The sequence below is a fragment of the Pinus tabuliformis genome, chromosome J, assembly GCF_031772625.1.
Source record: "Pinus tabuliformis cultivar Carrire ecotype Pingquan chromosome J, CPIR1, whole genome shotgun sequence".
NCBI classification, from domain to species: domain Eukaryota; kingdom Viridiplantae; phylum Streptophyta; class Pinopsida; order Pinales; family Pinaceae; genus Pinus; species Pinus tabuliformis.
Genome location: NC_142295.1, coordinates 1,504,864,912 through 1,505,009,090, shown reverse-complemented (window position 1 = coordinate 1,505,009,090; position 144,179 = coordinate 1,504,864,912). Strand labels below are relative to the sequence as shown.

The 144,179-nt window shown below is 39.7% G+C and overlaps 1 protein-coding gene across 1 annotated transcript; it reads left to right on the top strand.

The window, feature by feature from the left end:
* The first annotated feature begins 31,028 nt into the window (after positions 1-31,028).
* On the top strand, positions 31,029-137,437 carry HSA32 (Aldolase-type TIM barrel family protein). Its single transcript, XM_089379704.1, has 5 exons — positions 31,029-31,326; positions 31,537-31,728; positions 45,907-46,117; positions 48,408-48,631; positions 137,009-137,437. Exons 1-5 carry the CDS (start codon positions 31,183-31,185, stop codon positions 137,126-137,128), a joined length of 891 nt encoding a protein of 296 aa, XP_089235830.1. The 5' UTR covers positions 31,029-31,182; the 3' UTR covers positions 137,129-137,437.
* Positions 137,438-144,179: the final 6,742 nt, after the last annotated feature.

Sequence of the window (144,179 nt, the reverse complement as noted above, 5' to 3'; positions counted from 1 at the left end):
CTAGTAGAGGGTGTAGCATCGACATGATCTCCAGAGGTCGAAGGGGATGGTCGATCCAGATTTTGAGACCATACCTCTAAGACTTTAGGAATGCCAGGACAGTCTCAAAGAAGATCGTCGCCCTTACACAGCTTGCAAGGGAATTTTACCTTTCGTGGAGGATCAAAAGGTTTTTCTACGGGAGGTGCATTTGGAGTAACAACTGCATGGTTGGCCTCTTGCTTGTCTGTCTTCTTCTTCTTCATCTTCATCTTCTTCTTCTTATCCTCTTGGTTACTGGATTTCAAACTTTCACCAGGCGAAGTAGAAGAGGAGGATGAAGAAATACGGGAAGAAGGTGAGAGGTCAACCTTAGAATCAACGTGATGTGGTTCAAATGAAGGAGATGCCTGGGTAGGGGTCGGGACACTCAGGACTAGCGAGGTTGAAAATAACCAGATAGGTAAACCAATGGTTAACCCAGGGAGGGATAACATTGCCATATAAGGAGCACCAGCATTTCCAAAAGAAGGAAAAGGACCAAGATTCCCATCCGATGGGAATCCTTGACTGGTAGACTATGGAAATGTTGCCATTAGAATCGACCCTAAAGAATCACTAAGGAAGATAACTTTAACCAGGAATATTTCGTGGGCAGTTAATTTTAAGACACTGAAACAAAACTTTGCCTTTTCATATTTTAAGAGTCAAGAAAAGAGCGAAAGGTGACTCTAGTTGCTTTCGGAGTTAACGAGCTCGAAAGGACAAGTGCCCAATGATCTTTTAAATTTGAAGAGTCAAAAAGACCAAAATGACTGCTCTTGATGATCTAGGCAAAAGGATTACCAGGTAACCGTGAACTGCAAAATACCTCCCGGCAAACCGAGAAGTACATGCAGGAAATCTCCCTGAATGTTGTGTTCGGTGTATCACGTTTACAAGGCGGCAAACTCGGCTTCCAATGGATAAAGGATTGCAGACCTAGTGGGGTCTCCCTTTATATACTCGACAGTATGGGGAGCATAAGTCCGTACTAGCGTTGTCTAGTGCCGAAGCGAATGACAGCTGCTAGGTTTAAAGACGCTGGAACATGTCTCTAGCCTAGACCTCTAAATATAAGCGTTAAGTTTCAATGCTTCCTTAGGTTAATTCAATATATTTTAATGGTTGATCTTGAATTAGGTTTCAGTTACAAGGCCCTACCACTGTCAACTGAAAAAACTCCTACATGCAACTATATGAGAAAGGAAATCTTTGTCTTCGATGAAAGTTAACACTAATTGAGAGATAGAGAACACACAATCAATGCAACAATCAAAGAATAAAATATTTCAATAATAAATCTCCAAAATGCATTGAATCTTCCTATCGAATGCACTTCAACTAGTCCTTTTAACAGCAAAGAGAATTCACTTCTTTTCGAATACAAATGATGATGCGACCCTAGTCTTCAATGATGCTAGCTAATGTAACATATTGATTCAACAAACTAGAATTATGTATTTTTCAATGGAATGATAACATGAATCTTTCACAAACACTTCAATGAATTGTTTTCAAAACGATCAACATCAATCAAATGGAAAGCATGAAAAGAGAATTCCTTCCAAACTAATGATGCAATGATTCAATCAAGAACAAGACGACCAATGTAATATATGCCTGAAAAGAGACGCTTAATCAAGAGAAGAACAAATGAAACTTTTCAAACTTGTTTAATTGAAATCAAAGTGATAAAAGGACTAAAAAACGAAAATGCATGGAGCAGCTAACCAACAACTTGACTTGCTAAGAACACAAACAACTGAATGGATGACGACCTAGATTCCCTAGGGCCACAAACCATCCAAAGACTCAAAAAATCAAGTAAAGAGAAGGAAAACAAAACAAGCACACAAACCAAGCTAATGAAGCTTTCCAGTCAGGGAGAACACAGGCAAAACGAGCTAAGAGGCAGAAATTAAGAGGGCAATACACACTGGTTATGATCCAGGAGAAACCCTTACCTTCACCTATAGGAATCGGAGTGACTGCCTAACTGACAACAAGTGTCGATCGGCACGACCGGCGCGACTGGCCAAACTACAAATAGCGTTGATAGGCCTGATCGGTGCAACTATTTGGCCAAAAAGAGCATTGATCGAGGGATTCAAGAAAAAAAAATCCATACTGTACATTTCATACTCATAGCAATAAACTACGCAAAGTTGAGAACATTAAAGGGAAATGGTGATACTAGAAAAGTTCACATAAAAACATAAAATGACAATCAATCAAACAGAAGGATTGGCTCCTCAACAGAGTCGCCAATTTGTGGTGCAGGTAAATTCTCAGTGCAGACATAAACAATTCCTCTAGCCCGAGAGAGCAGGTCTAGCCACAAACAAACAATCTATGGAAAATCTCCTTAAGCTAGAATCAATTAAGAGGGCCTACCTCTTAGAACGATATTCTGCTTGGTGGTGATCCTTCTTCCTTACTCCAGCTATCTTTTGTTTCCTTCCTTCGAATACCTGCAACAAGCAAACAAACAACAACAACAAACGTGATCGCATACAATATTATATTCGGCCTACTTAACAGGTCAAGGAACATTAAGCCATAAAGATGTAAGATAACACTTCATGTAGGAAATCAATCAATAGTTGTATTCATATAAATCAGAAAGAGATTACAACCAATGCCTTGATGTTGCTGGTCTCCTCCGACATATTCGGATTCCCACACTTCTGCTAGAATCTCATGGATAGCCTCAATAATGGAAGCTTTAAGGCCTCTTCCCTTTAGTCTCAAACCAAACCAAAACACACTACTCTTCCTCAAACATAGACTAGAAAGCTACAAGCTATAGATGTCTTGCTGATCATTCAAACTCGCTCCAAAAACTAGTTTAGCTTGGGAAAAGAGAGGTTTATATAGCTTGGATGGATGGGAAATGGTTCCTCTAATGATGGGAGAAGGTCTTATATCTTGAGTTTGTTCCATCCTTATAGGGGAAAGGAGCCCAAACTGACTTCTTTGGCTCCATCCAACCCAACCATCTACTAGACATCTATTACGAAGCTTCTAGAGCTAGAAGCTTTGACTCCATGTTTTAAAAACTTGCCAAAAGAGGATCGACGTGACTAGAAAAGGGCTCAGTCACTCTGTACAATGCTAGTGCTAGTTTCAATTTATGCAAATCGACGCGAGGAGGAAACTGGTCAATAGCGTCGGTCTTGTAAACTAGGGTAAAAGGAAGATTCTTGGGAAATGATGCAAAGGGGAATTATTATGCTCATGAAGAGGGACATACTGGGAGTTTCTTCATGATGGAAAAGCATGTAGGGTTCACTGTATAGGTCCTCCAAGATCGTGGATGGGGAGTACAGGGACAGTGACAAAATGTTGTGTAACACTCAGGGAGGATACCTTATCTGCAAGATCAACAAATCAATGTGATACATGTATAACATAATCATGACAACGTATAGAAACATAAAACATAAGCATGCGACCATGCAACCGTCATTCTATCTAGGGTCCAGTCATCAATGCATGACCTCAACAAAAACAGACCACAACCTCATGCATGACTACCACCATCATTATGTAATTATACACTTGACCACATGCAAACATGAACATGCATAAGCGATGCATAACCATCCACACATATGCATAAACACATATGACCAAGCATGAATAAACAATACTTGAAATCAAACCTGCAAGAATGATGCATGCAACCAGGCATACAAGAATGTAACCAAACATGCAAGAATGTAATCAAGCATATTACAACGATACATGTAAGTGACATATATTGACATGTAACCAATCATACACTTGCAACGATGCATTCCACAATAACAACCTCAAATTTCACATGATGACATCACTACAACCATGAACCACATCATGCAAATGCAACAAGCACATGGAATGCAAGGGTGAGAGACACACATGCAACTGACATGCATGCATGACAAACACATAGCCCATCCAGTCCGAGGGGTGAACCATGTTCTCATACCACTTTGTAACACCCTCCTCCCACATCTACCCAAGCAACTGGCCAACCAGGGTAAACATGCGACGACATGCCACTATGATAGGATTTGACCTCCTAAGTCATGTTGAAGTGGAACTGACATAAACATACCATACAAATATTAATTATCAGCAACAGGACCCTCAGGAGATATGTCAGCCACTCAGACAACTTGTCCCTTAGTCCCACTGATGTTCTGGATCTCTTAGGCCATAGTCGCTCTCATGCTATGGGCAAGGGAGCGACTAGAAACCCAAAGTCGCTCTCACGGGCTTGCCTGCCAGCAACCAGAGACCAAAGTTGCCAGTGCTATGCCAACAACTCCAGGATTTGAGCCACTTTTTCAAGCCCAGAGCCCAGGTCCCTGCCTAGAATTGAAACATCTCTTCAAATCAGTAAAATAACATGGAAATAAAAATATTAAAGAAAATACTTGTTTAAGACCTTGACTGGACCCCTACTAGCCATGACAGTTATTTCGTCAAACATATTGCAAATGTGTAATCTACAGGTGTAATGAACTGTTCTAAGCATAGGGGTCTCATACTTAGCTGAGAATCGCTAAGAACCATTGATGCCTCAACACATCAACTTCCATTCCATCCATTAGGTCATAGATACATTGATAATTCAATTACAAGTAAAAACATGATGAGAGCCACACATGGTTGTTGACATAAAACACATATATGACCAGCATAATAGAAACATAAATACTCGTGAAATTACAACCATATAGACCACATATAATCCATCAAAATGCTCATAGAAATACAAGGAGAAATAACCTTCCATTAATGATGCAAATTCCAAACCCGGGATGGCACTTCCACGTTCCACCTGACTGTAGAATGTTTGAGCCAAATCTCTCTTCAGCCATTCACTCCCATGCCATATTCCAAGCATGAATGTGAGATCTCATAGAACACATCAATCAAAACTCATCCAAGGCTTCTAGAGGCCATCCACCTCAACCCATCAAACAGTGATTCCACCTCATGGTCAAACGTCACAAAACCATCATCAGATTGGTCTCCATCCATGAACTAAATTGGGGCAGATTAGTAATGCTATGCTAATTCCCTTCATCAGAATATAAAAATGTTCTTGAGGTTATACTCTAAAATAGAAAGTAAAAGCATGAATTTTATGTGTTTTTTTTTAAGATAGTTTCGTGAAGAAAACTTAAAACATGAAACCAAAACACTCAATGGAAGAATGCATAAAACAATAATACACCAGCCATTGATAAAGGAGTTCATCCCTCCTAGGCTACATCTCGTTGTATCATATCTAAAGGCTAGACTCCTTCTCATTATGCTCACAATTCTTCAGATAAAGAGTACATAAATGTGTTGACAAAAAGGGTGGCTTGTTTCCCCTTCAAGGAAACATTCTTCTACAAATAATTCTCACTCTAAACATATGGCAACCTACAATTAGTCATAAAACAATCAACAAGCTAAGGGCTCTCAAATCAATACCCCATACTCTAACTTCCAAGAGCATAAACAAGTACAACAATCCACTTGAAGCACTTAAACAAGTCTCTTTCTCCATACACATATAGAGCAAAGAAGAAATACAGCTACAACACTATTGTAATGGCTGCTACAGAAAACATATGGAGGCTGGAATACCCCTACAAGGTTATCTCCATCTTGGAACTCCTCCATAAACTGAATCAACACTTTGGTTGACCAGGGCACCCATAGGCTTCACTTTGCAAAAAACCTATCTAGAAGTGCTCCTTTGACTTTGAAACCTATTCCAATGAGTTCAAAATGCCCAAAAATTGCTATCTAGCCTCTTTTTGCATCCCATTTGGTCGAAAATTGCCTTAGTTGTGAATTATGCCAGTCTCCCCACAATTTCCTCCTCCAAATCTGGCTTATTGCCAATTAATTTCATTATCCATAGTCTAAACTAGCAGTTCCACCGAAATCGGCGGTTCCACCATCAAATCCACCTATCTCGTAGTTAAGGCTGAGTGATCACATGCGGAGTGGAGGGTCGGGCACTTAAGGCTACAGTTCTATTGTCTGTCGGCCATCGCAATCAGTCTTTTCCAGGAGTAATCCTTAACACAGGACTTAACGCATGAAAACATGCGAACTAGCGATATAACGGACCCGCTGGGATTATTAACTGCAGTTCTGGACAAATATTGCATCCAGAGCATCCTGCTCATCGTAATCGGCGTTATCGCATCGAGACTTAATCTACGCCTGGACCGAGGCTGATAACCTGTGGCCCATGCGATTGCGATATGCGATCACATTGCATCACAAATCTTACCTTGTCGATACTTGTTTTGTTCCATTTCGCCAATATACGATTGCGATTATACCGCACCGCAACTTCAGTTGATATCGCAACCCAATCCTTGCTGGGGTCGGGGCCGATTCTTGTCGTCGATGCAATTGTGATATGTGATCGCATCACATCACAACTCCATGCTTGAACCGGGGGTTGATTACCATTAATATGCGATGTGCGATTATGATTGCATCGCATTGCAACCTACACTGTGCCGGGGACTGACTCCTTAACTCGACCTGTCTACCTCTGCGATTTGTGAGGGCCAATGGTGAGCTACCACTTGGTGCCTCCCGATTGTCTAATACCTTTGCCACATCATCCCAATCTTGCCATGTCTGATCTGAATTTGAAACTACTTGAAATTTGTTTGCAAGGTATTCAATTCAGAATTAAACATGTTTAAAAGATTTCCATGTCTTGCAGAAAGAAAACACATGAAATTTTCAGCTGTTCATGACCCATTTAAGCATAGCAGAGTTATTTCCTTTCACTGTTTAACACATTAAAATGAATTTGATCTGCAAAATAAATCAACCACAAATGCAAAAGAAGTTGATAAAGCAGTTCACCCCCTCCAGGGCTACGTATGCTGGGTCCAAAGCTCCCAACCGGGCTTGTCCTTGTTTTTATTAAATGCTCAAATTGAAAATACAGCTGAATAGAAGCATCTACAGGAGAAATATATGGTAAAAATGGATTCATAACACTTGAATCCTTCAGGATTGACTATTGGATCACCTCCAATGGATACCTGCAACCCTATACAGTCTTTACAAAACTGGGCCCTAGTGGCTCCTAGAACTTTCACGGCACCAAAACCTCTGCAAAATTACCTCAGATGGCTGTAAGACCTACACCAATGGCTTCAGAAGGTCGAAAATACCCAAAATAATAATAAAAAAAAAATTCGTCCAAAACCGACTTTCCTAGCCAAAGTTATGGCCATTTAAAGTTTCTCCAGTTTGCCCCTAGAAAAACTCCAGCTAACTTTAGTTAACTCCAGATAGCTCCGCCAATTATGGCGGGTCCGCCAAATTTGGCACTCCTGCCAAAATTCCGCCAACTTAACTGCAGTTACATTTAATGTTTGGGTGGTTGCCTTGGATTTCGTGTAGGCGGAATATTCCTTTTTAATTTTTTTTTGAAAAATTAAAATTTCTAATGTTATGGACAAATTCTTCTTTTTGCCATAACTTCCTCATACGGCGACCGTTTTTCGAACCCTTTGTGGCGCCGGAATCGGGAAGACGAGCACTTTCCAGTCATTCAACTTTAAACCAGTTCTAAGCACTTTAAATTTTGAGCATTTTACGACACTTAGGACATGAGCACCTAATCACGCCTCCCCATTGGGAAGCTTTTGGACCCCAAAAGCCTTCAACTACCAGTTAAAGAGGTGAGGGTACAGCTCCCTCACTCTGTCCACCTCCATCCACTTTGCCTTGTTCAGTTTGCTGCCTTTGAAACCAACCCGAACATAATCTACACTGCCTCTCCTTGAAGTGCGTGTCCTTCTGCCAAGGATTGTATCTTCTTTCAGCTCATCTAAGAATTCTGGCGAGAAATATTCTATAGATGGCAGCTGAACAGCATTTTCATGATCAGAAATCAAAGGAGGTTCATACAAACGTAAGTTCTCCACATTGACAACAGAATACATTTGCATGTAGGAAGGAAAATCTAATTGAAAAGCATTATTTCCAACCTTCTTGAGGATTTTGAATGGACCATAACGAATAGGCTTCAGCTTTTTACCTTCTCCTTGCATCCTTTCCTTACTAATATACAGCCATACCTCATCTCCTTCTTGAAACTTGTGATCGACTCTATGCTTGTCGTGTCTTTCCTTGTACTTGCCTTGACTCTTCTCAAGCTGTTCTTGAATTTGCTGATGTATTTGCTGAATTCTTTCAATAAATGAACGAGCTTTGTCAATGTCACTATGTCCCTCAATGGCAACATCTTTCTCAAGAATGAAATCAAGAGGTGATTTTGGCAAGTAACCAAAACAAGCTTCAAACGGTGAGGTGTTTGTGGAAGAGTGCTTGGCACGATTGTAAGCATGTTGTATGTAGTGCAAATGTTCATCCCAAAGCTTGGGATGCTTGCTGCAATAACCTCTCAAGAGGTGCACAATGGTTCTGTTCACAACTTCGGTTTGTCCATCTGTTTGCGGATGGAAAGCAGTACTTTTCTTCAACTTTGTGTCCATCATCTCCCATAGGTTGGACCAAAAATTCCCCACAAATCTGGAATCCCTGTCACTAATAATGGAAGTAGGCAAACCAAAGTGAATCTATACATGATAAAAAAATAATTCAGCATTTTGTTCAGCAGTTATAGTTTTCTTACAAGGCATAAGTATACACATTTTGCTGAAACGATCAACTACTACATATAAATAATCATGCTGCTTTCGAGATTTTGGCAAACCTCCTACAAAATCCATAGAGATGCTCTCCCATGGTCTAGAAGGTACCGGCAAAGGAGTATACAAACCAAGCTTCCTGTTGTTAGGCTTGCTTGTAGCACATAATGAACAACCTCTTATGAACCTTGAAACAGAATCTACCATGCGAGGCCAATAGCAATACCTCTGTAGATGTGCAACTATTTTGCTCACACCAAAATGGCCAGCAATAAGAGAAGAATGAGCTTCTCTTATGACATTTATCCTCTCCCCCTGTGGTATACACAACTTGCCCAAATGAAACAGCAAATTGTTATGCATGTGATAGTCATTTTACTCTACATGATTTCCTTTACTCAAGTTAGCATACACATCTTTAAAGTCATCATCAGATGCATATTGTTCTATGTAACTATCATGTACAATGGAATCATTCTTAAGTAAAGTAACAGCACCAATAATAGGCCTTGAAAGCATATCAGCAACCTTATTCAAAGTACCTTTCTTATACCTTATTACTAAATGGAACTGTTGCAAGAAGCCCATCCATCTGAAGTGTCGTGACTGTTGTAACTTGCTTTGTGATTGCAAGTACTGTAAGGGCTGATGGTCGGTATGTATAACAGTTTCTTTGCCCATCAAGTAGTGTTTCCAATTTTTGACACTTTGTACCAACGCATACAACTCCTTATCATATGTAGGATAATTTACAACATCACCATTAAAAGTTTCAGAATGAAAAGCAATAGGCTTACCACGCTGTAGAAGAACTGCACCCATAGCATAATCACTAGCATCAGTTTGTATCTCAAATCCGGTAATGCAAGGACTGGAGCTGAACTAATCTTCTCTTTCAAAGATTCGAAAGCTTTTTGCTGCTTGCCTCCCCATTGGAAAGCATGCTTCACACTTGTCATTGCATGCATAGGAGCTGCTATAGAAGAGAAGTTAGAGATAAACTTCCTCCAATACTGAGCTGCACCCAAAAAACTTCTTACCCCTGTTATGGATTTGGGAGTAGGCCACTTCACAATACCCTCAATCTTAGTAGGATCAATTCTCAAAGCACCTCCTCCTACTATGTGTCCCAAATAAACCAAAGAAGTCTTTCTAAATTCACACTTTGACATTTTAAGAAATAACTGATTCTTCTTCAAAACATCAAGTACTTTTCTAACATGCATGACATGATCTTCTCTAGACTTGCTGAAAATTAAGATGTCATCTAAGTAGACAATAACGAAATCATCAAGAAAAGGACGCAAGACATCATCCATTACCCGCATGAAAGTTGCAGGTGCATTGCACAAACCAAACGACATCACAAGCCACTCAAAGAGTCCTTGTTTGGTTTTAAAGGCTGTCTTCCAAATGTCACTTTCTTCAATTCTTACTTGATGATATCCACTGCGCAAGTATAGCTTAGTGAAATATCGAGCATCTTTCCGCTGGTCTAGCAAATCATCTATCCTTGGGAGTGGGTAACGATTCTTTACCGTTATCTTGTTCAAGGCCCTGAAATCAACACACATACGCCAAGTGCCAGCTTTCTTTGGAATCAATACAATCGGTGACCCACATGGCGAAGTACTTGGCCTTATGAAACCCTTGTCCAACAAGTCCTTGATTTGCTTCTTTATTTCAGCATTCTCCATAATAGACATGCGGTACATGCCTATGTTTGGAAGAGGACAATCTGGATGCAAATGGATTTCATGCTGAATCTCCCTCTTAGGAGGCAAACCTGTTGGCTCCTGAAACATCTCATGATATGCATCAACTACATCATACAGATCTGATTTAAGTTTTGGATCACAATTGTCAAATGACTCATGATTCACATCAACCTTGGGCTTAATCATAAGAAGAACAAAACTCTTACTTGAATTGACCAGCCTTTTTACCTGTCCTGCATTTACCATCGCTATATTTGTCTTCTTGCGATGAGCTCTAACAATGAACTCCTTGCCATCTTTGAACAGATGATATTTGTTTTCATGGCGATGAAAGATAGCTTTCCTGTCAAACAAGTAAGGACTTCCCAAAACAATTCCTGCTATATCAAAAGGTACCACATCAAGTTCAACTGTGTCAATAAAATCTGCAGTAATTGCAAAGCGCAATGTGCACTTTCTTGAAACTTGTAAATTTTCATCCTTGCAAATCCATCCAAGTGGATATGGCTTCGGATGTGGAACGGTCTCAAGTTTAAGCTGCTTGACCAAGTCCTCTGAAGGTTTGCTTGTGACCCACTATCAAAAAGTGTGTCAATTTTAGTATGTTTTGAAATCACCCTCACATGAAACAGTTCAATTCTTTCTTCCTCATTAGGAGCTTGTACATGGCAGTTTGAGGTACTAGTGCTGGCTTGAGTTTCAATTTCTTTTCCCTTCAAGTTTTTCAAACCCATGGCTATAATTTTGGTTTCATCACCTGAATCTTCCCCTAAATCTTGTGGTGTAGATATAGTAGCAGCAGTTTTCTGTTTCCCTTTGGATTTGTTAAATTGAGGTCTTTTTTTAGGATATAATTTCCAACAGTTTTTCTCCTCATGGCCTGGTTTAGAACAGTGTTTACAGATCACTTTCTCGCTCTCCTGTTTGACATATGCATTCTTTTTGCTCTTTCCCTTGGAGGTTTTCTCTTTGTTTTTCCCCTTGGGGGGCTTGTTTCTACCCTCTTCAAATGTGTTTTTTCCCCTTGCCTCTAAATGGGTAGCTTGGACACAAACCTCGTCCAGGCTAGTAGGGTTAAACATCAAGATGGTGTGTCTAAGGTAGCTATGCAAGCCACCAATGTATTTCAGCAAGGTTTCTTGGGTCTGTAAATCTACCCCTAACAAGAGAGCTCTTCTCCTGAATTCTTGGGTGTAGTCTTGGACACTCTGACCCTTAAGTTGTCTGAAATTTTGCCAATTCATAATGGCCTTCTGCATGTGAGCAAGAGGATAAAACTGTTTTTTAATGGCTAACAGAAATTCAGGCCATGTTAAGGTAACCTTACCAAATTTCTTGATCTCCTCTTTAGTCTTGGCCTCCCACCAGACCAATGCTGCTCCATCCATTCTCAAAGAAGCCAACTGAATCTTTGTGGCATCATCATGCATATTTTGGATCCTCAAGTAAACTTCAAACTGCCTAATCTAGTTGTCAAGCTTTTCTGCATTCACTTCACCATTAAACATAGGTAATTCGAATTTTACATCAAGCTTCAAAAAAGGACTTTTTCTAGAGGATCTATGCTTATGAACAGAAGAAGACGAAGATGAAGAGGAAGAAGGTGAAGATGGGGGTGGCGGATCACCATTTCCTCCATGTCCTTTCTTGGAATGATCATCATCCTTCTTACCTCCTGAAGAGCCCTCTCCTTCATGTGGATGTTTGGACCCTTCTCCAGCCAATTTCTCATTTCTTTCTTGGTACAATATCCTCACCATTTCAGTGAGGTCCAAGAAAGCCTTTCTGAAGACTCTTTCTTCTTCTCTTGGATCTATCTCTGTAGGAATTTCTCCTTCATGTTCAGACATCCTTGAAGCTTCTACTGAGACTCTTGAGGGTGAAATTGAAAGTGGAGGTGATGGCTCTCTGGCCTTCCTTGACTGAGGATTCTCTCGTTCTCTAGTCAACTGTCCTTCCCCTCTTTTAAGTTTCAACCTGGTAAGCATCAATACTTTGCAAAACAGTTAGAAGATCTTTGCACAAAAACCCTGAGCTATGATACCAACTTGATCTGAATTTGAAACTACTTGAAATTTGTTTCCAAGGTATTCAATTCAGAATTAAACATGTTTAAAAGATTTCCATGTCTTGCAAAAATAAAACACATGAAATTTTCAGTTGTTCATGACCCATTTAAGCATAGCAGAGTTATTTCCTTTTACTGTTTAACACATTAAAATGAATTTGATCTGCAAAATAAATCAACCACAAATGCAAAAGAAGTTGATAAAGCAGTTCACCCCCTCCAGGGCTACGTCTGCTGGGTCCAAAGCTCCCAATCGGGCTTGTCCTTGTTTTTATTAAATGCTCAAATTGAAAATACAGCTGAATAGAAGCATCTACAGGAGAAATTGATGGTAAAAATGGATTCATAACACTTGAATCCTTCAGGATTGACTATTGGATCACCTCCAATGGATACCTGCAACCCTATACAGTCTTCACAAAATTGGGCCCTGGTGGCTCCTAGAACTTTCACGGCTCCAAAACCTCTACCAAATGACCTCAGATGGCTGTAAGACCTGCACCAATGGCTTCAAAAGGTTGAAAATACCCAAAATAAAAAAAAAAATCGTCCAAAACCGACTTTCCTAGCCAAAGTTATGGCCATTTAAAGTTTCTCCAGTTTGCCCTTAGAAAAACTCCAGCTAACTTTAGTTAACTCCAGATAGCTCCGCCAATTATGGCGGGTCCGCCAAATTTGGCGCTCCTGCCAAAATTCCGCCAACTTAACTGCAGTTACATTTAATGTTTTGGGTGGTTGCCTCGGATTTCGTGCAGACAGAATATTCCTTTTTTAATTTTTTTTTTGAAAAATTAAAATTTCTAATGTTATGGACAAATTCTTCTTTTTGTCATAACTTCCTCATACGGCGACCGTTTTTCGAACCGTTTGCGGCGCTGGAATCGGGAAGACAAGCACTTTCCATTAATTCAACTTTGAACCAGTTCTAAGCACTTTAAATTTTGAGCATTTTACGACACTTAGGACATGAGCACCTGATCAATGTCATCAAGTAAACCCTTAACTTTGATCGGCTCTAACTTCTGCATATGAACTTAGATTTGAGTGTCATTCACACCATTGGATTCATAGTGACAAGCTCTTCAGTCTGAAGCTAAGTTTATCAAAATTATGACACTTTGAAATTTTGACAAATTTTGAACTCCTGATCACTCTTCCCCACTAAAAATATTTTGGTCTCCAAAAGCATTAAATAATCTGCAACTGCTCTGTACTTGTCTGCACCGCAAGTATCCTTCATGTCATCCTTCCTTCTCCTTCACCTTTGTTCTTCAAAGCCATAAGCAATGAGCTAACACATGCATCCCCTGCAAACCTGTAGTACAATATCTTGCAAATTACATGTTTCGCTATGCGACAAAAGATTCAAGTCTTATGTTCTTCTCGACCTATCCATGTCACTATGGCCATCCACAACAACATCCTTCCCAAGAAGAATTCCAAGAATATTATCTGTAAAATCCTTATCAAGAATAAGATCCTAAAAGACTTTGTCAAATGAACCCAAAACAAGCTTCACATAGTGAATACTCATATAACTCGAGTGCTACACACATTTGGAACATACTAAATGTGTTGCAACTACTCATACAACAGCCTTAAAATGATTTTTACAAAATGGAATGAAATTGACTCCCAAATTTCTCCATTCAAATTGACTATCAGCAGCCAAACTAGCATTGTAATGCTTAAAGAAAAACACTATTGCATATAAGTGATTTATTTATGAACATCACTTTTACAAATTACCCAACAATGGGGATATGCAACTACTACAAAACATAAACTTACAGACTTCAGTTGGACAAATAGTCCACCCATTTCTTACCCAACCAAGTGAATGAACCCTCTATTTGAACTTTTCCTTCTTCTAAAGCTACTTCAGGGATGGTCGCATCTTGCCTCCTCGTGTCCTTCCTTACGGCAATAGGAACATGTGACCCATGAACCATCGCTAGAAGACCATTCTTCTTTGGCGACATAGCCTAAGCCTTCGTATTTAGGCCTCTCTTTGGCTACAATTGGATTTTTAATGCCCTGTTGGTTTATGCCAAGGCCTCCTCCCTTGTAACCCATCTTGGTCAAGAGTTTGGATCCAATGCCTTTACTGTGTTTTTCAAAGACCGCAAATGAATTTACATCAATACTTTTGCATAAGGAAGAAGCATGTAAATTCTTACCATTTGTTGCATCCTTTGATTGGCATACGAAGATGCTTTCGAATTCCCTTTTAATTCGAGATGTGTCCTCTTGGACTCTTCGGCTCTCTTCTTTCAGCTCCTCGAACTTGGGTGTTGATTGAACCTCATTTTCCACATCATGTGGACAAAAGGTACAAACTTGTCCATCTGCCTTCTCTAAAGGACTTTCTACACTAGCATCTTGCATAATAGTTGTAGAAAAGCATGAATATTGTGGAGAAGATGGTGGTTTATCACCATTCTTGTTACCTTCTTCCCTTAGAGAACATTCTCCTCTTGGAGGTCTAAATCCTTCACCTTGCAAATTGGTATTCCTCTCTTCATAGAGGACTTTCACCATTTCTGCCATGTCTAAGAAAGCCTTTGCAAAAGCTTTCACATCCTCCGACATTCTTGCAGGGTTTCCTCCTTGGGACATGCTTTGTTTGAAGCTTCTACTGCAATTTGAGGTAGAACTTGGTGGTAGAGATTGAAACAATCTTGCTCTCCTTTCCAAAACCTTCTCCTCAATGAACTTCAAAACACATTTACTTGCAAACAACAGTCAATTCCTCCTTGCACAAAGAAAAAACCACAGCTCTGATACCAACCTGATCTGAATTGGAGCAAATTAGTGATGCTATGCTAATTCCCCTCATCAGAATATAAAAATGTTCTTGGGGTTATACTCTAAAATAACAAGTAAAAGCATGAATTTTATGTGTTTTTGTTTAAGATAGTTTCATGAAGAAAACTTAAAACATGAAACCAAAACACTCAATGGAAGCATGCATCAAACAATAATACACCAACCATTGATAAAGGAGTTCACCCCTCCTAGGCTACATCTCCTTGGATCAGCTCTAAAGGCTTGACCCCTTCTCATTATGCTCACAATTCTTCAGATAAAGAGTACATAAATGTGTTGACAAAAAGAGTGGTTTTTTTCCCCTTCAAGGAAACATTCTTCTGCAAATAATTCTCACTCTAAACATATGACAACCTACAGTTAGTCATGAAACAATCAACAAGCTAAGGGATCTCAAATCAAGACTCCATACTCTAACTTCCAAGATCATAAACAAGTACAACAATCCACTTGAAGCACTTAAACAAGTCTCTTTCTCCATACACATATAGAGCAAAGAAGAAATACAGCTACAACACTATTGTAATGGCTACTGCAGAAAACATATGGAGGTTGGAATACCCCTACAAGGTTATCTCCATCTTGGAACTCCTCCATAAACTGAATCAACACTCTGGTTGACCAGGGCACCCATAGGCTTCACTTTGCAAAAAGCCTATCCAGAAGTGCTCCTTTGACTCTGAAACCTGTTCCAATGAGTCCAGAATGCCCAAAAATGGCTATCTAGCCTCTTTTTGCATCCCATTTGGTCGAAAATTGCCTTAGTTATGACTTTTGCCAGTCTCCCCACAATTTCCTCCTCCAAATCTAGCTTACTGCCAGTTAATTTCATTATTTGCAGTCTAAACTAGTTGTTCTGCCGAAATCAGTGGTTCCACCATCAAATCTGCCTATCTTGCAGTTAAGGCTAAGTGATCACATGCGGAGTGGAGGGTCTGGTGGTTAAGGCTACGGTTCCGTTGTCTGTCGGTCATCGCAATTGGTCTTTGCCAGGAGTAATCCTTAACACAGGACTTAACGCATGAAAACATGTGAACTAGCGATATAATGGACCCACTGGGATTATTAACTGCATTTCTGTATAGATATCACGTCCGGAGCATCTCGCTCATCACAATCGGCATTATTGTATCGTGACTTAATCCGCGACTGGACCGGGGCCGATAACATATGGTCGATGCGATTGCGATATGTGATCGCATCGCATCACAAACCTTGCCTTGCCGATACTTGTTCTGTTCCATTTCGCCGATATGCGATTGCAATTAGACCGCATCGCAACCCAATCTGTCATGCCCACGAGTTGGCATTTGTGATGTGCGACGAGCTGGGTGACATGACTTTCGGTTAAAGGCGACGAGTCGACATGTGCGACAAGTTGGGCGGTCGGTTAAACGCGCCCGAGTCACATGCGATGAAATGCGACGAAGGGACGAGTTGTGACGAACCAACGTGAGAGTTGAAAAACCGAGAAGGAGAAATTTGACTAAGTGTGGGGAAGTGCGACGAGCCAACACAATAGTCGAAAACCCAAGAAGGTGAAATTTGGCTAAGTGTGGGACGAGTTGCAATGAGCCAACACGAGGGTCGAAAAACTGAGAAACGGTAATTTGACTAGGTATGGAACGAGTTTCGACGAGTTTATATGAAGGACGAAAAACCAAGCGGTTGGGTGGATCCAACCCATAGTTGGGCAAGCCGACTTGTGGATGGGCGAACCAACATGTTTGGTGGCCGAGTTATATGGTCGCCTGGGTAGCGACCCATCAACATCCATGGAGGAACCATATAAAAGGGTGGACGCATGGAGGAGGACAAGACATTAATGAAAAATTCATTCCAAGCATACCAAGTGAACTTGGCGAGCAATGAGGGACGAACATAGACGTAGGCCGAGGTGCAGGCGGATGCAGAGGGTCGAAGCACTAGGAAAAGTTAATCGAACCGAGTTGCAGGTGGGTGAAGAGCTGAGGTGGGAAAACTGAGTTGTGCGGGGCTGCCTGGGTGAGTCGGGCGGACTGCCACAGGGCGAGCTACCGCGTGCGCGCCTATCTGGAATTCTGAACAGGAGTTATCAGTCGAGCGGATGGTTTCGATGGACAGGAAGAGTTGGGCATGGGAAATATCAAGCGAGCCAGACCCGAGGTGTGGGTGGGCTGCACGAAGGCATGAGTGCCCTTACCCATGAGCTAGGTGGTGTAACACGAAGGCACTGGGTGAGGTGACACGATGAGTCATGCAGGGTTACACGATAATCTTGGGCGAGGTTGAACGATAGCTTGGGAAAGGTTGAACAATAGCATGGGCGAGGCTGAACGATAGCCGAGTTGGAAAGTGAAGTTTGGTAGTTTTGTGAAGGTAATTTTGTGGTTGCCTTGTAAAGGATGATATTGCATAAACACTTGTAAAAATTATATATTTGTATATTGTTGGGCAAGCTCTAATCAGGGAGTTGCCCCTCCCTTTGAAGAAGTATTGTATTGTTATACTTTTATGATGATGATGAATGTTTCTATTGTGTAAAAGAATGATGAATGCTTAGTGAAGTTGAAAAATATTCTAAGTATTGAATGTTAGGCATAGTCCGTACTTGAGAGTATTGTTAAAAAGAAATTGGGTAGCGGTGCCACACTTGCCTATTTGCAGTTGAAAGACTACCACCACGATAGGGGCGTGATAGATGGTATCAGAGTTATTTGGAAGAAGTGATACAACTGCACTTCGTGAAAGTTGGTATCAGAGGTATTTGGAATAAGTGATACAACAACACTTTGTGGTAGTTGGTATCAGAGCTTGATTCAGTTGAACCAGATTTACAAGAAGTATATGGTCGCTACTAGATCACAAAGGAAGCTGATGGCAAGTCAAGCGGAGGAACCTCAAGTTATGACGGGGGAATCTAGCAGGGATGCTGAGACAGTTTTCATGGATAAGGTATTGGATTGAATGGAGGAATTAGCTTCTGAAGTAGCTTCGATGAAGGCCGAAAATGTTGAATTTCGGGATAGCTATACGAAGTTGAAGGAAGATTTTGAAGACCTCAAAATCCGATACGAGTATACGGAATGGATGTATACACAAACAGATAAAGAATTCAAAGAGATTGGAGTTGCAAGGGACCAAGGTTTGGCATAAATATTGAAGTTGCAGAAAGATCTTGGAGATGCTCGAAATGAGATAGTGGTTCTGAAGAAGGCAATTGGGCAAAGTTCTGGTGGAGGAGTTGCTCATGTGAAAGTCAAGGAACCTGATTCTTATGACGGGACAAGAAGTGCAAAAACTCTTGGTAACTTTCTATGGGATATGGAGCAATACTTGGAGCATTTGGGTATTGGTGATGAGGCTAAAGTGAAGGTAGTTGCTCAATTCTTGACAAAGCACACTAAGATGTGGTGGTGAAGGAAGATGGACCAGATTGCTAGTGGCGATGCTACAGAAATCACTTCGTGGAATGACATGAAGAACGCTTTGCAAGCTCATTTTAGTCCACAAGATGAAACATGGGATGCGAGGATGAAGATAAAAGACATAAAGCAAACAAGGAGTCTACATGCATATCAACGAGAACTTTCGAGTGCAGTTTTGGAGTTACCTGATATGGCAGAAAGAGATAAGTGTTCAATTTCATTATAGGATTGAAACCTTGGGCACACAATGAGGTGAAGAGGCAAAATATTAAGACACTTGAAGAAGCTTTTGCAGCAGTTGATCGCTTGGTAGAACATTATGATGAAGGAACCAAAGAGAGAAAGAAGAACACTGATAAGCCAAAAGAGAAGTCTACAAAAGAAGAGCCTTCAAGATCGTATGATAAGACGAAGACGAAGAAGCCCTTGAAGTGTTGGATATGTGAAGAACCACATACGGTGAAGAATTTTCCTTCAAGACTGAAAGTGGCAGCAATGGCACAATCTAATGCGAAGAAGAAGAAAGAAGAAACTTTCGTTGGAGTTATGCAGATTTTGGGAGCTGCAGTGGCTACGAAAGCGATCTCACGAAGAGATCCCAAAAGGAACCAGTTGGAATATGTGGAGATGAAGATTGGGAAAGGCACTATTCTCACTATGGTGGATAGTGGTGCAACTCATAACTTCATGAGTGAAGATACTGCGAGGAATATTGGGCTGAAATTTATACCAGTTCAAGCATAATTGAAAGCGATGAATTCTATCATTGGTGTAGTTGAGAAAGTTGATGTGACACTAGGTGAATGGACAGGGAAGGTCGATTTCACAGTTGTGCAGATAGATGACTATGAAGCTGTACTGGGCATGGAATTTATGAAGCAATTTGAAGCTATGATAGTTCCACACATGAAGAAGTTGTATATTTATGACGGGTGTGAGGAAGTACCCATTGGTATACCAACCATAGGGGCTACGATAGCTGAATGTAAGTTAACATCGATGAATGTGGAGGGGATCAAGCGAGATGAGGAATTATGTCTTCTACAGAGGCAAAACTTATGGAGCAGTCACAAGTGATTAGAGTGTTGTCTGATAGTATCTTGGATCTATCAAGTAGACTAGAGGAAATGGAGAAGGATGAGGATGCTAGACCGGATGATCATATAGAGAGTTGGGAAGCATACTTGCAGATATTAGAAGTGGAAGATCTTGACAGATGGATTGAGATGATATGTGAGGAAGAGGGAGAGCCTTCAGGCTCCACTTCCTCCCCATATTCTTAGATTAACATGGAGATGAGGCTCATTGTTAGCTGCTCATGGCAGTGAGTCTCCAACATTTTGAGCAGACATATGGGGTGAGATGGACACGATTGGCAGCAGTGTGCAGTGATGAGTCATGATGATGTAGGGGCATGCGTTCTTATGGAGGTGATGTATGGTTGGATTAGCTACCCAACTAGTCACCGACATGAGGGGTACCAGCACATGATTTTCTTGCAAAGTTTTGGCATATCGATGGCACGAGGCAGGTCAAAGGTGGGCACATCTGGATACCCATACACATATTTGTGTGGATTTACAGTCTTGGCGATGGAGGTTGTTGGGATGATGTTGTCGAGGATGACAACCGTTTAGAGTGGGGGAGTATGTCATGCCCACGAGTTGGCATTTGTGATGTGCGATGAGCCGGGTGACATGACTTCGGGTTAAAGGCGACGAGTCAACATGTGCGACAAGTTGGATGGTCGGTTAAACACGCCCAAGTTACATGCGACAAAATGAGATGAAGGGAAAAGTTGTGATGAACCAACATGAGAGTCGAAAAACCGAGAAGGCAAAATTTGGCTAAGCGTGGGGAAGTGCGACGAGCCAACACAAGAGTCGAAAAACCGAGAAGGTGAAATTTGGCTAAGTGTGGGACAAGTTGCGACGAGCCAACACGAGGGTCGAAAAACCGAGAAACGGTAATTTGGCTAAGTATGGGACGAGTTGCGATGAGTTTATATGAAGGGCGAAAAACTGAGCGGTTGGGTGGAGCCGACCCATAGTTGGGAAAGCCGACTTGTGGATGGGCGAACCAACGTGTTTGGTGGTCGAGTTATGTGGTCGAGCTGGGCAAGCTGACCCATTAACATCCATGGAGGAACCGTATAAAAGGGTGGACAAATGGAGGAGGACGAGACATCAATGAACAAGTCATTCCAAGCATACCAAGTGAACTTGGCGAGAAAGGAGGGACGGACATAGACGCAAACCGAGGTGCAGGCGGATGTGGAGGGTCGAAGCATTAGGTGAAGTTAAATGAACCGAGATGCAGGCCAATGAAGAGCTGAGGTGGGAAAATCGGGATGGGCGAGGCTGCCTGGGCGAGTCGGGCGTGCTTGCTCAGAGTTTTGAACGGGGGAGATTTCGGTGGAGAGAAAAGAGTTGGGCGCGGGTAAGATCGGGCGAGCTGGACTCAAGGTGCAGGTGCGCTGCACGAAGGCGCGGGCACCCTTGCCCACGAGCTAGGCGATGTAACATGAAGGCGTTGGGTGAGGTGACATGACGAGTTGGGCAAGGCGACATGACAAGCCGGGCAGGGTTACACGATAATCTTGGGTGAGGTTGAACGATAGCTTGGGCGAGGCTGAATGATAACCGAGTTGGAAAGTGAAGTTTGGTAGTTTTGTGAAGGTAATTTTGGGGTTGCCTTGTAAAGGCTGATATTGTATAAACACTTGTAAAAATTATATATTTATATATTGTTGGGCAAGCTCTAATCAGGGAGTTTCTCCTCCCTTTAAAGAAGTATTGTACTATTATACTTTTATGATGATGATGAATGTTTATGTTGTGTAAAATAATGATGAATGCTTAGTGAAGTTTAAAAATATTCTAAGTATTGAATGTTAGGCGTAGTTTGTACTCGAGAGTATTGTTAAAAAGAAATTGAGTAGTGGTGCCGCACTTGCCTATGTGCGGTTGAAAGACTATCGCCAGGATAGGGGCGTGACACAATCCTTGTTGGGGACGAGGATGATTCTTGTCATCGATTCGATTGTGATATGCGATTGCATCGCATCACAACTCCATGCTTGAACCAGGGGACGATTACCATTAATCTGCGATGTGCGATTGCGATTGCATCGCATCACAACCTGCATTGTGTTGGGGGCCGATTCTTTAACCCGACCTGTCTATCGCTGCGATTTTTGATTTACGAGGGCCAATGGTGGGCTGCCACTTAGAGCCTCCTGATTGGCTAAGACATTTGCCACATCATCCAAATCCTGCTGTGTCATCAAGTCAACCGTGAACTTTGACCGACTCTAACTTTTGCATACGATCTTGGATTTGAGCGTCATTCACACCATTGGATTCAGAATGAAGAGATCTTCAGTGTGAAGCTAAGTTTATCAAAATTCTAAAAATTTGAAATTTTGACAAATTTTGAGGTCCTGATCAATCCAAGCCTTCCAGGGCTTCCAAAGTGTTTGTCCAACCAAGGCTTCCAGGACTAGTAACTCAACCCACAACTAATTCATGGCTTCCAGAGTGTTTGTCCAACCAGGGATTTCCGGACTAGTAACTCAACCCACCAAGGGCTTCTAAAGCATTTGTCCAACTAATGCTTTCAAGACTAGTAACTCAACCCAAGATGTTACAAGGCTTTTAGAGCATTTGTCCAACCAGGGCTTCCAGGACTAATAACTCAACCCAAGCTAAGGAAACATGAGAACCAACCAAAACAAAATAATGAAAGTAAACCCACAATCACCATGATTATCCAGGAAATGGCAAGGCTAGGCAATCCACTATCAAACCTGACCATCCTCCATGCCAATGCTAGATCACAACAAAAAATCCACATGCATATGCCATGCATGCCAAAACTAGTGAAGGAAACATACATGCAACTCGCTACCTGCAAGAAAATCTGGTGTAGTTGTTGATCTCGATGCCCTCTTATGCTTTCGTGCTCTTCCTTTGCCTTCTTGCTTCAAAAATCCAAGTATGTCACACCCTTCAAGAGTGCTCCAAGAAAAATCTAAGTCTCCAAGAGTATGAGAGAGAGAGAGAATAATGAAAGCACTCCAAAATTGAACTGACAAAATGTTACCAACTAATCCTCAGAAGCCTTTTTATCAATGGGGCCTCTATTTTCTTCATTTTCCATTATTTTCCTTCATTTTCCTCCCCACATGCAACTTGTGACATTTCACCTTTCTTTTCTCCTAATTTCCATTATTTTCATAAATAAATGTATCAAAAATGCCATTTTTCCTTTCCAAAGCCTTAGTCATTGCATTTTCCAGTTTCCTTAGCCATAAACAATCACAAGTGATTCCCATCACTAGGCTTTTGCCCAACATTCAGCTTGGAATAAGTGTCCCATCATTCGTGGTTATTATTTGCCTTTATTTACTTTTATTACATGGAATTTTCATCAAGACTGTTACAATATAGTTACAATATTTAATAAAATTACAATTTAACATAAATTGAAGTATATATTCAAAATGAGTGTTCTCATTCTCAACAATCCAACACACTAAAACAACTAAAAATGTTAACATAAAAGAGAGGATTTTTTTTTGTTTTTTGTTTTAGTCATTAGAGGAATTGGTATTTAGGTCGGGTTCGTACTTGCATGCCATGAGGTTAAATTTGACTACTACCACTATAATCACCAGGTGCCCATGACTGGCCCTATTGTAAACATAGGCAAATCGGTTTGAACTGGTGGCATTTACATAAAGAATGCCTTAACAATACACCCTGTCACCAACCAGTCTACACCCTAGGGACTCTTTGAAAAGAAGGACATGGGGTGGACTTTAATCTACTTATGTGTACATAGGTCACGTAACCATATAATCTCTCTATATGCAACGCAAGTTCGACCACTAACTCAAAGTGCCCCTATAACTCTAGATCAAATCTTCGTTGCATCAAGAAGCACTCTACAACCCAATATGAGGGAGATGTTGTCATGTAATGTTACAATTAAAAATAATAAAATAATACTTAGATTAACAAATTAAAAAACAATAATTTAAAAAAATAAATCAATGTCGGCTAGAAATTAAATCTTTAATTTTACATCAACTTTATATATAAAGATAAAGTAATTAAAAGTGAAACAAAAAAAAATTAGTTTTTATTATGAAGGAGTTATATAGTAATTCCTTCACTATCTAATATGGAGTTGATAGATGCCATGTAGAAATAATATTATTGATATTATATAATGTATAATTCAATTTGTGTTTAATTGAAATGTAATATTTAAAAATATATATATTAATAACAAAAAAAAATTTAGTGTCAACTATTAATAAAATATTTCAATGTAAATATTAAATAGTATAATTTTATGTATAGAGATAAACAAAGTAATTTAAATTAAAAGTTTTCTTTTATTTTCACTTTCCATTCAAAGGGAGATTTGTAATTTATTCCATTCTTAATATGAAATTGATATATGACATTTAAAAAATATTAATAACAATATTCTTTAATGTGAGTTATATATCAAATATGTTAGCTAATTGGGGTTATCTTGGGTGGTTGGGTGGAATGGTTGTTATCTTACCCACTTAGGTCCAAATCCCCAATAGTTAAATTTTACTGGAAAATATGCTCACAAAAACTTCCAAAACTTAGAGCAATTAGGATATATATATATATATATATATATATAGTTGGCTTCGTAGTAGGTACCAACAACCTCACTTTAGCCCACGGAGGTTGATTTCTTTCCTTGGGAAAATAAATATCAAATATTTCAATGTTGAGCGAAAGAGTGAAAGATTTTAACGAGACAGAAAACTTCCAAAACTTAGAAGTGAAAATAAAAAATTTCCTATAGTTAAACTATTTTATTAGTATGTTTCTTAAAACCAGTATAGATCCATCTTAATTCCATATTTACTAAGAGTCCAAAGGAATAAAATCTGAGGTGCAAACATTTTCTCAAATTTTACACTCAAAAAGAGATTTGGAAATTCCATTAGTAGATGAAAACTTCCAAAACTTAGAAGTGAAAATAAAAAATTTCCTATAGTTAAACCATTTTATTAGTATGTTTCTTAAAACCAACATAGAACCATCTTAATTCCATATTTACTAAGAGCCCAAAAGATTAAAATCTCTAGAAGTAAAAATATTTTCTCAAATTTTACACTCGAAAAAAGATTTAAAAATTTGATCCTTGGTGGATCCAATCTCAATACTTTATAGATTTGAAATTAAGATAAATCTATACTAATTAAAATTAAACCTTATCCAACTATTAAAAAAATTAACATTATTACATTACATTAAAATTACTTAATAATTACGTTAAACTTAATTAAAAAATGATTGTAAATAAGAATTATATATCAACCCTAGAACCTAGAAGATCAAAAGTAAAGAAGAAAATTAATATAGCCAAGATTAGAACTAACTCTCATGAGCTCCATAGTGAAACAGGTAGTTGGGCACTTTCTAAAACACCATGGATGGAAAGAATATGCCATTTGTGTGAGAATATGAACATCGAGGATGAAAATCACTTCCTCTTAGAGTGTCCCGCGTACAACCACATTAGATCTCAGTGGCATAATCTTTGTTGCAACACTGACCTTCCTAGCCTTTTGCGATGTCAAAATTATAGTGAGCTCGGAGGCTTCTCTGCAAGCTTTTTGAGCATAAGAATAAAATCTTAAATTCAACTAAATAATTCATTTTTTTAAGTTCAATAAACCAAAATTTAATCTCAATAGACATTAACGATATCATCATCATTCCACATCAAACTTAAAAATATAATTCCAATCCATTTACATAAACTCTTTTATCATAAAACTACAAATCAGAAAACCCCCAAAGCTTTTTGAACAAGACCAGGATGACAAACATTGAGAATTCTTCATACCGGGCGTTTCTGGAAGCCACCAGACGCTCTTCCTTTTTGTCTTCAACAATTAACATCACCTCTGTAATGGCTGCCTGATAAATTTGATAACATTTCAAGTTTGATGTTTTCTCTCATATTATTTTGAGCATTTGTACATATAAATTGTGATCGGAACTTCTGCTAATTTTTTTTTGATGTGAAATCAGTAGTTGAATTCAATTTCGCGTCGCAATTTGTATCGCAATTCTGTAATATATTAGACATAATAAAATATAAGTTTAAATACAAGAATAAAAAATAGCAATGCTTGTTTCAAGGAATTATTTCTTCGAGAACGAAGATGAACGAAGGCCAGAGAACCCCCGCCATTATGGATTCTCAGAATTCAGAGCTGCCGGTTATTCTTTTACAGTCCGTAAATTACCGGCTTCGAGGTTTGCATTGTTTATTTCGCCTTCCTTCGTGTATTCCAGTGTCTCGAACCCCAGACCTTTGCATAGTTATAACTTGAGATTTCAGGAACTGGATTTTCTCATTGGAAACAGAAGAATGGGATAAATTTCCCATGGCAGCAGTTTAAGCTGCTTTTATTAACAGAGCTTTTCTTTAATTTGATTTTGTATTTTGTGATGATTTTGAACGAAAACGAAGATGCGATGATTTTGAACGAAAATTGAACTGTCGGATTCCGCTAAAACCAAATCGGAAAAACCCCAAAGCTTTTTGAACAAGACCAGGATGACAAACTTTGAGCATTCTTCATACCGGGCGTTTCTGGAAGCCACCAGACGCTCCTCCTTTTTGTCTTCGATAATTAACATCACGTCTGTAATGGCTGCTTGATAAATGAGATTACATTTCAAGTTCTATGTTTTCTCTCATATTATCCGGAGCATTTGTACATTCCAGTTTGGATACAAGAATCAAGGATGGCAATGCTTGTTGCAAGGAATCATTTCTTCGAGAACGAAGATGAACAGAGGCCAGGGGTTCGGCCATTATGAACTCTCAGAATTCAGAGCTGCCGATTATTCTTTTACAGCCCGTAAATTACCGGCCTCGAGGTTTGCATTGTTTATTTCGCCTTCCTCCCTCTATTCCAGTGTCTCGAACCCCAGACCTTTCCATAGTTATAACTTATGAGGTTTCAGGAACTGGATTTTCTCCTTGGAAACAGAAGATTCAAGGAAGATTGGGGTAAATTTCCCATGGCAGCAGCTTTTATTAAGTTCTACTTCTTCCATTGCTTGAGTGGCTATGGTCTTGGTTAGACAATAAACTTCAATTTTCCTAAAGTATTTAGTGTTGTGGACATTGAAAACCCAACATCTGGTATCCACCACTATAGCTCATAATCAATTTGGTTTGATGGTGTGTGAGCCCTTTTCTCTCTCACATACGGCTCTAATCTCTTCATTTTCTTTGAGATGAGAATATGTTTCTTTGTGATATAGATGGGTTTTCTCTCAGTGTTTGAATTCACCCTGGGTGGCCTTAGCTGCCCAGATTGGGCATGTTATCCACTCTATGGGTTTGTGTCACCCTTGTCACTTCATCTCAGCCTATTTGTCTTCCTTCATAGGATCCTTCCCTTTCTTAGCTCTCCTGCTCAATGTTTTGGATGAAGCTATCATGCTAGATGGACTACCATTGCGACCAACATGCCTAAAAAGCTTGTTGATTGAGCAAGGTGGCTCATCTCCTCTAAAAACTTTCGTTGTAAAAAAACATAGGGACATCCCCAATATTGCTGAAAGTGATGCTAGAATTGAGAGGAACATCTACCAATAGTCAAGTAAAATTTTTAGTGGAATGAGAAGATTACTGACAATCAATTAGGAAGGATAGTTAGAAGGGTTATGGCATGGGAGGATCCACATCTAGTGTCCCCAGAATAAGCAAATTAGGTTTGGCTCGAGAAAATTTTGTTTTCCTCATAAACTTATGAAATTCCATTTTAAAACCTTCTCTCCCATCCTCATAATGGTGATCACATGGCATAAGTTTATATGAGTGCTTGTAGGGTTGAAGGTAACAAACCACAAAATGTCCCTCTTCCTCTTTCTCATGCTCCCATGAATAGATGTTAGAGCAATTGAATGGTAGTTGTACTATGGGGAAATAGTTGGATCACTGTCCCTTGTCTCTTATCCCTTATACACTTGATGTGATTATTGATTCAAAATATGATTAAAATGATTGCAAATAGAAGAAAAGTATTAATGTTTAACGTATTCATAATATTAAAAAAGGAAGGGGATCTCTATAATAATATGAGTTATTCAATGCAATATAAGAAGGGTATTAGAGTATTATTATTTCCACTGTTTTTTTAAAAGAATAAATATTGTGCTTTATACCAGGGATTTAAGCAATAAATGTATGGTCATGAATGCCAAAATGCTAGTCATGAATGCCAAAATGCTAGTATGTATGAGCACTATAGATAGCATCACTGGAATCAATGTGTCATGTCAAAATGATAGCTCGATTTGTATACAAGACAATGCACCTACATGGATACGACTTATTGATTACATAAAAACTTGTAGCTTGGAGGATGTTAACAATGAGATTTATCCTAAGGTTTATCCCTATTTTATATATACATCCATGGGAAGCGGAATGCAAAGCGAGCTACTATCTTTGTTGATGTCCACTATAATAAGATAATTGATAACTTCACATAAATAACAACTCTAAACTTAAGGCACACATAAAAGTATGTCACCAAAACAATGTGTTATAATGGTCATTAAATTTTTATAACTTGTGCTCCAATTCAACAAGCTAACAAAGGCAAAGTTCCAATTAAATTAAGGAATTTTGGATTTTCCGAGGTTTTTGGTCATCTCGGAGGAAGCTAAAACTCTAAGGGATGAGTTTAGAAAATGGATAAGAGATATTTATATTGCTTTTTTTATTATATGCGTTTTTGGCCAGTTATATTGTTTTTTATTTTGATAATTTTGAAAAATTTAAACTGATTTTATGAAGTTTATTAAAGTTTTGAAAAAAAAAATATTAAACTAAATATTTTGAAAATTAAATTTTTTATTTATTATTTTTTTTAAATTGTTTTTTTCTAATTACTTAAATTGAATTATATTAAAAAATAAAAAATCTAAAAAAAAAATTATTCAGCAAGTGTTGACACCTTGATATAATACCATGACTTATCAATGCCACATGCCCAAAAACCATAACTTATTTCAAAATCAAAATATTTTATATATATTTTATTTTTTATAACGTTTTTTAAATTAAAACTTAATACTTATAATATAACAAGATATATTTACTTTTATTTTACCATAGATATTATTAACTTGTAAATGATTTTGTTACAATACTATGACCCAATTCTATGATTTATCAATATCATTTGCCCAAAACTATATCTCATTTCAAAATCAAAATATTTTATTTTAATTTGATGAATATATTAAATTTTTAGATCATATTAATTTAAAATTATATTAAAACATGTTGTGTGTGTGTATATATATATATATATATATATATATATATATATTATTTAAACTTCTTAATTATTTTTTCCTTAAAAAATCAATATATTACAACAATGTTGTATATTACACTTGCTTGATAGAAAAATGCTATTCCATCTCTTAAGAACTATTTCAAAAATTAAGTTAATGTTCCACTCAATCATTAAATTGGAAGAGTGGCTAAATCTGCAAGGTGGGGATGGTGTTTAGTTGGGGGAGTTTGTGTTATATGCGGATGACCTTGTATTGATTGCTAAATCAACCCAGGGGTTGCAGATGCACTTGTATGCCCTTTAGCATTTTTGTAAAGCAACGGGGATGCAAGTCAATACCAACAAGAGCAAAGTAATGGTTTTCTCAAATAAAAAGAAGCGGAGACATCATACGTTCTTCTTTGAAGGCAACATTCTTGAAAAAGTAAATGAATACAAGTACCTCGGGATTGATTTCAACAACAAGCTTAATTGGGAGCATTGCAGGAAGAAGAGAATCTTAGGAGGGTGGAAAGCATTATATGCTCTTCAAAACACATATAGAGACGCAGAGTTATGGGATTGGAAAACAATTAAAGTGCCTTTTGGGCTCCTAGTTTGTCCACTGATATTATATGGGTGTGAATTGTGGGCTAGCAGCATCCTTGTCTCAAAATGGAAGCAAATTGAGAAAATCCAAAAATGCTTGATCATGAGCAAGTTTAAAATAAAAAGTTTGGTTTCTTATGAGATAATGTTGAGTGATACAGGAGCAATTTCCATCGAAGCAATTGCTATGGTGCGTTTCATAAGGTATCTTCAAAGAATTAAGCAAATGGAAGAAGGTAGAAAGCCTAAAGTTATCTTCAATGAAGGAATGAGTGAAAGAAAGAAATCTTGGATGAGACAAAACAACGAATGGATGCAAAAATGGAATATTTATATCAATGTATGTCCCACAAATAGCAAGGATTTGAACAATTATGTTATGGAGAAGTTCCGTAAGCATATATGGGGAAAAGCGCTGGGTAGAAAGAAGAAGTATTATGTTCAAGAATTAAACCCTATGTGTGATCTCCAACAAAAAGAGTACACTGGAGCTAGCATTCCATGGAGAGCAAAGATTCTTATTGCTCAATTAAGAACTAACTCGCATCGATTATAGTGCGAAACAGATCGGTGGAAAAGACCTAAAGAAGCTTTGGAAGAGCGGGTGTGTACTTTTTGCACTTATGAGGCAGTGGAATTGGAAAAACATTTCATTTTGGAATGTGATGCTTTCAAAGACATTAGATACAATTACAATAGTATGTTAACATCGGTTCCTTGGTATTGTCTTTTCAGTGAGGGGATTGTTAGTAGGTTGGGTCACCTCATCGTTAATTTGAATAATAAGAAAATTGAATTGCAAAAGACAAAAATCATAGAAGCTAATGGTCCCATAAACTATAGCTAATCTGGTGGACATTAAAATTTCTTTTATTCATTCATTAAAAACTTTGCTAAAAAGTTTTGGTATGAAAGATTTTGGTCCATCTTAATATGATCAAATCTATGATTTTCCAAAATGCAAAAAAAAAAAACATATATATATATATATATATATATTTTTTTTTTTTAAATCAACAACAAATTATAATGTAGTTTTATCATAAAACTTTAAATGCATCGAAAAAGATATTTTAACGTCCACAAGGCTAAAAATAAAGTATAAAATTAATTGCTTCTCCATCTACTCTATTCGGACTTTAAAAATTTGGAAAAAAATTAAGACCATTAAAATTTCTACAAAATTACCCGTACAACCGAGGATCCAATGATTTTGAGCGAAAATTGAACCATCGGATTCAAAATAAAACCCAATTGGAAAAAGCCCAAAGCTTTTTGATAAAGATGAAGATGACACGTGGTCAAGGATGACAAAGATCAGAACGTCTTCATGGGCGTTTCTGGAAGCCACCAGACTCTCTCTTCCATCTCAAATAATTGACATCACCTCTATAACGACCGCCCTGTGAATGTGAATAGATTTCAAGTTTTCGATTTCATCTCAGAATAACTGGAGCATTTGTACATTCCAGTTTGAATGCGCGAATCGAGGATGGCATGGTTGGCAAGAAATCATTTCTTCGAAGGCGAAGATGAAGAGAGGCCAGAGAAGCCTCGCTATTATGGACTCACAGAAATCAGAGCCCCTAGTTATTCTTTCACGGACCCTACCCGCCTCGAGGTTTGCATTGTTTACTTCGCCCTTCTCCCTGTGTATTACAGTCTCTCAAATCCGAGACCTTTGCATATATATAACTTGGGGTTTCAAGAACTGGATTTTTTAATTAGAAACAGTCGATCGGGTTAAGTTTTCCATGGCAGCAGTTTAAGCTGCTTTTTTTAATGGAGAGTTTTACAAAGTTCTTTATGTATTGTGTGCTCTGAACTGTAGGACATTCTCGAAGCAATGGGGCAATTTGTTGATGGCTTGAAGTTTGCAGGAGGGACTTGCAGTTTGATGCCTAAAACATTTATTAAAGAGATCACAGAAATGGCACACAAGCACAAAGTGAATGTGGGTACAGGCGATTGGGCGGAGCTTTTACTGCAGAAGGGCCCTAGCGGTTTTAAACAGTATGTTCAGGTAGGATACGTTGTATCTACAACCTTCTATTTATTTACCGTCTGGCTGCTATACCCTTTTGCATAATAACTTATGTTATTACACAGAAATGTATGTATTCAGTACTTTGCTTATTGAGATGGTAAAGTAAGCCCTTGGGAGTGATTGGAGGTCTGATGATGAAACTTCGGGTCGTATCTTTCTTGAAGAAAAAAATTAAAGTTTATTTGTTTTCTCAGGCCAGGTTGAGTAACTCCCAAACTGTGAATGAATTTTTATTGACGAAGCACAATCTCCCCGACCATTTGGTCGCCCGATCAACTCCATGACCTAGGGGAGGAATCCTGATCTTGATGTCAATAGAGTCAATCTCCCCAACCATAACCAATGGTCTCCCGTTCAAACCCATGACCTAAGGGAGTATTCCAGGCCTCAATACTCATAAAGCCAATTTCCCGGCCAAACCCCATGGCTTCCAGGTCAAACCCCATGACCAAGGGAGCAATCCAGGCTCATAGATGCTGCAACATCAACACTTCCTTTCACCAAGGAAGGCATTCTCAATTTTTCCAAGCTTGTCCCAGAAACACCAACTTCATCTAGGGATAGAGTCTTTAACCATCTCAACCATAGAAATACATTGGAGCCTTACTGCTCCTTTTGTACCACATGTCTGTCGTCCCACACTTGATCAAACAATCCTAAAGCTACCCTGCTTCACATTTTTTGCAAAACAAACTGCAATACATTTTGACCATTCTGAATTTCTATATTTTGGCAGCAGTATTTTATCATAAGAAACATATCTGGTATCTCAATACATGTTGTGCCACATGCCTTGGCTCAACTAGCTTGCATTCATCACTACAATTGCTTTCCAATCATTCTAATGTTGAAACAAATCTTGTTTGAGACAATCCAGGCTGCTCCCTCTACCACTTAGCTTCATTAGATTGAACACCATGGGAATGGCCATGAACTTGCAGTTTACCATCCTAAACATATCATCCTTTTGACCAAGGAAGATCTCATTCATATTTTGCCACACTTCTAGTCCCAAGAAGTAATATGTCCAACCATGATCCTTCATCTTGATCTTAAAGATTGATGACTGCTCCATCTATCAGGGAAGCAAATTTTTTTGCCATTGCAGCTCCCTCTGTCATGTGAATCCTTCAAATCTACTAGCTTGCTTGAACAAGGAGCCCTTTTGGCATGATTCCAGACATTAGTGCTATTTGTCCTTCTTAAACACGAATCATTCTAGGGAGAATTCTCTTGTCATATATACTTTGTTTCATTCTTCCAGTACTTCCATCTGTTGCTAGAACCTTGCCAACCCTCACAATGTACTTGTAATCCTTACTAGGAGGCCATGGAAGAACGATTACAACCCAACAATAGAAATAAAGACAAGAGGCTAACTAATAGTAAAACGCCAATAATAGTAATCTAGGAAGAGAGATATAAGATACTTATCTCTTGAGAATAGAGGGGAATTCGTTAGCTCCCTCTTGATCCTTGCCATCTTGTATAAATCATCCATTTGCAAAACTCTTCATCCTTTTCATCATCAATATGTTGCTTTCCTTTCTTTACAAGGGTTTCTTCATGTAGCGAAGACATCAATCTAGGTCTAGTTGAGGGTTTTATCCATAAACCCTAGGGCTGCTCATCAAACCATTCTAACCAATCATCTCATATCAGAAATAGTATAATAATGTTTATGACAATAACAACAATATAGCAAGAACAATTAGCAACAGTCTTGGGAGATTGGTGTTCAAGTGTCATTTAAAATAGTGCTCAACATGATATCAAACAATGTATTTCGACCCTTAACTCAACAGAAGCTCCAAACAATCTTGCTATGCTAAGGACATTTTAAACCCTAAGCATCAATGTTAATCATTTGCTTGCATGATCCTTGAGCCTTCTTGTTATCAGTGTTGTCATTCATAAATTCTTTGTCAAACCTTGAGCAAGCTCAACAATGACATTAAGAGCATATTCTACCATTGCTCTCATATCAACACCATTTAAACCCATTCAAATATAAACGCAAGACTGAAATATAAATTCTTTCATAGTATGCTTGACAAAACTCTTCTCTGATGTGGATCATACTTGATCAATATTTCATAGGTAATAAACATTCCTAGCCATAAAGCTCATAGAGTCATTAATCAAAAGAAGTTAGATTTGGCTCTATATAGCATCTTTAGCCCATTCACAAATTCCTGTTCCTAGTATTGTCATACTTTCTTTTAACTTGAACATATAGTTAGACATCAAACACTCTTACGTTTTTGGCATCGACCACATATATGCACTTGCATGTCAAATTACTGCACCATCCTCGGATTCATGTTGTAAGATATAAAAAACAAGTCTTAGTGGAATTAGGTATCTTCTTCCTTGTATAGAGCATCGAGTAGCCCTTATTTGCCTTCTCATATGAGATTATATATGTCTTGATCAACATAGGAATTATGTTCATGAATGTAGTAGATCCATTGAATATGGTCTTATTTATGAGATTTTTGAGTTTATATGAATCATGTCAATCACTGTAGTAAAGGCAGTAGGTCCTCTAATTCATTGTCCTTGCTTTCTGGATTTCATTACTTTTCGAAGTCCTAACATGATCCTTGGATGGAATCTAAGTCATAATTCATTCTTCAACTAGACTTTGACCCTTGTTTTCTTGAGAGAATATATGACTAATATCTTTTGCATATGGAGCTTCAATACGTTCCTCAATAGGTATATGCGCCAATCTACCATGTGAAGTAGTCTACATGAAAAGCATTCTCGAAGAGTAATGCCAACTATTATGCCAAAATGCAATATGTATATGTATGAACCTCAAATTACTGAGGCACTTGTCTACAATGGCCATATCTCATCATGTCAGTGTTACTTGGGAGCGGGAGTGGGAGCGACATTTTAAGAAGCTCTTGGTTTGGGAGCGAATCCAGGAGCGTTTTTTATATAATATATATATATATATATATATTTTATATTTTGATACATATATGTCAACAAAAACATGTAGAATAATGAATTAGATATAAAAAACATAAAAAAACATAGATTGAACCATATAACAACAATCATTTAGAAGTTATAATCTTCATCAACCACGTCCACAAGTTAGTAACATAGTAACATACAACATATTGAGTCTCATGATTCATCAATCTTAAAGTTTCAAGCTTTCAACATTCAATATATAACATTTATCATCATTGATCACCAAAGTTGTACTTGTAAGCTAAGTGTAACCATTACAAAAAATAATATCTAACATGAAATGAAATGTTATAAAATGAAATGAAATGAAACAACTTTCAACTTTCATGAAGCATCATATTCATAATTCATTACTAATGAGTTATAATTGCCAATTTCAAACTTAAATTGTCATATATTGTTCAAAAAAATATCATAATAAATATGAAAGAGTCAATAGTTATAAAAGCTACTAGAAACTAGAAAAGAGAAGTAAATCTATTATCTATTTCTTATGCTTGGGCCTCTTGCCTGTAGGAATTTACAGGGTAAGTTCCTCAGACAGAACACCAAAGGACACCGCTCACAAACAGATCACAGATCAATACACCTGTATTTTGACGTGGTTAAAACCCCCAAAGAGGGAAACAGTCTACGGCCTGAGCCAACGCGGCCACTTCAGGCAATTTATTAATAAAAGAATGAAAATTTACATATGCTTATCTCATAGACGGATTACCCTACAAATGACCCTCCATGCTCTTTAAATAGAGATCATGGACCAATCGGGTGTTAAGCCACGGATCAAGTGTCGGTAATACCGAGGAGAGAATGAACCGTCGGATCACTACATATCGTGACCGTCGGATTGTAAGTTACAAAATGTACATGGTAAAGAAACACACTTTACCTAACTCTATACTAGACCAAGTTGTACTTAACTATTTCCTATGCGTCGGAATATCCTAACATCCTCCCTTAAGAACAACTTGGGATAGGATTGAAGGATTTACAAATACGACACAATAGGAGAAGGAAGGAGGCATTGGAGCCTGTCCCCCCTTAGTGACAACTTCTTGAACTCCAACCATAAATCGAAGTTTAGTGAACTTCGCCTCTGTGAGAGCCTTTGTAAAGATGTCTGCAACTTGATCATCTGTTGAACAATATTGCACTTCAAGAACATGGTCGTGAATGAGCTTTTTGATGAAGTGCATGTGCAGTTCAATGTGTTTGCTGCGCTGATGTTGGATTGGATCTTTGCATAGCTGAATGACACTTTGATTATCACACCAAAGTGTAGTCGGATGCTGCTGCTGAAAGCCAAACTCTGACAGGATCTGACGAAGCCACAAGGCTTCCTTACTAGCTTCTATGGCACCACGATACTCTGCTTCTGCTGAAGAAAGAGAAATGGCACCTTGTTTCTTGCAAGCCCATGTAATAGGTCCTGAACCAAGAGTGAACACATAACCTGCAGTAGACTTCCGATCATCAGGGTCACCAGCCCAATCGGAATCAGTGAAACCAACCAATAGAGGAGATGCTTCGGCACTGTAATGAATCCCAAACTAAACTGTACCTCGAACATAACGAAGTATTCTTTTAGCTGCTTTCCAATGACTTTCACGTGGGTTTTGCATAAACTGAGCAACAAGGCCAACAACAAAGGAAAGGTCAGGACGAGTATGGGTTAGATACAAAAGTTTTCCTACAAGTTGACGGTATAAGGTAGCATCAACTTCACAAGAAGTACAAGTGACTGAAAGTTTGACTCCAGACTGAAATGGATAAGGGGCTGGCTTATAGTCTTCCATGTGAAAATGGCGTAGAATATCACAGGCATACTTGGATTGGGAAAGGGAAATACCTTCCTTGGATTGCAAGACTTGAAGACCAAGAAAATAATGTAAGTGTCCTAATTCTGTCATTTCAAACTTCCTTTTAAGGCTAGACTTCACATGGTTTATAAGGTTGGGATCACTACCAGTCAGGATAAGATCATCAACATAAAGAACAAGAGTGATAAGCGACTTGCCCACTTTCTTGGTGTAGACAGTATTGTCAGAATGACACCTAGAGAAGCCAGATTCTAAAAGAAAGTTATCCATTTTGGCATACCAAGCTCGAGGAGCTTGCTTGAGACCATAAAGGGATTTCTTAAGCCAACATACAAGGCTGGAGTCTGTTTGTATAAAGCCAATAGGTTGTTCCATATAGATTTCTTCATGCAAGTCCCCATGCAAGAAGGCGGATTTAACATCCATCTGATGGACTTCCCATTTGAAAGAAGCAGCAAGGGAAAGAACAAGGCAGATAGAGTTCATTTTGGCAACAGGGGAGAAGGTTTCAATGTAGTCAATGCCTTCAACTTGTGAAAAACCCTTAGCAACAAGATGAGCTTTATGTTTATCAACTTTCCCATCTGGTCCATACTTGGTTCTATAAACCCATTTGCATCTAACAAGTTTTCGTCCCTTTGGTAGAGGAACAAGATCCCATGTATCATTTTCCAATAATGAATGATATTCTTCATTCATAGCTGCTTCCCAATCTGGATGGCCTGAAGCTTCTGCAAAGGTGTCAGGATCATAATTCATTGAAGCTTGAGCCAGTAAAGAAGAGGCTGTCTCGAACTGAGAACGTGTACGTCGCTGATCTGTAGGATCACCGGCAAGATCACCTGCTGCGTCCCGAGTAGCACGGACCCATTTTGGAAGTTGAGGAGCTGAAGGAGGATCCTGAGAAGGTGGGGGAGGATTTTCATCCTCGCTTTCATCATCTGAAGAAGAAATATTTTCAAAAGTAGAAGAGATAGGGAGAGGTGGCACATCCGCCTAACTAGGCTCGCAAGCCGATATATTTTCAGCAAACTTTACATCTCTTCTAATGATAACATTTTTGGACTTAAGTGGAATAAGTCTATATCCTTTGACATCTTCAGAATATCCAACAAAAATACATTTTTCACTGTTAGGTTCTAAAGCTTTATGTTTCTCATCTAGAATATGGGCCCATGCTTCACTCCCAAAAACACGAAAGTGACTTACATCTGGTTTGATTGAGCTCCATGCTTCTTTTGGAGTGATATTCTTTAAAACCTTAGTAGGAGTGCGATTTGTTATGTAATTTGCACAGTTAATTGCTTCTGCCCAATAATTAAGACTGAGTCCTTTAGATTGAAGCATACAATTAGCCATTTCCTTTAAGGTGCGATTCTTCCTTTCAGCTACACCATTTTGTTGTGGAGTATATGGAACAGTATGTTGCATTTGAATTCCATTCTCAGTGCAAAAGTTGATGAATGTGTTTTTAACATATTCTCCGCCATTATCAGATCTTAGCTTAAGAATTTGATGTCCAGATTGTTTTTCAACAAAGGCCTTAAAGGCCAAGAACATGTTAAATACTTCACTCTTGAGTTTTAAGAAGTATACCCAAGTGCGTCTGGAGAAATCATCAATGAAAGTTAAGAAATACTTGTAGCCAGAGAATGAAGCAACTGGAAGTGGACCACATAAATCACTATGCACGAGCTGTAAAGGGGCTGAGGCGTGCCAAGAGGCATGTTTTTCAAAACTGTCTCGATGATGTTTTCCGAGTACACATCCGGAACAAACACCATCTCTGCAAGATACCATTGGAAGACCTGTCCCCATATTTTCTTTACATAGATTCTGAAGAGAGCGATAGTTTAAGTGACCAAATCGCTCATGCCAAAGTTTGCTCACTTCATCATTATGAGCAACAAATACTGAGGGAAGATTTGATGACCCAAAGTTGTGAAACTTGTACAACCTTGTAGAATCATCAGCAATGCCAGTAGCTAAAATCTGTCTAGGATCTCTTAGGTCCTTAATTACAACATCGTGAGGTGAAAATTCAACGATTTTACCTTCACCTGAATGGGTTATCTGATATACAGATAGAAGGTTGCAGGATAAGGTTGAAACACATAATACATCATTAAACTGACCATTGTCTATATGAACAGTTCCAGTCCCTACAACACTAAGAGATCTATCATCACCAACATATATATTTTTGGTGTTACAATCATTTAAAGAAGAAAACATGGCTTTGTTTTTGGCCATGTGATAAGAAGCTCCAGAATCAATGAGCCACTCATGAGAATGAGAAGAAGAAGATACATTTAGTGCATAGCTAGACCGAGATGCTTGACAACCACATGCAGAAAGTGCCATTCCTGAAGATGAAGTTGAAGTTGAAGAGTGCTCCAAATGGATGTTATGCTTCTTCGTTGCTGCTTCCAAGGCTTCCATCTTCTTAAAGCATTTGGATTCTAAGTGGCCATCTCGATTACAAAAGTTGCAATGTCTATCAGTGTTCTTCGCTTTGTTTTTATTTGTCTTATCATTTTGTTGAAATGATTTTTCATTTTGAGGCTGAAATTGCTTAGGACCCTTGTTTGGTTTAGGATCATTCTTTTTAGGATACGACTTCTTAGGATTCTTTGAATTTGGTTGCTGCTGGGCGGCTAACGCTTTCTTAGAAGAGTTTCCAAGATGAAGAAGTCCAAGGTGTAAGAGTTTTTCTTGTTCTCTTATTAAAGAATTACAAAAGGAATCAAAGGAAGGGGACTTGTAGGTTTGTCCTTGAGAAATGAAGGCTTCTCTTGTAGAATGGAAGGTGGAAACAAACACAGAATAGGCTGGTCCCAACTTAGTAAGAATGGAGTAGATAAGGCTACTATCTTCTTTCTTAACCTTAACACCTTCCAAGAGAAGTCTAAGGGTCTTGAACTTGGACAAAAAGTCTTCAATGCAAGAAAAATTATTGGGGTCCAATGTAAGCAATTCATTTTCAAGTTGATGGGCTTTAAGTTCATTTTTAATTCCAAAGACTTTAGTAATCTGTTTCATTGCTTCATCAGGAGTATCAAGTTCTGCAATATGGAATCTAAGATCTGGAGAAATAGACATCCCTATCAACCCACGTGCTTGGTCTTGCCTATTTTCCCATTTAGCTGCCTTGTCTTCATCTTTCGGTTTGGTCTCTTGGCCTGTGGCTATTCTGTAAAGACTTTTACTTCTAAGTAAATCCACAATGTAGGACCACCATTGGAAGTAGTTGGTGCTGTCAAGAATAACTTGGCATGGACTTTCCATTTAAAAAAAAATTGAAGCTATAGATGCTGAAACTAAGTGTTTCAATGGAAAGATCTCTAAAAATTACGCTGTTTAAAAAAAAACGGTTCTGAAAACGACTTCCAGATGAAGAAGTTATGGCTTTTTGAAGAAAATTTGATGAAGTCGCCGACGAAGTGCGGGAATGTGCGGAAATGAAAAATCCGCCCCCACAAAATGGAGACTTGAACCCAAGACCTCTACTCTCATAAATTAGCTTTGCACCAAGTGAACTATACAAAAAGTTTGAGAGCAAAAAACACAAAACCCAACACGGACATACAAAAAAAAAACGAACCTTGCGGCTCGAAGTTAGCTTTAGCCGGAAACTAAATATTTTCAAAAACGAACCTTGCGGCTCGAAGTTAGCTTTAGCTGGAAACTAAATATTTTCCTCAATGTTTCTGATTTTCCGAGATCACACTAAGGCGCAGCAGAAAAGAGCATACGCATGAGAAAAATCCTTCCTTTCTGTTTCTGATTTGCCCAGATCGCACAGAGTCGCAGGGCAAAGAGCATACGCAGAAATGAAAGGTATAGATCCGGTAATAAAAAAGGCTAAATAAACCGAAAACCGAAATAAACAGAGAAAAAATAACTGTAAACTGCAAATAAACACTGTATACCTCCAGATCTTAAAAATGACGCAGCTAGGGCTACCAGAAACCTTTTCGCGTGAAACGAAAGGGGTTCCTCACTGGAACAGATGTTCCCAACACAACAGAGCAGCCCTCTCGGCCCGAAAGCAGTCAGAAACAGTAGATTTAGGAAACGGTAGTCGGATTCAGTTCTACCGGCTTCAGATTTGGATCACCAACGGACGCGGCCCTCAAATAGCTCTGATACAATGTAGGAATTTACAGGGTAAGTTCCTCAGACAGAACACCAAAGGACACCGCTCACAGATCAATACACCAGTATTTTGACGTGGTTAAAACCCTCAAAGAGGGAAACAGTCCACGACCTGAGCCAACGCGGCCACTTCAGGCAATTTATTAATAAAAGAATGAAAATTTACATATGGTTATCTCATAGACGGATTACCCTACAAATGACCCTCCATGCTCTTTAAATAGAGATCATGGACCAATCGGGTGTTAAGCCACGGATCAAGTGTCGGTAATACCGAGGAGAGAATGAATCGTCGGATCATTACATATCGTGACCGTCAGATTGTAAGTTACAAAATGTACATGGTAAAGAAACACACTTTACCTAACTCTATACCTAACTCTATACTAGACCAAGTTGTACTTAACTATTTCCTATGTGTTGGAATATCCTAACATTGCCACCATGAGAAATGTCTAATTTTTTAGTCTTGTTGGAAAATCAGGATCTTTGTCATTAATATCACCCTCTAAGCATTAATATCCAGAGGTATTTTTGTCATTACCTCTGTATCTGTATAGGGATCTTTGTCATTAATATCACCCTCTAAGCATTAACATAAGATAGAAAAAGCATAGCATGTCAAGTCAAGATTTTGTTTGAGTGATGCGTACATTTTTAGGAGGGTCATGATGGAGGAGTTCGACAACCAATGTCACTAACATCAAGGTACATAGAGGGATTGGTGCTCTTGATTAAATATGGGTTCCATACTCTAATACATGACAAAATTCAATGGAAACATTGCAATCCCCCAATCCTGAAATCCTGAAAAACTGATAATCTTGAATGAAATCTAAAATTCTACTTTCTCCATATGAAATCCAATGAGGCCAGAACCATTCTTAAACATCCTGAGTCATTTCATGGTAATGTTAAAAATGAAGATTAAGGAGAATGTCACTTTTAATTTAAGAATTTAAGCCTAGACTTGATCATTAAGCTGCCCCACTCGCGCTCCCGCCCTGAGCTCGGATTGGGAGCGGGATCGGGGGGGGGGGGGGTGCTCCCCCACAACACTGGTCTTGATAGAGCTTTTCGAAGGCATCCCACATTTCCTTCGTTGTATCTGTACTTGCAACATGAGGGACTACATGATCCCGAAGTCCATCTAGGATCATCCTCTTGGTCTAGGCCATCTGCCTTTGGAAAAGACTTAACTCGTCTGGATCTGAAGGTTCTGCAACACCTTTCCCTGCAAAATCCTTCAGCCCAAATTCGTCCAACAAGAACATTATCCAAACTTTCCAAAATTTGAGTTGCCATCAAGTTTATCTTGCTCTCTCAATCCTACTCCTGCGTGTGTCGTCTTTCAAACATGAAAGCTATGTGCTGGTCGATTCTTGTTCATCGCTTTGATACCATGTAGAAAATCCATGAAATTCTCGTATGCTAATATGAACAATCTGAAAAACACTTTCTTTTCATATAAACACATAATTTCTCTACTCAATCTTTGCAGCAGAATAGGAACATAAATAAATCACAGTCACACAGTAGCAAAACACATTTTTTCTAGGGAACCCAACTGGGAAAACCCTCGCTTGCTTGAGAATTTTATTGAAGGAATTTGAGCAATAGTTCTCTTGTTGGAAATACTGAGAGGGGGGGTGAATCAATATTTCTTTTCAATTGTTACTTTTACGAGTTAGATCACTTATATTTAGAACACAAAATGAACAATAAGAATAAATGCTTTAATTAATTTCTTCTTTACAATAAATCAAGTACAATGTATGCAGGGCTCCAACCCTAGATGAAGACATCGATCTTCAATCTCCCAGGCTCCAACCTGTATTTGCCAAGCACTCACTTTGACTTCCAAGGCTCCAACCTTGTCAATTTTGAGGCACCAACCTCAAGGGCTGCAATCCTATCTTCCAAGGCACCAACCTTGTCTCTATGAGGCTCCAACCCTCAGCTTCAATTCGTCAAGATAAGTTTGATGATTTTTCACAGCTCCCAATATCTTTTTCAACGAGCCCTGTTAATCTCTTCAGTAGTGCCTGCTCCAAATCACTTCATCAATGACAACCTTGTCTTCTTAGAAGGTGTCAACACTGCTTTTCATGTTACCAAAACTAAACTCTCCAAGGTTACCTCATGATGGCATCATCACGGTCTTCAAGAATGTCTCCAATAGGCTTCAATAGGTCTGCATACAATGTCTTACTGTCATTGTCTTTACAAGAGTGTCAGGTGTTGTTAGCAATCACTAGTACAGAAAAAAATATCAGTCACACTAACACTCAGCAAATAACTGAATAAGTATTCTGCTATAGGTGAAGGGTCTTGACTCTTATCACAACTCTGAGAAGAATCAAGGCCTCACTGTTGATAAACTTCAGGTCTGAGCTCTTAGTTCAAATGTCACAGATATGCATAAGTCTTTGCCACAAGTTGAGGTCTTGATCTCTACAGGTCTGCAACAAATATGAGATTTGTATCCTTCAAATATAATAGAAAGACTCCTCCACAGGTCCACAAGAGTTTCCAACTGATCAGATCCGAGAGATTTCAATTACAGGTCCAAAATACTGAATCTCTTCACAGGTCCGAAGGATATTTTACAGGTTTGTAAATAATATGAGTCTGAAATATGTATTATATAAATATAATACTAAGACTTCAGGTCCGAGCTCTTAGTTCAAATGTCACAGATATGCATAAGTCTTTGCCACAAGTTGAGGTCTTGATCTCTACAGGTCTGCAACAAATATGAGATTTGTATCCTTCAAATATAATAGAAAGACTCCTCCACAGGTCCACAAGAGTTTCCAACTGATCAGATCCAAGAGATTTCAATTACAGGTCCAAAATACTGAATCTCTTCACAGGTCCGAAGGATATATTACAGGATTGTAAATAATATGAGTCTGAAATATGTATTCTTTAAATATAATACGAAGACTTTTCCACAGCCAGGTACGCAATAAGCATCTCCTCAGATTCGCAAAACATCCTCTCCACAGGTCTGCAAAAATATCCTGAATTCCTTCACGATTTAATTTTTCTGCGAGATGTAAGGTCTTCTTTTAAATGTTTTCTCGCTCTCCTATGACACTACTACTAGCTACACAGTTCTTCTTCAACGAGGTCAAATGACTTTTATTTATATACTCTGTCACTCTTCAAGAGACATGTCCATTGGTTTTTAAAGGTGAGCCGACAAGGAGTATTTGGAAGGAGGAAGCTGACATGTGAAGAGAAAGATATTTAAATACGTAAACTTGGTGTCCCTCTTTTTTATGACCTGTAGTCTCATAGTATCCTTTATTAGCAGCACGACAACTTGAAGAGGACATGTCAAATATTGGTCTGCCATGTGATGTATCACACATGCATCACATTTGTCTGCCATGTGAAAGATGGATGATATAAGAACCATGCAAAAGACTTGTCTGCCATGTAAAAGGACTTGTCTGCCATTGTATCATGTACATGCTGCAATTATACATTGTCTGCCATGTATGGCAATAGGAAACATGTATGCCATGTTTGCCTGACATTAAACAAAGTAGTTTTATGTACATGGTAATGGTATAGCCGTATAGGTGTATGATGTTTGCGTAGGTGTTTAGGAGTTAAGATTTTAGAACTAGTCTTTAGGATTTATAAAAACAAGTAGACATTAATATTTAGGGTCATAATGTCATCATGATATGCTTCATCCATGTCATCTTGATATGTATATTTTATGTGAAGTTAGCTTCCTTGTATCTGCTGTTTTTTTTTATTGCTGACAGAATGTAGTGTTTTAACCCTTGAACTTACCTTCACACAGTTTTAGTTTATGTTAATCTAAAGATTCGATAAGTCCACACTAAACTTCCAGTTTTAGGGCCAAGCTTTCTTCAACTTATCACCAAGAGCATATTAGGGCATGCTTTATCTACTAGGTTTTGTTTCAACAAAACCTAGAGCATCTTATCAACAATTCTAAGGTTAAGGCATCATGTAGTATAGGGTTTACATCAACAATTCTATGACTTCATCAACAATGCTTAGAGTTTTATCATCTTCAACACTGCAAGGATTTAATTAATGCACTTGGCAACAACATAGTTAGTTCCAGGACTTCATTAGTGGCTTGACATATTAATGGCATCATTAATAGCTTGACATCTTCATTAATGGCATCCTTGTCAAACAAGAGGGAGTTGTTATCATGAGCAAGGACATCATCATATTATGCATCACAATAATATTTGCCATCCCAATAATGCCATATTGACATCAATGACAACCTTGATTAACATCTCTTACAAATACACTTGCTTCAATAGAGAATACAATGATCTCTCAGAATTATACTAGGCTTGAAATATTATGCAAGAATGCTGATCCTCTCCTCCTAAGTTTGTGCGCACTAGAAGCCCGAATTCCTCATGCAAATTCACCTCCTATTAAATAGGGAACCTCCTATTTATATGCATACTTCCTTGGGAAATTGCCTTTCTCTCCAATAATTCACACAAGTTATCTTGGCACATTTCTCTCACAAGCTCGCACAAATTATGAAACAAAATGTGCTTTCGTTCCCTCTTTTATAACAATTCGAATGGGTAAGTTTAGTGAGTTTTCTAATTAAGGAATGATTTTGTGATTGATTAACTAAGTGAAAACTCACATGCAACTCATCTTGTCTCAAATCTAGGATTTGAAACTCAACCACTCCTCCTTTTCCTCAATCAACTCGCACTAGAAGACAAGTAACTCCTTCCACCACTTGAGCACATTAGTTAACTGCCTCATAGCTCGTCCTAATTTTTAGGAAATCGAGTATGCACAAGAAGGAACTCGAATTTGACTCCTTGAATTAAGGCACAAATCAAGGAATCAATTTCTCGCTGCTATTTTCAACACAACATAGATTTCTCATATTGAATTTTTAATTGGTTAGGGTTCAGGCTTAATCATGCCAAGTTCTCAAAGGTGATGGATTCCAATCATAATAAATATTAAATATAACCTTTTTTTTGGCATTTGAATTTGCACTTTTATTCATGAGGAACTTGAACTCAGATAGTTTTATTATGGCCATGTTTTGTAGTTTGACTAATTCCCATTGGATGTGCTACAATTTTTGGTCTCTCTTGAACAAAGATCATCTGAATTCTTTTGTGTTCCCAAAAAACCTTTGCAGGAATGTAAAGATCTGGGTTTTGATATTATAGATTTAAATGCTGATTCACTCAAAGTTCCTGAAGAAACTCTCTTGCGACTTATTCGGATAATAAAGAACGAGAGGCTAAAAGCAAAACCTCTATTTGGTATAAATTTTGAGAAATCTGCTATACCATCGAAGGACGACAGAGCATTTGGGGCTTATATTGCTCCCACTCCAAAGGGATCAGGTAATATCACGATTTGGATTTTTGTATTTCTTGTTATTGGGTGGATTATCTGTCATGGTGGGGGTGCAGTTTCATTTTTTAACTGTAGATTACTTGGGCTGGGATTCTCTAGTGATATATAATGGTATAGTTTCATTTATTGCCCTACTTCTGAAGCTATTGAGGCATGAAGGGTCTCCTTTGGTTTACAATTTAATTGTCTGGTTTATATTTGAAAAGGTGCCTTGAAGATTGAGGAATGATAAAGTTCACTTGTTTATGCAATTTAAGATGATGATCATGAAGATAACAAAGGTGGTCTGAAGGGTTGCCTGTTTACAGTATAATTTTCTGATTTACCTTTGAAAACCTGTTTAGAAGCTTGTGGAATGGTAAAATTTACTACTGTATGTACTTTAAGATGACAATTCAGGAAAACTTGCTTGATTTTTGTGATAGTATGTAATGAGTATCATTTAATCATATGAGCCTCTGTTGTTTTGGAATAATTTCTTCATTGATTTATGGGGGTGGAGTTAAAGAAAGATTCTGTGGTAAAGGAATCACACTGATTTAGCTGACTATGACTATATACATTCCTCCATTCCCCTGGATATAATACCGGTCTATTTCTCTTTCAAAAACGATTGTGTGTAGTGTTTGAAGAGATTGCCTTATGTCAAGGCTTTTGAATTTCTCCTTTAATGCAAAAATAACTACAATATCGGGCACAAACATTGTTTGGAAAAGATCATTCCAAGTTGGAGAATGTGCAGAAATCAGAAGAGTAAGACACCATTTATGCAATTTAAGATGATGATCATGAAGATAACAAAGGTGATCAGAAGGGTTGCCTGTTTACAGTATAATTTTCTGATTTACCTTTGAAAACCTGTTTAGAAGCTTGTGGAATGGTAAAATTTACTACTGTATGTACTTTAACATGACAATTCAGGAAAACTTGCTTGCTTTATGATAGTATGTAATAAGTATCATTTAATCATATTAGCTTCTGTTGTTTTGGAATAATTTCTTCATTTATGGGGGTGGAGCTAAAGAAATATTCTGTGGTAAAGGAATCACACTGATTCTGTGGTATGACTATATAAATTCCTCCATTCCCTTGGATATAATACCCGTCTATTTCTCTTTCAAAAACGATTCTGTTTGTAGTGTTTGAAGAGATTGCCTTATGTCGAGGCTTTTGAATTTCTCCTTTAATGCCAAAATAACTACAATATCGGGCACAAACATTGTCTGGAAAAGATCATTCCAAGTTGGAGAATGTACAGAAATCAGAAGAGTAAGACACCATTTTAAAAAACTACAAATAAGTCAGTCATGAAAATTCTGGCATGGAGGAAATGAATTCTCCCAACTAACACATGCAATGGTAGGACCACTGAAATGTTTTTTCGTCTCGCTTAGTCTTTCAGCTTCAAGCGTTACCCATATATTTCTCTTTCAAATATGATTCTTTATTAAGGTGTCAGTTTTTGGCTTCTGATGAGGTTGCTGTATGTGAAGGCTTTTGAATTTCGCTCTTAATGCTTTAGTATGCGGAATTTGCCAAAATAGCTACAATATCAAGCATAAACATCCTTAGGAAAAGCTTTACCATATTGGAGAATGTGCTACAATGAGAAGATTGAGGAAGCATATTTAAAAAAACTATGAACTTGTGAATGATGAAAATCTGGCATAAAGGTGATGAATTCTCCCTCTTGACACATACAATAGTATGGCCGATTGAATAATTTTTTCGTATTGTTTAGTCTTTCTAGTCCAGGAGGCAATGTGCCAGTAGATACTGAAGAGATTGGCTTGTAAAACTAAGCCATAATGCATTATTAAATTGAATTTGATAAATGACCTCCACAATATAACATGAACCTCACCTGGAAAAGATTTTTCCAGATTTAAGAATGTGAAAAAAAGCAACAGATTGGAAGTGATGAAAACATTAGGAGTAAAAGATGATTTCAAAAGAGCACATGATGAAATCCAATACAATGAGTTTTACCTGGTCAACTGGGGTATTTAGTATTGTTTTATGGATTCCTTCCAAAAATGCAAGGAGATCCAATCTAAAGGATAAAGATTATTATTGAATTCCCTCAAGCAGTAGAGATTTTCCAGTGGGAAAATTTGTTCCCAGTTTCTTCAAGAATGTTGATGAACATTTTCTTTTTACATGTGTTTTTAGAGTCTAGTGAACCTTTTAAGGGACTGTCTTAGATATCAAGTTCCTTCACAAAATATTTCAATTTTAGTTAAATGCTCATGTATTCTCTTACTTTATGCATTTCAGAAATGATTGAAGATGTGGAGTTATTAATTAGAAAGGCGGAGAGATGTTTGGAGGCTGGAGCAGATATGATCATGATTGATGCAGATGGTATAAGTGGCCGTGCTGACATGTTGCGCACTGATGCTATAGCAAAAATAATTGGGCGGTTGGGACTAGAGAAGACTATGTTTGAAGCGGCTAGTCCAGACACATTTGAGTGGTTTGTCAGAAGATATGGATCAAGGGTGAGTTTTCTTTGGAATTTATTTCTTTATGACACATTATAATACAAGATTTCCTACTTTTTAGCATGTGATACATTGCAACATAGGTCTATAATATTGAAGGTGTCATAGGACTTTGACAAAATATCATTAAAGCACCAAAGATAATTGATGTGCCTTAAAATGCTGCATTTGGGATTCGACATTGACATTATCCATCAGAAAACAATTTCAAAATATTCAATTTAGAAAAAGAGTTAGTCTGTGTTGCCAACTTATTGTCTGAAGGATATCAGAGCATCTCATGTATTTGTTTGTCCGAAGATATGGACTGAGGGTGAGCATTTTCTTTTCCATTTATTCCTAATGAAACATTACTGATGTTAAAACATTACATGATTTCATTCTTGAGATTAACGAGATTGTTACTATTGACTTATTCTAGCCCTGATTCAGCGTTCAATAAAAACAACATCAATTTTCGTTGATACTGAAGACAAAATAGGACCAATAAAATGTCATTGAACACTCTAGGTAGTTTATACCACATAGTGCTACATTTAAGATTTGACATTGACATTATCTATAGGAAACTGTTTCAAAATCTCCAACAAGAAAATTAATTAGTCTGTGTGATCTGATATCACCCCTAGGTGACCTCGGGAAATTAATGAAGGTATTACAGACTCATGTGCTGGTGTGTGTGTCTATGTTATCTTGTGCAACAGATCGATAAGATTGCGAAATACACAGACACTTGAAATAGTAAGAGATCACAGTAAGCAAACATAAACACAACAAAATTTAATAAGGAGTTCACCCAATCCTCCTGGGCTACGTCTCCTGGTCCAACCTTCAGTGGTGGCCTTTTTATTATGTTTTTAAAGCAGAGTCTTACAATAAGGAGCTCAATCTGAGTCTCACTTGACAGAGGATGATCAGTAGGATGGCACTTGGAATTCCCAAGTCCTTAGAGTTCACAGACTCCCCTTACCAAATTTCAACCTCAATTGGTCTCTGTTTGCTCGATGCTGCCCTTACTCTGATGGTCAGCTCGGCTTCTCTGCCCTCTACAACTTTGCCTCTTTTTCTGTGTCTCTAGGCCTTCGGCTTCTTCATGGCTTCTATGCCTCACTGTCTTTTTGCTTCCTGTCATTTTGTGGCTTTAAAGCCAGTTTGTTCCTCCGACTGTTCGTTTTGGCTCCTCGACTTTCTGGATCGCCTGCCTCTGCTCGCTGGTACTCCTTTGCCCTGCGCCATCATCGCTGTGTAACGCTTCGCAGAGAGGTGGCCACCTGTCTCTTTGGAAATTGAGTGCTAGTTCTTCCTGAACGGTTGTTTTTTTCTGTTATTTCCCAGATGCCTGTGAAATGGATCCTTCTGTCGATTCATCGGTCAAATCGGACTTCAAATCTTATGCGCCGTAGTTTATCTCGCCATTGATCTGGAGTCCCCAGATCCTACGGTCTTCACTTATATCGCGCGGTTGAGTTGCTCGACCATTGGTCCGCGATGTAAGCGGTTTTTCTCTCTCCTCCCCGGACACGCGTCACTCAGTGTATGGAATCGTTGGGTCCTCGGCCAAATCCGCTTACCGCTCGAAATGCCTCCTGTATTCCACCGGTTTTGAGCGCGGGACCCGCCTTGTCAGTTTTAGTGTTTTCCCATGGTTTTTTGGTTTCCCTTGTGACTGAGTGCTGAGGGTCTTTCCTTCTCAAGGGGTTTTGCCTAGCGATATGCGATTTGCGCTAATCGCGTATCAGAAACAGCGTCCATTTCCGGATTTGAACTTCCCAATTGCCATTTTTGCACGATGCACGGTCTCCATGGGCCAACGGTCAGCGCACTTTGATCGAAGGTCCTCGTTGCTCCGTGCCAGCTGCAAATTGCCATTATTCAGAGGTTATTTCTGATAGCTATAAGATTTATTGAAGTCTGCCATTCATTCTTAACAATCATGGAATTGTTTGAGGATCCAATTCGGATCACGGCCTTCCTACTGAAAAAGCTTTTGGACGACCAAAAGTTGGTTTTCAAGCATCGACTAAGTGAGGATACAACTTTGTCACCTGTCCAATCTCTATCCATTTCGCACTACTTGGCTTTGAACCCTGAACCCAATTCTGAGGTACTCGACATCTCCCCTGCGCATCGTTTTCACCTTTCTGTCCAGAATTGTGTCTTCCTGCAATTCATTAAGATATTCAGGTAACAGGTCATCAATAGAAGGCAATTGACTCTGCTCTTCAGGATCTTCAATTAACAAAGGTTCAAATAGTCTCAAGTTGTCTGCATTGACCACTGAGGAGATGTGCATATAAGCTGGCAAATAAAGGTGAAAAGCATTCTCACCAATTTTCTCAAGGATCCTGAAAGGTCCATACCTTATTGGTTTTAGCATTTTACCTTCACCTTGCATCCTGTCCTTGCTGATATACAGCCAGACTTGATCACCTACTTGGAAACTGCTCCATCCGATACTTGTCATGCCTTGCCTTGTATTTGGCTTGGCTCTTTTCCAGTTGTTCATGTACTGCTTGATGGATCTCTTGGATTTGTGCAATGAACCTAGTTTCCTTGTCCACATTGCTGTGTCCCTCAACTGTTGTGTCCTTACCAAAGACAAAATCCAAGGGAGACCTTGGTGTGAAACCAAAACAGGTCTCAAAAGGAGATATCTGTGTGGAAGAATGTTTTCCTTGGTTGTAAGCATGCTGCACATAACACAAATGTTCATTTCAAAACTTGGGATGTTTGTTGCAATATCCCCTGAGCAACTGGATCACCGTCCTGTTGACTACTTCTGTTTGACCATCGGTTTGTGGATGAAAGCTGTGCTTTTCTTCAGTTTGGTGTCCATCAGTTCCCACAGACTTGACCAAAACTTCCCCACAAATCTGGTGTCTCAATCAGATATAATGGAAGTGGGTAATCCAAAATGAACCCATACATGTTGAAGGAATAGTTTTGCAGTTTGTTCAGCTGTAATTTGTTTATTACAAGGTATCAAAATACACATTTTGCTGAACCTATCTACAACAACATATAGATAATCATGACCCTTCATAGATTTAGGCAGTCCTCCAACAAAGTCCATGGAAACACTTTTCCAAGGATGAGAAGGAACTGGCAATGGAGTGTACAAGCCTAGTTTCCTATTGCTGGGCTTGCTTCTAGCACACATAGTATACCCTCTTACATATCTAGAAACTGTCTCGTTCATTTTTGGCTAATAACAAAATCTTTGCAGCTGTGCAACTGTTTTGCCTACCCCAAAGTGACCTGATATTAGAGAAGTGTGTGCTTCTCGAATTATCTTTACTCTTTCAGTTTGTGGAATGCATAGCTTCGCACAATGATACAAGAGTTGGTCGTTAATATGATAATCCAATTCTTCTACTTGTTTGTTTTGACTTAAAGTTGCATATACATCTTTAAAGTCTATACCTTGAGCATATTGTTCAATGTAACTTTCATGTAATACAAAATTATGCTTAAGTATAGTAGATGTATTTATAATGGGTTTAGATAACATATCTGCAACTTTATTATGTATGCCTTTTTTATATCTGATGACTAAATGAAATCGCTGTAGGAACCCCATCCCTCTGTAGTGTCTTGATTGCTGCAACTTAGTTTGGGAGTGTAGATATTGAAGTGGTTGATGATCAGTATGGATAACTGTTTCATTGCCCATTAAGTAATGTTTCCACTTTTTCACACTCTGTAATAATGCATACAATTCCTTATCATATGTGGGATAGTTAACTACTGCAGAGTTAAACGTCTCAGAATGATAATATATGGGTTTACCATGCTGTATCAACACTGCTTCCATGGCATAGTCACTGGCATCTGTTTGGATCTCAAACGGTCTTTGAAGATCTGGCAGTGCTTGTACTGGTGCTATACTAATCTTTTCTTTCAAGGTGTCGAAGGCTTTTTGCTGTTTGCCTCCCCACTGAAACATCGTGTTCAATCCTGTTAAAGCATGTAAGGGAGTTGCAATTAAGGAAAAGCTAGAAATGAAATTTCTCGAATATTGTGCTACTCCTTAGAAACTTCTAACTTCTGTAACAGATTTGGGTTTAGGCTAGTTTACAATGACTGCCACTTTAGAGGGATCTATCTTCAATTCACCACCCCCTACTATATGTCCCAAATAATTCAAAGATGTTTTGCCAAATTCACATTTTGAGAGTTTAACATAAAGTTTTTTTCTTTTCAAAGCATCAAGTGTCTGCTTAACATGCTTTAAATGTTCTTCCCATGTTTTGCTAAATATAAGAATGTCATCCAGATATATAATAACAAAATCATCAAGAAAAGGTCTGAGCACATCATTCATTATTCTCATGAAAGTAGCATGAGCATTAGTTAAGCCAAAAGGCATAACCAACCACTCATACAATCCCTGCTTTGTTTTGAAAGCAGTTTTCCATGCATCTTGTTCTGCAACTCTGACCTGATGATATCCATTATGCAAGTCTAACTTGGAAAAATAAACAGCTTCCTTTAACTGTTCTAATAGATATCTATGCAAGGAAGGGGATAACGATTTTTGATTGTTATTTTATTCAGTGCTCGGTAATCAATGCACATTTTCCACGAGCCATCTTTCTTTCTCACCATAACGATTGTGACCCACATGGTGATGTGCTAGGTCTGATGAACCCCTTCTCGAGTAACTCCTGCACCTGCTTTTTGATTTCTGCATTCTCTAAAGCAGACAACCTTTTATACCTGTGGCTACAATGGTTGTTTCATCTCCCGAGTTTGACCCCAAATGTTTCTGAATAGCTACATCAGTCTTCTTCTTCTTGCCCTCGAACTTCTTAGGTCTCAGCTCCGGATGCAGAATCCAACAGTGCTCATTATCATGCCCATCTTTCTTACAGTGAGTGCATGAAGACTTGCTTTTCTGTGCAGTGTTGGCCTTCCTCTCTTTCCATTTCTGTTTTCTTTTCTCCTTATTCTTGCTTGCAATGGGCTTGGATGATCCTCCATCCTCTGGGTTCCCATTCTTTCCTCTAACTTCTAGATGCGTAGCTTGAACATATACCTCATCTATACTAGTGGGATTAAACATGAGGATAGTGTGCCTCATGTAGCTGTGTAGACCACTGATGTACTTCAACAGAGTCTCAGGTGAGTCTAATGAGATTCCTAGAATCAAAGCTCTCTTCCTAAATTCTTGGGTGTAACCTTGTACACTTTGCCCTTTCAATTGGTGAAGAGTTTTCCAGCTCATCATGGCTTGTTGCATGTAGGCCAATGGATAGAACTGCTTTTTGATTGCAGAAACAAATTCACTCCAGACAGAAAGAGTCTTACCATGTCTCTTCATGTCAGCTTGGGTCCTGCCTTCCCACCAAACCAAGGCAGTGCCCCCAAGGCATAGGTTGGCCAGCTGAATCTTGCTCTTGTCTGAGTTGATACTTTGCACTCTGTAATAAACATCAATTTGTCTGATCCAATTGTCCAGCTTTTCTGCATTCAACTCTCCATCATATATTGGTAAATCAAATTTAACATCTAGTTTAATCAAAGATGTCTTCTTTTTATGTTCAGGGCTATTAGGAGGTGTGAGAAAGTTTTCTTCTTTCCCTTTGCCTTTTGAGTGGTCATGGAGGAGAGACTCTTCTTCTCCTTTATCTTGTTTGGAGCCTGATGATTCCTCATCTTTATGTTTTCTAAAGTCCTTATACATTTCCTCTACCATGGATCCCATGGCCAGGAAACTATCTATAAATTGAGGGTTTGGGCCCATGGAACCTTCCTCCGACATTGTCTTTTGTTGATAGACTCTTCCAATTTCAGGATTAGTTTCGACCCACTCTCCTTCTCCTAATTTGAGCTTCGATCTAGTTAGCATTCAACAACTAAATCCAACACAAGTTTGTCTAACCTTAACAACCTTTAGCTCTGATACCACTTGATTTAATATCACCCTTAGGTGACCTCAGGAAATTAATGAAGGTATTACATACTCATGCGCTGGTGTGTGTGTCTATGTTATCTCGTGCAACCGATCGATAAGATTTGCGAAATACACAAACACTTGAAACAGTAAGAGATCACAGTAAGCAAACATAAACTTAACAAAATTTAATAAGGAGTTCATTCAATCCTCTTGGGCTACGTTTCTTGGTCCAACCTTTAGTGGTGGCCTTTTTATTATGTTTTTAAAGCAGAGTCTTACAATAAGGAGCTCAATCTGAGTCTCACTTGACAGAGGATGATTAGTAGGATGGCGCTTGGAATTCCCAAGTCTTTAGAGTTCACAGACTCCCCTTACCGAATTTCGACCTCAATTGGTCTCTGTCTGCTTGATGCTGCCCTTACTCTGATGGTCAGCTCGACTTCTCTGCCCTTTGCAACTTTGTCTCTCTTTTTGTGTCTCTCGGCCTTTGGCTTCTTCACGGCTTCTCTGCCTCACTGTCTCTTTGCTTCTTGTCAGCTTGTGGCTTTAAAGCCAGTTCGTTCCTTCGACTATTCGTTTCGGCTTCTCGGCTTTCTGGATCGTCTGCCTCTACCCGCTGGGAGTCGTCTGCCCTGCATCATCATTGCTGTGTAACACTTCACAAAGAGGTGGCCACCATCTCTTTGCAAAATGAGTGTCAGTTCTTCTTGAACGGTCATTTTTTTCGTTATTTCCCAGATGCTTGTGAAACGGATCCTTTTGTCGATTCATCGGTCAAATCGGACTTCAAATCTTATGCGTCGTAGTTTATTTCTCCCTCGGGTCCGGTCATCCATCGGGTTGAACCTCTGCCATCTAAGTCACATGACACGAGGACACGAGACACGGAGGACACGTAAATACGTGGTATTCAATACGAAACGCAGCGACCTGGAAACAGGACACGGGGGACACGTTTTATATATATTTAATAAAAATATATATATATATATATATACCGAAATATAGTTTTTTATCCATATTAAATTGCAGGTTTAGCTTATCTTAGTAGTTGTTATGGTTTTGTCCTTACTGACCTATTTGGGATGAAGCAAAAGGCATACCTGCAGTGGGTAAGGTGCACCTCATAACCCTGGGTACTTATCCACCATTCATTGTTATTTAAAGTATTAATTATATTGCATTAGAATTCTGTCTCTGAAACCTGTAGTTTTATGTACCAGGAACTTCATCCAGTTGGTTTTTTCAGCAGATACTTCAGGCAGAATATTAAAGTACAACCCACAAACTGTAAGCCTGTAAGTTTTCAGTGTAGATACTTGAGGGGTTGTGTGGTCATTCCAATTCGTTTTCCCGACAACAGAAGAGATAAAGACTACCCACCAAAGAGTCCCACCATTCGGTCTCTTGGTCAACGAGTTCCACATCTCTTGCCCTCTTCCAACCTTTATTACAGGTGGTGCCAAGATTCATTTCCACTATATTTTGCAAGGGATACAAATTACAATTATTTCGGCCAGTTCATTACGAACTCTCAGTTCACCATTGCTGCTACCTAAGGATCATTTCCAGTGTATTTTGCAAGGGATGCATCATGCAATTGTTTCAGTCAGTTCATTACGAACTCTCAGTTCACCATTGCTGCTACGGGTAACTTTTTGCCTATGGAATAGGAGCGACGTTGAATCTAAAGTTACCCTCATTGTTTAGCTATAGCCTATACTTGTTTGTAAAATACAAAAATCAGTCTTCGTATGGTAAGAGGAAAGTTGGAAACCCTTTATCGGAGCCTTGAGCAGACACTAGAAATCAAAACTCCAGAAGTACTGCGTGCAGCGTTAATGCTTGTTACTGTTACTGGTTACAGAATAATGTAAGTATAAAAACCCTGCCGGTGGGCTCAAAATATACAGCGAGCAAATGTAACGTGAATGCTGAATTAACGTGAATGCTTACTGGTTTAAAACTTTAACGCTGGTCCTGGTTACGCTGGTCTTGAACGAACAGCAGCTCCACACGACACACACAGCTCCCGCAACTACACACGACACACGAACAGCTCCAAACAACCAAAAAAAACCCTGACGCTGACGTTATAAAACGAATTTTTTTGAAATACGTATTCAAAAATCGAAATATGTTATGGCAACGTATTCTCTGTACCGAATACGCGTATTCTAAATTCATGACACGAAGGGAAAACGTAGAATACGTATTCTATTTTTAGGACACGTCAAAAATCGTATTGGACACGTATTAGGGCCGTTTTCGTGTCCAATACGTGAAATACGAGACACGGGACCCTAGGGGACGTGTCCTGTGACTTAGTCTGCCATTGATCTGGAGTCCCCAGATCCTACGATCTTCGCTTATATCACGTGGTTGAGTTGCTCGACCATTAGTCCACGATGTAAACGATTTTTCTCTCTCCTAGTTGGGCACGCGTCACTCAGTGTATGGAATCGCTGGGTCCTCGACCAAATCCGCTTACTGCCCGAAATGCCTTCGATATTCCACCGGTTTTGAGCGCGGGACCCGCCTTGTCAGTTTTAGCGTTTTCCCACGGTTTTCTGGTTTCCCTTGTGACCGAGCGCTCGGGGTCTTTCCTTCTCAAGGGGTTTTGCCTAGCGATATGCGATTAGTGCTAATCGCATATCAGAAACAACCTCCATTTCCGGATTTGAGCTTCCCAATTGCCATTTTTGCGCCATGTGCAGTCTGCATGGGCCAACAGTCAGCGCGCTTTGACCGAAGGTCCTTGTTGCTCCGTGCTGGCTGCAAATTGCCATTATTCAGAGGTTATTTCTGATAGCTATAAGATTTCTTGAAGTCTGTCTTTCATTCTTAACAATCATGGAATTGTTTGAGGATCCAATTCGGATCACTGTGTTACAGACTGTTGGACAAAATCAGAGTGCTTAATCACGGTACTGTCTCAAATATTTGCTTTCAATTATTCGTATACATTCCAGCAAGAGATTTTAGGTGAGGAATAGTAAGTGAAATGAGGTTGAATCGAGCCTATGATAGCTGGCTGGCCATTTGATTAACAGTTAAATTTTTTCAGTAGTGCTATCATCTGCGAGACGGAGTTTCTGCTTTTTTAAGTTATCATATTTTGGGATACCTTGATTGTAATTTCTCCATACTCGTTTTTCCATTGCATCGGAATTTGGCCTTGCAAATATTGAAAATGGTGTGTCATTTAATACAGTGACAGGAGACAGGCTACTAATCAGTGGCCTTCTAATAAAAATTAATAAAATGAGAGTCCACAGGCTACTAGATCAGCGGTTCCTAGGGTTCTATCAAATGAAGGAAAAAGGGCTTGATAAGAGGGAGAAAAAACTTGCTAGGAGGAAGAATGGGAATGACTTTTTAACAAAAAGTTGATGTGAGGGAAAACGAAAGTTGATATTTACAAAGACAACCAACAGCACAACATATGGAAAGTATAAACCAATAATAGAAAACACATGGAAGGTATAAACCCATAATATTACATTACTACAGTTATAAAATATTTTAAATATTAATTTAATCTCAAATAACAATCATTAAATAATATTTTTGTTCTTTTTTCCAAGGGAAATCATCCTCTCTCACAGCTTGAGGGCGAGCGTGAGGGTGAACAACATTTATAGGCATATAGCCATTACAACAATATTTCTCATCATCATGTCACTTGCAAGGAATTGAACCTGGGATAATCATTCTGCCCAACCACCACCTAAGATAACCCCAGTTGACAACAATCATTAAATAAATTAAATATTAATTTACAAAATTCAAAACTAGATAAATTAATAGATAAAAACTGTTAAACTAAATGTAACTACTCTCATAAGCAGGAAAATAAAATTATAGATACACATGCTAGCAAGGGTACTATTAAACAATGATGGCAAGGATTTCATCCTCTTGGACCCTGATAGATCTGAACGATTGTACTAATAGTAAGGGTGGAGTAAGGGTATAAGGAGGAACATAAATTGTTGATATGGATCCATCAACGCATATGGCATGGTTTTCATCCACCTTGGGCATGAATAGATACAACCCAAGGAAAATAAACGTGATGTCAATATAAATCCATTTTAAAGCACAATTTGAACTTACCATGGATTTACAGTATCGCCAAAGAACTAAAATCCTTACCCAATTCAAACATCAGCGTTAGCATATTCCGACACATAGGAAATAGTTAAGTATAACTTGGTCTAGTATAGAGTTAGGTAAAGTGTGTTTCTTTACTATGTACATTTTGTAACTTACAATCCGACGGTCACGATATGTAGTGATCCGACGGTTCATTCTCACCTCGGTATTACCGACACTTGATCCGTGGCTTAACACCCAATTGGTCCATGATCTCTATTTAAAGAGCATGGAGGGTCATTTGTAGGTTAACTGTTCATGAGAGAAGCTTATGTAAAATTTCGTTCTTTTATTAATAAATTGCCTGAAGTGGCCGCGTTGGCTCAGGTCGTGGACTGTTTCCCTCTTTGAGGGTTTTAACCACGTCAAAATACTGGTGTATTGATCTGTGATCTGTGTGTGAGCAGTGTCCTTTGGTGTTCTGTCTGAGGAACTTACCCTGTAAATTCCTACATGGTATCAGAGCTATTTGAGGGCCGCGTCCGTTGGTGATCCAAATCTGAAGCCGATAGAACTGCATCCGACTGTCGTTTCCTAGATCTACTGTTTCTGACTACTTTCGGGCCGAGAGGACTGCTCTATTGTGTCGGGAGCATCTGTTCCGGTGAGGAACCCCTTTCGTTTCATGCGAAAAGGTTTCCGGTAGCCCTAGCTACGTCATTTTTAAGATCTGGAGGTATATAGTGTTTATTTGCAGTTTACAGTTATTTTCTCTCTGTTTATTTAGCCTTTTTTATTACCGGATCTATACCTTTCATTTCTGCGTATGCTCTTTGCCCCGCGACTCTGTGCGATCTGGGCAAATCAGAAACAGAAAGGAAGGATTTTTCTCATGCGTATGCTCCTTTCCCCTGCGCCTTAGTGTGATCTCGGAAAATTAGAAACATTGAGGAAAATATTTAGTTTCCGGCTAAAGCTAATTTCGAGCCGCAAGGTTCATTTTTTTTGTATGTCCGTGTTGGGTTTTGTGTTTTTTGTTTTGTAGGGGAAAAAGAGTTTTCTCAAAGCAAGCACGCAACCCAAAGCTTCAACCCCCCCCCCCCCCTCTCTCTCTCTCACAAACTTTTAGTTTAGCTCACTTGGTCCAAAGCTAATTTATGAGAGTAGAGGTTTTGAGTTCAAGTCTCCTTTTTTGTGGGGGCGGATTTTTCATTTCCGCACATTCCCGCACTTCGTCGGTATCTTCATCAAATTTTCTTCAAAAGGCCATAACTTCTTCATCCGGAAGCCGTTTTCAGAACTGTTTTTTTTGAAACAGCCTAATTTTTCTAGATCTTTCCATTGGAACACTTAGTTTCAACATCTATAGCTTCAGTTTCTGTCCATGCCAAGTTATTATTGACAGCATCAACTACTTCCTGACAGCACCAACTACTTCCAATGGTGGTCCTACATTGTGGATTTAATTAGAAGTAAAGGTCTCTACAGAATAGCCTCAGGCCAAGAAACCAAATCGAAAGATGAAGATAAGGCAGCTAAATGGGAAAATAGGCAAGATCAAGCACGTGGGTTGATAGGGATGTCTATTTCTCCAGATCTTAGATTCCATATTGCAGAACTTGATACTCCTGATGAAGCATTGAAACAGATTACTAAAGTTTTTGGAATCAAAAATCAACTTAGAGCCCATCAACTTGAAAATGAGTTGCTTACATTGGACCCCAATAATTTTTCTTGCATTGAAGATTTTTTGTCCAAGTTCAAGACCCTTAGACTTCTCTTGGAAGGTGTTAAGGTTAAGAAAGAAGATAGTAACCTTATCTATTCCATTCTTATTAAGTTGGGACCAGCTTACTCTGTGTTTGTTTCCACCTTCCATTCTAGAAGAGAAGCCTTCATTTCTCAAGGACAAGACTAAAAGTCCCCTTCCTTTGATTCTTTTTGTGATTCTTTAATAAGAGAACAAGAAAAACTCTTACACCTTGGTCTTCTTAATCTTGGAAACTCTTTAAGAAAGCATTAGCCGCCCAGCAGCAACCAAATTCAAAGAATCCTAAGAAGTTGTATCCTAAAAGGAATGGTCCTAAACCAAACAAGGGTCCTAAGAAATTTCAGCCTCAAAATGAAAAATCATTTCAACAAAATGATAAGACAAATAAAAACAAAGGGAAGAAGACTGATAGAAATTGCAACTTTTGTAATCGAGATGGCCACTTAGAATCTAAATGCCTTAAGAAGATGGAAGCCTTGGAAGCAGCAATGAAGAAGCATAATATCCATTTGGAGCACTCTTCAACTTCAACTTCATCTTCAGGAATGGCACTTTCTGCATGTGGTTGTCAAGCATCTCGGTCTGCTATGCATTAAATGTATCTTCTTCTTCTCATTCTCACGAGTGGCTCATTGATTCTGGAGCTTCTTATCACATGGCCAAAAACAAAGCCATGTTTTCTTCTTTAAATGATTGTAACACGAAAAATATATATGTTGGTGATGATAGATCTCTTAGTGTTGTAGGGACTGGAACTGTTCATATAGACAATGGTCAATTTAATGATGTAATATGTGTTCCAACCTTATCCTGCAACCTTCTATCTGTATATCAGATAACTCATTCAGGTGAAGGTAAAATCGTTGAATTTTCACCTCACGATGTTGTAATTAAGGACTTAAGAGATACTAGACAGATTTTAGCTACTGGCATTGCTGATGATTCTACAAGGTTGTATAAGTTTCACAACTTTGGGTCATCAAATCTTCCCTCAGTATTTGTTGCTCATAACGATGAAGTGAGCAAACTTTGGCATGAGCGATTTGGTCACTTAAACTATCGCTCCCTTCAGAATCTATGTAAAGAAAATATGGTGACAGGTCTTCCAATGGTATCTTGCAGAGATGGTGTTTGTTCCGGATGTGTACTCGGAAAACATCATCGGGACAGTTTTGAAAAACGTGCCTCTTGGCACGCCTCAGCCCCTTTACAGCTTGTGCATAGTGATTTATGTGGTCCACTTCCAGTTGTTTCATTCTCTGGCTACAAGTATTTCTTAACTTTCATTGATGATTTCTCCAGACGCACTTGGGTATACTTCTTAAAACTCAAGAGTGAAGTATTTAACATGTTCTTGGCCTTTAAGGCCTTTGTTGAAAACCAATCTGGACATCAAATTCTTAAGCTAAGATCTGATAATGGCAGAGAATATGTTAACAACAAATTCATCAACTTTTGCACTGAGAATGGAATTCAAATGCAACATGTTGTTCCATATACTTCACAACAAAATGGTGTAGCTGAAAGGAAGAATTGCACTTTAAAGGAAATGGCTAATTGTATGCTTCAATCTAAAGGACTTAGTCTTAATTATTGGGCAGAAGCAATTAACTGTGCAAATTACATAATAAATCGCACTCCTACTAAGGTTTTAAAGAATATCACTCCAGAAGAAGCATGGAGCTCAATTAAACCAGATGTAAGTCACTTTCGTGTTTTTGGAAGTGAAGCATGGGCCCATATTCCAGATGAGAAACATAAAGCTTTAGAACCTAAGAGTGAAAAATGTATTTTTGTTGGATATTCTGAAGATGTCAAAGGATATAGACTTATTCCACTTAAATCCAAGAATGTTATCATTAGAAGAGATGTAAAGTTTGCTAAAAATATATCGGCCTACGAGCCTAGTTCGGCGGATGTGCCACCTCGTCCTATCTCTTCTACTTTTGAAAATATTTCTTCTTCAGATGATGAAAGCGAGGATGACAATCCTCCCCCACCTTCTTAGGATCCTCCTTCAGCTCCTCAACTTCCAAAATGGGTCTATGCTACTCGGGATGCAGCAGGTCAGCGACGTACACGTTCTCAGTTCGATAAAGCCTCTTCTTTACTGGCTCAAGCTTCAGTGAATTATGATCCTGACACCTTTGCAGAAGCTTCAGGCCATCCAAATTGGGAAGCAGCTATGAATGAAGAATATCATTCATTATTGGCAAATGATACATGGGATCTTGTTCCTCTACCAAAGGGACGAAAACTTGTTAGATGCAAATGGGTTTACAGAACCAAGTATGGATCAGATGGGAAAGTTGATAAACATAAAGCTCGTCTTGTTGCTAAGGGTTTTTCACAAGTTGAAGGCATTGACTATACTGAAACCTTCTCCCCTGTTGCCAAAATGAACTCTATCCGCCTTGTTCTTTCCCTTGTTGCCTCTTTCAAATGGGAAGTCCATCAGATGGATGTTAAATCTGCGTTCTTGCATGGGGACTTGCATGAAGAAATCTATATGGAACAACCTATTGGCTTTATACAAACAGACTCCAGCCTTGTATGTCGGCTTAAGAAATCCCTTTATGGTCTCAAGCAAGCTCCTCGAGCTTGGTAGGCCAGAATGGATAACTTTATTTTAGAAAATGGCTTTTCTAGGTGTCATTCTGACAATACTGTCTACACCAAGAAAGTGGGCAAGTCTCTTATCATTCTTGTTCTTTATGTTGATGATCTTATCCTGACTGGTAGTGATCCCAACCTTATAAACCATGTGAAGTCTAGCCTTAAAAGGAAGTTTGAAATGACAGACTTAGGACACTTACATTATTTTCTTGGTCTTCAAGTCTTGCAATCCAAGGAAGGTATTTCCCTTTCCCAGTCCAAGTATGCCTGTGATATTCTACGCCATTTTCACATGGAAGACTATAAGCCAACCCCTTCTCCCTTTCAGTTTGGAGTCAAACTTTCAGTCACTTGTACTTCTCTTGAAGTTGATGCTACCTTATACCGTCAACTTGTAGGAAAACTTTTGTATCTAACCCATACTTGTCCTGACCTTTCCTTTGCTGTTGGCCTTGTTGCTCGGTTTATGCAAAACCCACGTGAAAGTCATTGGAAAGCAGCTAAAAGAATACTTCGTTATGTTCAAGGTACAGTTCAGTTTGGGATTCATTACAGTGCCGAAGCATCTCATCTATTGGTTGGTTTCACTGATTCCAATTGGGCTGGTGACCCTGATGATTGGAAGTCTACTGCAGGTTATGTGTTCACTCTTGGTTCAGGACCTATTACATGGGCTTGCAAGAAACAAGGTGCCATTTCTCTTTCTTCAGCAGAAGCAGAGTATCGTGGTGCTGTAGAAGCCAGTAAGGAAGCCTTGTGGCTTCGTCAGATCCTGTTAGAGTTTGGCTTTCAGCAGCAGTATTCGACTACACTTTGGTGTGATAATCGAAGTGCCATTCAACTATGCAAAGGTCCAGTCCAACATCAGCGCAGCAAACACATTGAACTGCACATGCACTTCATCAGACAGCTCATTCACGACCATGTTCTTGAAGTGCAATATTGTTCAACAGATGATCAAGTTGCAGACATCTTTACAAAGGCTCTCACAGAGGCAAAATTTACTAAACTTCGATTTATGGTTGGAGTTCAGGAAGTTGTCACTAAGGGGGGTTAGGCTCTAGTGCGTCCTTCCTTCTCCTATTGTGTCATATTTGTAAATCCTTCAATCCTATCCCAAGTTGTTCTTAAGGGGGGATGTTAGGATATTCTGACACATAGGAAATAGTTAAGTATAACTTGGTCTAGTATAGAGTTAGGTAAAGTGTGTTTCTTTACTATGTACATTTTGTATCTTACAATCAGACGGTCACGATATGTAGTGATCCGACGGTTCATTCTCTCCTCGGTATTACCGACACTTGATCCGTGGCTTAACACTCGATTGGTCCATGATCTCTATTTAAAGAGCATTTGTAGGTTAACTGTTCATTAGAGAAGCTTCTGTAAAATTTCGTTCTTTTATTAATAAATTGTCTGAAGTGGCCGCGTTGGCTCAGGCCGTGGACTGTTTCCCTCTTTGAGGGTTTTAACCACGTCAAAATAATGGTGTATTGATCTGTGATCTGTGTGTGAGCGGTGTCCTTTGGTGTTCTGTCTGAGGAACTTACCCTGTAAATTCCTACAATTAGATATTTATCCACCATAAATTCTGTCAATTCAGTGGCTTTCTGTCTTGATACCCAACATTTTGTGATTGATATCCCTAGGAGAATTTTTTCTCCAAAGATGGTCCTCATCTGGCAGTCAGCAGCCCCTTGCAGCCACCAATTAGCTCATTGTGCCATTTTCTCCGCCACTTGAGCCAGTGATGCGGTCCCTCACCCATCTGTCATGATTGTATGTTTGAAGGTGGGTCTCCCGAACCTAAAGTTATGCCTTGTCATTTGGTGATCCAGGTCCGGGTGTGATGAAGGACCATTACAAGACCTTTTACTTTCGTGATGTGTTAAATTGCATTTTTAAAAGAACATTAATGAATACATGTGCATGCTGCAAAGAAGAGGAACATGGCAATCATCAACAACATAAAAGCAAAAAGTGTTGATAACGGAGTTTGTCCAGGAGGGACTACGTCTTCAGGCCCCGGTGTCAAGATGGTGTAGGTTGCTGCATTAAATGCTGTCAATAGTGATGATGTACACAAGAGATGATGTCACGATCATACAAGGAAAATGGCCTCACGCAAGAGTGGCTTTAAGAGATGTTCCACTACAGGAACTCTCAGTCAAAAGACTCCTTTCAGTATGACACAAAACTCATGCACGATGAGCATCCCGTCAACATGGCATAAAAGGGATCTCAAAGCAAACATGCATGCCGACACTTGAGTATCCTATCAACATACAACAAAGGGACCTCAAAACACAACATGACAAATCATGGCAACAAGTACATCACATAGGTGATTTCGCGTCACATCAAGCAAGGAATTGTGAAAACAAGTAATAAACAAGATCCTGCATCAACATCAATCAAGGATATGTGCAACACGATGCATAAAGAAGAAGTACATGAACACAACATATACCTCATAACCAAAGGCCATCTGAAGAAGTGGATGTCACACTGCTGACGATGTTCGGACCATCGATCTCACGGCCTTGATCGCAGGAAAATGATAGCTCGCACATGAATGTGGACATCTGCATTAGCACTTAGAAAAGTTGCTGGAAAATGAAAATTTGTGGCGTCGAGCAGTGCAAAATCGATTGTCCAAAATCCGAATTCTGAGAAGTTGAGAATCTGGGGTACAAGGAATCTTTTTAGATTCTGTCGGGATTCCTCAAAGATTCTGCTCCATGGATGGACTGGAACTTTGCAACTCAGATGGCGAATCTAATCTCGCCATTGCGATCCCTGTGGAAAACCGTGAAAAACAAGTATAAACTTGACTATATTCCGACATGGGAAGATTTTACCTTATCGGGAAAATTTCAAGGCTCATGGTTTCGCTCCCTGTTTTTACAACGATCATGGTTCCATGTCCATACTAAAAAATGGCCAAAAAATGTAGAACTCTGATGGAGAAACAAACATCGCCATTGCATTCGTGGCGATGAGAGGTGTTGAATCCATATAAAATTTGTCAAAATTTGACAAAGTGAAAATTTTGCCCTCCTGCAAAATTCATGGTTCCACCTGCATTAAAATTTAATTAAAAAAATTACTGCGTCTCGGTTTCTGTGCCCGCTCATGGTTCCTCCATTTGCTCTTGTGCGTTGAAGAAATACTGGGTTTATATTAAAATACCTGGCGGATTACCCAACGAGGTGGTTGGCTGAGTTGGCTATATTAAAAAAATGGTTGAGGGGTCGGGTGGTCGATCCCTGCCCCTCCTATTTTTGCATTGATTGTTTGTTGTATGGGGTGGCGGGTCCACCAGTTGGGTGACCACGCCCCTTCTCCCCATTGTTTATTATGTTGGTAATGCTTTGTATGGCACATTAAATGGGGCCCCCTGGTGGGGGCCGGCCCACGTGGGCCGGGCGGGTTCAATCCCTGCCGGTCCCACATTACTTATGACATAACCATATGTTAATGTTTGTTGTATGTTATTTGGGTCGTTTAATAACCATAGGAATATGGCTATAACAACCATAAAAAGCTTTTAATACATTCGATTTAACCAAATTTGTTTTAACTTTTAAGATATTTGGTTTGATTAATATGGGATCATATTAATATCTATGATTTTTGTTATAAGGTTGTTAATAACCATTTTTTTTTCTTATTTAAAAAAATGATTTTTTTGTTATATTTTTTTTTTGTCTTTTTGTTGGATTAAAGAGGCCAATGAAGAAATGACATGTGTCATTGGTTGGCGCGTTGCTATGTGGGTCCCACTTGCTTACTGGGATGCCATGTGGCATGCTGTGGGCCCCACTTTCCCCTATCTTATCAAACTTTGAAGAGCTCTAACTTTCGCATACGGACTCAGTTTGACGAACCGTTCGCACCGCTGCGATCAGGAAGACGAGATCTATGCTTTGGTCTTGGTTCGAGCATAATCCAGACATTTTGATTTTTGAGCTTTCCTGAGTCCTCCTTGCCTTGTGTGTTTCTGGAGTCACCTGGATCAATCCTCCCCACTAAGTAGCTTTTGGTCCTCCAAAAGCATGAAAAATAATCTGCAACTTTCTTTGTACCTTGTCTGTATCACAAGCGTCTTGAAAAGGCCTCGCTTCCATCTCCTTCACCTTTGTTCTTCAGAGCCTTAAGCGATGAGCCGACACCTGCAACCTCTGCAACTTGTAGCACATTGTTTTGCAAATTACATGTTTGACTTTCATAACCAACTAATGACACAAGCGTCCCACACTTGCCACGGGTTTATAACACATATTCGGTGGTCAAGTTTACAACAAGATGGACGCAATACCCCAGCTACGAAAACAAGGCCAACATATCATTGTTGCTTCAACAAGTGATGGAAAACACATCATCATTGCAACACATGATTTACAAACATAAGACCAAACACTATTATTTTGACAAGTGATGGAAACACGACATCACTTTTAGAGTTTAACATGCGACACCAAATAAGACCAGACATCATTGTTGTTGAGCAAGTGATGGCAAACACATCATCGCTTTTACATTTTAAAATGCAACAAATGATTTACAAAAGCACGACCATGAAACGACAACATGTCTAGAAACCATTTTTCACTTACCAATGTGAATGGGTCGCCTCTTTGTGGCGCATTTGCTTGTCAAACAACTGCTTCACTTGGTTCACGCACCGATGCTTTGTCTTTAAGGCGCTGCTCTGGATGGAGCCTCCAACAAGTGGCTCTTTGATGGCCACTTCTATCGCAATGACTGTAGTAGGTTTTCTTCCTCCATATCTGCTTAACCTGTTTCTTTACTTGCTGTTGAGAGGGTCTTTCACACTTCATCCTCTTGTGTGCTGCCATTCTTTTCCAACACTTAGAAAATGTATGGTTATGTAGTCCACAAAAGGTACATGTTTTTCGATGCAATGTTTTACGTTCATCATTAAAAACATGATTATAATCGAAATGAACATTCGCATGTCGAAAGTGGTTATACCTTTCTTTGCTGTCTTTGGTGTAAGTATGGCGATGAGAACTTGCCTCAGCTCTTTCCCTGCAATGGAAACTGCCATGGGATGATGGGGATGTGTTCCCATCATTCACTTTCCTCGACGATTTTGATGATGTCTCGAAAGCATATGGCATCTTCGAACATTCTCCTTTAGTGTATCTTGAGCTTGCAAATCGATGTTCGTGCACAACCTCCAAAGGTTGAGTTATGCCTTGGTTATTAACACCAAGTTCTTCCTCCTCGTGCCTCATCCTTGTAAGGAGCCTCATGTTTGTCCTTGTAATTGGGATCTCCAAATCTCCAACAGAAAGCGTACTATGTGAAGACGAAATCAAAAGGAAATCAACATCTTTTACCTCCTCTGTCGATTTGGAAAGCACTGATGTGGGCTGCTAATCATCTATTGTTGGTGGTTTGCTAACTTTCGTGGCGCATTCCCCAACTTCCTTTCTGACATACCCAAGTCCTGTTCGACACAACAATTCCTCTACTTTGATGGGGTTGATAATGCCTTAGCCATTAACGCCCAAGCCTTTTCCTTCATACCCCATTCTCTTCAATGGTTTGGAGCCAATTCCTGTGGTATAATTTTCAGAAACAACAAAATCCTCATCAGGAAACATACATGAAGATGGACAACTACTTTTTACCTCACATGGGTCACGTTGCAACTTTTCCAAAGCCTCGTTGTTTGCTTGCAGCTGTTGTAGCAAACTCTATTTTTCCTCTTTCTCTTCATGTAGCCGCATCTTCAATTCAGTGTTCTCTGTTTGAAGATTATGTTTGTTTTGCTTCAGTTCTTCCATGGCCTCTTCTGTGGCTTGCAACTGAAGCTGCAATCGCTCCTTTTCTTTTGTCTCTTTTTGTAGTGTTTAATACATTATCTCTACCCTTTTGGAAATTTTGAGCATGGTTTCATATATCGCTTTTTCATCCTCTGTCGTTGCACGTTCCATTGTTCACGCTGCAATTCACATCAATGCAAAGACCGCTCTGATACCACTTGATCTAGGTCCGAGTGTGATGAAGGACCTTTCCAAGACCTTTTACTTTTGTGATGTGTTAAATTGCATTTTTAAAAGAACATTAATGAATACATGTGCATGCTATAAAGAAGAGGAACATGGCAATCATCAACAACATAAAAACAAGAAGCGTTGATAACGGAGTTTGTCCAGGAGGGACTATGTCTCTGGGCCTCGGTGTTAAGATGGTGTAGGCCGCTGCATTAAGTGCTGTCAATAGTGATGGTGTACACAAGAGATGATGTCATGATCATACAAAGAAAATGGCCTCACGCAGGAGTGGCTTTAAGAGATGTTCCACTACGGGAACTCTCAGTCAAAAGACTCCTATCAGTATGACACAAAACTCATGCACGATGAGCATCCCGCCAACATGGCATAAAAGGGATCTCAAAGCAAACATGCATGGCGACCCCTGAGTATCTCATCAACATACAACAAAGGGACCTCAAAACACAACATGACAAATCATGGCAACAAGTACATCACATAGGCGATTTCGTTTCACATCAAGTAATAAACAAATCTTGCATCAACATCAATCAAGGATCTGTGCAGCACGATGCATAAAGAAGAAGTACATGAACACAATATATATCTCACAACCAAAGGCCATTTGAAGAAGTGGATGTCACATTGCTGACACTGTTCGGACCATCGATCTCATGGCCTTGATCACAAGAAAATGATAGCTCGCACATGAATGTGGACATTTGCACTGGCACTTAGAAAAGTGGCTGGAAAATGAAATGAGAGAATGACAAATCTGAATGCACCATCAGATTTGTGACATTGAGTAGTGCAAAATAGACTGTACAAAATCCGAATTCTGAGAAGTTGAGAATCTGGGGCTCAATGAATCTTTTTAGATTCACTTGGGATTCCTCAAAGATTCTGCTCCATGGGTGGACTAGAAATCTACAACTCAAATGGTGAAACTAATCTCGCCATTGCGATCCTACGGAAAATTGTGAAAAACAAGTATAAACTTGACTATATTCCGACAAGGGAAGATTTTACCTCCTCAGGGAATTTCAAGGCTTATGGTTCCGCTCCTTGCTTTTACAGCAATCATGGTTCCACGTCCATACTGAAAAATGGCCGAAAAATGCAGAACTTTGATGGAGAAACGGACAACGCCATTGCATTCGTGGCGACGAGAGGTGTTGAATCCATTTAAAATTTGTCAAAATCTGACAAAGTGAAAATTTTGCCCTCCTGCAAAATTCATGGTTCCACCTGCATTAAAATTTAATTAAAAAAATTACTGCGTCTCGGTTCCTGTGCCTGCTCTTGGTTCCTCCATCTGCTCCTGCGCATTGAAGAAATATTGGGTTTATATTAAAATACCTGGCGGATTACCCAACGAGGTGGTTGGCTGAGTTGGCTATATTAAAAAAAATGGTTGAGGAGGGGTCAAGTGGTCAATCCCTGCCCCTCCTATTTTTGCATTGATTGTTTGTTGTATGGGGCAGCGGGTCCACCATTTGGGTGATCGCGCCCCTTCTCCTTGCTGTTTATTATGTTGGGCGAGTTCAATCCTCACCGGTCCTGCATTACTTACGGCATAACCATATGTTAACATTTGTCATATGTTATTTGGGTCGTTTAATAACCATAGGAATATGGTTATAACAACCATAAAAAGCTTTTAATACATTCGATTTAACCAAATTCGTTTTAACTTTAAGATTTTTGGTTTGATTAATATGGGATCATATTAATATATATGATTTTTGTTATATGGTTGTTAATAAGCATTTTTTTTCATATTTAAAAAATGATTTTTTTGTTATATTTTTTTAATGATATTTTTTTTTGTCTTTTTGCACGATTAAAGAGGCCAATGAAGAAATGACATGTGTCATTGGTTGGTGGGCTGCTATGTGGGTCCCACTTGCTTACTGGGATGCCATGTGGCATGCTGTGGGCCCCACTTTCCCCTGTCTTATCAAACTTTGAAGAGCTCTAACTTTTGCATACGGACTTGGTTTGACGAACCGTTCACACCGCTGCGATCAGGAAGACAAGATCTACGCTTTGGTCTTGGTTCGAGCATAATCCAAACACTTTGATTTTTGAGCTTTCTTGAGTCCTCTTTGTCCTGTGTGTGTCTTTGGAGCCACCTAGATCATTTGGTAACTGAGTTATTGTAGTTTGCTTATCATGGACACTTCTAGGCATGGATTAATGGGGGGATTCAACGGAAAGAATGGGCTGGGTCTGTGCTCTTGTCCCCCAGACTCCGTTTGTATATTAACCTTGGATTTTAGTCTTGTGGGATCTCTTTTACTGCCCATTTGGCTTTAGGGATGGTATTTCATGGGAAACCTTGATTTTGGTTGTGTGGCTCGCTCCCTCATCCACATATACTGCTCCCTTTCCACTCATTATAAGACCATTCATTATTTCTCCCACCTGGGTCTACATTCTTCCACTAGGCCTACATAGGGCTAGCTTTTCCCTTCCCGATGCGCACACCTTGGTTGATGCAACTAAAAATAAAAGTAAAAGCATAATTGGCCACATTCAACAGGAAAATATACCACAAAATGCAAAAGATCGCTGGGACAAACACATTTAGCACGTGGGAAAAAATCAGTACATGAGCTCTACCACATCATCATGGCCATCACTCTGGTTCTTACAAGTTCTATGAGCCTTCTTCATCATATAGGACCCATGATTGTCCCAATCCTTGGTGGGCAATGAACTTCGCTACCTTAAAAGGGGGTATCCACTGCTATATCTCACACATGATGCTCTTACCCCTTGATCCTCAAGCAATGAATTAAAGAAAAGTCATAAATTAACAAGGCATATAAATAAGGGTGGAAAAATCAAGGTTGGGGCACCTCATATACCACGATTTCTCCCTCCTATACATTATATACTCAAGTGTGGGCTTCCCTTCTATGGATTCACATGTACATAAAGTAAAGTGCAGATAGAACATTAAACGATCGACAGAAAACAAGCCAAGACAAGAGACGCAAGATGTGGCAGCTAGCCAGGGACAAACCCCACAATGTGTGGGGAAACCCTTTAATCAAATCTTCTTTTATCTTCAATAATTCAGCAGAGAGAGATAGTACAATAAATCTGATTCATATCAGCAGTAGCAAACCCTAGATCAACAGCATCAGCATTAGCGGCTTCATTATCAAACTAGGGCAGACGATATCTCACAAACCGACTGTCGGATCGGCTTGATTTCACCATCAAAAGTTGCGGCTTCTAGAGGAGGTTCAGATGAACCTACAACGTAGTTTAGATGAAGAGATCTTGTAGTCCACGCAGGTCAAACTTTACTTCTGCAGTTGCAGCTTCAGTTTCGGCAAGTTCCGACTTCAAACTAGGGTAGTCGATATATTGCAAACCATCCGTCGGATTGACTTGATTCCACCACCAAAAGTTGCGGCTTTCAGAGGAGATCCAGATGGACCTACAACGTAGTTCTAAGGAGGAGATCTGATGGTCAAACTTTGGATTTGCAGTTGCAGCTTCAGGTTCAACAGCTTCTGGCTTCACATGTGTGAGAGAGAGACCCTTTTCTGCGCAATAGAGAGAGAGAGAGAGAGATGTGATGAGATGAGTGAGACCAAATGAGGAAAAGTCTGAGCCTACATGAGTTGTAGGTCGGCTTGATAATAATTCCATAATCAAAATAAATTCATATCTCCATGAATACTTATCGGAATCAGATGATCTTTATATCAATCCTACATCTCTCGACGAGAGGAATCTAATGAACATATTATCAGCCATGAATAAGATGACCTACATGAAGTTTGGCCCTAGTTGACAATTTTAACACTCCCTCTCAACTAGGGAGAACTTCATCTGCAATCTGTCTATTGGTCGCTACTATTCATCCATCAGATGCACTGCCCTGTACAACCTGACCCTTGCCCGACTCTGCTCTATTTTGCCTGTTCTGCTTTGTCTTGTTCTGCCCTGTACTGATATGTACGACTCTGCTCTGTTATGCTCTGCTCTTGCATTGTTCTGTTCTGCTCTATTCTGCTTTTGTCCGAATTATGAAGAAGAAGAAATGATCGAGGATGTATCATACTGACTCAAGTCAGTCTCAGAGTATGTACCACTAGTTCCAGACCAGTCTCAACCAACCCGAAGTCAGTGCCATAGTGAGTACAACTCCACTGGTCCCAGACCAGTATCATCCTCCATTGACTCAAAGTCAGTCTCAGAGTGCGTACCACTGGTCCCAGACTAGTCTCAACCGACCCTAAGTCAGCTTCATAGTAGGTAACACTCCTACCACTGGTCCCAGACCAATATCGCAGTCTTTAGAGAGTGTACCACTGGTCCCAGATCAGTCTCAACCGACCCAAAGTTAGCGTCATAGTATGTGCCACTCTCATTGGTCCCAGACCAGTACTGAACTGACACAAAGTTAGTCTCAGAGTATGTAACACTGGTCCCAGACCAGTACTGAACTGACACAAAGTTAGTCTCAGAGTATGTAACACTGGTCCCAGACCAGTCTCAACCGACCCGAAGTCAACGTCATAGTATGGTACAACTCCTACCACTGGTCCCAGACCAGTATCATTAATCCCAATGGAGGTCATCTTAGCGTAGGGAGTACGATAGATACAACGATGCGTCCATCGGTACTACTATGGTCCCTAACTTCATCTCCCTGCTCATTGATCAGATGAGAGGTACTTCCCATGAGTCCCAGATTACATGGGTAGGATGCCTCGACAGGAGAACTAATCAATCCTGTCCTCATAGGAGAACACATCAATCCAGGCCGCCATGGAGAACACATCAATCCAAGCCTCAAAGGAGAACACATCAATCCTGCTACAATCACCATGGAGAACAGATCAATCCAGACCTCACAGGAGAACACATAATCCTGCTACAATGTCGCCATGGGGTGTACATGTATACCACCAGAGGATAGTGAATCATCCTGTGGTCATATGCTGCTCCAAGAAGCACCCTGCACCCCCTTGGAGCTCCCAGAGCTCAATGCATCATACATGACCCTCATCGGAGGGTCTTTGAACAACTTCAAGTTGTTCTCGGAAAGTCAGAAATTTTACTTTCCCAAGGGGTTTTGTCAGAATGTCGGTGACCTGTTCATCTGTACTGATATGATGGAGCCTTATAGCTCCCCTCTGCACCATATCTCAAATATAGTGGTATCTGATATCGATATGCTTGGAGCGATCATGAAATATGAGATTCTTTGACAAACGAATCCCACTCTGGTTGTCACAAAGGATCACGGTGGTATCCACTGTAAATCCAAATAGTTCACTGAAGAGCTTTTGCAACCTGTTAAGTTATAGTATGTTCTATGCTTATAACAATTTACTTCTTTTTCTTATTATATTCCACCGATTAGCAATCACATGTACATAAAGTAAAGTGCAGATAGAACATTAAACGATCGACAGAAAACAAGCCAAGACAAGAGACACAAGATGTGGCGGCTAGCCAGGGACAAACCCCACAATGTGTGGGGAAACCCTTTGATGAAATCTTCTTTTATCTTCAATAATTCAGCAGAGAGAAATAGTACAATAAATCTGATTCATATTAGCAGTAGCAAACCCTAGATCAGTAGCATCAGCATTAGCGGCTTCATTATCAAACTAGCGCAGACCATATCTCACAAACCGACCGTCGGATTGACTTCATTCCACCACCAAAAGTTTCGGCTTCCAGAGGAGGTTCAGATGAACCTACAACGCAGTTCAGATGAGGAGATCTTCTAGGCCACGCAAGTCAATCTTTACTTCTGCAGTTGCAGCTTCAATTTCAGCAGTTTTCGGCTTCAAACTAGGGCAGTCGATATCTTGCAAACCGTTTGTCGGATTGACTTCATTCCACCACCAAAAGTTGCGGCTTTCAAAGGAGGTTCAGATGAACCTACAACGCAGTTCCAAAGAGGAGATCTTCTAGGCCACGCAAGTCAATCTTTACTTCTGCAGTTGCAGCTTCAGTTTCAGCAGTTTCCGGCTTCAAACTAGGGCAGTCGATATCTTGCAAACCGTTCGTCGGATTGACTTCATTCCACCACCAAAAGTTGCGGCTTTCAAAGGAGGTTCAGATGAACCTACAACGCAGTTCCAAAGAGGAGATCTTCTAGGCCACGCAAGTCAATCTTTACTTCTGCAGTTGCAGGTTCAAATTCAACAGCTTCCGGCTTCACATGTGTGAGAGAAAGAGACCCATTTCAGCGCAGTAGAGAAGAGACTCATATGTGCGCAGTAGAGAGAGAGAGATGTGATGAGATGAGTGAGTCCAAATGAGGAAAAGTCCTCTTATATTTATACACAACGTTGGTGGGTGAATAGATGCGACTGTTGGGCTTCTGAGCCTACATGAGTTGTAGGTCGGCTTGATAATAATTTCATAATCAAAATAAATTCATATCTCCATGAATACTTATCGGAATTAGATGATCTTTATATCAATCCTACACCTCTCGACGAGAGGAATCTAATAAAAATATTATTAGCCATGAATAAGATGACTCACATGAAGTTTTGCCCTGGTTGCCAATTTTAACACAACCAAACTGCCTCACAGGAGGCCATGCTGGCAACAATATACTCTGCTTTGGCAGTGCTCAAGGCCATCGACTTTTGCTTCCTGTTCATCCAGGATATCGAAGCAGATCCCAAGGAGAAACAACACCTGAAAGTGCTCTTACGGTCCTCCACATTGCCTGCCCAATCAGCATCTGTCTATCCAAATAGTCTCACATCTCTGGCAATGTATCTTAACCCATAAGTGATAGTGCCACGAAAATATCTCAACAGATTCTTAGCACCAATCGAATGTATGTGGTGGGTTCAACCATATGTTGACTCAACGTATTGATTGTGAAGCATATAGCTGGACGAGAGTTCATTAAGAACATCAATGCTCCGACGAGTTGCCGATACTTGGTAGCATTTCGTAAAACAGGTCCAGCAGCACTACCGCTTAACTTCTTGAAGTCAAGCTCCATCAGGGTAGTTACAGGCTTGCAGTCCACCATACCGAATCTTTCCAATATCTTCACCACATATTTTCTTTGAGATAGGAAAGTTTCTCCTGGTTTCTGCCACACTTCAAGTCCTAGGAAATAGTGCATCAGTCCTAGGTCCTTCATTTCAAATGCAGAAGCCAACTCCCTCTTACATTATGAGAATGAGAGGGTCTGCGCCTGTTAGAAAGAGGTCATCCACATACAACACCAGTATGAGAGTTTATCATCTTCAACCTTAAAGTAAAGGTTAGGATCGGCTTCACTCCTAGTGAATCCCAGCTTCATCAACTGGCTGTCGATCCTCTCATACCATGCTCGGGGTGCTTGCTTCAACCCATAGAGAGCCTTTAACTTGCATACATGAGATTTTCGATCATAAATTTCAAATCCTTCGGGTTGCTCCACGTAGACCTCTTCTTTGATCGAGCCGTGCAAGAACGCAGTCTTGACATCCATCTAATGTAGGTTCCATCCTTGTGAAGCAGCAAGGGCTATGATCGAGCGAATGGTCGTATATCTGGCAACAGGTGCAAATATCTCATCATAGTCTATACCTTCCTTTTGGGAGAAACCACGAGCAACAAAACGAGCCGTATACTTTTCCGCACTTCCATCTGTTGCATGCTTTATCTTGTAAAGCCATTTGGAAGTAACAATTGTCTTGTCTTGGGGTCTAGGAACTACTTCCCAGACATCATTCTTCATGATAGACTCATATTCTTCGGTCATAGCATCCTTCCATACTTGATGCTTGACGACATTTGAGAATGATGAAGGCTCATTTGTATGATCGTGCTCAAGATGGTCAGGTATCGCTGATACCTATTAGGTTTCTTACTTTCACAAAAGGTTCCTCGGGGTGCAGCATGTCCTTCAACATCATCAAGTAGCCCCCAAGCCATGAAGGCCTCTTCCTAGAAGAGGAAGGTTCATGTGGAGGAGGATCAATCAGATCCATGGGTTCTTCTACATCAGGCATTGATTCATCATCCTTTTCTTTCGGTTCCTTGGTGTCGGCTTCTTGAGAGCTCCTCAAAGTCGGAAGATTGTTCACCTTGCTGAGAGCCATATCTTCGTCAAAGGTGACATCATGACTAATTACGACTTCCCTTTGACCGACTACATAGATTCTATAGCCTTTAGTATTTTCACCATAGCCCACGAAAATTCCCTTCTTTCCAGATGCACCCAATTTATTTCTTTTCTCTTTCGGCACATGAAAATATACAGGGCTTCCAAAAATTCTAAAATGAGAAACATCAGGTTTCTTACCCTTGAACTTTTCTTCAGGGGTCTTGGAACCCAATGCTTGATGAGGGCATCGATTTTGTACATATACGGTAGTGTTTGCAGCTTCAGCCCATAGAAATTTCGGAAGTCTTTGATCATGTAGCATGGCCCGGACAGCTTCCATAATCGTGCGGTTCTTCCTTTCCGCCACACCATTCTGTTCAGGAGTATATGGTGTAGTAGTCTCCCTCTTGATGCCAGCCTCTTTACAAAAATCATGGAACTCATTAGATTCATATTCAGTCCAATTATCAGTGCTTAAGATCTTGATCTTCTTTTTGGTTTGATTCTCGATTAGGGTTTTGAAGTGTCGAAACCAAGAGAACACTTCATCCTTCTTTTTCAAGAAGTATATCTAGGTCTTTCGAGAATAGTCATCTGTAAAAGTGAGATAATATGAATATCCTCCTAAGGAGTTCACAGGCATCATACCAGAGATGTCTGAGTGAACTAGTTGTAATATATCGGAGGTCTTGCTTTGACTTGAAGGGAATGGTCCCCTTTTGAGCTTTCCTTCGACACATCTAGGACATACACTTTCTTTCTCTACTTAGAATTCGGGCATTCCTGTTACCATCTGTGTTACATCGGGTCGAGCTTTGTAATGAAGGTGGGCAAACCTTCAATGCCAAGGTTCGGACTGAAGAGTTGTGTCACAAGACATGACACCTAGCGGACTTCCACCGACCTAATATAAAGAATCAACTCGAAACCCAAGAGTGAAAGCATCTTTAAACATTATTTTTCCATATATGTATCTTGCCATCGCTGAAGGTTACCTTGTAGCCTTTGTCTTCCATTGCTGAGATGGATACAAGGTTCTTTTTGAGATCAGGTACATATAATACATCTTGTAAGTGAATCATATTACCTTGATTCAATTTGAGAGAAACATTGGCTATATTGTTCACAGGGTATTTCATGTCATCTCTAAGGACAATTTCTAGGTTAGTTTCTTTCTCTACCAAATTATGGAGTACTTCTTTGTAGCCAGTGAAGTGTCTTGAGGCACCACTATCAATGAGCCAAATTCCCATTGAGTCCGAAGGAGCGGATGTAGATAGAGCAACTAGTAGATAATATTCAGCCTACTTATTGTCAACAGTGTTAGATTCATACCTGGAATTTCTAGCGTTCTTGAATGGTTGCCCTCTTGCTTGATTTCCAGCATTCCTTTTACCTTTGCTGTTGAATTTTCCATTCCTTTGATTACCATTGGAGGGGTTTTGATCATCGTCACGGTGAGAGTCCTTTCTATCAGGACATTTCCTTGCATAATGACTTGCTTTATTGCAAATGAAACATCGTCCTTTTCTTCCACCCTTAGGTCCAGCGTTTCTTTTCGATTTAGACCCAGAATTATTTCTTTTCTTAGCATGAGAAGAAAAAGCAGCAGGAGGACCTTTAGGCAAGGGCATTTCTTGCTCTTCTACCCTTGTTTCTTCTTAAATGCATCTAGCCATTAATTCCTCGAAACCAGGAATTACATTATTGTTCAGAAGAGTAGTCCTGAACACATACCATTCGGATGGTAATCCAAGAGTTGTGAGTGCCATTTCTCTGTCAGTAATAGTCTCCCCAATAGATAGGAGATCGTTTTTGATCTCGGTGATTCTTAAGAAGTATGCTTGCATACTCTCATTTTTACCCTTCTTGATTTCTCTCAGCTTATTTCTAAGAAACGAAACTTGATTTGCATCATTAACTTTAAATAAACTTACCAGTCTATCATAGATTTCCTTGGAGGTGTCTAGATCAGAGATGTAGGCCACCAAGCGCTTGTCGATAGAGTCCTGGATGATCTTCTTCGCTTTAATTTCTCCGTTCTTCCATTTGTTTCTGGCAGCAGGAGGTGCATTTGATGGAGGCTCAACAATATTGCCTCTCACATGATCCAACACTCCTTGATCCTCAAGGGTTAGATCGATAGACATCTTCCATCCGTGATAGTCAGCGTTCTCACGGAGCTTGTCTTCGGCAGGAAAGAGTGTTGAGAAGCCCATCGTTCTTTTAGGATAGCTTTGCCAATCTTCTCTTCGGTGATTGCTCTTGCTCTTGCTTGGGCTTTGTCTTCACATCAGCTCTGATACCAGGTTAAGTTATGGTATGTTCTATGCTTATAACAGTTTACTTTTTTTTCTTATTATATTCCATAGATTAGCAATCACATGTACATAAAGTAAAGTGCAGATAGAACATTAAACGATAGACAAAAAACAAGCCAAGACAAGAGACACAAGATGTGGCGGCTAGCCAGGGACAAACCCCACAATGTGTGGGGAAACCCTTTGATCAAATCTTCTTTTATCTTCAATAATTCAACAGAGAGAAATAGTACAATAAATCTGATTCAGATCAGCAGTAGCAAACCCTAGATCAGTAGCATCAGCATTAGCGGCTTCATTATCAAACTAGGGCATATGATATCTCACAAACCGACTGTCGGATCGACTTGATTCCACCATCAAAAGTTGCAGCTTCTAGAGGAGGTTCAGATGAACCTACAGCGCAGTTTAGATGAAGAGATCTTCTAGTCCACGCAGGTCAAACTTTACTTCTGCAGTTGCAGCTTCAGTTTCGACAGCTTCCAGCTTCAAACTAGGGCAGTCGATATCTTGTAAACCGTCCGTCGGATTGACTTGATTCCACCACCAAAAGTTGCGGCTTTCAGAGGAGATCTAGATGGACCTACAATGCAGTTCTAAGGAGGAGATCTGATGGTCAACGCTGGTCAAAATTTGGATCTGCAGTTGCAGCTTCAGGTTTAACAGCTTTTGGCTTCACATGTGAGAGAGAGACCCTTTTCTGCGCAGTAGAGAAGAGACTCTTTTCTGCGCAGTAGAGAGAGAGAGATGTGATGAGATGAGTGAGACCAAATGAGGAAAAGTCCTCCTATATTTATACACAACGTTGGTGTTTGAATAGATGCGATTGTTGGGCTTCTGAGCCTACATGAGTTGTAGGTCGGCTTGATAATAATTCCATAATCAAAATAAATTCATATCTCCATGAATACTTATTGGAATCGGATGATCTTTATATCAATCCTACACCTCTCGACGAAAGGAATCTAATATTATCGACCATGAATAAGATGACCTACATGAAGTTTGGCCCTAGTTGCCAATTTTAACAAAACTACCTAATGGGATATTTGGTTAACTGCATTTGGAGCTTGGAGACATTAGCACATGCAAAAGCCCACTATGGAAGGGCATGCCATTATGAGGCGCTCACTTGTTATCCATGGTTTATAAACTCTTTTACTTGATTTCTTTAATGACTTGGTGTGCTGGTAGGAACGGGGGCACATTGGATCTTATGCAGGATTGCAGGTGGTTTCCATTTTGGTTTGGTCTCCCTATCCAGGGTCTTGGCCTCAGAGGGCTACATTGGCACATATAGAGTGTGTGTAGAGATCCATGGGCTTTCATAGCAGCAAACAACACTCCATTGATCCGCACAACCATTCAGAGATTGCTCGTGGTTCACTTATTGGACGAGGAAGATGCACTTGATCCATCATGCCCAACTGGCCCCATAATTGCACCATACACTCGGAAGATGATTCAGGACTTGCACAATGATGTGGCATCACCTACACCATCATCCTAGCAATTGTAGGCGATTTACAAGCATTTTTGATTTGTTTGGAGATCCACGAGGACACTTGTGTGCCCCCACATGTCATTTGGAGCACCACAGGTTATTACAAGGGAAACCCCTTGTCCACTACTTTTGGGAGTTCAACTACACACTATGGCACATGTGGATTCCATTAGGTCTCATCCAAGGCCCAACGACATGCACTATTCATTATTTGATCTCTTAAGAGGCCTATTCTTTTGTTTATGAGCTAGTTTGATGGGCTTGTTACCAAGAGTTAGTTATTTTGCACATTATTTTATTGTAAGGGTTAATATAGGCCTAGTTAGCTAAATCAAATTCATTAGAAGTGTATAAATACAAGTGATATATTGTGGCATCACCTACACCATCATCCTAGCACTTGTAGGCGATTTACAAGCATTTTTGATTTGTTTGGAGATCCACGAGGACACTTGTGTGCCCCCACATGTCATTTGGAGCACCACAGGTTATTACAAGGGACCAACGCCTTGTCCACTACTTTTGGGAGTTCAACTACACACTATGGCACATATGGATTCCATTAGGCCTCATCCAAGGCCCAACTACATGCACTATTCATTATTTGATCTCTTAAGAGGCTTATTCTTTTGTTTATGAGCTAGTTTGATGGGCTTGTCACCAAAAGTTAGTTATTTTGCACATTATTTTATTGTAGGGGCTAATATAGGCCTAGTTAGCTAAATCAAATTCAGTATAAGTGTATAAATACAAGTGATATATTCATTTTATCATCATCACTTTGGATTGGACCATTCTTTTCTTTAAGAATTTCACACTTCTTCTGGGATGATGAACTGGAGCATGGATGAATTTTGATGTTTGGATTGGAGTATTTTATCTTGGAGCTTCTTTATTGTTAAATTGTTGATGGTTGGATATGTTATATTACATGTAAGTACACACATTTAATGGTATTTTTGTTTTACTTTTGTCATATGCATTGAATGGGATTTTCGCTATATTAGATTTAACTGTTGCATTGCATAATTGCAAAATTGTGGAATTATTGTTTCTATATAGCATCTATCAATGTTTGGGCCATTTATGTGAATGAAATCTCCTAGGGATAATTCCATTAGTGAATTTATCTTGATAAGCCATCTCCTTTTGTAAAGCGAAGTATAAAAGCTTTGAGGTCTTTTCTTCTTGCCCTAAAGGCCAAGGGAAGTAGCCCTTAAGGCTTCCTTGACTGAAATACGAGTCCCTTTCTCATCATTCTCCTAGACTCCATTCTCCCCAAGGGATTAGGCATTGATCCACCAATAGGTGATCATTCAAAGAACATTCTTTCTCCACCTCTCCCTTTTGTTAGGATATTCCGACACATAGGATATAGTTAAGTTCAACTTGGTCTAGTATAGAGTTAGGTTAGAGTTAGGTAAAGTGTGTTTCTTTACCGTTGTACATTTTGTAACTTACAATCCGACGGTCACGATATGTAGTGATCCGACGGTTCACTCTCACCTCGGTATTACCGACACTTGATCCGTGGCTTGACACCTGATTGGTCCATGAGTTCTATTTAAAGCGCATGGAGGGTCATTGTTCGGGTAATCCGTGCATGAGAGAAGCTTATGTAAATTTTCATTCTTTGATTAATAAATTGCCTGTAGTACCCACGTTGGGACAGGCCGTGGACTGTTTCCCTCCTTACACTCTGAGGGTTTTAGCCACGTCAAAAACACTGGTGTATTGATTTGAGATCTGGTTGTGAGCGGTGTCCTTTTGGTATTCTTTCTGTGGAACTTACCCTGTAAATTCCTACATGGTATCGGAAAACTCCTGTATTTAACCCATACTCGTCCTGATCGGGGTCACTTCACATCCATTTGTTCATTTATTCTTCACAAGTGAGTTCCATATACCGGGTCTCCTCCCATTGGTGAAAGTCGGTAAAGAGTAGGGAGTCTTAGCTGAGGTGACAGTGGCCTAAATCTCCATTGTTGCCCTTGGGCTAGCAATTGTCCCCTTTAGCCCCCTTGGTAGTTTGAGTGGTAACATTCGACATCGTTGCCAGGGACACGAGACGCGTGTTTTCTTCCCCGTATGACATACTGATATATCATTATTGGTGACTCTATTGGAAGAACGAAGCCCTAGTTCTTCATTGAACTTTAAGGTTGATGCTTGTAGGGTGAAGCAAGCATTTTTTAGGCATCTTTAAAATTCACCCCGGCGACTCCATTTTGGCATTATATGCAAGATCATGAAAAATGGTTGAAGAAAGTGTCCACGACATTAGCCTCGAAGAAGAACAAGCCCTACGAGAAAGATTGGATTTGTGGTCTGAGCTTTGTGATCATCTGATAAAGCATGAGAACGAGGACTTCATACTCAACTTTTATAACAGGAGCAAGTCAAACTTCAACAACATAAGGCAAGAGTATGAAGAAGAGCCCACAGATTATCTCTTCTTGGAGCTTGCCTATTATACTGGTGCATTTAATTCCTTATCTCACAAGATCAAAGAGGAATATGGCTCATTACCAGATGAGGATTTGGATGACTAGGATGACCAAGGAGATGAGGATGATGAGCAAGAATCAGTTATGGAATTGGGGGACAATGGTAATGAGAAAGGGAACACCTCCTCTGAGGATGACGAAGAGTTGGACCCTGCAAACCTCCAAATTATGCAAGAAAGAATGGATGAATATAGTAGGTCATGCAGGGGGTTAGTAAGGGATGTAATTCTAATGAAGTATTCTTCCATTTGCACAAAGAAGAGGTAAAGCTTCATAAGATGAAATGTGAATATAAAGAGAACCCTACTAATGCTCTCCTCCTAGAAGCATATTACCAAAATCATGTAACAAATACCTTAGCCATTGTTCTTCAGGAGAAGAGGGAAGAAGAAAGGTCCCGCTTGTCAACCAACCAAGATGAAGATAACATTGAGGATATCGGTGATGAGCAGGAACATGAGTCCTCGTTGGATTCGCAAGATGAACAGGATGATTTTGAGAGCACATGTGTTGGGGAGGATGAGGCTATGAAAGCTGAGGTTGACCTTACCTTTCTTGAGGATACCGCTCCTAATGACTCTCCTTTTGAGAAACTTGAGGAAGGTGATCCCATGAGCTCCTTGGAAGACAACATTGGAGATTATTTCCGCATTGAAAAGGAGAGATGAGAAATTTTTGGGCCTCAATTTGTTTGTGCTCCCATTTGTGATACCGATAAAGAAGATGAGGCTGAGATTGGTTTCCCCTTCTCCTGGGCATTGCTTGTGATGAAATATCCATCGATACCCTTGGGAAGGAGAATTATTATTTTCCCTTACATGAAGAGGAGCGTTTGGAAGTAATTGATTCTCCTTTGAAGGAAAACCCTACCTTTGATGCTGATAGTAATGAAATTGATAGGGCCTCTGTTCTTACCTATCTTCCTCATGATCCTATGTTCAAGTCACTTGAGCCTTTAGATTATGATTTTGAGAAAGAAAATCCTATTGGGGATAACACTCCACCCTCCCCTTTGTCTCCTCTTTTTCATCATTTTGAGAGTGATTCCCGCACCTATTCTCATATCATTTCAAGTGACCTTGATCCCTTTACCCTTTCTAAGGATAACATCGAGGTAAAAACCCTCATTGAATACTCTTTATTGCCTTGGGCACCCCCTCAGGATCATGATCAACCTATAATATCCCCTTTCCAGTGTGATCATCATGGGCAACCTACTTGTGTTTCTCCATCTCATTAGTCTCCCTTTCCCACTGATCATAACCTTGTAGACGCCATAAAATATGACATAAATGATAAGGACCATAATGGAAATAATATGTTCAAGGTTTCCATTCATCAAATGTTTATGAGCCTAATCATTGACATCTCTATATTTTTGTTAGAATAGAGGATCTCATAGACTAGATTACATCCTTTTCTTACCTCTTTTCACGAGATCATCCATGTGTGGGCATTCTATTTTCATACCTCCCATCGGCCTTATCATTCATATGATTGTGTCCACATTCGGTGTGGCATCTACTTCATGACTAATCATATAGGTTGGCATATTTATATTGATTTGATGATATGTTGGTTGCACTGGATTTATGATTACACTTTGTATTAGTTCTGTACCATATGCATGTTAGGGTAGGATGCATTGCGTGTTGATTTTTGCATTAGAGTTAACACCATATGATATTTCTCATAATAGTTTAGCTGCATTTACTTTAAAAATTTGCGTATTTTTTTCTCTTGATTTTACGGCCTAACATTAAGCATGTGTGATCATGAGACGTTGCGAAAGTATGCTGCCTTGTGTTTTGCATCTATTATATGTGCAGGTAACAGGTCTATGGTAACCATGAGATTGTTGGAGTTCTTGTGAAAACCCATTCAAGCAGCTCCGCCCACTTCTTTGAGAGATCATGTCCTAGTTGGAGCCAGATGTTATCCACCATTTTGTGGGTGATATCCCTAGGAGAAATTTTTTCTCCAAAATGGTCCTCAGTCGGCAGCCAACAACCCCTTGCAACCACCAACTAGCTCATTGTGCCATTTTCTCCGCCACCTGAGCCAGTCATGTGGTCCTTCATCCATCTATCATGATCGTATGTTTGAAGATGGGCCTCACAAACCTAAAGGTATGCCTTGTCGTTTGGTAATTGAGTATTGTAGTTTGCTTATCATGGACACTTCTGGGCATGGATTAATGGGGGGTTTCGACAGAAAGAATGGGCTAGGTCTGTGCTCTTGTCCCCTAAACCCCATTTGTATATTAACTTTGGATTCTAGTCCAATGGGATCTCTTTTATAGACCATTTGGCTTTAGGAATGGTATATCATGGGAATCCTTGATTTTGGTTGCATGGTCTCGCTCCCTCATCCACATATATTGCCCCTTCCACTCATTATAACCCCATTCATTATTTCTCCCACCCGGGTCCACATTCCTCCACTAGGTCCACATAGGGCTAGCTCTCCCCTTCCCCTTGCGCACACCTTGGTTGATGTAGCTAAAAAGAAAAGTAAAAGCATAATTAGCCACATTCAACAGGAAAATGTACCACAAAATGCAAAAGATGGCCAGGACAAACACATTTAGCACGTGGGCAAAAGTCAATACATGAGCTCTACCCCATCATCATGGACATCAACCTGGTTATTACAGGTTCTTTGAGCCTTCTTCATCATATAGGAACCCATGATTGTCTCAACCCATGATTGTCTCAACCCCTGGTGGGCAATGAACCCCTGGTGGGGTATCCATTGCTATATTCCACACATCATGTTCTTACCCCTTGAGCCTCGACCAGTTAATTAAATAAAAATTATAAAAAAGCAAAAGGAATATAAAGAAGTGTGGAAAAATCAAGGTTGGGACACCTCATGTACCACGATTGCTCCTCCCTATACATTATATACCCAAGTGTGGGCTTCCCTTCTAGTAGCTACCTTTGTACCCCATCATGTGGCCCAGGGTTGCCCCTTCTCATTCCCTACTCCATTCACCTATTTATCACATGCCACCACCTTTTAAAGGATGTACCTTGGACATATTATCCCCTTTAAAAGTAGAAACCACCTAATGGGATACTTGGTTAACCCTATTTAGAGTTTGGAGCCTATTTGGAGTTTGGAGACATTAGCACATGCCAAAGCCCACTATGGAAGGGCATGCCATTATGAAGTGCTCACTTGTCATCCATGGTTTATGAACTCTTTTACTTGATTTTTTTAATGACTTGGTGTGCTGGAAAGAAAGGGGATGCATTGGATCTTATGCAGGATTGCAGATGGTTTCCATTTGGATTTGGTCTCCCTATATGGGGTCCTGACCCTATAGGGCTACATTGGCACATGTAGGGTGTGTGTAGAGAGCCATGGGCCTCCACAACAACAGACAACTCTCCATGGATCCCCACAACCATTCAGAGATTGCTCGTGGTTCACTTATTGGACAAGGAAGATGCACTTGATCCATCAAGCCCAGTTGGCCCGCACCATACGGGAGATGATCTAGGACTTGCACAATGATGTGGCATCACCTACACCATCATCCTAGCCATTGTAGGCGATTTACAGGCATCTTCGATTTGTTTGGTGATCCATGGGGACGCTTGTTTCCTCCACATGTCATTTGGAGCACCACAGGTTATAACAAGGGACCAACCCCTCATCCACCGCTTTTGGGAGTTCAACTGCACATTATGGCACATATTGATTCCATTAGGCCTCCTTCAATGCCCAACGACATGCCCGATTCATTATTCGACCACTTGACATGCTTATTCTTTTGTTTATGAGCTAGTTTGGTGGGCTTGTCACCAAAGTTAGTTATTTTGCACCTTATTTTATTGTAGGGGATAATGTAGGCCTAATTAGCTAAATCAAACTCATTAGAAGTGTATAAATACAAGTGATGTGAATTCATTTTAGCATCATCACTTTGGATTGGATCATTCTTCTCTTTAGAGAATTTCACACTTTTTCTGGGATGATCAATTGGAGCATGGATGAATTTTGATGTTTGAATTGGAGTATTTTATCTTGGAGCTTCTTTATTGTCAAATTGTTGATGGCTGGATATGTGCTTTAACATGTAAGTACACACATTTAATGCTATTCTTGTTTTACTTTTGTCATATGCATTGAATGAGATTTTTGCTATATTAGGGCTACTTACTACATTGCATAATTGCAAAACTGTGGAATTATTGTTTCTATATAGCATCTCTCAATGCTTGGGCCATGTATGTGAATGAAATCTCTGAGGGATAATTCCACCAGTGAATTTATCTTTATAAGCCATCTCCTTTTGCAAATTGAGGTCTCTTCTTCTTGCCCTAAAGGCCAAGTGAAGTAGCCCTTAAGGCCTCCTTGACTAAAATACAAGTCCCTTTCTCATCATTCACCTAGACTACATTCTCCCCAAGGGATTGGGCATTGATCCACCAATAGGTGATCATTCAAAGAACATTCTTTCTCCACCCCTCCTTTTCACTTATAGGTGTGGCCAAGTTGGGTCACCTAGAGCATCACTTTCCCGACAAATTAGCCAAAGAAAAAGTACTATCTCCTAGCCTCTACTGCGCTGGTGTGTACTCAAGGCCTCGTCCAATTTTGAATCGATTTCGACAGTGGAGTTGTGAGATAACCCAAGCCCTAGCTCTAAGATCAAACTTTTCTCTAGTATTCCCTAGGCTAGCACCTGATAGGATCAATTTGACACTTTTAATTGGAAATTCTTGCTTTGATCCTTTCCCTTTCCTTCTCTGGGTTAAGAACATCAGTGGTTCCTAGATTCTCTCTCCTTAACCTAGGCTAGGTCCACTTGGTCTCGGTGTGGTCCAATACCTTTGGAAGGTCAATTCTTCAAGAACCATTCATGAAGCCAAGTACAATAAGGATTTTAGGAGTGGGAAACTCCTTTACAAGGCATATTCCTCTAACTTCACCCTCAAATCCTCCCCTCCTTATCCTAGAAATCTTTGTACCTTGCTTGAAGAGAAAGTAAGCTCCATTCGTTAAACCCTTCTAGGAAAAGGATCATCGGGGTCACTTCGCATCCATTTGTTGATTTATCCTTCACAAGTGACATCCATATATCGGGTCTCCTCCCATTGGTTAGAGTCCCTAGAGAGTAGGGAGTCTTAGCTGAGGTGACAATGGGCTAGGTCTCCATTGTTGCCCTTGGCCTAGCAGTTGTCCCCTTTAGGAATGCCCTTTAAGCCCCCTGCTAGTTTGAGCGGTAACATGTCTTAGCCAAGTATTATGTAGATCGTGTCAAGTTTGTGACAAGAAACAGGGACCCTGATATGTTAAAACGGATGATGGAAAGGTGGAAGATGAAGTGACAATTTTTTGGAGATCTAAATTTTGCTTTGGAAAGGCAACTTCACTTGTTACATGGACTCCAAAGTCCATAGTACATCTCCATAGTGCAAAGTGAAGTAGATATTATTTTGAAAACAACACAACCATATTGATTGTTATATTCAATAATGTAATAGTATACATATATGTGTTGATGAGAGTAGCTCGGGCAAGTAAGTGTCTAGGAGTGTGGGAGTTGTCTAATTGATCCTTAACCTTAAGAATTACTTTAATTGTTAAAGTAATTGACTTTTATAAGAAAACATGAGTTAATCTAATGAAATGCAACGGTTATTGCATTAGTGAATTAGATGAATCTCAACCATTGATCTCAAGTGATGTTGAGATCTTCTCAACCATCAATCACTTTGGAGATTAGGGTTTTGGATTAGGCCAATAACTCAAATTTATAAAATGAAGGCTAGGTTAAGGGAGAAGACACATATCTTCAGCACAAGATGCAGTGAGATAGTGAGATCTTAGTGATTCAGTGAACGAGGACTTTCATCCAAGTGTGCAAGGTTCAAGGGAGAGTGCACTGGGCAGCAAGGGAAGGATCTAGATCAATCAACAGATCGAAGAGCAAATGAAGGGTTTGATTAGTTGGATCATTTCCAGATCTATTGTTATATTTGTATTTTCCTTAGAGGTCTATTATCTTAGGAAAGGAGCCCTTGTATGTTGTAGACTCTAATCAATGAAATAATAGATTTTGAAGGGTAGAAATCTTGTGTGCATGTGATTGAGATTGATGTTTTTAATTTGCTTTTGCTCTTATATTTTATTTACATGTTAAATTATTAGCCATGTTTTCTATTTAGTATATCTGATATGCTAGGAAGTCATTAACCAAGTTGCTAGGTTTAAAAATTAACATGGTATTAGAGCTTGTCCTTTGAAGACCTATCTTTGAAGAGTTGCACATGTAGACAAAGCCACAAAGCATGGAGCTATATAGGAAAAATTGTTGTCGTACTGTAGCCACAACCATACAATGTGAGCACAAGGGAATATCTGTACGTGAGCCAAGGAAAAGGTTGCAGGTATGATGACTGAAGACAAAAATAAAGGATTTAAAAGTAAAAAATTAAAAAAAGCGATGATGACTAGGAGAACCATAAAAGTAAATAATATAAAAAAGGTGCTTCCAATTGCCACAGATGGCAAGTTGTCACCACAACCAGAAGATAGTCGTGCAAGGAAACAAAGGATCAGTTACAGGAAACAAGTGTTGTGTGTGTAGATAGGGGTTGAGCCACTATCAAGGTAACTCGTGGTAGCCTAGGATAGTGCTGTCATAGGAGATAGTGTTGTTGCAAGAGATAGAAACTGTCATGCACACATGAAGAGGGCCATGTATACGGGTTGTATGTAGCGCATGATACGCTCAACACCCAACAGGGAAAGAAATTGCGGCCATACGATGTTGTCGAGCACCCTTGGTGACAGTGCAGAACATAACTTCTAGTTATGATTGTACGAGCGCTGTACAAGGGTGCAGAGTGAGTTGTACAATGCGGGCAATTGTAGCAGCTGGGGGTACAAAGGATGGTACTAGTGGTTTGTAGATTGCAGCAAATAATGATTGGTGGAGGTCACTCTTCAGAGGGAGAGAGGGAGACCATATCGATCAAAATTTTTTTTGTTGGTGTTTTCAGAAGACCAAAACATAGTTCCACAGGAAATCTTAGTAGATCTATAAACCACAACCTTTTTTAGTTCTTGTGGGTGATAGAAGGACTTGGCGCAAGGCATTAATTATGAAATTTGTTGAAATTGTAACTAGAGTCGGTCTTCATATTGTAAATTTATCATTGATACGCTTATTATATTTATATTTATTGTAGCGTGTTCTTCATGCTGATAGATTAAAAAAGGGTCAAAAGAAAATTATTTGAGTCATTTCCCAGTTGGACATTTGTAAGAAAAAGAAAATTTGAATTTTTATTGAGTCGTAAGTCCACGAGTTGGCCCTCATTGGAACAAGTCGGTCCAGTCCTCCAAAAGCCACCTTTTCGACCTCTTGGAAATATATATATATATATATATATATAGAGAGAGAGAGAGAGAGAGAGAGAGAGAGAGAGAATAGTTCGATCACTTTGAAGGATACTTATCATTATCATATATCTTCTGCACCTAACAAAGGAGTAACAGGCGAAGGAGAGAAAAGAGCTCGCATAAGTGGAGACTGAATTTTGTGAATAAGGCCGAGGTCTTTGAGGTGGTTGCAAGCATATTTTTAGCCCTCTTTGTTGCAGGTCCAAATTACAGAAGCTTGACTAGATCTGTAGCAGTTTGACCTATGTTGACTTTGACTTTAGAGGTGGCTTGGAGGAGGGTTGGACTTGGTGGCTTGATGGCAATTTTGTTGAAATTTGGTACCGGAGGACAGGTGGTTCCCTTAGGCTTTGATCTTTGGCCTAGGGAAAAGTGTCCAAAAGAATTTAATTTTTCTCCTAAAGTAACTTTATAATTTTTATAAAGTTAAATCTAATTTAAAAGTGACTTTAAGTGATAAAGTTACTAAGTCTAATTTTAAAGTGACTTTTATAAAGTCAATGAAAAATTAGAAAGGAAAAGTGACTTTGGAAATAAATGACTAAGTGGGTCTTTATTAAAGTGGGGTGAATTAAAAAATAGAAAGTGAGATTTAAATGAGCATTTAATCTCAGCCATTGATCTAAATCTATTTCAGCCATTGGATTTAGGGATCACCCAAAAGTCATTTAGGGTTGGGTTAAGGGAGGAAAAGGAGGAAAAATATCATTCATTCTTTCATGAGCAGATTGGGAGAAGGAGAGCAAGAGAGCAAGGGAGATTTCTGGACAAGGAGGAGAAAGAGGCAGCAGTTTGGCACACATACCAAGGCAGCACTTCAGCAAATCCGTACAGCTCAAAGAACAAGCAGAAAAGACAGATTTTTGTGAGCAAACAAGGAAAAATTGATTTTCAGGCACGAATATTGAGGAGGCGATTTTCTACACACTTTTTGAGGTCTGTCCGTACAAGTCCGTACAGCCGTCCGTACGGTCAGTACAACTCGTACATCATTTTTCAGATTGTCTGTAAGGCTGAAAACAAATAAGTTTTGCTTGCTGGAAATTTCTGTTTTGCTGAAATTTATTTGCTGAAAATTTTCTCACTGTAAAAGGCATTTTTCCAGAAATAAAGAAGAGCTCTCAAACTGGTTTTCCCCAAGAGTTGTAGGGGGTTTTTCCAGGGTCAAGTTGACCAAAAATCTCAGTGTTTAAACGTGTTTTAATGGCTGTTTATTACTGCTGATTTTTATTTCTGCAATTTCCAGCATTCTGTAAAATTTCCAGAATTTGTGTTTTCAGCAATATTTATTTTTCAGCTTGTTAAATGTATGGTTATGGGAAAAGACATTTAACTACATGGGAGAAATAAGGTGAAACTGAAAACCGGGGTGGGAAAACAGAAATTTCTACATGGTATCAGAGCTTGAGTGCTGAAGGGCAGTTTGGGACAGCAAAAGAAAAAAATTACAGCTGCTGATTTTTCACTCAGAAAATTCCAGCAAGCTGATTTTTTATAAACAGCAGTTTTATCTTTACCACAGCAGTGCTATTTTTCAGTTTTAGGACAGCAGGATGTCATTGGGATTGAGGGTGGAGGATAGGTTGGATGGGCATACAAATTACATCGTTTGGAAGGAGAGAATGCAGAGTATCTTTGAGGAGGCAGAAGTCTGGGATATCATGGTGCATACAACACAGAACCCTGTTGTTGTTCCTACTGATGCTACTCAGTTGGCTGCTTATAATAAAAAGAACAACAAGGGTAAGAGGTTGATTCTAGACGGAATCAAAGACCATTGCATTCCTCATGTGAGAGGAAAGAGCAATGCCCATGAGATGTGGACAGCATTGTCCAATCTCTATCAGAGTACCAATGAGAACCGGAAGATGGTCCTGAAGGAGAAGCTGAAGAACATTAAGATGCGTAATGATAGTGCAGCTGGATATCTCACTAAGATTACCAATGTGAGAGATGAGTTGGCAGCGATTGGAGAGGCCATTCCACCCACTGAGTTGGTGCGGATTGCAGTGAATGGCCTCCCCCGTTCATGGTTGAACTTTGCTGATGGGGTTTGTGCACGTGAGACCCTTCCCACATGGGAGAGGTTTTGGGATGATTGCATTCAGACAAAGATCAGGAAAGGACAGCTTGGGGCAGCCAAGCCAGTTGAGCAGGATGAGGACGTAGCATTGGTGGCAGGAGGCAAGAAAGGCAAAGGGAAGAAACAGGCTTCCATAAGCGGTGGTGGGGGCAAAGGCAAAGGTAAAGGTAAACAGGGGAACACACAGAAGGACTATTTCAAGGTGAAGTGTTGGAATTGTCAAAAGATGGGACACTATGTAGTTGTGTGTCCGGAGAAGAAGAAGAAGAAGGGAAAGAACCAGGATGTGGCAGCTTCAGCAGAGAGTGAGGACTTTGCAGGTCGGTTTGACCGGGAGTTTGTGTTCACTATGTGTGAGTCCTCTAGTGCAGGATCACCTGCCACACAGGTTCAGAGGGAGCATGCTTTTCCCTCGATTAGCGGAGCATCTTCAGGTATCTGGTATGTGGACAGTGGGGCTTCACGTCACATGACAGGAGTCCGTGAGTACTTCTCAGAGCTTTCAGAGAGTGGCACTGATATAGAGGTAGTACTCGGTGATGACAGAGTTGTTAGAGCAGTCGGGGTGGGGACATTGACATTTCAGAGGGAGTCCAAACCTCCCTTGAAAGTGTCAGATGTTCTTTATGTGCCAGGGTTGAGGAAGAACCTCATATCCGTCTCATCTTTGGAGGACAGAGGATATGAGGTACTGTTCAGGGGAGGACAGGTGTTGATGTATCCCAGAGGCACTCCAGCTGATTCAGCTAGAGTGATAGGTGTACGCCATGCAAAGGTGTACAAGTTTGCATTCCAGCCCCTTTTGGCATTGAGCAGTAGTACCGACAGCAGAGCTAGCAGTTCTGAGCTGTGTGAGATTTGGCACTGCAGGATGGGACACATGTATCATGGAGCCTTGAGGACATTGCGAGAGATCACTACAAGTGTGCCAGATTTCAGTACTGATCACTTTGATACTTGCAGAGGTTGTGCGATGGGCAAGTTTGCCAAATCCCCTTTTCCCAGCAGTGACAGCAGAGCGACTGGGATACTTGATTTGATTCATTCCGATGTGAGCGGTCAGATGTCTCATGTTTCCTTGAGTGGATATGAGTACTATGTTTTATTCATTGATGATCACTCCAGGAGGACCTGGATTTATTTCTTGAAGACCAAGAGTGAGGTCTTCAAGCGGTTTCAGGAGTTTAGAGCTCTTGTGGAGACACAGACAGGTCGGAAGATCAAGTCCCTGAGGTCGGACAATGGAGGAGAGTACACCCTTGGAGAGTTTGTTGATTATTGTGCGGAGGCAGGCATTAGGAGGGAGTTCACTATTCCCTACAACCCCCAGCAGAACGGTGTTGGCATTATGATTCAAGTGTTGTCCTTGATGGCAACTCACTCAGAGGTTGGTACAGGTGCTCAAAGGTTGGTACAGGTGATGGCAACTTAATCAGAGGACAGATCTTAGTACAACATGCCAAGAAAGTTCATACACGCAGGTTCGTTAAGCCCAAGTCGCGTATACAAGCAGGTTCACTATATACCAAGTCGCGTATACGCAGGTTCTCTATATATCAAGTCGCGTGTACACGCAGGTTGGCTTCAGTAAAAGAGTGTGTATGTGGAAAAGTACCTTTGGTCCGTGGCGGTTAGTCCTTGGAAGTTGTGCCTATGGTTTCGGACCATGGTGTCTCGACGGGCGTGTCGATCCCTCGTTTTGAGGTTGATGGTATTGTGTTACTATGGTTTTGGACCGTGGTATTGTGAAGTACCTAAGGCTATATAAGGAGAAGATCATTAGGCAAAGGAGCATGGAATGGGTGTCTGACGAAGTGAGAAGATCTGGTATTACTGTTTATCTGTTCGGGACGCTTGGCAAGGGTCAGATCTGACAGCGAAGACATAAGAAACTATTTCTAGATCTGCACGCGGGTTGCCTTTGGTGAAAGCGCGTATACACGCGGTTTTGGTACAGTGAAGTAGCGTATGCATAATAAGATTTGATATTTCAGGTTGCTGCTGATTCTGGTGGTTGTTGCAGAGTTCTGGGCTCTGGTTTGGGTTCTGTGATCTTGATGACAGGGTTTCAGTGATTCAGTATTGGGTTGTTTAATGAATTATGATGCAAGTATAAGTTGATGATTGTATTGCAGTAATGTTTGTTGTGTACTCTTGGATCCAGTCTGAAAATTGATGAAACGTGGTCCCTGAAGGAAAGAAGGTTGTAGGGTCAGCACCTACGTACTAGTAAATGGATCGGCTAGTACAAGAGCTGAGGGGGTTGTAGCTCCCTTCCAGAAGTAGTTGGAAAACGAGAGAGGGTTGTAGCCCTCTGCAGGTTGTAGCCTGCGTACTGGCAAAGGACTGCACCAGTACATTGTAAAAGAAGTTTCTTATTAAAGAAGAAAGAGACGAATTGCAGCAGGTGGTTTTCACCCACATTGGGTTTCCACCTTATATCATGGTGTTCATGTGTGTGGCTCTTGTGTGATGTTCTGTTCTGTTATTCTGCACCTGTTTACTGTTAATATGCTTAATAATGTTCTGATGCATTTACTGAAGATTAAGCTAACTGAATTATAAGATCTCTGGATATACGCGAGTTTCATTAGACACAGTAGCGTGTACACGCGGGTTCACTTAATTGAAGTAGCGTATATGTTTCTGAGTATGAAATTGGAAAGTTTTTACTGATCTGATAATACTGATTCACCCCCCCCTCTCAGTATTATTTCCAACAATTGGTATCAGAGCAGGTCCTTCAGAGGAAGCTTGATCGCTTGAAGGAAAAGATCCATCAGAATGGCTAATCCAGAAAGAGATGCACACATTAGGCCACCAGTCTTTGACGGGAACAATTTTACTCACTGGAAGATAAGAACCACTGCATATCTACAATCACTTGGAGCAGAAGTTTGGGGAATCGTAGAAGGAGGATACAAATTCCCATCAGCAACTCCTACAGATCCAGCAGAGAAAAAGCAATATGAGCTCAATGCCAAAGCTGTTACTGTCCTATTGAGTAGTTTGACTCAATCAGAATTTATGAAGATCATGCATTTCAAATCAGCTAAGGAAATATGGGACAAAATCGTTACAAGCTACGAAGGAGATGATCAGGTAAAAAGAGCAAAGCTTCAAACTCTCAGAATCCGGTATGAAACTCTTAAGATGCGTAGTAATGAAAGCATAGCTAATTATTTCCTGCGTATGGATGAGATTGTGAATTGTATGAGGGATCTGGGTGAAGAATTTGTGGAAGTTGTCTTAGTTGAAAAGGTTTTGAGATGTCTGTCTACTAAATTTGATTCTAAAGTATCTGCCACAGAAGAAAAGGAGAATGTGCAGAAAATCACCATGTCACAGCTTCACGGGATCTTAACTGCTTTTGAAATGCGACAAGAGGTACCACCAGAGGCCGCATTCGAAGTGTCAGAGGAAGAAGATGAGGTAAATTTTGTCAAGAATCTTGAACGGGGAACTGGACGGTTCAAAGGTAAGCTACCTTTCAAATGTTTTCTATGTGGTAGAGTTGGTCACTATGCTGCTAGATGTCCTCATAACAAAGGAAAGATATCTGAAGAAGATGGTAGAAGCTATTATACCCATATTAAAAGTTCATTCAATGATAGTGAAGATATTTGAAGTCTCATGGCACATAAGAAGAAGAATGCTTCATCCAATAATAGTGAAGATATTAAAAGTCTCATGGCACATGAAGAGAAGAATGCAGAAACTGAAGAAGTTGCCAAATTAAAGGAACAATTGGAGACAAAAATCAGGGTAAGGGAGCAATTGCAGGATATAGTAAAGGATCAGAGTACAACTATTCAGAGACTTGAATCAAAGATCCTCTCTCTAAAAGAAGATCTTAAAAAATCAAGAGAACAGAACAGAGAAGATCTTGAAGATCAAGAACATGAAGTGACCAAACTAAAGCGACAAGTGGAAGAAGGAAGAAAAGCTGAAGAAGACCTAAGGAATCAATATCCGAAAAAGGAAGAACAACATCAAGTTGAGGTAAATATCTTGAAAGGTAAAATAGAAGAAAAGGATAAGCTTTTACGATTTCAAGATAGTACTAAAGTCTTGGATGATATTCTTAATAGTCAAAGGTCTCCTACTATCAAGACTGGTCTTGGTTTTCATGAATATGTTGAAGGTGAATCTAGTTCACAAGGTGAGGCAAGAAACTCTAATGAGAAATCTGAAATGCTCAACAAGGAACAACCAAGGAAAGAAATTCCTCAAGGAAGATCCTTTACTCCTAACTATGGACGTGATAGACGATTATTTCCTCCACTGAATAATGTTGAATGTTATGTATGTCATAATCTTGGACATGTTGCAGCCAGATGTAGAAGTAGAATGGTTCAAGAAAGATCATCGCATCCCAGGTATTTCAGAGGATATTGCTTTGCCTGCAATGCATATGGACATAAAGCAATTGATTGTGATAGAAGGAACAAGAAAAATGTAAGGTGTTATACATGCAACAACTATGGGCATAAAGCAAGGGAATGCAGGAGCAGATTTCAAAATTCAAAACAAGAGGACCATACATCATCACAGTTGCAGGAATTGAAGAAGACAGAGACAGAAAGGTGTGGCATAATTCAGACAGCGGACATAACAGACACAGGGGAATCTGAAAGTGATGAAATTCAGTATTCCATCTTGCATACGCTGATATAATGAAGACAAGTCGCGTATATACGCGAGTTACAGGCTGCAAAGTCGCGTATATGAAGAAAGGGCAGCAGAACAGACCCAGGTTCAGTCATGGTTGGCTCAGGCTCAGGGGGAGCAGAACAGACTCAGGAAATGGTTCAGTCATGGTTGGCTCACACTCAGGGGGAGCATATACTTCAAATAATTCATTGTTGGCATTATGGTTAGAAGTGGCTGATGAAACTAAATGATACATCTTGTTGTTTGATCAAAGGAATAGTATTGCAGGCTGATGCTTATGGTACAGATCTGAATGGCTGGTCTTAGAACCTGCATCTGCTCAGGGGGAGCGTGGATAGTTTGGTACACTTTGGCATAAACAAAGGGGGAGCCAAATCAGAAACTTCAGCATGTACTCAGGGAGAGTATGGACAGCAGTATGGACAGCAGAAGGTATACCAAAGAAGAAAATATCTTGGTCCGCCCTTTGCCCTTGATGTCAAAGGGGGAGAGTGACTTGGTGTGGTGGTTGCCATCAAGTCCAAAGGGGGAGATTGTTGGCATTATGATTCAAGTGTTGTCCTTGATGGCAACTCACTCAGAGGTTGGTACAGGTGCTCAGAGGTTGGTACAGGTGATGGCAACTTAATCAGAGGACAGATCTTAGTACAGCATGCCAAGAAAGTTCATACACGCAGGTTCGTTAAGCCCAAGTCGCGTATACAAGCAGGTTCACTATATACCAAGTCGCGTATACGCAGGTTCTCTATATATCAAGTCGCGTGTACACGCAGGTTGGCTTCAGTAAAAGAGCGTGTATGTGGAAAAGTACCTTTGGTCCGTGGCGGTTAGTCCTTGGAAGTTGTGCCTATGGTTTCGGACCATGGTGTCTCGACGGGCGTGTCGATCCCTCGTTTTGAGGTTGATGGTATTGTGTTACTATGGTTTTGGACCGTGGTATTGTGAAGTACCTAAGGCTATATAAGGAGAAGATCATTAGGCAAAGGAGCATGGAATGGGTGTCTGACGAAGTGAGAAGATCTGGTATTACTGTTTATCTGTTCGGGATGCTTGGCAAGGGTCGGATCTGACAGCGAAGACATAAGAAACTATTTCTAGATCTGCACGCGGGTTGCCTTTGGTGAAAGCGCGTATACACGCGGTTTTGGTACAGTGAAGTAGCGTATGCATAATAAGATTTGATATTTCAGGTTGCTGCTGATTCTGGTGGTTGTTGCAGAGTTCTGGGCTCTGGTTTGGGTTCTGTGATCTTGATGACAGGGTTTCAGTGATTCAGTATTGGGTTGTTTAATGAATTATGATGCAAGAATAAGTTGATGATTGTATTGCAGTAATGTTTGTTGTGTACTCTTGGATCCAGTCTGAAAATTGATGAAACGTGGTCCCTGAAGGAAAGAAGGTTGTAGGGTCAGCACCTACGTACTAGTAAATGGATCGGCTAGTACAAGAGCTGAGGGGGTTGTAGCTCCCTTCCAGAAGTAGTTGGAAAACGAGAGAGGGTTGTAGCCCTCTGCAGGTTGTAGTCTGCGTACTGGCAAAGGACTGCACCAGTACATTGTAAAAGAAGTTTCTTATTAAAGAAGAAAGAGACGAATTGCAGCAGGTGGTTTTCACCCACATTGGGTTTCCACCTTATATCATGGTGTTCATGTGTGTGGCTCTTGTGTGATGTTCTGTTCTGTTATTCTGCACCTGTTTACTGTTAATATGCTTAATAATGTTCTGATGCATTTACTGAAGATTAAGCTAACTGAATTATAAGATCTCTGGATATACGCGAGTTTCATTAGACACAGTAGCGTGTACACGCGGGTTCACTTAATTGAAGTAGCGTATATGTTTTTGAGTATGAAATTGGAAAGTTTTTACTGATCTGATAATACTGATTCACCCCCCCCCTCTCAGTATTATTTCCAACAAACGGGGTTGCGGAGAGTAAGAACAGATCCATCATAGGGGCTGCCAAAGCTTTGTAACATGATCAGGGGTTGCCATTGTTCTTGTGGGCAGAGGCCTGCAACACAGCTGTTTACTTGCAGAACAGGAGTCCGCATCGTGCCTTGGGGCACATGACTTCGGAGGAGGCTTTCTCTGGGAAGAAGCTTGATGTTGGTCATCTTCATATCTTTGGATCCATTGCATACTCCTATATACCCAAGGAGAAGAGGACTAAACTAGAGCCCACCGCAGAGAAGGGTATCTTTGTGGGCTATAGTGAGACCTCAAAGGCCTTTCGGATTTACATTCCTGCACAGAGGAGAGTTGTTGTCAGACGGGATGTGAAGTTCGAGGAGGACAGGGCCTTTAGGAGGTCACGGGAGTTAGAGTATCTGGATCAGCCAGACCCTCAGCAGCAGTTGAGTCAGTCGCAGGGATCCAGTGGGCAGGGATCAGGAGGATCCGGAGGTACATCTATGAGGATGTTAGGTCCATCAGTGAGCAGTGGCTCGCCGAGCCAGAGGGGTGGTGCTCCGGGCAGCATGCAGAGCAGTTCACAGAGCAGTTCACTAGGGAGTCCACTGATGGACAGTTCACACGGTACCTCAGCTTCTACAGTTTCAGGTGCAGGCAGGAGGACAGCAGACAGACAGTCAGGAGTTCATGCTACTGATGGTGATGAGGAGGAGGAGTTTCATTTTCCTATGGGAGAAGCATGCTCAGGGAAGAGGAAGCCCAAGTGGCTTCAAGACCACCTTGAGAGATGCCACATCTGTTGCTGAGCCGAAGAGGCCGGTCATAGAGAGTAGACCACCTGAGAGGTTTTGTAGCTATATGGCGATGGTTACCAGCATCCTTGACTCTGAGCCTTCTAGCTATGAGGAGGCAGCTAGCCAGCAGGTCTGGAGAGAGGCCATGTAGGAGGAGTATTCTTCTATCATGAAGAATGATGTTTGGGAGGTGGTGCCGAGGCCTGAGGGCAAATCCGTGGTTACTTCCAGATGGCTTTACAAGGTAAAGCATGCTGCAGATGGCAGCATTGAGAAATTCAAAGCGAGGTTTGTGGCTAGAGGGTTCTCCCAGGTAGAGGGAGTTGATTATGAGGAGACCTTCGCTCCCGTGGCTCGATATACTTCGATCCGCTCCATTATATCGATAGCAGCAGAGATGGGCTAGAAGATCCACCAGATGGATGTGAAGACCGCATTTCTCAATGGCTTCATACAGGAGGAGGTATACATTGAGCAGCCACAGGGCTTTGAGGTGCATGGGAAGGAGTCCCATGTGTGCAGATTGAAGAAGGCCCTTTATGGCCTGAAGCAAGCTCCCAGAGCTTGGTACTCCAGGATAGATACATACTTGCAGGGGATGGGTTTCACAAGGGGTGAGGCAGATCCGAACCTTTACTTTATTGTGATTGGTGAGGAGCCTCTCATTCTGGTGCTGTATGTGGATGACTTGGTCATTACAGGTGCAGAGAGACTCATAGAGCACTGCAAGAGAGATTTTGCGGCGGAGTTTGAGATGGAGGACATCGGCTTGATGCATTACTTTTTGGGTTTGGAGGTGTGGCAGGAGGAGGGGCATTTCTTCCTGGGGCAGGGGAAGTATATTGTGGACATCCTTAGCAGATTCCACATGGAGGATTGTAGACCCATGTCGACACCGATGATCACCAACTGGAAGAAGCTTCATGCTTCGGATTCCGAGTTGGTGGATCCCACATTGTACAGGCAGCTGATTGGTTCCTTGATGTATTTGGTCAACACTAGACCAGATATCTGTTTTGCAGTCAACACGATGAGTCAGTTTATGTGTGAGCCTAGGAAGGTTCACTGGGTGGCTGCAAAACACATTTTGCGGTACTTGCAGGGGACAGTGGATTATGGTCTGGACTACAGGCAGGGAGATGGAGTGAGATTGGCAGGATACACTGATTCTGATTGGGCAGGTTGTGCTTCTGATAGGAAGAGCACTTCAGGGTGCTGTTTTGGGTTGGGTTCAGCAGTAGTGTCATGGTTCAGCCGGAAGCAGCAGTCAGTAGCACTGAGTTCAGCGGAAGCAGAGTATATGGCAGCCAGTCTAGCTAGTTGTGAGGCCATCTGGCTTCGCAAGATGTTGTTTGGCTTATTTGGTCAGCTGTTGAGACCTTCAGTGATTTACTGTGATAATCAGAGTTGCATTAAACTCACGGAGAATCCAGTATTTCATGACAGGTCAAAGCATATCGGGATCAGATATCATTTCATCAGAGACTATGTTCAGAAGGGAGCTGTGAAGCTTGAGTATATTTCCACTGATGAGCAGGTTGCAGATATTCTTACCAAAGCCTTACAACGGGGCAAGCATGTCTACTTCAGAGACAAAATGGGTGTGGTGAGGAACACCTTCCTCGGTAAGAGGGAGTGTTGAAATTTGGTATTGGAGGACAGGTGGTTCCCTTAGGATTTGATCTTTGGCCTAGGGAAAAGTGTCCAAAAGAATTTAATTTTTCTCCTAAAGTAACTTTATAATTTTTATAAAGTTAAATCTAATTTAAAAGTGACTTTAAGTGATAAAGTTACTAAGTCTAATTTTAAAGTGGCTTTTATAAAGTCAATGAAAAATTAGAAAGGAAAAGTGACTTTGGAAATAAATGACTAAGTGGGTCTTTATTAAAGTGGGGTGAATTAAAAAATAGAAAGTGAGATTTAAATGAGCATTTAATCTCAGCCATTGATCTAAATCTATTTCAGCCATTGGATTTAGGGATCACCCAAAAGTCATTTAGGGTTGGGTTAAGGGAGGAAAATGAGGAAAAAGATCATTCATTCTTTCATGAGCAGATTGGGAGAAGGAGAGCAAGAGAGCAAGGGAGATTTCTGGACAAGGAGGAGAAAGAGGCAGCAGTTTGGCACACATACCAAGGCAGCACTTCAGCAAATCCGTACAGCTCAAAGAACAAGCAGAAAAAGGCAGATTTTTGTGAGCAAACAGGGAAAAATTGATTTTCAGGCACGAATATCGAGGAGGCGATTTTCTGCACAATTTTCGAGGTCTGTCCGTACAAGTCCGTACGGCCGTTCGTACAGTCCGTACATCCGTACGGTCCGTACAGCTCGTACAACATTTTTCAGATTGTCTGTAAGGCTGAAAACAGATAAGTTTTGCTTGCTGGAAATTTCTGTTTTGCTGAAAATTTTCTCACTGTAAAAGGCATTTTTCCAGAAATAAAGAAGAGCTCTCAAATTGGTTTTCCCCAAGAGTTGTAGGGGGTTTTTCCAGGGTCAAGTTGACCAAAAATCTCAGTGTTTAAACGTGTTTTAATGGCTGTTTATTATTGTTGATTTTTATTTCTGCAATTTCCAGCATTCTGTAAAATTTTCAGAATTTGTGTTTTCAGCAATATTTATTTTTCAGCTTGTTAAATGTATGGTTATGGGAAAGGGCATTTAACTACATGGGAGAAATAAGGTGAAACTGAAAACCGGGGTGGGAAAACAGAAATTTCTACAAATTTAGTCTTGGTCTTGGTCTTGGATATCTCTTTTTGATCTGATTCTATAAGAGAAGGATTGTTGGGTTTTCCCCATTGTGGGGTTTTGCTTTGGCTTGGAGCCTAATTTTTGTGTCTTGTCTCTTTATTTTTCTTGAAAGACTGAACATTTATATAATTGCTTGATGAAGAACACATAAGAAGTAATAAGAAGAGATTTAACATTCACAAGTAATTATCAAGAAGAGGAATCAAGTAATAAACTTTATGCACTTGGTTTCTCAACATGGAATCATAGCTATGGTAAAGTTAGGAGCACTATTGAAGAAGCCCTAAGCAAGAAGAGATCTAAAAGGCCATGACCATTACATCAAAATATTCTTATATCTCTGAACAAAAGGATCAATATATTTTGGGCAAACGAAGGAAGAAAAGAAGCAGATTGAAGCTTGGAAGAACATCTTATATATGTGATCAATCACTGTTCAAAAGGAAAACTAAATTATATGTGATTTGTGCCGTGAGTTGTAAACCAAAATCCATAATTCATATCTGTAACAGAAATCCAAATTTTGTGATATATGACTTGAATAAAAAGATCGAAGTCTGAAGCTTGTGCCTGTGCAGAAGGTTCAAAATCTGTGATTACTATTCTATGGCAGTGGTCCAAACTCTATCCTGTAGAAGAGGTCCAAAACGATGGTTACTATCCTAGACAAAGGAACTAGAATTCTGAGATACATCTCTATGAAGAAGGACATTTGAAGAACGAATACTAAAAGTTATAATTGATCTCTGCTAGCCCTCTATCAAGTAGATAAGAAGGCCAAAGTCTGTACTTGATATTCACTAAAGTTTATACAAATCTCATGTTGTATGCAAAGTCTCTAAAAAATACCATGATAGTCTTTACAACATTGTGACATGTGAAGCCCTCAATACACTATGATATGCAGGGTCTCTTTGGAAATGTGGTATACAAATTCTTTGTAATAATGTGGCACTATACTGCTACATTATATGAGTTTGTTCTTCTATGGCATCTTGTGGACAAGCCTAAAACATAAATCATGTGAACAATTATTGCCTGGTGGAAGATCGACTTGGAACTTGAACAATAGGTCGACATCCAAACTACTTGACAATCTGAGCAATTGTAGAAACAAGTTTTACTCCTTTGAAGCCATGTGGAGAGGTCTGAGTTATCTCAAATTAAAATGATTCTCAAAGTTCAGACTATCTAAGACATCCAAAATTTTTCTTAGTAGTCAAGACTAGGAATTCAAATGATGAATTTCTCTGTGGAAGAAACGCGAATTTTGTGGCACTACATGCGTTTATGAGGCACTGTGATTATATGTGAGGACCTAAGGGACATTACTCTGTAATATATGTGAAGGGCAAAAGTCTGTGACATATGCAACACATCTTTGTGACACAAGAATGTGAAGCAGTTATGCTACTGAGACTTTCTTCCTACACATAAAAGGACTAATTACACCATTAAAGCCGACCTATCTAGTACAATGAAGTCTGATAAGGGACTGAATATTATGGATAGACTAAATCTTCCTCTATAGACTTGTGCGTGCAAACTATGTGAATCAAGACAAACAACATTGCTAGCAACCCAAAGAAATCTTGGTGGTTCGATGGCTAAAAGTCTAAGGTATTTCTATTGGAAAAAGTTGTTACATATCAACTGAAGAATAATCCTTGAACTCGATCTCTGTGATAAAAAGACTGCAAGGATGGACATGTAAGATTAAAAGAGGTACGTGTAATTTTTGTTCATTTGCAACCAATGACCTATGTTAACTATAGTGCATATAATGATAAGCTAACGATCTAATGCTCTCTTGAAAGATAGTAATGTATCACGAAAGGAATCTGTGTAGATATATTTTAGAGATCATTGACGTCTTTCCTTGCATATAAAGATTAGGTTTCTAAAATCAAGGAATGAAATGAATTCCATCTCACATATAGAAGGCTTGTCAATAACATTTCTAGGGTTTGCAGCTAACCCATTAGTATGCTTGTAGAATTTCCAATTTTTAAAGAATGATAGGTCTTGAAGCATCTAGGGTTAGTAAACCCTAGCAAAGTTTTGAATTAGAAAACCCTAGGAACAAAACCCTAATCATTTTCACTGTAAGAAGAAGTCCTAGCTCTTGAGAATGATAGAAATGATATCATGTTGACAAGATTGATGAGATTAAGGAGTTGACCTTCCTCAAGGGATACGTATTCTACATATCCTTGATTACTGCTATTGCTATTGTCTTTGTACTTTGATTAATTACATTTTTTCTTTCATAGTCTCCTAATAAAGCTTGCAGGCCAATGATAAGACTTGATAGCAAATTTGGAAGAGCGTAGCAAAGCACAAAGACTTTATTGAATCATAGAGAACGTGAATGCAGAAAGAAGAGAGCAGTTTGAAGTATGCATTAGAGTAGCCAAAATCAAATGAAAAGCATGGAAGCAAGAAGATTCTCCCAGTAAGAGGGAGAACATTATGTTAAGATGATTGCCTTAGTTAGAAGAGCTACCCTAGTTTTTGAAGAAGCCTCATGATTAAAGAAGACCTCGTACTTTGGGAAAGGAGGAGTCATGAGCCTAAGGAAGAAATATCGACTTCAAAGGGAGCTGGAAGCAGAAGTTAACATGAAGAATCTTACACTACAACTTGGGGCTTGAGGATACATCATATGTATTGGCAATGCTAATGATGTGTAGAGATACTACTAATGCTTTGGATTTGGTATGGTTTCCTGGAAGAGTATGAAGTAGAATTTTGTTGCACTACAGAGGCAGAAGATGTGGCGGTTGGTACAATTCGCCATGAAGAAGTTTGGGTTCGTAAAATGTTTGATGGACTATTTGATGATGTGTTGGATTTGATCGTGATTCTCTACAAAGATTGTCAAGGACCTGGCTTTTCATAGAAGATGGAAGCGCTTGATGATTCAAGAGTATGGTGCAGATAGGAGTCGAGAAGCTACAAACAAGATCTCCACGGATGAACAGGTAGCTGATGTAAGGGAAGTATGAGTACTTCTGACACAAGCTTGGGCTTGTAGTTATCTCCTCCTTGGTTGAGAGGGAGTGAGGATCTCCTCCCTGGTTGAGAGGGAGTGAGGATGGACACCATGTTCTCCATGTGTCATGTACTATGACTAGGACTAAACGCCATAAGCCTAGCTTATGAACACGGGTAGGTTGAATGGTGGATTGATAAGCATCTTGGACGAACATTTTTGAGTCATGTATTGTGACTAGGACTAACAACTATAAGAGTCATGTACATGGACTTCGTAAAGAATGGCCCGTAGGACGAAATTTTCCTTCGGATTAGGAAATGGTCCTGTGAGGACATACTTTGGTGAACCTAGGTGGGGTGAAAGGTGGTGGTGTCAAAATTAATGCCTCCCAACATTGTGCTCTGATCTAGTGGAGAGATAGAGCATACTTGTCAAGAGGCCTTGGTAGTTTGACAATGTTGGTTATGATGATGGTATCATTGTTAATGCTTATCAATCTGGATCCTTTCTTATACGAATATATTCCAACTTGAGAATATCCTGCTAAGTCATTATGAATACCTCCCTAGTTAAGAGGGAGTGTTGAAATTGTAACTAGAGTCGATCTTCATAATGTAAATTTATCATTGATACATTTATTATATTTATATTTATTATAGCATGTTCTTCATGCTTATAGAGTCAAAAGGAGTCAAAAGAAAATTATGAGCCATGTCCCATTTTGGCAGTTGTAAGAAAAATAAAATTTGAAATTTTATTGAGTCAAAAGTCCACAAGTTGAACAAGTCGGCCCTCCTTGGAACACATTGAACCAGTCCTCCAAAAGCTACCTCTCTGACTTCCTGGATAGATATATATAGAGAACAGTTCGATCACTTTGAAGGACACTCAATTATCTTCATCATATATCTTCTGCATCTAATGAAGGAGTAATAGATGAAGAAGAAGGAGAGAAAAGAGCTTGCATAAGTGGAGAATGAATTTTGTGAATAAGGCCGAGGTATTTGAGGTAATTCAAACATATTTTTTGTCCTCCCTCTTTGTTGCAGGTCTGAATTATAGAAGATTGACTAGATTTGAGCAATTTGACCTATGTTGACTTTGACTTTGGAGGTGACTTGGAGGAGGGTTGGACTTGGTGGCTTGGTGGAAGTTTAGTCTTGGTCTTGGATATCTCATTTTGATTTGATTCTATAAGAGAAGGATTGTTGGGTTTTCCCCTCCCTGGCTTGGAGCCTAATTTTTGTGTCTCTGGTCTCTTTGTTTTTCTTGAAAGATTGAACGTTTGTATAATTGCTTGATGAAGAACAAATAAGAAGTAATAGAAGAGATTTAACATTCACAAGTAATTATCAAGAAGAGGAATCAAGTATCAAACTCTATGCACTTGGTTTCTCAAAAAAATCTAGAGAAGGCAACAACCAATTTGAGACTTAAGGATACGTTGGATGCAACATTTAACTTCCTACCCTAGAAGGGAAGGGTTACGTCGTTGCTATAAGAAAATGACCTTTGGGAGATTGTTGATAAGGAGATTCAATCGAAAATAGATCGAACTCAGTTGGTAGCCCATGAAAAGGACATTAGAGATAAGTGTGTCATCATGGATGCTATGAACTATGAAGGCTCATTTGATCCCTTACTTGGAAAAGAAGACAACAACTAGAGAGATGTTCAAGGCTTTAGTGTGTTGAAGAATGTAAGTAGGTTCAATCTTCATAAATTGTATTTGAGTCATAATGAAATATATTTATCAAAAGAAAGAAAAATATTTTTTTATTATTATTGTTATGACTTATAATAGCATGGATTTCATGTTTGGGTCATCATGTTTTAGGTCAAAGTCCCTATTGAGGACTTCTAGAATTTATACTAAGTCATTAGAGTCATTGTCCATTTAAAGAGACCTTTCTTGGTCTTTTGAATCATGTAAAAATAATTAATATTGAGTAAAATAGGTCATTTGTCACTTCCACACCAAGTTGGCCCTTACCTGATTAGGTCGGCCTATAAGAGGGTAAATCGAACTCTAGAAAAGGGTATATATACAACCAGTTCGAATACATTTGGAGACATATCACACACAAGTTCGATATCCAGAAGGAGGCTGAAAAGTCCAAAGTTGCAAAATGAGGAGAAGAATTGTTGGAAGGTCGAATTTCTGGAACATCTCTCTCACACGTGTGGATTTACTGGGTTACTTCTGAAAGGTCAAAGTTTCTAGTGGGTTGAAGATTCTGCTGGGTCGAAGATTTTGTTGGGCTTTTGCTGGGTTGAAGATTTTGCTGGGTCAACGCTGGGTCAAAGATTTCACTAGGCTACTGTTGGGTCGAAGATTTTGTTGGGCTACTACTGGGTCAAAGTTCTGTTGCGGCATCTAGGTCGAGGTTGTTGCTGAAGGTTATCATCTGCAGAAGAAGGGAAGGGTTGGCTTGGTTGTTGGTGGAAGTCTGAGTCTAGGTCAAGAAATCTTGGATCATCTCATGAAATTATTAAGGAAGAGTTGTTGACTGGGTTTTCCCCTAGATAGGGGTTTTGCACTGATTGCTCGCCTACATCTGCTGTCTTTGATCTTCGTGCTATTGTTTTGGTAATTGCTTGATGAACTAAGATTAAAGAACACAAGAAAGTTAACAAGAACATAAGAATCTCACAAGTAATTATCAACATAAAGAAAATCTTTCTGCCTTTTTGATTTTTTAACATGGTTTCAAAGCTAAGGTGAAGGAGGAGGAAAAAGGTAGCTTGAAGATTTATTGAAAGGAGAATAAGGAGATTTAAGAAATTTGAATAAGGGTCATCAAAAGGATCATAGAAGAAGTCAAGCCTACCATCTTCAAGGACAATGTCTAACTCAATGAAGGGAGAAAACAAATTGGAAGGAGCATCCAACTGCAGGGCATGGAAGAAGAGGATAGACACCATCCTCGAGAAGAATAAAGTTTTGGATCTAGTCAAAGAAATGGTAAAGAAGGCTATAAATGAATCAAGTGATGTATAAAAGGCAAGATATTGGCCATGACACTAATGATGGATGGAATAAAGGATAACCTCATCCCAACATAGTTTTTTCTCAAGAGATGTATATATCCAACATAGATTTTTCTCAAGAGATGTATGGCGCATTATCCAAATTATTCACAATCAAGAATCCTGGTCAAATAACAAGTCTTAAGAATGAACTAAGATCTATAAAGATGGCAAAAGAAGACACTGTGACATCCTTCTTTGTAAGGATAGCTAGAATCAGAGATGAACTCTAGGCAATAGATGAGATAGTACCAGAAAAGGACCTTGTAATCATTGCACTTCTAGGGCTTCCGACATCTTGGAGTGCCTTTTCATCAGGTCTTAACAGTTGGAAGGAAACTCTTGCATTCGAACAACTAAGGAATGCATGCAGTCAAGAAGTTAGAATTTCTCTAGTAAGCAACAAAGAGAATGAAGAGGAGAAAGCTTCAAATGCTTATTTCGCTCATCACAAGAACAAAGGATCCTTCAAGAAGTCTAAAGTACCTAGAAGGAAGATAAAACTATCCAGAATTGAATGCTACAATTGTCACGAGATGGGTCACTATAGAAACAATTGTCCTGAGAATCCAAGAAATAAGAAGAGAGAAAGAGAATATGCAAATGTTGTTGATGAAGGACCACCAAAGAAGAACAAGAAGGAAGAATTCGAAGTCAAAAGACTTATTTGGTAGGGATTCTTAGGAACTCTATCCTTCTACTATAAAGTTTTGAATTATTTTCTTTTATGCGTTGATTTCTAGTACTTGTAGATTTAACATACTTTGGAAAAACATTTTTGATTTTTTTTGTTAAAGTTATAGGTATCCCTCGAGATTGGATTAAGAGGGAGCCCTCACTCTTTTCCCAAAGATAAGTATCTTACTACATGTATTATCTTTCATATTTGGTTTTCCTTTTCTTATCTAGATGTATTTATACTAGATGCTAATAACATTTCTTTTTATATTTTCCTTGTTTAGGAAAAGCTTGCCCTGGCTGTCCGCCTACATCTGGTGTCTTTGATCTTCGTGCTATTGTTTTGGTAATTGCTTGATGAACTAAGATATAAGAACACAAAAAAGTGTATAAGAACATAAGAATCTCACAAGAACTTATCAACATAAAGAAAATCTTTTTGCCTTTCTGATTTTCTAACATAGTGGACCTGTTCTAAACTGACATCAAGGTTACTTGGGAGCGGGAGCAAAAGCGGGGAGCGACATTTTCAAAAGCTTCCGGTTCATGAACGAATTTTTATATAACAAATATTTTTATCTATGTTGATGGATATATGTCAACAAAAGCATTTAGAATGATGAATTAGATATAAAAAAACATAAAAACATGGATTGAACCATATAACATCAATCAAAACCTCGATGACGAAGTCACTTTGGGCCCCCCTCAGAGTATTCAAACTTCAACAAGAGGTTTTGATTTTTGACCTAGGGGGTTTAACTTTGCGGTGAGCTCTGGGTTAGGGAGATCCAGTATTTGGTCTCTCTTACCTTTGCACTAGACACACCTCTGTCAAGCCAGAGGGTTGGATAGGTGGATTGCATTTCTTAAACCTCACACTAAGTCATGAATCTAGGGATGCGCGATCCAAATTGTTCTAAACCTTCCAACAACTTGCTTGGCCTGACCTCTGGATGCTCAGATGGTCTTATGCCTCTGGGCTCAAAGACAGAAAAATGCCAAATTTTCATTACACTAAGAAGCCTTGCCAAACTAGCTTCTTGGTGTGAATTCTGAGGAGTGCCACATCATTTTCCATCTAACTGCCACATCATCTACCATGTCGTCTCTCCACCACCTCATCACCAGAGCCACGCCACTATCACTCTTTCATCCACATGGATCCATGTACATTAGATACCAAATTGTGTGAGTTTCAAGCGTTAATGACTTTGCATGTGTGAGCTCGATATGGATTTGAAACATTGGATCTAGGCAATCCCAACCATTGGATCCATTGTGTGCTATACCATCCATAAATTTCGTGCATGTAGAAAGCTCCACGTAGATCTAAGCTATTGGATCAAGTCACTGTTAGATCCATCCTGCACTATATCGTCCATAAACTTCGCGCATATTATGAACACTATGAAAAAAATGAATTGTTGGGTTGAAACTTTCTTCGCCATTGAATCCATCATGTGCACACCCACCTTATAACCTCTACGCATGTTGTGCACCCAATATCAATCAAAGCCGTTGATCTTGTTGGTGGTGATGAATCGTGTCCATTGATTTTTCATTCAACACCTACGCCATTTACTTGGCTACTTGCTCTGTGGTTTTTTGATCCTACTATGCTTACTTTGCATGAACATTTGATGCACTGCTAAGCCCTCACCTTGTTGAGATTGTTACCCTGCTCGACACTATTTTGATTGAGTTACTCTACACTACTTTCTAGCCATTGGTTTGATAAGAACATTGCCCTACTCAACTTTAGTTTTAGCTCTCCCTGTGCTTGATGCTAGTGACCCTGGGGTGACATCGATGATAACACATTCAACAAGTTTCCCCTATGGCATTGATGGTTTTGGGGTTGACTACCTTTGTCAGGTTGATCATTCTCCATCTCCATGTTTGCTCACTCTCCATCATTGCGTTTAAAGTGCTAGTCTTCTCATTCTCCTATTGGCTTTTGAGATGAAGGGTTGATCATTCTCCCCCGCTGACTGTTGATTTGGGGTAGCATCGGATGTGCTCTAGCCTCGAAAATTGGCGGAGAGGCTAGAGCACATGAGATCTCCAATACCCAACAATGGTTTGGGCAGATTCTAAACAGTTTAGGAGATATTAAAATAATTAATATTTTTAATGGAGTCCCTAAGTCTAAACTTAGGGAAGATAAAATATTAATGTGAATTAATATAAAATTGTGTTAGAAGGGTCCAAAAGTCATGGATCAAGCCAGATCTAATCTTAGTCGTTGATTAGGGACTTAATCTCGGCCGTTGAATTGTCAACAAGAAAAGTATAAGAGGAGGCTTGAGGGACACTTGGAGAATACACCGAGTTTATCAAGATTTCGATTTTCTGGGGCAAGGTTTGTTGAGGAAGTCGAAAGAGTGATCAGAGTTGTCGCTGAGGGGCAGTGAATACAGAAGCAGAGAGGCAGAGAGTGTACTAGGAGAATTAGCGCAGAAGCCGGGAGAGAGGGATGCAGAGCCAGCTAGAGGCCACGCAGAGCCAACTAGGGCCCACGCAGAGGCAGCCAAGAGTTGTGCAGTGTCTCAGAGAGCCAGCGTGGGTGACGTAGAGGATCTAGAGGCTGACGCAGTGCCTCTAAAGGTTGATGCAAGGGTTATTAGGTTGACGCAGGGCTAGGAAGGGCTGATGCAGTCCCTAGAGGCAGACACTGGGTTTTTCGTGGGGCAGATTGGAGTTGGAGCTGTCGGAGTGTTTACTCGGGGTTTTAGCCGGAATATCTGCTTCTGAGTAGGGAGGTACTACTGCCGAGATTATTCTCTGTTGGTGAGCCGGTTTTGGCACCTAGATTGTATTCAGAAATTGCATAATAATAAAACCCTCAGATAGCTGCACCGATTTTGCTGCATTGGGGTTTTCGGGGACATTGGTCCAAAAACAACGGTGTCACTTGTGTGCTTATTTTGTTTCCTTCAGTTGATGATCTGTAATGTGTTGAGCATGTACTTGTATTTATTTTCAGTATTTACATGGTAAATAACTTGTTAATTAATCAGAACAAGTAGGCATAAATAAATCAGAAAAGTACATGAAGGGTTTCTAACAGTTAGACTTAGAAATTCCAACATGGTATCAGAGCGTGGTTGCAGATCACAGGAGAACTGAGGACATCAGCCGAGTAGAGCAACAACAACAGAAAACAGCTGTCCCGAGTGACAAAAGCTGTTCCTAGTCGAGAAGCAACAAGGAAGGGGTGATGCAATGCCTGCGTCATTAAGTTTGAGCCAGGAAGAGGATCAACGCAGTGGTAGAGGGGAGCGGACTCGACCCACGCAATGCTTGGTCATCTTTCTCAGTTAAGGAGGATTGACGCCCGTGGCCAAGAGGTGCAAATTTTGCTGGTGCCGGGATTGTGCAGAGCCTAGAAACTCTAACCTTCAGTTTGTTGGGGCTTAGGAGGCTGTGGGTAAGTTGCAGATTGAAGCTGGTGGGGTACTGTAGTCAAAACACTACCTAACAGGGCAAGACCAAGGAGGAGGGAGTTGCTATCGAGGATTTCTTGCCAAGAAATTGTTAGAAAATTATATATTATAGAGAAATGGAACGCATAAAATATTGCAGAAATATAAACATAGAAAACGCATAAAACAAGAGAGACACAAATATATGTAGTTCACCCAATTTGGGCTACATCCACGGAGAAACAACTAGTCCTTCCTTTTAAATTATCCAACAAATTGAAGAGATACAACCTACAGCAGATCCGCTGTAATTCCCTCTTCGCTCTCAATCTCCTCTCTCTTCCTCACTTAGAATACAGATCTACATAGACGCAATACAATTCCCTCATATATAATGAGGGGTTGCCTTCTAGGGTAAAAAACCCTAAATTAAACATAATTTCTATCGTCAGATCTCCGCCTAATGAACGACGCAGATTCACTACGAAATTACAACATTTTACAAGGCAATTTTGCCGCCCCATTACGAACTGGGGTCCAATGTGGCGATACCTTTGAATACAAAAGATAATCAGGGTCCACACCCAACAGAAATCTGGATCACTGGTGCAGCTGCACTAAGGATCAGAGTGGGGCATCTCAACATCGGTAGAGGGGTTTCCAGGAGGTAAATCGAGGCTCAGAGGGAGTCATGTCGAGAGGAGCAGCGAGATGGCAGTGAACAGGGTAAGAGACTAGGACAGACTGGACAAAGCCTCAAACTTCGTAGTCTGGAAGGCCAGAATCTTATCCGTTCTAGACAGGAATTGTCTCAAGCAATTTTCCTTGAGGACAATAGCGGTCCCAGTTGACCCGATTGATAACGATAAGTACGAGGATGTATTGGCGAGGGCCAAGAGCAACATCCTTGACGGGGTCAACGACCAGGAAGTACCACACATTGTTGAGAAGAATACGGCAAATGAGATGTGGCAGGCCCTAAAGAAGTTGTATCAGCATACTTCCGTGTAGAGGAAGATGCTACTAGAAAATCAGCTGCGGTCATACTAGATGCAGAGGGGAGAACAAATCGACCTCTTCCTTGGTCGATTGAAGGAGATCTGGGATCTGACTTCCATAGGAGCCACGTCGAATCAAGAATTGATGGTGAGAATAGCCATTAACGCAGTCTTAGAACACTGGGAGGTGTTTGTCTAGAGCAAATTGGGCAGGGCGACCCTTCCAGATTGGGAGGAAATGTGGGCGGCTCTTCGCCAAGAAGAGATCAAAAGGCTAAGCAAGGGGGAAGCAACGACAAGACGATCATAATCAAGGAGGAAGAGGAGGATGTTGCCCTAGCATTTGAGAGAAAGCAGGAGAAACAGAAGAAGAAGGACCTCTCCAAGGTCAAATGCTTCAACTGTGGGGAACTGGGTCATTATGCGAGCCAGTGTCGGAGGAAGAAGAGCAAGGGAGAGGCTTCCGAGACCAAGGTTGTGCCAGCAAGGGCAGAGAAGGACTTGGAGACAAATGATGACTGTGCCATGAGTGCTCACACGCCACTTGAGTGGAAGTGGGGAGACATTGAGCTATAGTCAGACGGACTACAGGTGATGAGGGGCAGGATCCTCGAGGTACCTAACCTCTTGGATTATACCTTGCTATGGGAGCCTCGAAGAGGAGTAGCAGGACTGGCGGATGTCGGTAGAGACAGATGCGAATGGAGCGACAGAGGGAGCTACAGTGCAGGAGTCCCAGGACAGCGTGAGGTAGTGGTGCGAGATGCACAGAGTTGTTGCAGCAGCGCAGAGGTCAGAGAGGGAGCACTTGTCAGTGACAGAGGGAGCTTTAACATTGGGAGTGTTTCTAGCCTGACGGAGATGTCAAAGTTGGGAGATCAGTTACTTACTTCTTAGTGACTGAGTTGCAATGCATCAATTAGCAGTGGCAGCGCTATGGGCAACACGATGCAACATGATGAGAGGGGCTGCCGTACCAATGCAACAGTGGCAGTGGTAAGGCCATGAGTAGCAGTACATGATGCAGCAGTGCGGAGGATGTTGGGCAGCAGGCCTAGCATCAAAACAAGGACCGATATCGGATGATCAGGGTGATACTCAGTGAGGAGTATTACTAGAGCACAATCCTCGCTAAGAGGGAGTGTTGATTTGGGGTAGCATCGGATGTGCTCTAGCCACGAAAATTGGTGGAGAGGCTAAAGGTTAAAATTGGAAAATAGGGCAAAACTTCATGTGGGTCATCTTATTCATGGCTGATAATATTTTTATTAGATTTCTCTCGTCGAGAGGTGTAAGATTGATATAAAGATCATCCGATTCCGATAAGTATTCATGGAGATATGAATTTATTTTGATTATGGAATTATTATCAAGCCGACCTACAACTCATGTAGGCTCAGAAGCCCAACAGTCGTATCTATTCAAACACCAACGTTGTGTATAAATATAGGAGGAATTTTCCTCATTTGGACTCACTCATCTCATCACATCTATCTCTCTCTACTGCACATAAAAGAGTCTCTTCTCTACTGTGCAGAAAAGGGACTCTCCCTCACATGTGAAGCCGGAAGCTGCTGAAATTGAAGCTGCAACTGTAGAAGTAAAGTTTGACCTGCGTGGACTAGAAGATCTCCTCATCTGAACTGTGTTGTAGGTTCATTTGAACATCCTTCGGAAGCCGCAACTTTTGGTGGTGGAATCAAGTCGATCTGACGGTCGGTTTGTGAGATATCGTTTGCCCTAGTTTGATGATGAAGTCGCTAATGCTTATGTCGCTGATCTAGGGTTTGTTCCTGCTGATATAAATCAGATTTATTGTACTATTTCTCTCTGCTAAATTATTGAAGATAAAAGAAGATTTGATCAAAGGGTTTCCCCACACATTGTGTGGTTTGTCCCTGGCTAGCCGCCACATCTTGTGTCTCTTGTATTGGCTTGTTTTCTGTCGATCGTTGAATGTTCTATCTGCACTTTATGTACATGTGATTGCTAATCTGTGGAATATAATAAGAAAAAGAAGTAAACTGTTATAAGCATAGAACATACCATAACTTAACACTAAAGCACATGAGATCTCCAATACCCAGAAATGGTTTGGGCAGATTCTAAATAGTTTGAAAGATATTAAAATAATTAATATTTTTAATGGAGTCTCCAAGTCTAAACTTAGGGAAAATAAAATATTAATGTGAATTAATATAATTGTGTTAGAAGGGTCCAAAAGTCATGGATCAAGCCAGATCTAATCTTAGTCGTTGATTAGGGACTTAATCTTGGCCGTTGAATTGTCAACGAGAAAAGTATAAGAGGAGGCTTGAGGGTCACTTGGAGAATACACCGATTTGATCAAGATTTCGATTTTCCGGGGCAGGGTTTGTTGAGGAAGCCGAAAGAGTGATCAGAGTTGCAACTATAAGGGGCAGTGAATACAACGGCAGAGAGGGTATCGGGAGAATCAACACAAAAGCTGGGAGAGAGGGACGCAGAGCTAGCCAGAGGCTACACAGAGCTAGCTAGGGCCCATGCAGAGCCAGCTAGGGCCCACACAGAGGCAGCCAGGAGTTGCGCAGTGCCTCAGAGAAACAACGTGGGTGACGTAGAGGCTCTAAAGGCTTACGCAGTGTCTCCAGAGGTTGATGCAGGGGTTATTGGGCTGACGTTGGGCTAGGAAGGGGTGACATAGTCCCTAGAGGCAGACGCTGGGGTTTTCGTGGGGCAGATTGGAGCTGGAGCTGTTTGAGTGTTTCTCCGGGGTTTCAGTGGGAATATCTGCTTTTGAGTAGGGAGGTACTATTGCCGAGATTATTCTCTGTTGGGTGAGCCGTTTTGGCACCCAGATTGTATTCAGAAACTGCATAATAATAAAACCCTTAGATAGCTGCACCGGTTTTCCTGCGTGGGGTTTTTCCGGGGACATTGGTCCAAAAACAACGGTGTCACTTGTGTGCTTGTTTTGTTTCCTTCAGTTGATGATTTGTAATGTGTTGAGCATGTGCTTGTATTTTCAGTATTTACATGGTAAATAACTTGTTAATTAATCAGAACAAGTAGGCAGAAATAAATTAGAAAAGTACATGAAGGTTTTCTAACAGTTAGACTTAGAAATTCCAACATTGACATCAGTGGCAAAGGGCTTTAGCTACTCCCTCTAAATGGATATAACATGCTTTTGATTTAAATTGCCGCTGAAATATAACGGTAGCTTTAACTTAAATCAATTGATACCAACGCAAGGAAAAACAAAGAGAAGTTACGAGACATGCGAAATTGCCATTTCATTGTCTTTAGATTGTACTCTCCTCCCCTTAAACGTGTACTACTTCTATTGATCTTAAAGTTCCCCTTGACCTTGGTCTCTTTTCTTCTCTCTAGCCATACAACTATCCTTGGACATATTTGGATAACTGCCTGCTTTGTTTGTGAGGAACACTAGTAAAGGGATGAGTGAGACATCACTCCCAACATTTTCCTTAAAAGGCTCTCGGGCAAGAGGCTTGGTGAAGATATTAGCAACTTGTTCTTTTGTGGATATGTACTCCAACCTCACAATTTGATCATCCACCTATTCTCTAAGAAAATGGTACTTTATGGGGATATGCTTGGTTTTTGAGTGAAGAAAAAGGTTCTTGGATATACTGATAGCACTTGTGCTATCACATATAATGGGAATGGGTTCATCATAAGTTACCTTGTATTTTAATGTTCGCTTCATCCACAAAATTTGAGTGCATCTTGTTGCAGCTTATGTCCTTGGGTTCAACAGTAAAAAATGAGATAGAAGTTTGCTTCTTGGTCAACCAAGCAACGAAACAATTCCCTAGGAAGAAAGCATCACCACTTGTGCTTTTCCTATCATCTACAATTCCAACCCAATTAGCATCTGTATATGCAATGAAATAAGTTTTGTCCTTTTGGATACCATAGACAAAAGTCCATTGTGGCTCTTAAATACCTGAAATATCTCTTGGCAGTGAAGATATGACTTTGTTTGGGGGCTGATTGGTACCTTGCAACTACACCAACAACTTGCATAATGTTTGGCCTTGAGGCTATTAAGTACAAGAGGTTGCCAATTACTGATCTGAACATTGCTTGATTTACTTCTGGTGACTCATCATATTTTCTTAGCTAGCATCCCGTGACCATAGGAGTACTAACAAGTGAGCATTCTTCCATTCCAAATTTCTTCAACATCTCTTTAAGGTAGTTGCCTTGGGAAACGAATATACCTTTTTCTGATTGTTTAATCCATAATCCAAGGAAAAAATGAGAGCTCCCCAAGCATAGACATTAGAAATTTAGCTTGCATTTTAGCTTCAAGCTTTTGGCTTAAGTAAATCTGCATCACTACCAAAAATGATGTCATCAACATAAACAATAATACCTAAAAGATTATCATTTTCAGATTTGATATACAACTTACTATCAATAGTCCCTCTTTTGAAGCCTTGCTACTATAGGTGCTCGTCTAATCTTGAATGCCATGCCCACATTTGAAAGTTAGCTTGCATTTTCGCTGCAAACTTTTGGCTAAGTAAATCTGCATCACTACCAAAAATGATGTCATCAACATAAACAGTAATAACTAAAAGATTATCATTTTCAGATTTGATATACAAATTACTATCAGCAGTCCCTCTTTTGAAGTCTTGTTGCTATAGGTGTTTGTTTAATCTTGAATGCGATGCCATGGGTGCTTGAATTAGTCCATACAATGCCTTTTTCCACCTACACACTTGCTCAGGATTGTTTGACATTTGAAAACCTTCAGACTGTTCTATATAAATCTCTACTTCAATTTCTCCATTCAAGAATGCTGATTTTACATCCATTTGATATACTTCAAAATTTTTGTGATAGGAAAATGCTAAAAACATGTTGATTGCCTCTACTCTTGCTACAGGGGAAAAGTTTTTTCAAAATCTATTCCTTCAACTCGAGCATAGTCTTTGCATACTAACTTGACCTTATTTCTCACAACTTGTCCATCCTCATCTAATTTGTTCCTAAAGACCTGTTTTGTGAGAATGACATTTTTATTTAATGGCCTTGGAACTAATTCCCAAGTCTGATTTTTTCTCAATTTGATCTAACTTCTTAGTCATGGCTTTTATCCAATGCTTTTTTTTTTTCAACTGAAGAATTCACACCTGGAGCAAATCTCAGGCATACATAGCCCTACCTGGGATTGGACCATGAGACCTGTGGGACGAAACCTAGCCCTACCTAGGATTGGACCACGAGACCTGTGGGACCAAACCTCCCCACCCAACTGTTGGACCACAACTACGGGACCTAGTCATGGATTTTATCCAATCCTTATCTTGACTTGCCTGAGAAAAATCTTTGGGCTCAATCATGGACAACATAGCAATATGTGCTTGACTGGAGCTATTTATTAGTTTTGTTCTAGTTTGAACTCCTGCTTTCTTATTACCAACAATCTGATTTGTAGGGTGATGTTTTTATACATACCTTGAAGGGGTCTTTGGATGAGTGCTTGTTGCCTCTTCTTCTTCTTCTTCTCCTGATTCTTCATGCTGTTTATCTTCATAATCATTGCTGATCTGATTAGGTGGGCTGATATATCTTGGCTGCTTTGTTTTGAGAGGTAAATCCTCATCCACTCTTACATCAATGCTTTCTACTATTTTTCATAGTTGTTTATTCTAACATTTGTAGCCTTTGCTCTTATTAGTTGAATATCTTAAAAAAATCCCTTAATTAGCTCTTGCATCAAACTTACCAAGATTGTCATCTCTATTTTTAATGTAACAATTGCTGCCAAAGACTTTGAAATGCTTTGAGGCTGGCTTTCCATGCCACAATTCGTAGGGAGCCTTGTCACTATTAGGCATGAGGCGTGCTTTATTTAAAATATGGACTGCTATATGAACAACTTCATCCCAAAAAATATTTGGAAGATTTCTCTCATCCAACATAGCTCTAGCCATTTGCTGCATTGATCTATTTTGCCTCTCAGCCACACCATTTTGTTGTGGAGTGTTTGCAATTGTGAATTGTCTTCTTATGCCATGTTTTTCAAGAAAATTATCAAACTCATTTGAAGTAAACTACCCACCCTTGTTTGACTTTAGTCACTTTAATTTACAATATATTTGGTTTTCAACTAGAGCTTTGAAGACTTTAAATTTCTCAAACTCCTTTAAAAATGCAACCCAAGTCAATCTAGTATAATCATCAATAATCAACATAAAATATGGCTCACCATGTGGGATTCAGGTCTTGAAGGTCCACATAAGTCTATATCAACTAGTTGATGAGTTTTCTTTGGTCTTGAAGGGCACTCTGACTTTCTTGCCAATTTGGCATTATTTACAAACTGTATTTCTCGGCTTTGAAATTTTTGGCAAGTCCTATAGCTTCCTTTTTATCGAGCTTCACTATATGATCAAAGTTGAAGTGTCCCAACCTTTTGTGCCATAACCATGTCTCATCAAGCTTCCCCAAACAACATTGCTTATTTTCTTTATTTAGTATGTATACATTACTTGGTGTTCTTGTAGCCTTTGCTACTACTTTCCCTATGTTTGATGTTTTTATTTCACATCATTTGGAGTGAAAGGTGACATCATACCCTTGGTCACACATTTGACTCACACTCAACAAGTTGTGCTTGAGTCCATCTACAAAAAGAACATTTTGAGCCTTGCCTCTTCCATTTACCAAGCTAACTGTGCCTTTGTCCATGATCTTGCTTGGAGCATCATTGCCAAAAGTAACATTGCTTGCCTGATCTCCAAAACCCAGAAATTGTTTCTGGAAATTCCACCTAGAGATGACTTAATTAAAATAATTAATCTTTTTTTAATGGTGCCTAAGTCTAAACTTAGGAAAACTGATTAATTAAAGGGTATTAATTAAGTCATGGTGAAATCTTCTAGAAAAAGACATGGATCGAGTTCTAGTTAATCTTAGTCATTGATTATGTTTTAATCTTGGCCGTTGAAGCCTCAATGAGAGATTATAAGAAGAAATTCGACGGGGGTTGGAGAACACACTTGGAGCCACCAGGAATTCGATATTGTTGGGAAATCGAACTCCAGAGTAGCAATTGTGTGTTGCTGGAGGTGATTCAGTAGTTTCGAAGCAGTGAGAGAGGGACAGGGATAGTAATGCTGGAAGGAAGTTTTTCTAGTCTGGTGAGTGCATAACAGAGAGACAACGTACTCCACAGAGAGGCTGACGTAGTGCAGAGAGACAATGCAAAGCTTCAAAGGAAGATCCGTATTTTGCTGAGGAGAAGTCGAGATTCAGTGGCAGGAGCTCGAGTGGGAGCCCTGAGGCTAGGAAGATTGAGGTTCCAAAGCAGCAACTGATCAACAGAGTGAGAGACGCTGGTCCAAGCTGGGTGAGGTAGATCTGTGTAGGGTGACACAAAGGCAATGTAAAGGCAGTAAGGAGAAACTCATCTTGAGCGAAGGTCAGTGTCGGATCACCGATGGAAGTTAGATTTTTTTCACTAGACGTCTGTCGGTCATTTTCTCTATATGGAAAGCTAGATTTAAGCTTCCATAGATTTGTACTCAGATTTAATATTGCATAATAATAAAACCGTCAGCTGCTGCTCCGGTATTCCCAAGTTGGGTTTTTCCGGGGACATTGGTCCAAAAATAACTGTGTTTATTGTGTGTGTGCATCTATTCTTCCAATGTTTTTTTATTTCTTCCGTAATATTGTATTTGTGAAGGTTGAAGTGTATATGTTTTTCTATTTCAAGTAGAAAACTGCAAATATTTGGTTGATTAATTTAACAAATAGAAGGAACATTATCAGTTGTTGTAGTAGGGTTCAGGATCACTGAATTTTCACATGGTATCGGAGCACAGGTAAAGCAGAGAATAGCTCAGTTGCAGGCGAAAGAGGGAGCTCGAAATCACCTTGTAGGCAACATTTTGAAACCCTAGAGAGGCTATGCAGTCCATTGGCTAGGAGGGCTAATTTTCAAGGAAAGTTACTTTGAGTGAGTCGACAACGAGTAAATTTTCTGGATCAAAGATTCGCAGAGGCAGAGGGAAAAACACAACAGTTTCCATGCATAGCAGACCTTTAGCTGGAACGTAGTCATTTTACAGCAGTTGCCGGAAATAGCGTCAGAAGGAAAGAGCAGCAGACATTAAGGGAATTCCTTCCTCAGTGGACTTCTGCCAAGAAGTTCGAATTTTCCTAGTAGAGCAGTAGTAGTTGTGTGCAAGATTTCTCACTCTAGAAGGGAGTGCGAATAGCTGGGCATCAACTGTGTAGAGGAGAAGAGGAAGAAGTTTGACGTTTTTCTGAGAGATGGCATCAGCTGGGTTGAGAGATCAAGATTGGTTGGACGGAGCCTCCAACTATATAATCTAAAAGGCTAGAATTTCCTGCCTTCTAGATGAGCATGATCTTATGTCAATAGTGTGGTAGCTGTACCCGTTGATGCAGATCCACTTAAGAAGTACACAAAGGAGATGGCAAAGACAAATAGGCTTTCTAATGAAAAATAGGACTTTGGATCTAGGTCCCCTTACCCAAGGGTTAAAATCTGGTTGGTTGCAAATGGGTGTCTAAAACTAAGTAAAAAAAAAGCAAAATCTTATTACTAAAGGTTTTTCCAAAAAAGAAGGCATTGACTATTCAGAGACTTTTGCTCCAGTTGCTCTTATGGATTCCATTCAGATGATTCTATCTATTACTGCTTTACTTAATTGGAAGGTTTGTTAGATGAATGTAAAAAGTGCTTTTATCCACAGAGATATTCAAGAAGATATTTATATGTAGCGACCACTGAGGTTTATATAGAATGGTCCTATTCCCACTATTTTGAGCAACGACATGAGGAGTTTTCTTTTGGATCATTGATTTCTCATTCTTCTTCGAGGCTAATCCTTGATAGAGTTCAAGATCACGTGGTACCTCACATAGCTGGCAAAAATACTGCCCGATAGGTGTGGGAGGCACTTGCTACGCTGTACGAAGGATCTTCCGAGCAACGAAAGATGTATCTTGAGAAGCTGAGATGCACGAGGATGTAGAAAGGGGAGTTAGATGCCTTCCTTACTAGGCTTCAAGATGTCCGGGACCATTTGTCTTCAATAGGGTGAATGCCCCAACCTACAGAATTGGTGCGATTAGCTTTGAACAATGTTTTTGAAGAATGACAAGTTTTCGTCCAGAGTATACTGGGCAGAGAAAAGTTGCCATATTGGGATCGTATGTGGGCTGATCTGTTGACCTACATTATCATTGATGTCAATATGGCAATATTTTGGATGAGTAAACAATGATGTGAGGCCAAGGAGAAGAAGTAGATCCATGAAGAAACTGGAGCAGCCAAAGAATAGCCAGAGGAAGAAGTTCAACAGAAGAAGCAAAGAGGAACACATAGTGGAAAAAAAGGCAAGAACTAAGAATCAAAAGAGGAACACACATCAGGAGGAGAAGCCAGCGGAAGAGCAGTTAACAGAGGAGCCATATCATGCAATAGCAGAGGAATAACAAAGGAGAGCTATCAAAGCAGAGAAGGTAGTGGAGCGGTATCGGAAGCCAAAGGAAGAACTATCAGGAGTATCGCATATGCGAAGAGTATAACGGAGGAGTACAAAGAGCGGAGGAGTATGTATATATATATATATATATATATATATATATATATATATATATATATATATATAGATGCGATATAATAACATGGACCCGAACAGGTTATAGCAACAATCCTTAATATGACATCGTATCCGCGTTCAACAGCTAACTGGCGGGTTTGTAACAGTGGCAGCGGTTTTCGGGCAGACTCAAGGCTGTAAGTGGTATTTAGGGCTGATCACTCGATACCATTCATCGACCGACGCGTGGCAGGAGAAGGAGAGAGGAAACTGCCTTATCGGGCGGGTAATCCTCGTGCATGTAGCTCACCCGATATTGTTGTCGAGTGTTGGATCAAATGCGGTTTTGATCTATGGTGCAAGATCACCGAGTAGCTTTGTTGGTCGGGTGTAATATCAACCGTCAGATGGGATGGTAGGATCTACGGTGGAGGATTGATTCGGAAAAAGGTAAGCATTGATAAACGCGCCAAGGCTATGGAAAAGCGGAAAATGAAAGTTCTCGTGTGTTTGTGTATATTCCCATTATACGAGGGTTATAATAGAATTAAAGGGAAAACTGCCGAATGCGATATGTTATGGACTCGACGGATGTATTAACAATCGTTTAATATCATATCACATCCGCCTCATCGGAATTATCATATCATAAGTCTTAGCGGGATGCCACATTGAAATAGCGGATTGCGATATATAGTTGCGGACCATCGGGTCCTATTATATCGCACCCTAATGATATATCGCGTCCGTCATGTCGGGAGTTATGTATCGTAGAGTTTAAAGCTCGTGTCACGTTAAAACTGCGATTGCGATAATAACACGGACCCGACTACACTATTGCAATATGATTGAACATATTATCGCATTCGTCGCATATCGCATATATTGTAAAGCCTCGCCACTCTATAAAGCGCCGACTGCGATATATATATGGACCCAATGGATTCATTAAAATAGTTCATTGAATGTTGCATTCGTCTTGTCGGCAGGAGGGGAATTGACCATGTTGTGTGCAAACTGCCGATTGTGATAAAGTTGTGGAGAAGCGGACCCGATGAAGTTATAGATGCGGGCGTAATGAATTTGAAGTCTGACCTTAAAGTGTTCGGTCGGGTTTTTCTGTGTATTCCTGTGTATTCCGATAAATGAGCTGCCCGAGGTTTTTAAGGCCAAAAGCATAAATTAACGTTTTCGATAGTTTAGTGGGCCTGAACGATTGCGATTGCGATTGTGTCGTGGCATGTGGGGCCTCTCTGTTGGTACTGTTTCTCCAATGAAATCCTCTGTAAACAATGAAGACTAATGTATGAATATTATTAAAGGAAAAGGACCTCTCTGATATTTTTTAATAGGCAACATTTCTTTGTATTTTGACTGCTCTTCCTCCTGAACGTGTCCAATGAGCGTTGGTGAACACGAAGAGACAGAGGAAGCCAGAGATCGGGAAGTCGAAGATCAAGCAATCAAAGGAGGAAGCCAAAAGGTCGAGCAAGCACAGAGGAAGCGGAAGTTCAAGCGAGCAAAAGGGAAGGCAAAGGTCAGGCGCATTAGTATAAGAAAACAAAGAATTGCCTTTATGCTGTTGTTGTTGAAAAACTGGAAGAAACAGGGGCAGTTGTAGGTCTAGCAGAACATAAAAAGGGCCGAAGGTCCAACAGGACAGGAGGAATTCGAAGGACGAGCATCTCTGTTGATCATGTTACCCTGTGAAAGGCTCAGACCTGTGATGAATTAATCAGGGACATAATGTAGCCTGAAGAACAATTCTGTGATGTAATAAATAAAGTTTTATTTGACATTGTTTAAAGGGATAAGTAGCTAGCAGAGAAGCAGTCATGCTGAAGCATTTACTGTGACAATTAGAACAAATGCTTGAACAGAAAGTTGGTTCTTGTGCAGAGCTTAGTGTAGCTAATAGTAGACTCACTAAAGCTGTGTGGAGACATTATCAAAGACCATGATGGCTATTGCAGACTCTGTGTGGACAGTATGAAGAGTTGTAAAGACTCCTACATAAGAAGATTGGTTGCCATTGACGCTGTAGCATGGAGACTACAGTGAGAGCAGAACATTACTATCAAACAAGCCTTGACAAGATTGGGTCGGAGCCCTTGGGGTTGGTGCCTCAGAAGTTGGAAGGATTGGTGTCCTTGGGGTTGGTGCCTCAGAAACTGGAAGGATTGGTGTCCTTGAAGTTGGTGCCTCAAAATTGGAAGGATTGGTGTCTTGGGAGTTGGTGCTCCTAAGTCCAAGGTTGGTGCCTTGACAAAATAGAGTTGGTGCTTTGGAGGTTGGGGCCTCACAAAAGTCCAAGTTGGTGCTTGGCAACAGATTGGAATTATATATATTGTATTTATTTTATTGTAAAGATTATATTAATAAAAGCATTTATTTTTGTTGTTCATCTTGTGTTCTGAATATAAATGTTTTAACTGGTAAAATAACAATTGAAAAAGAAATACTGATTCACCCCCCCTCAGGATTTCCAACAATTGGTATCAGAGCGAGTATCTTCATTCAAAGCCTAACAACTTGAAGGTTGATCTTTAGAACACAAATGGCGAAGTCAAGGAAGAAAGTCTCCAATCCTCCTAAGGATGTGTTTCCCTCTACTACTAAAATAGAAGACAATCAATTTGAGGAGGCTCCATGGTTCAATGGAAACTTTAATATATGGGAAGCAAGAATGAGGAATTTCTTAAAGACTCAAGGCATTGAGATTTGGAAATCAGTAATTGTTTATAGCATGATGGATGGAGAATCCAAGGAGTACAATGAAAAAAGCAATGAAGGCAATCTTGAATGGGCTACCTGATTTTATAAAGAACAATTTAGGAAAATGTTCGTCAGCAAAGGGTATATGGGACAAACTTCATGACCTTCACTCAAAAGGAGCATTGACCATGACCATCAGTCAAGAAGATGATGGAAATCAAGAAGAAAATCCAGAACCCATCATAGAAGCTAAAAATGAGAATGATGACATCAAGGCTAAAGAAGACCTCGAAGATGAAGAGAATGAAAAAGATTTCGTAGATCTCCTCGCTCAACTTACAGCTGCCATGGAAGAAATTATCAATTTGAAAAAGGAAAACAAGAAACTTAAGAAGAAAGCACTAGTTGGCGACCAAGACCAAACAAGGGAAAAAGTTGGCCTTGTCTAGCTTCAAATACAAGAAAGGGATGAAGAGCTTGCGAAGCTTAAGAAGGAATTTTATCAAAACAAAAGAAAGCGTCATGAAGAAGTCCTATCCATGACAAATCTATTGGATAAAACAAAGAAACGGGAAGATACCTTTTCAAGTCAACTACAAGAAGCAAGAAAGTTAGCACAAGGAGTTGAGAAGACAATGGAATCATTAGCAATCATAGAAGAACAGGTCGATGAAGCAGAAAAGGAGAGAAACACCATGATATGTCAACTAAAAGCAAAGGATGAAGAAATCTTCAAATTAAAATCTAGCATCAAAATTCTCAAGGCCGAAACATGTAAAGCTACAAGGATCAAGGAAGAAATGGAGAGCAGTGTAGCAAAGGAAAATAAAGAATCTTCAAAATGAAGTCAGATATTGTCTCCCTTAAAATAGAAGCAAATGAAGCTGCTCATATCAAGGAAGAAACTAAGAATCAACTTGCTAAGAAGAAATATGAGTGTGAAAGATTGGAAGAAGAGATTGTCTTCCTCAGGAAAAAGGTTGAAGGGATGAACAAAACCTTGAAGAGCCCTCAAGCCTTGGATGTCATGCTTAGCCATCAAAGATGCCCATTTGATAAATTAGGTCTCGGGTATGTAGGTGAACCCTCAAACAAGAATGATAATGCTTCAAACAAAAAGGATGTGAAGAAGCCAGAAAGAAATGGTGATGCTCCCAGTTCCAGCAAAGGCAAGGAGAAAAATCAAGGCAGCAATGGAAGAAATCTTGCTCCAAGAAGAAATATAGATAATGTCAAGGATGCTAGAAGCAATGGTTATCATCAAAGGATCTCAAGACAGAAAGACTTTAGAAGTACATCAAGGAAATCTCCATCTCCCAGGTACCAAAGTTTATTTCTTGGTTATTGTTATTCTTGTACAAACTTTGGTCACATGGCAAAAGATTGTAAAGCATATCATAAAGATAGATGTTATGGTCCCCAACCATATCATAAAGACAGATATTATGGTCCCCAACAATCTCCAAGGAACAATTTTGCAAGAAGAAATTATGAATTCTTATTCATGAACAATGTAGAATGCTTCAAGTGTCATAACATTGGTCATATGGCACGTGATTGTAACTTGGGCCTTTACACAAGCTAGAACCCTGCAAAAGAAGAAAGTTACACAAGTATGGAGAAGGAAGGAAATACAATCCGAAAGTCTTTTGAACTCTCCAGCCAACAACACATGTTATTGGCCTGATTTTTGACAATCTAAGCATTTGATGGGACGACTTTGCCAAAAGAGATAATGCATACAGTTAGGGGGAGCCTGTGAGTCTTGATCATTATTGCAGAAGCTATTCGTGAAATGGTCCTTATAAAATCCTTGTTGATCTATTTTAACAATCATTCTTTGATAAATATCATTTCTCAGGAGTACTCCATTGAAGAACAAGATCCCGTAACCGTTCTTTGGGCTGTTGTAAAAGATGCTTTCCACTTGATCACTAAGCAGAAATTGGAGTAGCAGAGAAGGCCATCCAATGCTAGAGAAATAGGGCAAATAACTATGTTGTTGATATTACAGATGTTAAATGTTTCGACTCAAGGATTTGATGTGAGAACAGGTAAATTATGGACACAAATAGAGGCAATCTTCAACAAATAGATACATCTAAAATGGAGCATGAAGCAAGAGCAGTTGGCAGCGTCTAACCAAAACTGAAGCATTGCAAAAAGATGGAAATCAACAAAAAGAATTTGAAAGACTGTCATAGATTGGATATAAAAATCAACTAGTGGAGATAACTTGCAGAAACCTTTACAAGAACACAAGGAAAAGATGGCTCATCAAAAAGACTATAGAAAGGAGAATGTTGTGCAGTGGAATATAGCTCAGTAACTTAAGGAGAAGCACAGAAATACAAAGGAACTCTGATCTAAAGAGAGACAACAAGAAAGACAATTTTAGTGGCATTTTCTTGATCGGACTATGAAGGCCCCTTAATTCTGACTGTGGAGACAACAAAATATGGATTGAAGCATAAAAACTTGGACTTGGACACTTGGTGTGTGGCTATTTGCAATCTGTTTGAAAGCATTGAAGTGGAGCATCTTTAAGCATTGTTGAAGCCATGATAAAGTAGTTTTGAGACATGAAGAGGGGATAATGTGCTAGTTGCAGCAATCCTTCTATCTTGAGTAAAAAGAAGAGCACTATGACAGGGGGAGTAACAGACCCATGAAGATCTACTATTCATGAAGAAGAGTAGCAGTTCGACAGGGGGAGTCCTTGAGCACTCCTTTGCCATTGATGTCAAAGGGGGAGAGAGGAAGAATATTGCCATCAATAACAAAGGGGGAGATTGTTGACCTAGATTGTCATTGATGTCAATATGGCAATATTCTGGATGAGTAAACAATGATGTGAGGCCAAGGAGAAGGAGAAGCAGATCCATGAAGAAACAAGAACAACCAAAGAAAAGCTAGAGGAAGAAGTTCAACAGAAGAAGCAAAGAGGAACACACAATGGAAAAAGGCAAGAACTAAGAATCAGAAGAGGAACACGCATTAGGAGGAGAAGCCAACGGAAGAGCAGTTAACAGAGGAGCCATATCATGTGATATCAGAGGAATAACAGAGCAGAGCTATCAAAGCAGAGAAGAGGTAGTGGAGCGGTATCGGAAGCCACAGGAAAGCCAAGTAAGTGTAAGAGCGGAGGAGTAGAGCTATTGGAAGCCAAAGGAAGAACTATCGGGAGTATCGCATATGCCAAGAGTATAACGGAGGAGTACAAAGAGCAGAGGAGTATATATATATATAGATGTGATATAATAACATGGACCCGAACAGGTTATAGCAACAATCCTTAATATGACATCGTATCCGCGTTCAATAACTAACTGGCGGGTTTGTAACAGTGGCAGCGGTTTTCGGGCGGACTCAAGGCTGTAAGTGGTATTTAGGGCTGATCACCCGATACCATTCATCGACCGACGCGTGGCAAGAGAAGGAGAGAGGAAACCGCCTTATCGGCTAGGTAATCCTCGTGCATGTAGCTCACTCGATATCGTTGTCGAGCGTTGGATCAAATGCGGTTTTGATCTATGGTGCAGGATCACTGAGTAGCTTTGTTGGTCGGGTGTAATATCAACCGTCGGATGGGATGGTAGGATCTACGGTGGAGGATTTATCCGAAAAAAGGTAAGCATTGATAAATGCGCCAAGGCTATGGAAAAGTGGAAAATGCAAGTTCCTGTGTGTTTGTGTATATTCCCATTATACGAGGGTTATAATAGAATTAAAGTGAAAACTGTCGAATGCGATATGCTATGGACCCGACAGATGTATTAACAACTGTTTAATATCATATCACGTTCGCCTCATCGGAATTATCATATCATAAGTCTTAACGGGATGCCACATGGAAACAGTCGATTGCGATACACAGTTGTGGACTTGATGGTCCTATTATATCGTGCCCAAATGATATATCACGTCCGTCATGTCGGGAGTTATGTATTGCAGAGTTTAAAGCCCGTGTCACGTTAAAACTGCGATTGCGATAATAACGCGGACTCGACACCATTGCAATATGATTGAACATATTATTGCATCCGTCGCATATCACATATATTGTAAAGCCTTGCCACTTTATAAAGCGCTGACTGTGATATATATATATATATATATATATATATATATGGACCTGATGGATTCATTAAAAACAGTTCATTGAATGTCGCATCTGTCCCGTTAGCAGAAGGGGAATTGGCCATGTTGTGTGCAAAACTGTCGATTGCGATAAAGTTGTGGAGAAGCGAACCCGATGAAGCTATAGATGTGCGCTTAATGTATTTGAAGTCCGGCCTTAAGCGTTCGGTCGGGTTTTTCCGTGTATTCCTGTGTATTCCGATAAATGTGTTGCTCGGGGTTTTTAAGGCCAAAAGCATAAATTAAGGTTTTCAATAGTTTAGTGGGCCTGAACGATTACGATTGCGATTATGATTGTGACGTGGCATGTGGGGCCTCCTTGTTGGCACTGTCTCTCCAATGAAATCCTCCATAAACAATGAAGTCTAATGTATGAATATTATTAAAGGAAAAGATCCTCTCTGATATTTTTTAATAAGCAACATTTCTTTGTATTTCGACCGCTTTTCCTCCTGAACGTGTCCAATGAGCGTTGGTGAACACGAAGAGACAGAGGAAGCCAGAGATCGGGAAGCCGAAGATCAAGCAATCAAAGGAGGAGGTCAAAAGGTCGAGCAAGCACTGAGGAAGCAGAAGTTCAAGCAAGCGAAAGGGAAGCCAAAGGTTAGGCGCATCAGTATAAGAAAACAGAGGCCTTTATGCTATTGTTGTTGAAAAACTGGAAGAAATAGAGGCAGCCGTAGGTCCAGCAGAACAGAAAAAGGGCCGAAGGTCCAATAGGATAGGAGGCATTCGAAGGACGAGCACCTCTGTTGATCGTGTTACCCTGTGAAAGACTCAGACCTGTGATGAATTAATTAGGTACACAATGCAGTCTGAAGAAAAATTCTGTGATGTAATAAATAAAGTTTTATCTGACATTGTTTGAAGGGAGAAGTAGCCAGCAGAGAAGCAGTCATGTCGAAGCATTTACTGTGATAGTTAGAATAGATGCTTGAATAGAAAATTGATTCTTGTGCAGAGCTTAGTGCAACTAATAGTAGACTCACTAAAGCTGTGTGGAGACATTATCAGAGATTATGATGGCTATTGCAGACTCTGTGTGGACAATATGAAGAGTTGTAAAGACTCCTTCATAAGAACACTGGTTGCCATTGATGCTGTAGCATGGAGACTACAGTGAAGCTGTAAACAGACAGAACTCAATAAAGAAGAGTTCTGAGAGTAGAACATTACTATCAAACAAGCCTTGACAAGATTGGGTCGGAGCCCTTGGGGTTGGTGCCTCAAAAGTTGGAAGGATTGGTGTCCTTAGGGTTGGTGCCTTGAAAACTGGAAAGATTGGTGTCCTTGAAGTTGGTGCCTAAGAATTGGAAGGATTGGTGTCTTAGGAGTTGGTGCTCCTAAGTCCAAGGTTGGTGCCTTGACAAACAGAGTTGGTGCTCTGGAGGTTGGGGCTTCACAAAAGTCCAAGTTGGTGCTTGGCAACAGATTGGAATTATATATATATATTGTATCTATTTTATTGTAAAGATTATATTAATAAAAGCATTTATTCTTGTTGTTCATCTTGTGTTTTGAATATAAATGATTTAACTGGTAAAATAACAATTGAAAAAGAAATATTGATTCACCCGCCCTCTCAGTATTTCCAACATGATCTACAGTAGGAGGAGATGAGGCGAGATTCGGTGAAGAGCACCATCAGTGTTAGCAGTAGTAGTGGGATGAAGCAAGGAAAGGAAGAGGAAGATGTGGCCCTCGCATCAAAGGGCCAGCAAGAGCAGCGCAGGAGGAAGAAGGATGTTTCGAAGGTCAAGTGCTTTAGGTGTGGTGAGCTTGGACATTACAACACTCAATGTCCTCTCAGAAAGAAGGACAATGAGGAGAAGCACGATCAACAAGGATGCATTTGTAGAGATGGATAGGTTGTCCTCCAATTTGGAGGAAGAGTTTGCCATGATCACCGAGATACCTCCAGGAGAGAGGTGGGGTGATTTGGTTTTGTAGCCCCAGAGAGCTACATGATGGGCATGATTCTTGAGGAGATCCACCTCATAATCAGATACTGGGCAGTGGTGCAGTTGGCACAGAGCAGAGTCAGCTGCAATGCAGAGGTTCTAGTGACAGCACAGAGTGTAGTAGCAGTCAGGACTTAGGTGACAGATGTATCATACTAACCACAGTTGGTTTAGTATTTTGGATGTTTTTCCGTTGCAGTTGTTGCAGTTGCAACAACAGCAGATGGAGAGGGAGTTGTAGTGCATATGCAGTGTTGGCAACAGTTTAGTAGGACCAACGTGTTGGCAGCAGTTTAGCAGGACCAACAATAGCACAGATGCAATGATTATTAGAGTTGTGCAGTAGTTGGTGGGCAACAGTAGCCAAACATTAGCAACGTAACAAGAGGTGGTACAAAGATAGGGTGTTGCTTCAGTGGGTTGCAGTGCTAGAACACATTCCTCGCTAAGAGGGAGTGTTGATTTTTGTAGCATCGGTTGTGTTCTAGCCACAAAATTTGGTGGAGAGGCTAGAATACATGTATTCTCCAAAACCCAGAAATCGTTTATGGAAATTCCACCTAGAGATGACTTAATTAAAATAATTAATCTTTTTTTAATGGTGCTTAAGTCTAAACTTAGGAAAATTGATTAATTAAAGGGTATTAATTAAGTCATGGTGTAATCTTCTAGAAGAAGACATGGATCGAGTTCTAGTTAATCTTAGCCATCGATTATGTTTTAATCTTTGCTGTTGAAGCCTCAGTGAGAGATTATAAGGGGGTTGGAGAACACACTTGGAGCCGCCAAGAATTCGATATTGTTGAGACATCGAACTCCATAGCAGTAGCTGTGTGTTGCCGGAGATGATTCAGTAGTTTCGAAGTAGTGAAAGAGGGGCAGGGATAGTAAGGCTGAAAGGAAGTTTTTCCAGTCTGGTGAGTGCATAGCAGAGAGACAACATACTCCATAGAGAGGTTGACGCAAGTGCAGAGAGACAATGTAAAGCTTCAAAGGGAGATCCTTATTTTGCTGAGGAGAAGTCGAGATTCAGTGGCAGGAGACGGAGCAGGAGCCCTGAGGCTAGGAAGATCGAGGTTTCAGAGTAGCAGTTGATCAGCAGAGTGAGAGAGACACTGGTCCGAGCTGGGTGACGCAAATCTGCGTAGGGTGACGCAGAGGCAGCAAGGAGCAACTCATCTTGAGCTAAGGTCAGTGTCGGATCACTGGTGGAAGTGAGATTTTTCTCACTAGACGTCTGTTAGTCATTTTCTCTGTATGGAAAGCTAGATTTGAGCTTTCATAGTTTTGTACTCAGATTTACTACTGTATAATAATAAAAGCCTCAGCTGCTGCATTGGTATTTCCAAGTTGGGTTTTTTGGGGGACATTGGTCCAAAAATAACAGTGTTTATTGTGTGCGTGCATCTATTCTTCCAGTGTTTTTTATTTTTTTCCGCAATATTGTAGTTGTGAACGCTGCAGTGTATATGTTTCGATATTTGCCGTAGAAAACTGCAAAATAATTTGGTTGATTAATTTAACAAATAGAAGGAACTTTATCAATCTCTGCAGTAGGATTCAGGATAACTGAATTTTCACAAGAGGTGTCACCGAATTGTTGACTGTACTTCATCAGCAAAAGCTTCAGAGAATCGAACTTCTATTGCCACTGAAATTCTCAGACATCCGAACTTCTGTTGCCACTGAAAACTTTAGAGAGATATGACCGAAATTCTGTCCATGGGGAATAGGTCGAGGTGCCTATTTATAGTGGTTGGTCCATATATTAAGCCAACATGACATCTTGTATAAATTTGTCTCCATACAGCTGAGCCGACATGAGTTATTATTTCATTCTGCAGGCTGACATCAAGAGAAGAGGAAAGTGCTTGTCTGTGGAGGGCTTTCTAAACACTTAATTGACTTGTATACATTTTACACATGCTTAAGAAGAGCTCTTCATACATGACATTAATTCTTTGACCTTAATGACAAATCCTAAGGCTCTCAATGAGAGCCATCTAAAATAAAATCACTTGCTCATGAAACCCATGAAGCAAGGCTAACAATAATAATTTTGTTTTTCTTCATTACATCATTTACAAGAGTCTCAATTACATGCCATTATGAAGACTGAACCTAGTTACACTTTTCAACACATACAACCTCAAACAACTGCCCACAACTAACAATCTCTCTTTCTTAAAAAATATTTTCTACCATGATATTCTCTAGGGGAACACAATCAAGATGTTTTCCCAATGATCACCATTGCTGCTCATGAGCAGGGACCATGCTTTAGCTTGCCATCAATCTGTTTCTCGAACATGAGCAACCCTGCAGCTCACACAACCCTGATTTCTGAGGCAAGCAGGCCAGAAGACACTTACCAAAACAGTTACTAGCTATTGCAGGTTCACACTTCTACACGAGCATGCAAGAACTAAGCTATAGCAGGTGCACACCTCCATACGGGCTTCTTGCATGCTCTTTTTTTAGCAGCGCCATCCTCATGCCTTGCTGGTTCGTGCTTTGACACCACAAGCACGCACATTTATCAACCATGCACACTGGAATCAAGCACGAGCAAGATCCAAATATATAATGATCAAGAATTATGTAGCAGATTTATCACCAAAGAAATCTCAGTGTCATTCATGAATGGCCATGCCCATCATGACAACTGTCTTACACTATCACAAACACAGCCAAAATTTCACCTGAGTCCATGCAGGCATCACAGTCACCTCACAGGCATTACATTAATGCTCAAACAATGGCTGAGCTAACTACCAGAGATACGACATATCAATCACTAACAGAAACACGAACACACCATAGGAACCACTCGTACCATAAAAATTACTGTTAGAAACAATCCACTCACACATACGCTAATCCTACATCAATTGAGGATTAGAAATATTGAAAACTCCCATGATCATAGATTCCTTTTGCGAGAGAGTCCAGTATGTGTGGGCATTAATACGAAGTCGAAAAACAGGAAAGCAGACATCATTTTGACACACTGCAACTGTGTTGATTGTGAAATTGAACAATGTAATAGTGCATATATGTACATCAAAGTTTGCCTTAAGATGTACACACTAATTGTACCAGGTTACCAACAACTGGTTGAGATATTATCTCAACCATGCATGCACTTGAGAGCTAAACTAGTTGGAGAGAAACTCTCATATCCGACTAAATCCAACAACATCTCAAAACATAGAAGAAAACAACTCACATAAAGAGACGCTCTGCTTGACACAACAGCTGAAAAACTATGGAAAATAGCAGACCTTGTGGTTACATTCACCACTGTGATGATCATGAGTAAATGCCCTTCCCCTGCGCCTCCTCTCCTCACCCCCACACAAATCATACCAGGTTACCAACGGTTGATTGAGAGATTACCTCAACCATGCATGCACTTGACAGTTAAACTAGTTGGAGACAAACTATCATATCCAACTAGATTCAACAACCTCTCAAAACATAGAAGAATAAACAATTCACACAAAGGGACACTCTACTTGACACCATAGCCGACACACTATGGAAAATAGCAGACCTTGTGGTTACATTCACCACTGCCATCATCACTCTACTTGACACCCTAGCTGACAAAGTATGGAAGATAGCAGACCTTGTGGTTACATTCGCCACTGCCATCATCGTGAGTGTCCCCCACCCCCCACATCTACACACGTTTCAAATGCTTCAGGGGACATTGTAACATGTGCATCACATGTTTATCTCTGAAAGGGTTGATCCAGTTGTCTCTGTGTGTTTAGTTGTAATTAGTCCTTGTCTCTGCTTGTTTAATTTGCCAGGGTTTAGTGGAGCACACTTTTTCACCATGAAAACGGAACCCTCTAAATTACCTTATATAATGCAGCACAGCTAATTGGCGGTATGCCCACAGATTTTTCCCACGAGCCAATTTGATAATTCATGTATATGATATCATAATTTCAAACAACTTATAGCTTATTATTTGCATCGACACCGTTCAATGAACCGTCAAACAGCTAGACACCATAATGGCTTATCATTTACATTAATACTCTTTAATAGGCCTTAAAAATCGTCCCCATTGCCTTGTAATTGGAATTTATGGGTTGGCTTGTTTATTTTCCTTGACAGTTTGTGGTTGATTTGGTTTCCTTATTATTGGCTAAATGCCAGTGAATTTTCTATCGCAACAAAACTGAAATTTTATTTGTAGGTTTCTGCCAAAATCAATAAAATTGTTTGTTTTTTTTTCAATTTTGGGTAAACTGTTAATTTTGGTTGGAAATGTAAAATAAAGTTATCAGAATTCCCTTTTATTAAGCCATAGATTTCTTTTGCAGGTGAATCTCTTTGTGGATCCTTCACATGTGGGGCAATTGGAGTGTTTTCGAAGTGGGGCACTTGGTATGAACCCAAGCTCTATATCTCGTAGCCGCAGGCTCGGGCCAGCACTATTTTAGTAGACATACTTGGAAATGGACGAACAACAATGGAACAGTTACTGGATTTTATTATGCTGGAAAGGGTAAAAATAATAATATAAACCACACACAGTTAAGGAGTGTTTGTTTTCGGCATTTCAATGCCTTTGACACACGTTATGTTTGCCGAGAATTATATATACTGTGATTCTAAACGATGATATCGTGTTTTATTAAAAAATGTGAGAGCATGCTGTTTGTATGCTAGGATTATCTAATTGCCCAACCTTGTAAAGCTTTCCAGCAGTTTATATGCAGGACACTGTCATCTGTTCTTTTTTGCTTTCACATGATTGTTTTCAATCTGGCTCATAAGCTTTAAAAATTGTTTTAATTCCGTTACCTATGATTGTTCTTCTCTTGCACTTTCTTAACATATGTAAGCAAGATGCTTTTCTGATCACTTGGTGGTGCTGGTAGATTGTTTTAGCCTGTCATGCTTTTCTATCCTATCTTTGCAGGTTGGTTACAGGATGCTGCACATAAATTCTTTAAATTCTTTTATGTACTTATTGAAGTAATTTGGGCGAGGCCCAAAATCAAAATGGTACCCAAAAAAATGGAAAAGAAAAGCCATGTAGCCTTAAATTCCCAACAACCACTGAATGTACTTGGAAAAATTGGTGTTTGGTCTTAAACAGAAGTATTAAATCAAGCGGTGGATCTTGGAAAAAGGGGAGACTGAAGAGCAGTTGCATGAGGCAGGGTGTTTGTACGTCCCTAATCATTGGAAGAAGAGCAAAGTAACTCATGCAAACCTTTGTATTGGTTTTAATATATATTTTAATAGGTATGTATTGATTTTTTAATATATATGATGATGATGATGTATGCATGCTTTTTTTTTTCCATCTTCTATTATTTTTTTTTTCACGGAGTTTTATTTATTTTTGGATGTGAGATCACTTGATATTTGAGTAAATTTATTTTTGGATGTGAGATCACTTGATATTTGAGTAAATTTACAAAGAGATAAATTGAAAATATAATTAAGAAAATAACCTCCAAAGATATTATTTATGTATAGATATTTATGTATAGAGTAAATTTACTAGAAATTAAAAAAATAATTTTTTTCACTCCAAAGATATTTATATTTATGTTTGGATGATACTATTATTTTAAATTTTATGTTTGGGATAATATTATTATTAATATTTATGTTTGGGATGATATTATTATTTTAAATTTTATTGGCTCTTTTAAAGTGGTTGATTTTGTTTGTATATTTTTTTAATTTTTTTTTAACATTTTTACATCAAATTTTTTATAATTTTCTTTAAGTCTATTAACCTTAAAATTCCCATAATATTTTATTCATTAGAAATTGCACACCTCTGGTTTCTCCTACATGTTTTGCTTGTTTTTCTAATGTTCTTTAAGTCTATTATTAACCTTAAAATTCCCATAATATTTTATTCATTAGAAATTCCACACCTCTGGTTTCTCCTACATGTATTGCTTGAATTTACATTGACAATTCCACATGTCTTGTTTGAATTTATATTGCAATTCCACATGTCTGGTAGTAGTTTTATTCATTATATTTTACGGATAATAATTATTTTATTCATTATAATCTACACATGGATAATATCTTATTCACATGAACTTGGACGGTGATGTGACACTATTGGTTACGGTACTATTGGCCGACTTTGTGAAGGGTTCATAGAAATAGAAATAGAAATAGGTTTGAATGCGATAGCGTTATGTGTTTTAGTTACTTAACAATATCTATTATATATTAAATAATAGATATTTAGTCACTTGTGTGAAAGTGTCATTTTAATTACATGTGGGAAAGGGTTACGCTTTATTGTTCGTAAATGAAAAACAAGTATTGACAAATAATAGAGTATAGAAAGGGTTATGCTTTATCGTTCATAAAATAATAAACCATAAGTATTGGAAAATAATAGAGCATAGATGACAATATGTGTGCATATGTTTGATTTGTGCAAAAATATTATTGGATCTATGTATATATGGATGATGATATATATAGAAATGTACATGGTCATTAATATATTTTGTGTTTTAGTGTTTATTGCTTATTTTCATTATCATCTCAAATAGAGAATGTTTTTAACCTCATTTCAAGGCATAACATTCAAGGCATAACATTCAAATGGGAGATCTTTAATAAAAATTTTAAACCTATAATTGTATGGGGTTTAGCGACATTTCAAGGTATAATATTCAAATTCAAATGGGAGACCTTCAATAAAATTCTTAAACCTATAATTGTATGGGGTTTGGGGTTTAGTGATTTGGAGACCGATTCATGCCTATATAAAGTGGGCTCATGGTGAGAGTCGAGAGCATTGTGAAGTCACTTTTATAAAAGGATTATTTCTTGTAACATTGTAAAAATAAATTTTCTGGAACTTACTTTTTTATTTTAGGACCTCCTTTTAGGTAAATCATCTATGTTAATAAAGTACAACACTTTGCTTTAGTCACTATTATAAAAGGATCATTCCTTACAACATTCTACAATCAAAGCATTTGGAGTTGGCCCTTTCGTCTACCCCGATAGTAATTCCCTATATTAGTTGAGTATAACTATAATTGTATAGTGATTTGGAGACCGATTCATGCCTATATAAAGTGGGCTCATGGTGAGAGTCGAGAGCATTGTGAAGTCACTTTTATAAAAGGATTATTTCTTGTAACATTGTAAAAATAAATTTTCTGGAACTTACTTTTTTATTTTAGGACCTCCTTTTAGGTAAATCATCTATGTTAATAAAGTACAACACTTTGCTTTAGTCACTATTATAAAAGGATCATTCCTTACAACATTCTACAATCAAAGCATTTGGAGTTGGCCCTTTCGTCTACCCCGATATTAATTCCCTATATTAGTTGAGTATAACATATTGTGCACACTTTGCTTGGGCAAAGTTCGATACCCTAGTATGCTCCTATGAGAGATGAATGTTTATTTTTTTTATTGTTGAAATATCATAATTTTAATTATTCAACATTGAAATTACATGAAACATGGATATAGTTATCATAATAGGGAAATGCGATTTTTTTATTCCTCTCAGTTTGAGGGTTAAGAGTGAGGTTGTTGGTCCCAGGTCTACCCACGAGTATGTACTCACTTTAGAGTTCATAAGGCTCAAATCTATATATATATATATATATATATATATATATAAGAGTGAGGTTGTTGGTATCAGGGCGACCCACAAGTATATGTACTTTCGAGTTCATAAGGCTCAAAACCAATACATCAATATAATATGTATCAAGACATTAAAACTTGTCATGTCACTAACAAGGATTTGAACTTGGGTGTGGAATGTTAGACACACACATGGCAGCAACATAATTTGAAAGATAAAACATGAGAATACATTTTTATTAACAAGTGATATACATTTATAGTACATGGTTTGACTGTTGGGTTCCACATCCCAAGGTCTCTTGGACATCTTTTGTCTATTCGGCTTCCACACTAACCCATTGAAGATTAGGTGTCTAACATTCCCCCCTTAATCCGAAGGGCTATGTATGAGTTCAAGAAGAGAGCTGTAATAAAAATGTGCAAAAATGCATGGCAGCACTAGGCTGAATGTGCTCTTTGACATGTTGATATAACGGGCGGTGGTTTAAGGATGACCACCATCACTGGAACACTTAGTGCAGTTCTCAAAACTCTTCAAAACTGGCAAGAAGCTGAAGTCTTTTGCTAGGGGAAGTGCTCCTATTGTTTTGGAGAGGGAAACCTTCAACCATGAAAGGGATGTCTCACCCTGCATAAAAGGGAGAACTTCAACCTGAAAAGGGAAGTCTCAACCTGTGATGGTTTACGGATGACCAACAACTTTGGAATGCTTATGCAATTTTTGGAACTCTTCCAAAACTAGCAAGAAGTTGAAGTCTTCTGCTAGAGGAAGTGTTCCAGATTACCAACTGAAGGCATGCTCAGGGGCATCTTTGTCTCTGGCTACAACTCTGAAACTGGTGTCGCAGGTTGTGGCTCAGGCTCGTTTGATGTGACTTTGAAGCTTGTAGATGACCATCATTCCCCCCTGTCAGATACAAGGTGAGATGATGGAGAAAACTCAACTGTAAGACTGTTCAATACTCTGGAACAAGTTCTGACATGTGATTGGAATATCTTCTTGGTTGTTGATGCCCATTGCCAAGAAGCGATCCATCCAAGATGAATCTTTGTTCTTGCAGGACGTTTGTTTCTGAAGCATCTGTGTGAAGAATGGGTGGTTTTATGATGGTGCTTACATGGATGAAGATCAAAACATTGATCTTTCAAATGGTCAACTCGGTCAGAGTGTTGGCATTTTACAACCTATTGTTGTCGCTGAGTAGAATTTGGAACAGTTGGAGGTGAACTATCATGTAAGGAATCCAACACTCTTAAACTGAATGGAATTTGAGTAGTATGGAATATTAAAGGACACATCTTTGTCATATCCAAGACCAGTTCTGTGCTTGTTGTGGACAAGCTATTCCCAAGGTTCGATGATGGGCTTGGGAAGTGCAAATTGAACCTTTGCTTCTGCATGTACAACTGCTGCTTTATTGGGCACTGGATCAGAATGAACTTGCTTCTTATGGGAGTTTGTTTTAATGTTCTGAACATAAGCATGTTCATAATGATGACTCCTTTGTTTTAATTCCTTTTGTTGATGCTGAGATTCAAGCTCCAAAAATTATATATTCTCTTGTGCATTTTGCAGGCAAATTCTAATGTCAGCCAGAGAGGATTTGTTGATTTTTACTGTGTCATTAGTAGTAGATTGTATTATAATTTTCAAAAACTCTAATATTTCATAAGCTTTCTCCATTTTCTCCAATTCAAGAGTGCCAAGAAAAATGCAGATTAATGACAACAATTTTAAGCACTTGAATTCTCTAGAAAGAAATATGTAGACACTTGCAGCAGTGTTGATATAAAACAATCTTGTCCCCTTTGAAATAATTCCCTTCCTCAATTTAATGGCTTCATATTTCGAGTATGTGAAGGAAATTGAAAGCACTTCAAGTTAGTAGACGTTGGAATTTATACATGTGTTTGTCCTTTACTGTATTGCAATGCCGAAAACAAGAAGCAAAACAGTCATAAATTTGAATTGTTGTTGCAAACAAATAGCAAACAATCTGGTGCATATAACACTGATATCATCCCAAAAATTAAAGCAACCTTCTCATTAGAACTTGTTGAGAAAAAGAAATTTGTTTGTTGCACATAAATTTATGCCCAAACTGCACAACAGGAACAAGTAAATTGAACAAGCAACAACTTTAAATTGAATTGGATCTTTCAAATGCTCCTTTACTTTCTCGGCGAGTGGAAAAGAATAGTCAAGTTCAATAGCAATTGCTAATACATTCTTGTAACCATTGATGATAGCATGTGGAACAGCTGCAGTTGTGGGATTATAGATCGCTAGAGAAAGAGCTGTACATAATCTCATAAACTGCAGATTGCTTGTTGTGGTGTGCCAAAGCTGAATAACATATATATGTCAAAACAAAAGTTATCAAAATAGCGCATAAATTTCTGCTTTTGGCCTTGACATTTGTTGGGGTCGAAGACAGACACAATCACCGACTATGAAAAGCTGTATGGATTCATGAAGCAATTTGACAGCTTTTATGGGATCTTCCTCTCCTGCAGACTTTATACAAATCTTCAATAATTGCTTCTGAGAAATGCAGTTGCCCATGCAACATATAGAAAATCGATTTGTATGATTACGCCCTCGGCAGATATGTTGCCATAGGACATGCTTATTCCCTCAATAGACAAGCTCGAGCATAATCCCTCAAAGTGGTCATAGTAATGGAGGACTAGCTCAACTATATTAGTTGAAGTAGGCTCTCGCGTTTCATTTACTACCCTCAAAGCTATTATCTTTTAATAAAAATGCCATGCCGGAGCCTGTCGTTCAGGTGCCATTACTCGAGAAGGCATGATACCGATTGCGGAGAGAAGTGGCTATAATTTGGAGGCTGGGAGTAGTTATTCTTAGGCATGTAAAGATTCCGCAAGAGGAATGCAGAATATCAACCGATGGGAAAGGTGAAGCTTATGTGCAGCTTTGGTGGTAAAATTCTTCCCAGGCCTAGTGATGGGAGGCTTAGATATGTGGGTGGAGAGACGCGGATCATTACAGTGAATAAAGGTATTACTTATGCGGAGCTTGTGCAGAAGCTGACAGATGCTTACGGCCAAGCTCTGATTCTCAAGTATCAATTACCGGACGAGGATCTTGATGCCCTAGTTTCTGTGTCTTGTGACGAGGACCTTGAGAATATGATGGAAGAGTATGCCAGGCTTGAGGGTGGCGAAGGTTCTTCAAGGCTCCGCATCTTTCTATTTTCCATAGCTGATTATGATCTCAGCCATTTTGATGCAATGAATGATAAGTGGAACACCAAGCAACGATATGTTGATGCCGTCAATGGCATCTCTGGCATCCCGGAGACAGGATTCAGAAAGCACGCTGACAGTATAAAATCTACATCTATGCTACAAGCGGAGAAGATGAATGCGCACGAGGAGGAAAGGAAGCTTTGGAGGAGATTAACAAACAAATGGGATTCAATGCACCATGCGGGTTTTTGGCTTATATCGTAGTGTCATTATAGCTCGATAGGGCTTTTAAATTCAACGGTTGCAAGGCCATAAAAATGTACGCAGTATCGCAACCACAGTTGCAGCAGATTGCCCAGCAGCAAGTCGGCGCTGTTTAGTGGGAAATAGCTCATTATTTTATTCCAATCGATGCATTTTTTTCTAAAACAAATCTCTGCTCATACACAGAGCCGCGACCGCCCGTCTAATATTTTCCTCTCATATCGACATCTGGGCAACTGTGCTGCTTCTCCGTTATAAAATTCATTGAACTCGCATTATTTATGTAGGTAACGCTCCTTCTCTGGAAATTAGTAGACTGCGTTGGATGCCCAGTATTGGTCCCGCGAGAGGTTCGAGGAAGAAAACGTGCTCAAGCATCAACAGGTTCAGAGTGAGGACAAAAATTGG

What these genes read in the sequence shown, in the direction of transcription:
- HSA32 (XM_089379704.1), top strand. Translation starts at nt 31,183, where the DNA reads ATGCGCGAATCGAGGATGGCATGGTTGGCAAGAAATCATTTCTTCGAA. An exon ending in GTTTTAAACAGTATGTTCAG is followed by an intron (nt 31,729 to 45,906) that starts GTAGGATACGTT and finishes AAACCTTTGCAG; the next exon opens with GAATGTAAAGATCTGGGTTT. An exon ending in TCAGAAGATATGGATCAAGG is followed by an intron (nt 48,632 to 137,008) that starts GTGAGTTTTCTT and finishes TTTCTTTTGCAG; the next exon opens with GTGAATCTCTTTGTGGATCC.